This window comes from Rhipicephalus microplus, chromosome X (genome assembly GCF_043290135.1).
Source record: "Rhipicephalus microplus isolate Deutch F79 chromosome X, USDA_Rmic, whole genome shotgun sequence".
Taxonomy (NCBI): domain Eukaryota; kingdom Metazoa; phylum Arthropoda; class Arachnida; order Ixodida; family Ixodidae; genus Rhipicephalus; species Rhipicephalus microplus.
In genome coordinates this window covers 266283885-266428063 of record NC_134710.1, presented here as the reverse complement: position 1 = coordinate 266428063, position 144179 = coordinate 266283885, and the positions used below count along the sequence as shown (strand labels likewise).

General features: G+C 44.9%; 2 protein-coding genes and 1 pseudogene across 5 annotated transcripts; 1 reads left to right on the top strand and 2 right to left on the bottom strand.

Moving 5' to 3' along the window:
• Nucleotides 1–24140: 24140 nt before the first annotated feature.
• LOC119161543 (carboxypeptidase D) lies at nucleotides 24141–95809 on the bottom strand. Its single transcript, XM_037414083.2, has 9 exons — nucleotides 95359–95809; nucleotides 55408–55601; nucleotides 54121–54270; nucleotides 50326–50489; nucleotides 49508–49632; nucleotides 44162–44301; nucleotides 42955–43081; nucleotides 27855–28021; nucleotides 24141–24893 (listed from the first exon to the last, which is right to left on the bottom strand). Exons 1-9 carry the CDS (start codon nucleotides 95768–95770, stop codon nucleotides 24798–24800), a joined length of 1575 nt encoding a protein of 524 aa, XP_037269980.2. The 5' UTR covers nucleotides 95771–95809; the 3' UTR covers nucleotides 24141–24797.
• A 3487-nt stretch (nucleotides 95810–99296) lies between these two features.
• LOC119162228 (uncharacterized) lies at nucleotides 99297–143150 on the top strand. Of its 4 annotated transcripts, XM_075879059.1 has the most exons (8): nucleotides 99322–99442; nucleotides 108115–108198; nucleotides 109181–109268; nucleotides 117197–117414; nucleotides 122043–122382; nucleotides 124920–124953; nucleotides 133144–133277; nucleotides 142994–143150. In XM_075879059.1, exons 3-8 carry the CDS (start codon nucleotides 109255–109257, stop codon nucleotides 143019–143021), a joined length of 768 nt encoding a protein of 255 aa, XP_075735174.1. In that variant the 5' UTR covers nucleotides 99322–99442; nucleotides 108115–108198; nucleotides 109181–109254; the 3' UTR covers nucleotides 143022–143150. The 4 variants fall into 4 exon arrangements, with proteins under 4 accessions (XP_075735172.1, XP_037270587.2, XP_075735173.1 ...); XM_075879058.1 differs by lacking the exon at nucleotides 108115–108198 and having other exon boundaries at nucleotides 99309–99442; XM_075879057.1 differs by lacking the exons at nucleotides 108115–108198; nucleotides 109181–109268 and having other exon boundaries at nucleotides 99297–99442.
• LOC119179250 (uncharacterized) lies at nucleotides 129792–132866 on the bottom strand (annotated as a pseudogene).
• Nucleotides 143151–144179: the final 1029 nt, after the last annotated feature.

Below are 144179 nucleotides of genomic sequence, written 5' to 3'. Positions count from 1 at the left end.
TTGTATGCGCGTAAAGATGTGCTAAATAACCTTTCTTGAAGGATGGGAGGTCGACACACATACACGCATATGCATATATATATATATATATATATATATATATATATATATATATATATATATATATATATATATATATATATATATATATATATATATATATATATATATATATATATATATATATATATATATATATATATATATACATATATATATATATATATATATATTGTTACGAATAAATATAGCAGCTGGTACGATATAAACTCTTTATTTAGGGTGAACTTGTGCCCGTAAACTCGAAGCTAAAAATGGTCAGCCAAAAAATGTCTGTGCCGCTCTGACTCTAACTTCGTCGGTCTCCTCTTCTGCCCCTCGAGTCTCGTGCCAGTCCCATGGCGTAGCATCGTGGCGCGTGCAGAACGGCGTTCCATGGCGCGGCTTTCTTGCTACTTGCTTGACGGCTTTTACGAACGCGAATTGTGGTACGTGTCTTCTGCGACGGTCGAGCTGTGGCAATAGTCCCCCTCCTAGCACGCATCGCCCCGATGCGTAGAGCCGGCTGACAGTTTCTAAACAATAGGACTTCTCCTTGTGTTAGACGACGTTGTTCAGTTCCTGTCGTAGTACGGTTTCATACGTACTACATGTACAACTTCCGGGAGATTCCTGCGTCGTGTTGGGCATACTTGACCTTCAGGGATCACTTCGTAGTTTAATGGGCCTAGCTGACGAAGAACCCTGTAAGGGCCAAAATAGCGCCACATAAGCTTTTCTGATTGGCCACGTGCACGTACAGGTGTCCAGACCCACACTTGGTCTCCAGGGGAGTACTGAACATCCCTTCGTCTTAGATTGTAACGGTGCGCGTCGACGTTCTGCTGTTGAATGATGCGGTTCCGTGCTAGTTGTCGCGCCTCTTCTGCTCTTTCTACATATTCGCTTATGTCAGGGTCCTCTTCATTCGTGCTGTTGACAGGCAGCATCGCGTCTATTGTCGTTATTACTGTCCGACCATAAACAAGTTGAAGTGGGCGTGAAGTGGGTTGTCTCTTGTACTGCGGTATTGTATGCAAATGTAGCATACGGTAATATACATCGCGATCATGTCAGCAATCGTTCTGTTCAGCCTTTCAGTTAACCCGTTAGTTTGCGGATGGTATGCGGTAGTTCTTTTGTGGTCGGTGTGCGTTAGTTTCATGACTGACTGTACTAGCCTGGCAGTGAACGCAGTTCCTTTGTCAGTTATAAGAAGTCTAGGTGCGCCATGTCGCAGCACTATCTGGGTCACAAAAAACTGAGCCACTTCATTTGCCGTTCCTTTTGTGAGAGATGACGTCTCGGCATACCAGGTCATGTAGTCGGTTGCTACAACTATCCAGCGCTTCCCAAACGATGACATAGGAAATGGTCCTAGCAAATTCATTCCGACCTGCTCAAACGGGACTTTCGGTGGCTCTATCAGTTTCAAAAAACCTGCTGGTTTTAGGGGTGGTACTTTGCGTCTTTGGCATTCTCGACATGATCTTACGTAATGCTGTACTGAATCCATCAATTTTGGCCAGTAATATCTGCGGCGGAGTTTCGCCAAAGTCCTACTAATGCCCATGTGACCTGCCGATGGGTCATCATGACACGCTTCTAAAATTTCCGCTCGTAGTGATGATGGTATCAGCAGTAAGAACGTTTCACCGGTGTGTTGAAAGTTTCTCTTGTAGAGAACGTTGTTGCGGAGGACGTAGGAACGTAGTCCACGGACGAAAACTCGTGGTACTTCGACTTGCTGCCGCTCTAAGTATTGAATGAGCAGAAGTAATTCTGGGTCCATTCGTTGATCATGAGCCATCTCCGACACATTCACAGCTCCAAGAAATGCGGAGTCTTGTTCATGCTCAGGAGACGAGTTCTGGATTGGTGCTCGTGACAAGCAGTCCGCGTCATTGTGCTTGTGGCCAGACTTGTAGAGTACGGTGATGTCATATTCTTGTAGACGTAGGCTCCATCTAGCAAGTCTTCCGGAAGGATCCTTGAGGTTCGCAAGCCAGCACAATGAATGATGGTCACTGATGGCTCGGAATGGTCTACCGTATAAATATGGACAGAACTTACTGATGGCCCATATAACTGCGAGACATTCCTTTTCCGTAGCTGAATAATTATACTCAGCTTTCGACAGAGTGCGGCTTGCATAAGCAATAACTTTTTCTTCTCCGTTCTGCCATTGAACAAGAATAGCACTGAGGCCAACGTTGCTGGCGTCCGTATGAATGTCTGTTTTGGCATCTTCGTCAAAATGAGCAAGTATGGGAGGTGACTGCAAACGCCGTCGTAACTCAGAGAAGGCGTCTTCTTGCTCTTGGTGCCAGATGAATGGCACACCTTCCTTCGTAAGCCGTGTCAGTGGTTCCGCAATCTTGGAGAAATTTTCAACAAAGCGCCTATAGTAGGCACAAAGCCCCAGGAAACGTCGCATAGCTTTCTTGTCTCTTGGCCTTGGGAAATTTTCAACCGCAGTGAACTTATCCGGATCTGGGCGGACACCGTGAGAACTGACAATGTGCCCGAGGAACCGAAGCTCCCGGAACCCGAAGTGGCACTTTTCGGGTTTGATCGTAAGTGCAGCCATACGAATAGCGTCCAGTACCGTTCTCAATCTCTGTACATGCTGCTCGAACGTAGTGGAAAAAATTACTACGTCATCCAGATAGACAAGACATGACTGCCATTTGAGGCCGGAGAGCACAGTGTCCATCATCTTCTGGAAGGTAGCGGGAGCAGAACACAAACCAAATGGGAGTACTTTGAACTCGTAGAGTCCGTCGGGTGTCACAAACGCCGTCTTTTCCCGATCTTGTTCATCGACTTCTATTTGCCAGTACCCGCTCTTTAGATCCAACGATGAAAAAAAGTGAGCATTGCGCAGTTTATCCAACGTATTGTCGACTCGTGGGAGTGAGTACACGTCTCGCTTCGTGACGAGGTTGAGTTTTGTGTAATCAACACAAAGACAAAAAGGTCTTTGGAGGCTTCTTCTGCACTGTTCACTACGAAGGGTCCTTGTGCTTGGCAGCGTGCGATGTTCGATTTGTCTGAGCCTTCTGCCTTGTTTCGACTGTCTAGTGTGTGTGCACCACTCGGTGATAAATAAACGCGTCCGTAAGGAGCATGGCTTGACAGGGTGTTTTCGTGAAGCCTCAGGTCGTCTACCGTTGTCGCGGCGTCCTTATGAGGCAAATCGTGAGTGATAGGAGCGCTTGAAGAGCCGCGTGATGGAAAACCGCATGGTGTTGTCTTTCTTCTTCCCCAGTACTACCGGCGATGCCCATGGGCTTTTGGAGGGCTGTATGACATCGTCGTCGAGCATCTCCTGTACTTGCTTCTTTATCGCCTCCCTTTCTTTTGGAGCTACTCGGTATAGATGCTGACATACTGGTCTAACATGCCCTTCGATTAAAATGTGGTGCTTTGCTACAGGCGTACGTCCGACTTTCGAAGAAGTAGAAAAAAACTCTGCGAATACCTTGATCAACTCCACAATCTGGTCTTTCTGCAGAGATGAAAGCTCTCGGTCAATATCTATTTTCTCGAGGACACTGTCCACTGTTGAGGGCGTTGTAGGTACTTTTTCTATGGTGCAAAGATCTGAGACTTGTACGTAGTCATGAAGTATGCTATGGCTGCTCCCTTCGCCACATGCTGTTCCTCGTTGGTAAAGTTAGTCAATAGCACATCAGTATATCCGTTCTGCAGGTTCACTAGACCTCTCGCCACGCGTATTCCCTTTGTGAGCAGCAGTTCGACATTTCCATCAGCTAGTCCGGCATATTCACGAAAAACGTCGCTTTTCACAGAAACTGTCACGCTGCTACGTGGCGGCACTGTCACACCTTCATCCACAATACGAAGAGACGAAACAATTGGTTGCTCCGCATGACACACGGCAACAGCGTTCTCTGTAGAGAAAGAAACTTGGGATTTCTGCAAGTCAATGATGGCACTGTTTGCTTGCAGAAAGTCCATGCCCAGAATTGCCTCACGGGAACATTCAGGGAGAACAATAAAACTGCAGGCGTACACATGGCCTCTTATTCCCACTCTCGCTGTGCACAATCCTACGGGGCTGACTAAGTGCCCGCCGGCGGCGCGTATCTGCGGTCCGGTCCAATGAGTGAGCACTTTCTTCAGCTTCTTTGCGAGCATGCTACTTATTACTGAGTAATCTGCACCTGTGTCTATTAACGCTATGGTTTCGACGTCGTCTATTCTGGCTTGTAGCTCGGATGTCACGTCACCATTACTGCGCTTGTCCGTCGTTGTGTCAGTGTCGTCGTCTGATCCGGTTAGCGATGGAGGGTTTTCAGTTTTTCGAAAATCAGCGGCCCTGCCTCCACAGGTCGCCGGTTCTAGTTTTCCCGTCGCGGGCTTGGTGAACGACGTCTCGGGAAAGTAGATGATGGGTGTGGACTCGCGGACCTATTGCGCATTGGTGCAATTGACCGCGATTCATGTCGCTGAGTGTTTGGATAGGCATAGCGCGAAGAGAAATATTCTTCGATTTCGTAAGGGCGCTCACCGTTACGAGGGCAGGGCGGGAAGCCACGTAGCCCGACCCGACGGTAGTGGCATGTCCGATAAAGATGACCTGCCTCCCCACAGTGGTAGCAGAGGGGCCGCCGGTCTGCCGTGCGCCATACATCACTTTTGCGGGGTCTTGCTTCTGGCATCGGCGCTGGAGTACTGTGAGGAAAGGTGGTGGCATAACGGGAGCTTGTGCGAAGCTCGGGCGTCTCATGTCTTGCCGTACGACTTGCGCGTACGACAGCTGTGGCTGAGGTTCCGGTTGCGTGTAGTGTGGCACCTGAGGCTGCGGTTGAATAATTGCTTGCCGCACTTCTTCACGCACAACGTCCGCGATTGAGGGCATCGCTGAAGGACTTTGAGGAAGTTGCAGTTTCTGGAGCTCCTCCTTAACAATAGCCCTCACCATTTCCCGGAGGACGTCAACGTTGGTGGGGAGGGTTGTTGACTCCGCCCTGACTGAAGAGACGCTGAAGTCTCTGTTGTACAGTCGCGCACGTTGTTGTAGTGTCCTTTCCATGGTCATTGCCTCGGACAGGAACTCCGCCACAGTTCGCGGTGGATTACGCACCAGGCCTGCAAAAATTTCTTCCTTTACTCCGCGCATTAGGTGCCGCAACTTCTTCTCCTCGGCCATGTTTTGGTCGGCTCGGCGGAGGAGCTGTGACATGTCTTCTATGTACATGGCCACGCTCTCGTTATTCCGCTGGTTCCTCGCCTGAAGAGCAGCCTCTGCCTTCTCTTTGCGGTCCGTGTTCGGATAGGTTGCGATTAGCTCTCGTCGGAAGTCGTCCCATGACAGCAAGGACGCTTCGTGGTTCTCAAACCACGTACGTGCCGAATCTTGCAGGGCGACGTAAACGTAACGAAGTTTTCGCGCTTCGTCCCAACCATTCAAACGTGCAACGCGCTCGAAGCCTTCAAGCCAGTCCTCGGCGTCTTCAAAGGTCTCACCGTGGAAGACCTCTGGTGTACGGGGCGAATCCACGATGAGGTGAGATGGAGATGGCATCGACTGGGTGGCCATCGCAGTGACGCTTGTGCTTGAGGTCTCGACAGGTCTTGATGAGTCAACTAGGGGGCCAAACTCGGGCTGCTCACCACGTAGTCGGCGACTCGTGCGTTGGTGCACAGGTGTCAATTCTGCTGGCTCCAATCTTCTGGGATCTGGGCTTCTCCTTGCCTGTGGTGGGCTTGGAATCATACCCAGCACCTCCTACAGATTGTTACGAATAAATATAGCACCTCGTACGATATAAACTCTTTATTTAGGGCGAAATTGTGCCCGTAAACTCGAAGCTAAAAATGGTGAGCCAAAAAATGTCTGTGCCGCTGACTCTAACTTCATCGGTCTCCTCTTCTGCCCCTCGAGTCTCGTGCCAGTCCCATGGCGTAGCATCGTGGCGCGTGCAGGACGGCGTTCCATGGCGCGTGCAGGACGGCGTTCCATGGCGCGGCTTTCTTGCTACTTGCTTGACGGCTTTTACGAACGCGAATTATGATACGCGTCTTCTGCGATGGTCGAGCTGTGGCAATATATATATATATATATATATATATAAGAAAATGTAAACAAGAAAAAGTAAACAAAGAGAAGTTGAAAAGTCAGAAATGTCAAAATAGACAATTGGTTCTATGCTCCAGGGGAGTTCCGTAAACTTTCAAAAACTTCAGGAAAGAATGCTGCAGTCCGGTTAACGCCGGAGTTCTGGTGGGCGAGGCTGACTGTGGCGCTCTGGAAAAGATGACCGCGTCCTGCACAACTGCACTGACCATGACACGGCTTCAGAAGCTGCGAAGAACGAACAAGGTTGGACGTCCTTGTAGCCTTTGAAGGTCGGACGTCGTAGACGCTGAATTTTCTGTCGTGGGCGCTGTATTCTGTGTCGTGGCTGAGACAGAAGCATTGCTTCCAGCTTGCGTTTGCGAGAACCGAAGTTGATGATACGATGTCTGTGTTCCTGCATTTTGCAAATGGTAGCGTTCAGTCTGTTTCGTGGTTTTCTGTGGTGGTATCTCCATCGGTAGGATTGTACATGATGCCTTGATATCTGGTAAAGAAGACTTCCTTGACGTTTCCTTCTACGAATATGGTTCATATGTTGACTTGGTCTTTCCTTTAGTTGGTGTCGTTCCTGACGACCATTCTTAAGCCGCACATCTGCTTGTGACCTTATTTTAGTTTGTCATAGTGCTTGATGTAACACCCGTAGTTTCTGGAGTTCTTTGAGTTCTTGGTGGCATTGCTGATGTTGCGGAACCCGACGAAGTGGTACTCCTTTAGTAAGACGAGTCTGCTTTTCTTTGATAATTGGTGTGACCAATAAATAGTCGGTAGTCATTGGGTTGTCGTGATTCTCAAAAGAAAATGAAGGTGGTGCACTAGAATCGACAAAAAGGTCTTTGGAGGCTTCTTCTGCACTGTTCACTACGAAGGGTCCTTGTGCTTGGCAGCGTGCGATGTTCGATTTGTCTGAGCCTTCTGCCTTGTTTCGACTGTCTAGTGTGTGTGCACCACTCGGTGATAAATAAACGCGTCCGTAAGGAGCATGGCTTGACAGGGTGTTTTCGTGAAGCCTCAGGTCGTCTACCGTTGTCACGGCGTCCTTATGAGGCAAATCGTGAGCGATAGGAGCGCTTGAAGAGCCGCGTGATGGAAAACCGCATGGTGAACCACGTATGCGTGATGACGAATTAAGAGCACCAGGTCAGTGAGCAACGTCTCGCGTCATATGCTGGAGCGAGGACCTTCGAAATGGCGGGTTTCGCGCAGAAGGGACGCGCGCTTGATGGTTAGGTTTTTCCCAAAACACGCATGGTCTTCTGAAAGTAAACTCATGTGCCACTTTGTCTTGAGGCAGTTGTCGATTCGCGCTGGGATTTCGAATGGTTGAGGACTGCTTGGGAAATTGACAATAGTGTGCGGTTGTCTCTAGATGGTTGGCAATGAGTAGGCCTTGGTCATAGTCGTTAAAGCTGGTAATCATCTCCTCTTTGATTTTTTTGCCATGACTCATCGTTCTCGAATATGTGAGTTAGGTAAAATATAAATGCCTCACCGGTGACGTAGTCGCTGAAGTTCGTAACCATCTCCCGTTCCGACCAAGATGCAGTGGCGTCGTGGAGCTCGAATAGGTCGAACCAGTCTTGTACGGGTCCATCGTCCGCTGATCCGGTGTACTTGGGGATGGGAAGGTCAGTAGATGCTTCTGACGTGATGCTGGTCGATGCGTAGTACTAGGCGCTTGTACAGTAGTCCATGTGTGGTCAGGGTGTCTTGTGGAGACCTGCGTCGATGCTGAGCGACTGATGAAGGGGCAGGCAGGTCTCCATCCCCTCGACTCGTGTGACGCTAAGATGAATGCGAGACGTGGCCTGGCTCATACGCTATGTTTTTTCCTTTTTGCTCTTCTTCCTTCTCGGCCTCTACCAACCATCGCCTCATACGTCACACACACACACACACACACACACACACACACACATATATATATATATATATATATATATATATATATATATATATATATATTATAATAAAGAACTGAGACAGTCAAAACTGTTATTCGAGACTAGGTGAGAGCGTAGGCCTAGCTAGCGAAATCAGCGACAGTCCGGGCCGAGCGTCTCGTGCACTGACAATGTGTTCGCCAAGATTTGAATTACCCACTACATTCATCATTACATATTTCCCCCTCACTGAAGATGGTGCCAAGTAAGTGTTCTAAGGTGTCGTGAGGACAAGTGGTTCGTGATATGGTTTGAGGTGATCCACATGTACGATTTTGCGGCCTTGGCGACGCAGGTCCACAGTGGCCGTGCGGGGTTCGATGAGGTAGTTAACAGCGGAAGTTTGTTCTATGACGCGATAAGGTCCATGATACCTGCTGACAAACTTTGTAGAGGTACCAGGACAGCACTGAGGGGCACACACAGCCAAACAAGAGAGTTGGGCGAAAATTGGTAGTTGGACCGTCCATCGTCGTGACAAAATTTCTGTAGCCCTTGTTCTTGTGCTGTAAGGGTGTGAGCTAATTGCCGACATTCTTCCGCATACCGCGCGGCTTCGAAAACTGGTGTGCCTTCGGATGAGTTGGGTCGGTAGGGGAGAATAGTGTCGATTGGAGATGATGGTTCTCGACCATAAAGTAAAAAGAAGGGAGAAAAGCCTGTCGTCGCTTTAGGTGCCGTATTGTAAGCGTACGTTACGAAGGGAAGGATAAGATCCCAGTTGGTGTGGTCGGAGGCGACATACATAGAAAGCATGTCGCCAAGAGTACGGTTGAAACGCTCGGCCAAGCCATTTGTTTGTGGGCGATATGCGGTAGTACAGCGGTGAATCACATGGCATTCTGCAAGAAGTTCTTGAAAAACATCCGCAAGAAAGACGCGGCCTCGGTCGCTCAAAAGTTCACGTAGAGCGCCGTGACGCAGAACACAACGTTGCAGCAGGAAAGACGCAACGTCACGTGCCATCGTGGCTGGTAGAGCGGCCGTTTCTGCATATCTCGTGAGATGGTCGATCGCTACAATAATCCAGCGATTCCCAGCTGATGTATATGGTAGAGGACCATAAATATCTATTCCAACCCGGTAGAATGGTCGCACTGGGCACGGTAACGGCTGAATTGGTGCACTAGGACGGCTAGGATCGTGCTTGCGGCATTGGCACTCTGTGCAAGTTTGAATGTATTTTTGAACGAATGTGTACTTGCCGCGCCAATAAAAGCGAAAACGTAGCCTGGCGTAGGTTTTAAACAAACCGGCGTGCGCACAATGCGGATTGGCATGGAAAGCAGCACATATGCAGGCACGGAGATGCCTGGGTATGACGAGTAGCCATTTGCGACCGTCAGGGTGGTAGTTGCGGAGATAAAGTATTCCATCACGGATGGCGACGTGAGAGGCTTGTCGGTGTAGTGCTCGAGATGGCGGGTGGGCGAGTGTTTCAGATAGGTATACCATCAGAGACGCAATCCATGAATCTTTGCGCTGCTCCGCAGCCATGTTGATGGGTCCTGATAGTGGAAGGAAGTTGTCTTGGATGGAGACACTCGCAATATCAGTAGAAACAGGCGAACGCGAAAGAGCGTCGGTATCGGCGTGCTTCTGGCTTGAGTGATAAATGACACGGATGTCGTACTCTTGGAGCCGTCAAGCCCATCGTGCCAAGCGTCCTGGGGGATCTTTGAGGGAGGATAACCAGCAGAGCGCGTGGTGGTCGGTAACAACATCGAAAGGGCGGCCGTACAGATGAGGCCTAAATTTTGTAATGGCCCAGATAATTGCTAGGCATTCTTTCTCAGTTACCGAATAATTTGCTTCTGTTCTTGTGAGAGTGCGGCTCTCGTACGCAACAACATATTCTTGGTAACCAGGCTTTTGTTGGGCGAGTACAGCGGCAAGACCAACACCACTAGCATCTGTGTGGATTTCTGTGGGAGTGCTTGAATCGAAATGACGCAGTATGGGTGGTGTTGTAAGCAGTTCACGGAGCTTCGCAAAGGCACTGTTACAGGCTGGAGACCACGCAGATAGATTGCGGTCTCCCTGAAGTAGGCCTGTCAGAGGCGCAATGATCGAGGCGAAATCCCGGACGAAGCGGCGGAAGTATGAGCAAAGCCCAATGAAACTACGCAGCCGCTTAAGAGACGTGGGCCTCGGGAACTTGCGAACAGCACGTAGCTTAGCGGGGTCAGGAAGGACGCCATCTTTCGACACGACGTGTCCGAGAATGGTCAGCTTGCGCGCTCCAAAGTGACACTTCTTCAAGTTGAGTTGGGGGCATGCTGCAGAGAGGCAGCGTAGAAACTGTTCCGAGCGACGAAGGGTGCGTGGGAAAATCGGGCGAGAATACTACTACATCGTCTAAGTAGCACAAACACGTGTTCCATTTGAGGCTTCGTAGGATAGTGTCCATCATGCGCTCAAATTTTGCCGGCGCATTGCATAGGCCAAATGGCATCACGTTAAACTCGTATAAGCCGTCTGGTGTACCAAAGGCAGTTTTTGGCCTATCATCCAGATTCATGGGCACTTGCCAGTACCCAGAGCGTAGATCAAGGGAGGAAAAGAACTCTGCGCCTTGTAAATAGTCGAGGGCGTCATCGACTCGAGGCAAAGGATAAACATCCTTTCGTGTTATTATGTTTAGGCGACGATAATCTACGCAAAAAGCGTATCTTGCCATCCTTCTTTTTAACTAAAACAACCGGTGACGCCCAAGGACTGTTTGATAGTTGAACGACGCCTCGCTTTAGCATGTCACCTACTTGTTCATCAATGACACGGCGTTCAGTCGGCGAAACACGGTATGGTCGCTGCCGTAGTGGTGGGTGATTACCTGTGTCGATCTGGTGGCATACGGTAGATGTTCGACCTAAAGTAGCGCTGTGACTGTCAAAAGATGGCCGAAACTTGTGAAAAAGGCTCAAAAGCTCACACCTCTGTTGCGGGTTTAGGCCTTCGTCGATGACACAGTTGAAAATTCGCTAGTGGAAGGGTCATTCACGGAAATACAGGAGAGGGCGCTGACTTCCGATGATTCATCAGGAATGTCAAATGTAGTGATAGTTTCGAATGATTCTATCGAACCGATACATTCGCCTCGAAGCAGAGTAATCGTGAATGAGAACGGATTCTCCACAGGCACGTCGGTCGCACCACCTTGAAGCGTAAGGAGAGCGGTTGGGAGCGGTGATAAGTGGCGATGAACGAAAGCAGCGAAAGGCGTGAAGATGCGGTAGCGTCGACGACGGTGGAACACGACACAGGTGCGAAGACAGTAGCGCGTGGAGGGATCTGGGTGTCGTCACTAATGATCAACTTCGCGTAGGAAGGGCGATCGTGCACTAGTAGCGCATCACCAAGGGGACAAAAGGCGACTTTGGAACGGGCGCAATCAATGACGGCTTGGTGATGGGAGAGAAAATCCCAACCTAAAATGATGTCATGAGAACAGTGTGGGAGTACTACGAACTGCACTGTGTAGGGCACTCCTTGAATTAAACGTCTGGCAGTACACGCGACCACAGGCTGCACAGGCTGTGCAGTGGCAGTATGAAGACAAAAGCCCAAGTAAGGCGTTGTCACTTTTCGAATTGAACGGCAACTTTTTCGGCGATGACAGAAACTGCGGCACCAGTATCAATAAGGGCAAGTACGGGTACACCTTCAAGAACGGCAATAATTACATTCGGCGGCGAACGAAGAGGGCTTGTGCTTTGCGACGAGGACGCAGTTCTTGCCTCGGGAACTGCGTCATTTAGTTTTCCGCGTCGATTGTAGGGGGGCGTCAGCGCATCGGGGAGGGCGAGCGTCGGCGTGGAGAAGGAGATCGGCGATCAGGAGCTGGTCGGTGGCTTGGTCGAGGAGCGTACAATTCGGGGTCTGGAGTGTATTGAGTGTACGTGTAATCGTTCTCATATGGACGTGGGTTTTCAGATGAGTAGAGTGGGCGGCGGCGGCACAGATGTGCGACGTGCCCAGGTAGACCACACGAAGAGCAGATCGGTCGGTTGTCGGCAGTGCGCCATGGATTAGGGACTCGGCGAACTGGAGGCCGTGGCAGCTGGGCGGCATAAACAGGAGTATGCAGTGGAGGCGGCGCTTGGAACGTCTGTGGTCGTGGTCGTGCTGCTGCTTCGGCGTACGTCAATGGTGCATTGACTGGTGGCACCAGCTGCGGAGGAAGAACCTCAGACGCTTGATCTCGTATAATAGTCCGTAGAGTAAGGCTAAGCGGTGCACTGCGCTTCAGTAGGCCAGAAATGAACGAGAGTTGGCGGGCAACTTTTTCGCGCACAAAATCTTTGATCTGCGAGAGGAGGGCGGGGTCTTGCGAGGGAGTTAAGCCGGACATCGATTCTTGATGTGGGACAGCACAGCGGGTGACGAGACGTTGCCGGCGGAGCTCATCATAGCTCATCCTAACTTGGGCGACAGTAGCAGGGCTTTTTGAAATTAGCATCTGGAAGGCTTCTTCGTCAATACCCTTAAAAATATCCTTGATGCGGTCCACCTCTGTCATGTTCACATCGACGCGTTTGCACAAGTCAATGACCTCTTCTATGTAACTTGTAAAGTTCTCACCAGGCAGTTGAGATTTCGACTGAAGGCGCTGCTCCGCACGAAGTTTGCGGACAGAAGGACGACCGAAGACTTCGCTGAACTTTGCCTTGAATGTTGTCCAGTTGGGAACGTCGGTCTCATGGTTCCGAAGCCCTAAGTGGGCAATGCCACTGAGGTAAATGCCGACAGTGGCCAGTCTCGTGGCTTCGTCCCATTTGTTCAAGACACCCACGAGTTCATAAGTAGCCAGCCAGTCGGCGACGTCGTGATTGTCAGTGCCGCTGAATATGGGAGGATCCCGCTGACGCACCGCGCTGGAGCACACGATGGCCTGGGAAGCCATAGGAGGAGGGCTTGCGGCAGATGCAGTGGTCATGACAGCAGGTAGAGTCCGGCTTCGCAACTCCAGGATTGCAAGGAGACCCCGTAAACTCCACCAATTATAATAAAGAACTGAGACAGTCAAAACTGTTATTCGAGACCAGGTAAGAGCGTAGGCCTAGCTAGCGAAATCAGCGACAGTCCGGGCCGAGCATCTCGTGCTTAGCACTGGCAATGTGTTTGCCGAGATTTGCGATTTGCATGACCCTTACATTCATCATTACATTATATATATATATATATATATATATATATATATATATATATATATATATATATATATATATATATATATATATATATATATATATATATATATATTGTAACGAGGGCTGTGGCGATGGAGCTCGACTATAGAAAGAAGAGGACATGCTGTGATCGCAGGCTTGCATTCAGTTAGCCCTTGCGCTAAATAAATATCTCGTTCGCCGAGTCTACTCCTGCTTGTTCAACAGCCCGTTTCATGTGGTGGAGGTGCTGAGTACATCTGATCCTCACCCTGGAACTTCGCAGCCGTACACTCCAAGGACCTTCTGTAATCACTCATCCGGGGCCGTCTCAGGTAGTCACCTCAGATCTCGCACCCGTACCTGTCTACTCTGCTGGAACTCTCTGTCAGCACGACCCCCCCCTCCATATTTGGTGGAACAGAGGACCAAGATGTAGACAACTCGATTTCTGAGTATGAACTGGTGAGCGCGTTAAGTAAGTTGAACGCAGCCGATAAGCTCACATTTGTGAGTTTTTACGTGACCGACGTGGTGAAACTATATTATACAGGAATCATGAAAGTGATTTAAATACCTGGTCGGAATCGGCAAAAATCCTCTCGCAAGTCTTTGACCGTCTTGCGGTCCGCCGCCTTCGCACTGAACAGCGCTTGCGTGGCAGAGTACAGAGAACAGATGAAACTTTCACGAGCTACATCGAAGATGTGCTCTTCCTCTGCAAGCTCGTCGATTCGACACTGGACGACGCAGGCAAGATCACAACATCATGAAAGGAATCGACGATGGCGCATGCCAAATGCTTGCAGCGAGGAGATCCCAGACGGTCGCCGAGGTGATTCAGCTCTGCCAAAGCTATAATGAGCTGCGTAGGCAGCGTGCTTCCACACGTTGCGCTGCTCAAGACACCGCGGACCTCTCATCCCTCGACTATCACCAAGACACCACGAACTACTTCGCGTTGATGCCACTGATAAATCAATTCATACGCGAGGAGGTCGCCCGGCAGCTATGTATATTCACGAGAGCTACCGAGCCTTTGTCGCCTTCGTTTCGCCAGGTCTATGAATCGCAAGTTGCCGAAGCATTGCCGCCAGCTCAGTCTCCGCCACCTGTCACCGCAGCACTAACGTATGCAGCCGTTGTTGCTCGGCCACGTGTGTCATCTTCTCCGGCTGTCTACGAAGCAGCTCGCCACGTTTATTCATCTACGCCACCTGCCCGCCCGTTGAGTGTCCAATCTCCGGCTGTATACGAAACAGCTCGGAACGTTTATATGACGCCACCGCCTGCACGACCGTTTACGGTACCTTAATGAGTGAACAGTGCCCCTACCGTCAATCAATGGCGCACTCCGGATAATCAGCCAATATGTTTTTCATGTGGCAATTCAGGCCACATAGCTCGTCACTGCCACCGTCGCAGCTTCCCTTCTCATGACATTGCAGGGGCCTCACATGACATGCCCACCATGCCCACTGAGCCGCGATATCCCGTTCCTGCCGATCCAACTCTGGACGAACGTCCCGGTCGCCGACCATCCGGCTCAAGCCGTTCGCCTTGACCTCGTCGTCAATTTATTTCTCCAATGTTACGTCGCAACAGCCCACCGTGAGGGAAAAACTGACGGGCGCAGTTCCAGAGGCAAGAACTGCGGTGGCAGCGAAAATTTCAAGCCCTAACTGCTGACCCACGAATGAAATCGAACTCTATATTGATGGCATTAAAGGGCACGGACTTGTTGACACTGCAGCTGCCGTATCTGTAACTAGCGAGAAACTGTGCCGAAACGTAAAGAAACTGACCACTCAACTTACCAACCTATCTTTGCAGACAACTTCGTCCCACCATGTTCAGCCTTCAGCTATGTGCACTTCACGAGTCGTCATTCAAGGTCCGATGTACGTCGTCGCATTTGTAGTTTTATTGCGTTCTTCGCATGACGTTATCTTTGGGTGGGACTTTCTTTCGTCAAATTCTGCTTGTTCGACTGTGCTCGTTCTGAACTCGCGTTATCTGTGCCGTGCTGTGACCCCGACGATGGCGCTTCGTGTAGAGTGTTTGCTGCTTCTGACGTTGACATTGCACCTTTCTCAGCTGTTGTTGTCCCGGTGTCGTGTGCCTCTTTCCTGAAATCGCCTGTGTTGTTTATGCCATCGGTCACATCTGCGTGCCGTCGAAATTTTATGCTTCCGTTTGCCGTCATCGTTTTTCGCAACGGTCACGCTGCCATTTCTGTGTGTAATCCCTCGAACAGCCCGTCATCCCTACTACGTGGAGAATGCCTGGGAAGCTATGAACCTTACGAGTGCATTCTTCCAGCTACTATATTGGATTTTACGGTTTCGTTCCCAATTTGTGCTGTCACTCCTACCAACGCGCCTGATGATGTTCTGGACGACTTTTCGGATGCCCTCGACTCTGAGCTCACACCAACTCAGCGCCAAGAGATTATAAATCTTTTACTCCGTTTTCACTCTTCATTCGATCGTGACCAGTCAGGCTTAGGCCGAAACTCCGTGGCCGTTCACCGTATTGACACCGGTCAACAAGCACCGCTAAGACAGCGTCCGTACCGTGTGTCATCAGCTGAACGCCGTGTCATCGACGAACATGTCGACGACATGTTGAATCGTGGCATCATCGAGCCCTCCAACAGTCCCTGGGCTTCACCGGTTGTTCTCGTCAAGAAAAAAGATGGATCCATCCTATTCTGCGTTGACTACCGCCGACTCAACAAGATGACGCGCAAAGACGTATACCCTCTGCCGTGAATTGATGATGCTTTGGACTGCCTACAAGGAGCAGAGTTCTTTTCTTGGTTAGATTTACGCTCCGGCTACTGGTAGGAGCCCATGGCAGAGGGTGGCCGCCCGAAGACAGCCTTTGTAGCACCGGATGAACTATATGAGTTCACCGTTATGCCCTTTGGCCTCAGCAATGCGCCTGCCACTTTCTAAAGGATGATGGATACTATCCTGCGAGGTCTGATATGGAAAACGTGCCCTGTTATTTGGACGACATTGTGGTATTTTCAAGCGACTTTGCGACCCACCTCGAGCAAGTTTTTACGTGTCCCTCCACGTCGGGACTTCAACTTAACTTGAAGAAATGACACTTCGGCGCTCGCAAGCTTGTAATCCTCGGCCATGTGGTTTCTAAGGACGGCATTCTTCCGGACCCTACAAAACATGATGCAGCCGCGGCGTTTCCAAAACCAACCACCATCAAAGAGCTCCGAAGCTTCATCGGCCTGTGTTCGTACTTCGGGTGCTACGTCCGCGATTTCGCCTCCATTATTGCCCCCTTGACCAATTTTCTTGCCAGAACATCTGATTTGTCAGCGTGGTCGCAGGCGTGTGATGATGCATTTCAGGAACTCCGACGGCTTCTCACTACGCCTCCCATACTCCGACATTTCGATCCGTCTGCTCCAACGGAGCTTCATACCGACGCTAGTGGTGTCGGGCTAGGGGCCATACTGGCCCAACGCAAGAATTGCTTTGACGAGTACGTCGTTGCCTGTGCCAATCGCACCCTCAGTAAAGCCAAGAAGAATAAGTGTCACTGAAAAGGAGTGCCTCGCCATTATTTGGGGCAATCGAAAAATTTCGGCCTTTTTTATATGGACGTCTGTTTGATATTGCGACAGACCACCATGCGCTTTGCTGGTTATCTTCACTAAAATATCCTAATGGTCAGCTCGCTCGTTGGGCATTGCGGTTACAGGAATTCGATATCCGTGTTATCTACCATTCTGGCCGGAAGCATTCCGACGCTGATGCCCTGTCACGCTTGCCGTTGGCTTCAGAGCCTGTCTGCTCATCTATCTCCATCAATGCTGCCTTGGCCATCAGCATTTACGACATGCCTTCCGAGCAACCCAAATACGTTTAGATTTCTTCCCTTTTGGACTTTCTCTCAAACCGGACGCCCACTCCAGTTTCCAGGACGCTTCGCCATCAAGCACAACAGTTCGCTTTTCGGGATAACCTGCTTTACCGCCGAACCTGCAACTCCGTCGGCCGTAAGTGATTGCTCGTCATTCCCCGACATCTCCGCTCTGACATCTGCGCCACGTTCCACGATGATCCGCAATGTGGCCACGCCGGTGTGTTAAAAACATACACTCGCTTGCAACTGTGGTACTACAGGCGCGGTATGTACCGTTTCGTTTTCTGTTACGTAAGGTCTTGCCTTACGTGCCAGCGACGCAAGATGCCCGCTCAACACACCACAGGTCCCTTGCAGCCGTTGCATGTCCAACACGAGCTTTTGATCGTGTCGGAATTGACCTTTACGATCCACTTCCCTACACTTCGAGTAGCAACCGCTAGGTCATTGTCGCTATAGACCACCTAACGCAGTACGCTTGAACAGCTGCGTTACCTTCTGCTACTGGAAAAGTAGTTGCATGTTTTATACTGCAAAACCTGCTTTTAAGGCATGGAGCACCTCGGGAGGTATTAAGCGACCACGGCCGCGTTTTTTTCTCTGATGCCATAAAAGCGTTGTTGAGTGAGTGTCGCATCATACACCGCACTACCACGGCCTATAACTCGCAAACTAATGGGATGACAAAGCGTTTTAATCGTACACTTGGAGATATGCTGGCCATTTACGCTTCATCTGACCAGTCAAATTGGGATAGCATATTGCCTTTTCTGACTTAAGCCTACGACACTGCAACGCAAAGCACCACTGGATTTTCGCATTTCTTCCTTCTTTATCAACGCGCGCCACCATAAACAATGGATACCATTCTTCCTTATCGACCGGACCCTTCAGAGTTGACAACCATTTCACGAGCAGCAGCACACGCTGAAGAATGTCGGAAGCTTGCTCGTGCGTTCACGTCACATGACCACACGTGCCAAAAACATCGCCACGACGTGGCAAACACGCCTATGAATTTCGCTTCTATAACTCACTGGTGTGGGTATGGATTCGTTCTACTTCTCCGGGACTCTCTCACAAGCTTTCGTCCAGGTACCATGGTCCCTATTGAGTTGTACGCCAAACATCCCCTGTCAACTACCTTGTCGAGCCGCTGGACGCACCTCCGGACAAACGCCGTCGGGTACAACAAATCGTACACGTCTCTCAGCTCAAGCCATACCATGACCCTTCCGCGTACACCTATCTTTAGGTCGCCAGGATTGCTCCCTCGTGTCTCGAGGGTGATTGTAACTAGGGCAGCGGCCATGGAGCTCGAGTATAGAAAGAAAAAGACATGCTGTGATCGCAGGCTTGCATTCAGTTAGCCCTTGCGCTAAATTAATCTCTCGTTCACCGTGTCAACTCTTGCTTGTTCAGCACCCCATGTATTATATATATATATATATATATATATATATATATATATATATATATATATATATATATATATATATATATATATATATATATATATATATATATATATATATATATAAACTAGTAATCGACCACGAGGAGCACATGACTGCTTGCTGTGGTGATGTCAGGTCAGTATCAGCAGGTCAGTGAGTGCATCCAGGGCTTGCTAACCAGAAACTTAGCTTGATTAACGACAAAAAATGTGCGTTCAATTATTGGACGACCTGCGGTCAAGTACACGTTCACTCAAACAGCTCTCAACATAAAATCGAATAGACCTAACATTGCACGATTAAGTATGCGAGAAGAGACACACAGTTAAGGACACATATGGCATTAATTTCAAGTAAATAAGCTGTATATATAAAAACCATGTCAGCTAAAACCAAGGCCGTTTCGCTAGCTCCAAATATACCACATTTGGTATTGCGTGACGTGAACACAATGAAGAAAAATGATACGTCAAAACATGATAATCATGACATGCATGTCGAGTAAAATATGACTACATGCTACTCTCATTGCGCGCTCATGACCATTTGGCAATAGATTCACATACACTAAATTCAGCATTGCGTGACGTGGATGAACGACGCACACAAATGCCAGGTGCAAACAACATAATCATGACATCAAAGCCATGTACAGCGTAATTTACGCCCACCTTATGACGTTGTGCTGATTTGAAAGTGACATATTAACCTTCCTGATTTGTGCTTCGCATATCATCGATTGCCACTATACGTCACGTGGCATCTGCCCATTTTTTACACCTACCGATTCAAGCCACCCTATCTGTGGTGCTCACAGCTTATCTCCTGAGGAGTTTCTTTAGATGTTATACTACTTGGTTATGGGGAATATAACTATATCAGATACCTTTCAACTTTCACGAACTGTCTGGCAGACTGCCAAATTTTGACCTTATCTCCCGATTGTATGAATGCTATATCTCGAATCTCCTGACAAGTGGCCACTACAGCAGAGAGACATTTTTGTTTAAGTCACTCGTGTAAGTGTCAGCCTTCCTGCTGCGAGAATTGCAGCGGCTGTGCAAGAGCGCTCGCCACTACAATTCTAGTTCATTGTAATGATACAGAGTACCGCGCGTCTGGGTGAAGGCTGGCGGCCGTGGGACTCGCTTGCCACGGTATCGAAAAATAGGCAGTGGAAAAGGTACCACAACTTTAGCACCTCTCTACCATGACCCCCGCATTTTATACGCCAGGCCTACACCACCTCCTAGGCATTAGTTGTGTTTGTTAAAGTGGTTGTGTGGGTTTCGTGTGTCACAGAGTTCATTTGGAAGGCCGATGGTGGTCACTGGTGTCAAAAGGAAGGAAGTGCTAGCCTGCAAGTGTTTGTCGACTCGTTTTGGCAATTTGCACAATGGCCTAAATAACAACGTCTCTTATAAGGACACTAGATTGGGCGAGTCGGTAGCTATTCATTGTTACGTTAATGCGCACTGCTTAAAAGACGAAAACTTGGGTTGAAAAACGAGATGGACACAGGCGCTCGTGTCCATGTAGTCGTTCATTCCAAGTGTTCTTTAAAGAAGTGCTCAATAACGTGACTACGTCACATAACTATGAATATGGCCAATGAATGTGGCATTGTCTCTGTAGGCGTTTGAGAAAACTACGACAATATCACACGCTGTAAAGACGGAAACCAAAGTACTTGCACTGCCTATAGTCTTAAATTGACAAGCTTCATTCTGTGTGTACTCTTCCATACCTTTGGGATTGGATCATGCACAAATAATGTTGTCACAAAAGGCATGTTCTTGTAAACGAAATGCACATGTTTAACTTTTTGGCTTATGTACTTTCACAGGAAAGGATACAGACGCTTTTTTTCTGTGTGTGTGAAATCTCTACTGAATGCTCTGCATGTATCAAAGCGCTCACTTTCCAAATAAGCAAGACTTGGAGTAATTGGATATATACATTTCAAGTGGGCCTTAATATTGAGCTCAAAATTTAGGATCTGGTACTGTTGTCATCACACAGCCACAAAATTTCGTTATGCAAGGTTAAATGAGACTATTTGTTGCTGAGCACATTTTACTTGACAATTCTCGCTTGTGGCAGCTGCACCTGTTGCAGAGACAAAGTGAGCCATTCTTATGACACAATGAAGATCTTCTGGATACTGCAATTGAAACTGGCTTATGGAAAAATTGTAAATAACTGACTATTTACTTTGCTTTTATAGTTGCCCCTCTCTTCTATAACTCAAAAGGTCTAGATCATCTCCTAATGCAAGAAAAAAAATAGGCAAAGCTTGCCCTAAGATGAGCAAGTCTTGCATGAAACTGCATAATTTTTAAGCCCAATTTAATTGCTTCTAGGCTGTTGCGAGGCTTTAGCTAGCTGATGCAAGGTTCTTTTCAGCTTGAGTTTCAGCTTAGGGAGCTTTCAGTTTGACCTCGGACCTTCACAGAGACAAGGAGGTCCGAATTCCAGGGACAAGCCCTTGCTGAAATAGAGCGTTGGCACCTCTTATAGATCTAGTGGCACATAGTCTTTTCTTAGCCGCCATTGTTTTTCTTAATCCCTAGTATTCTCTCATTGTATGCACTCACGTGAGGGGGGGGGGTGCTTCGGCCTGTCGTCACAGCAATTCTAGGGATAACTGTTGTGAAACCAAGCGTTTTCATTTTTCATAAATTTACGGGCACATTGTATAGGGCTCCGTTCACTTCGGGCTTCGTCACAGTCACCGTAGTCTGTACTTTTTCTTGTAGATAAGGAGACCATGTAGGAGGCACCCATATGATGACACAGACTGAACTGGCTGTTCTCTGTGCTCTCCCATTGTCCCTATCATGTAAAAAGAAGCCAGTAAAAACTAAAGCCCTTGTGGGAAGATAAGGAAGCCCTGCAAGAGACTCCCGAAGCGTTTTAATGGGAATCTGATGCCCACTAATTAATCTGCCAATTAATTATTAGGCAGGAGGGGGCAGGAGTTCTTGTGCAGAGCCTCCTTATCTTTCCTCAAGATATTCTCCTTTGACGTTTGCAGCCACAACTTTAGCAAATTTCGCTCAGCCATAGATTTCCCGACCACCTGCAGAAGCCTTTTGATGATGTTTTCAGTCTTCCATCGTGTTACGAAGACGTGCGCTCTTTATAGGCGTCATCGTCATCGTCTTCGAGCAACTCATTGGCCCATTGTCTCGAATCTGCCTAACGTCTATGTCGCTGTCGTGACGCCCCAGTGTAAACGCACCTTCACCAACCTGGCCAAATACATACCTACAGCAGTTCATAGTGATTATTCAAGGGTCTAAGAGCAAATACAACTTGTTTCTCTAATGTGGTCCATAATGTGCAAATAGTTGCTACAATGTGCTCTCAGGTACAAAATTATCTGCTCCAAAGTAAAAAAACTGGCTGCTCTATCGATTGCTCTACTTCAGAATGCCTGAGTAGCATCACTGGAAAAAATTAAATACTTGTGCAACGCCTGCATGCACAGCATGGAATTTATAGGTGTAGTATGCTCAGAAACAAGTCATCTTTTACTTGGCAAAACTAGCCTTATGCTACGCTGTTGCATGGGTAAACTAGCCATAAGCTACGCGGTTGCATAGAAATCAGCCACATTTCAATAACAGAAGGTGTTACCTCTGTGCTTAATTTAGAAAGGAGTGCAATCAACTGTTCAACTGCCCACTAATATCCTTTTCTTGCACAGGTCCTTTCGTTGTCTTCTTTCTTTTGAATATTGAGAACTGTTTTAATTAACACTGTGTCTAACAGAAGATTATGTGCCCTTTACTTGACACTTTTTTTCTTCATTGTTTTGGTTGTCGGAGAAAATGCTGATCTACAACCCTGCCAGGAGAATCGCTGCACAGGATGCCCTCAAGCATGAGTATTTAGATGAAACCCTTGTCTGACCTTTCTTTTCCACAATACAAGCTCTGTACTGAATATAGTTGAAGTGTTGGGCCAAACTACATGTATTTTTTCTATTGCATTTTTGTGGGGTTTTTGGCCACCTTGGGGTAATGTATTAAAGGCGGGACCAAGAGTCAGCTGCGTTGTTTAATGGTGTTACAGCAGTGTATTATTGTGTCTCATTTTACATATTTTGTAGAACTGAGTCTATGTAAATTTTATACGATATTGTGCCTATTTTGACTTTTTCGGTACAGCCCCCTTTATACAGTTTATAAAACCAACTTGTACTATTTTGACTATTATATGTGCAGCACCTTACCCTCTTTTTGCGTGTGTGCTGTCCTAAAGCTACAGCTGTGTATAGTTGGGGTAAAAAAATGAACAGGATAATTTGGTAATGTCTACACAGATGTGCTGTGACTTTTATTTGATAGAAGTGATGAGAGATTCCATTGGCTTAACTTCCCAATGAAAGCTTGCTGCATTCCCCCAACATCTGCACAATCTTTTTTCTTTCTCGTGTGTTTTGTAAATTAATCACTATATGTCTAATGCTCAGAAGTTACTTTCATAAACAGAAACAAATCTTCAAAAACTTTATTCTTAGATGTTGCATTTGTCAAGGTTCACGGAGAGCCATTTTATTTTATGCCTTCTTTTGTTGTTCACATCATGTGACTGTATGCCCTTGCTGCATGCTTGACTAGTTTGTAATTATAAATTGTGTCTTTTTTTATGAAAGTTTTATGTTTTTAATGACATCTGTGCTCTCTTCCTCTTTTTACATGTTTCAGGTTAATTATGCTGCTTTTGTTCATGCTTACTATGCTTTGTCCAGTGTACTTGAGCTCACTTTAAAACACCAGCTTTATGTCTAGCAAAGTTGTGTAGGCGGTTCACCATGTGTCGAAGAAGAAAAACTCTAAAGTGCTGCAATTTATTTAATTTATTGACATTTTCAATCATGCCTCAAGGGCACACATTTTCGAAATATGAGAGTATAAACACCTGGAAATTTCTTTTTTACAACTGAAAGTGTGAGTAGCCTTCATGTTGCACCTAGGGGTGGTAAATTTTAAATATATACATACCCCTGTTAAACAAAAACGACAGTAAACCCCTAATATCATGAAGTCTTGAATACAGCAAATACGTTTTTGTTTGATCTGTTCTTTAAAAATGTAGTGCTGCTCCTGAACACATTGTGGTAATGTGGCTAGAGCTGGCTACACTAACAATGAAGTATGTGTACGATTGTTTGTGGCAAATTGTCACTGAAACTCCTATTGCTGATGAAAAGCTATGAATGTAATCATCTGTGAGACTTGAAAGATGTGACATGACAAAACTAGAAGGAAGCAGCATAAGCAACACAGTTTTTCCTGTAAATTGTAAGCCTTCAAGTTCAACTTTGATTAAACAGCCTCTTTACAATAGCTGTTCCAAATGTAAGGTTCCACTGTTGTTATTTGAAGGAACAATATTTTAGTAAGGCAATTTTGCTTCATAGTCATGTAATCTTGCTTTATTATAAGGTATTCAGTGTGTGGCTTGTATAGTCACACTGACGCCAAGGAAAGAAACAATGCTTCAAAAAATAGCGATTTTTGTGCTTTTAGACCCGCATGTTTATGCTCTAAGCCAGTCTGCGTAATGTTGTCTCATGGCATTAAGGTATTTGATCTAAAACCTGCATTGTTTTGATGGTATAACGACGACAACACAGTGCCTCAAAGAATGCTTCATTGCACTAGGGGTTTACTGTATCGTTATAGATATGTGTATCTGTATAACTTAAGTGAAATGCATGAAGCATTTTTGTGGCCGCTTTTAAAAGTGGGAAGTTTCTATCAATAGCTTGAAACAGAGTAGCATATGCGAACCTTATGCCTTTGTTGCATTTTGTTTACTGTTAATGCCAATTACCCTTTTGGAATACTTTTTTCATGCTTTCACTGCATGTTCAAGCTCATAAAGTGGCAGTATTTTTCGCTATTATTTAGTCTCTTTCAAATGCTTTTGCCAATTATACTGTATACCATCTTTCTTCTGAAACCATGTTCATACATGTACAAACCTGCACATGAGTGTTCTTTTCATTTCTTTGTGTTTGTTGCTTGGATATGTTTGAGAGCTTTTAAGCAAATGCTGCTACTTTTGTTCATTGTTATCAACAGCTAGATGTCCTTTTCTGTGAAATATTTTTTTCCTGAAACCTTCCGCTTAAAAGTATCGGCATATTGAAGCTTTGGGTGAGATGTGGCAATCACATGGGCTGCATCTGCTTCAGGGGGTGTGGTAGTGAGAGCAGCCTGTGCTCTTGGCTTCCGTCCATGTAAGCTTCAGATTCCAGTAGCATTTCCTGTAGGGAAACAAACGAATAGGCTATTGCAAAATGTTTTCACATGTAAAAGCACCAGAATAGGATTTTGTGAATAACAGGTGAGCACTGTGGATGGCACTTTCTTTTAATTTTGGTGTTGAATTTTGTTCTTTTAGAAGGAGCTTCTAGTCGTTTGTCTCATGGCCAATTCCTTTACACAAGTACATAATTTTTCTGTGTATGCAATAACAATAAATATGAAAGTTGAAATTAGTTCAAAACATTCAAGATTTGTAACAGGTGTCCACGTATATGAACGCAGGTAACACCAGTTAGACCTCGTACGTCATTCTTTTTTTGTACCTGGAAACCTTGCCTTCCGACAAGTCTTTTAGCACATTATTTATTATTATCACTGCTGATCATTATTATCATCATCATAAAGACTAGCACGGCCGCTTGCAAATACCATTGATTCAACACTTTCACCATCATCATTAATTATTGCTATCATTAAGACCTTAATCCTCATGTTCTATGCTTCTATCATCGCCACCATTCAAAGTTCTTCTTTAACGTGTTTTTGTCATCTTTATAGTCACTTATCATCATACCAATGCATTCATAGGTACATTCAAACTGAATGCTTTTATAATCGGCAGTGGCGTTCTTCAGGAGGCCTTTAGTGCTCGTAGCTCTCTTGATAATTATTCGTGCTCCCCAAAATGAGACATTTGCTTTCAGTTGTCGGCTCGAAATTGTAGCATGCATGTCTTCATCACTTAAAAGGACATTGGCACAAATTCCTTTGGCCTCTTGTTTTATTGCAGCAATATGTTACGCTAATTGCCCGTCTGTCATAACACGCCACATCGTTTGCTGTAGCACTCAACGGATTAGTTGATTATGGGCTCTTTATTACCGACTTTCCAGTTTCACCTTGAGAGTGCTCCAAAAACGACAGGTGAAACTGTCACCACCTGTGGAGTTAGCTCTCCCTCCACTCATCACACAGAGCTGTGACGCACTTCTGTACGGTGCGCGTTGTTACGCCTGCGAGTCCACACCGAACATCAATGCTCTGCAAAGGCAATTTATGAAGGCCAGCAATCGAGCCCGCCTGATGCAATCAACTCAACGACGTCATGAAGCGGTGGCGCCGGTTTGTCACGCAACGCACCACGAGCTCCCTCAGCCCACGAGCCCGTTGAAGCAATCGGCGCCTTCCAGTCTGGCGAGTCTTACACAATGAGTGGCAACATCCCTCGTCCTTGGTGCAACCATGCGCAGCGGCGGGCTCCATTGGAGGATTCCGACATCACGGCCAGTGGCGGTTCTGTTTGGACATTTGGTTACTCAAAGGATCCACCCGGATAAAAAGGCCCTGCGGCGCGTCGCCAACAGTAGACATATGTGTTAGAGAAGACATCTCGGCTCTTCGAGTCCCTAAGCTGTCGGCCCCAGTGCTTAGGTTGTAACGCCTCTATTTCTATGCTGTGCATAAACCTTGCCTTAACTCACCATCGTCTCGTCCACTCGTCTATCAGCTCTGCGCAGAAGCTGTCGCAAGCTGAGTAACACACGCTACCAAACGGCTGGTGAACATGTCGGTGGAGTTCGGTGCAAGGGCGCCTTCGGAACCGTGTTGGCCTCTCGCATTCATAACATTGTCAAGAAGTCCTTTATAAGAGGAAATGAGACAGGAATGTTGCCAAAAACAACTTTCGACGCATCTACTGCAGCCATACACTCTCGAGCAGCTGCTGAAAAGTACATGAAAAAACTCGGCAAAAAAGAAATGGCGGCCATGACGTAATTATAACTTGTTTTATTGACTCTAGCATGGTGATATGACAAAATTAAGGGGGTCACAATGGGGCCACTTGGTGTCAATTTCTTCAAGAGTTTTGAAAATTTCATTCAAAATACCTTCCATTCTATTCACTGTTTATATGATTTATAGAAGATATAGGCAGGTTAGCGAAAACTATTCCGCAAGCTATCTCGATTGTGAAATTTCGTGTCAGTAGCTTTTTAATCCAGGCCCAGAATAGGCCGAAGAAATTCAAAACAAAACTTTGAGAAGCTGTATTTAGCTACAAAGCAGCACATCAAGAATGCCAATGCTACAACAAACATTCCGCATTTTACCAGCTCTTACATGAAGTTTGTATGTCTGGCGCCCACAAACGTGACAACTCAACTTACAAAACTTACTTTTAGGTCATGTTTTAAACGACGCACAATTACCGAATTTCGCATGTGTTTGTTACAAAGGGTCTGATGAAAATTGTGCTGCGAAAAACCCGACTGGTAAATTTTGTACTCTACTGCGATGGCCTAGATGAGGGGTCATTCATAAGGTAACATAACTCGCACAAAAACTATGTAATTCATTTCTTTTTTAGATAAATTAAATATTACAGACATGAATTTAAGTGAACTTATAGACCTCTAAAGGTGGCTTGAAATGAACACAATTGTTCTGTGCACACCTACCACAATTTATTCACAGATGTGGACACAAACGGACGTTTTTAAGACATGCTGAAATAATACCAATATTTCAAATCTAATTTTAAAGCAATGTGTTGACTTACCTGATCCCATTACACTTATGTTTTTTTTTTCAATATCAGTGGATGCTGCGGTACGAAGGGTTATTATTAGCATTCGTTTAAGAAGTAACTGATGTCAGCAGAAGGTTGTGAGTTTATTAATGCACATAACTTATAATTGGAATTAATTAAAAGATCCGTGAAATTCTTAATGGACATAACTTATCAAGTGAATCGATTTAAAGATCAGAAAAATTGTTTGCAACATCTATGGTGAAAGAGCTCGTCTTTCTACACAGCTTGCCCAACGAATTTCTGTAACCAAGTGGTAAAGCCATAACATTACAAGCCAGAGTGGGGCAGACATGTGGTATTTAAACCGCAATACATGTAGCCTTCGTAGGAAAACGTTTTCAGGTATGCATTGTTGAGGCCAACCTACCATGGCCCGTGCAGCAACTGGCTTCAGCTGGAAGTCTAGTCGCTGGGCCTCCGTGTGTGGGTGGTGCTTGACAACCACTTTTTTCTCGGCGGGTATGTAGCCTTGCTTAAAAACTCTGACCATGTATGTGCCTGGAATCAGCAGCCGCCAGTATTCGCCGTTCTCGCCTGCAAAGCAAAATATCCTTTATGTTGACAGCTCTTCAAGCTTGCACATTTTATGTGCTACTTTGTACCTGGATGTGTACAGATAATCTAAAAACCCTTGAAATTAGTTGATGCTTTAGTAATGATTGTGGTTTTCAGACGTTATACACCACATACGGTATTGAAATTAAAAGTACACTTTCAAGGCCTTTGGAAGCTTCAGGATTGTTGCTGTTTCTAGGGAAATTTCTTTAACTTTGCAATCAAACTTTTGGTAAAGTAGGGTCGTTCTGGCAAACACACCCTCACATGAATTGAGCAAGTTGTGCAAAAACAAGAAAACCAATCGAAGTAAGACGCCGTGTTAATGCCTCTGCGGTGTTTGCGCTCTTATTCTAATGCCTTTTCTTGCCACTTTGTTTCTCTAATGTCCTGAACACTTGAGTATATGTCCTGCATTTGCGTTTCTCTTTCATATTCGCCTTGTCAAGTGGCTGCAGAAAAGTTGAAACACATGTGGCAGTGAAGGACTGACGCTCAGTCATGCCCTAATTTTCATGTCAGACACTGTAACGGTATAAAAGACATTTCTAAAAAAACATGCGTGAAACTTCAATTCAGAAGACTGAAGATGAAAATTGGGTAATACTAGTTTTAGGTCTGCTTCGGTAGGAGGCTTAGTCATGTAATTTTGCTCATGTTTCCTACAGAAGTTCTAATAGATTGTGGTGCGGACAATCCTTATGGATACTTAAACTGTAGTGAAATTGCCTAGATCAGAAGTCAGCGACATGCGCGCCGTATACGGCCTTTGGCACGAAGTTGAAAACTAACCCCCTTTCTCTGTCACTTCCTATCAGAAGCAACGTTTCGACAACAGATGCGGTTAGACAGGAAAAGAAAAAGAAACAAAATTTACATCCCAGGTTTTTACATCCTTGCAAGATCACCGATTTTTTCCTCTGCCTGCAAAGCATGCCCCCACCAGGGGTGTACCCAGGGGGTGGCACACCCGGCAGGTGCTCCACCGAATTTTTTTTGCCATGGCATAGAGAACAAAAAATGGCCATTTTGAAGGCGTGCCACTTCTAAAATCAAATTGGTGCCCCCCTCTCCCCCCCCTAAAAAAACTCTGGCTACAAGCCTCGCCCGCCCCCCTTTATTTTGCCGTGTCGGCGTCACGGATTTCGGCCTTCATCTTGAAAAGGTTACTGACCTTTGGCCTAGGTCGTTACAGCTCACAATATCACGAACAAAATACTTTATAGCCAGACGGGACGGTTGAAGCTAACGGCACTTCTACCTCATAGGCGGTTTCACACAAGCTTGCTCTGATGTGTGTGCGCTCCAGGTTAACGTGATGATCTAGGCAGCCGGTTGCCCCACCATCTGAGAACATTGCGAGTGCGTGCACGGGACAACTTTTTTTTATGCCCAGAGGCGATCAGCTATCGCGCTTTGGTCATCTGGGCGGGGTTTCTCCAGAATTTTCAATACAGGTTTATAGTGTCTAAAAATCCCGGACAGAGGAAGACGTGTCACACACAGGCACAACACAGCTCTCAATTGCCCTTTCCTCTTATATGTTAGCCTGTCTACGCAAAGATAGCTGAATTTGCAGAGTGCTTGTAAGTGTGGTGTTTGAAAAGAGATGTATGACCTACCAACTCACTCGAAACGTTACGCCACGGCTTCTTAAGCTATGCGCTATCAGTGCACGTCAAAGAACACCAGATGTCAAAACTTCCCGAGCACCCCCCCTCCTCTCCACAGTGTCCTTCATAATCATGTCATTTATGGTTTTGCGACGCAAGAACCTCGGATTACTTGTCTACGCACGCACTGCCTTAGCCAGAGAGGGCATTCCTGTCAGCGTTTTTCTCTACCTGGATGGGTCTGGGTCACCAGAACCTTCCAGGGCGATTTTTCTTATTTCTGAGCTAACCTGAATGTTTTTGGCTAGCAGATGCCAAAAGAGATATGATTATCGCTCGCCGCCATCTTTGTGAGGGCTAGATGGATTGCAATGTGGGTGCTTGAGGCTGCTTTACCACATTTCCCTCGCAAAGATTGGAAAAACTTGCACACACCTATGGGTACAGAGGGAAGTTTTAGTGGCTTCTGTGGCTCGCTAAATTCGAACTAAAATGTCAATATCGTTGAGTGCACAACAAAGCGCCACCACGTGATGGAAATCTTCCCATACTATGAATACTATAAATTTGTCATGAGTTTCTGGTAGAACGTTTCCACAGTGGTGAATAGGCAGGAGTTCTCTGAAGCCATGCCAACAGCGATCCCCAGGTGTCAAGGCATTAGGGTTTCATGTGTGTTCATATCAAGCAAATGTGTATAGTAGTCAAGGGACCGACAGAATCCCATCTGGTCAGGGACAAACATGGTGCAAAATAGCAAAAACCCTGACCAAGGCAAAATACACAAAAATTAAAAAGACGTTTCGGCTCCCTGCACGAGAGCTTTGTTCACAATGAATGCAAACGGCGTAGTGCGCTGTTCTCAAGCACGTGTCATCACGAGTTGCAGACATAGCGCGTACACAGGAGGGAGTGTCCCGATATTTCTGTTCAACATATGCGCAGTAGTATGAATGACTAAAGACTTTATGTTCAATCGCGGAAACAAATTTATTATTGTGCCAATGATGCATGCTTTATCCCAGTCAATATCGTGCCCAGTAGACGCAACATGCTCTGCGAGGACATAAGAAGCCGCTTTCTTCTTCCGGTACTCGGCTGCTGACCTGCAGGTCACGGGATCAAATCCCGGCTGCGGCGGCTGCGTTCCCGATGGAGGCGGAAACGTTGTAGGCCCGTGTGCTCAGATTTGGGTGCACGTTAAAGAACCCCAGGTGGTCTAAATTTCCGGAGCCCTCCACTACGGCGTTTCTCATAATCATATGATGGTTTTGGGACGTTAAACCCCACTTATCAATCAATCAATCAGTTTTCTTGTTCCTGACATCATTAAGATGTTCTCGCAGCCTTCTTTTGTAATTACCTGTTTCACAAATGTATACGTATTCACAGTCTTTGCAAAGATTTTAATGCACTACAGCAAAAAAATTGTGTCTCTCCAACTTATCATTGACATTTGTGAGAATGCCTCTGAGCTTTCATGCCGAAATGTTACCCACTTGGACGCCGTCACAGTGTACATTGGAGGCATTAGTGACATTAACAATTCGAAACGGAGTCACAGATGTTATTCACTCTTTGTGTGTGTGAAGAACTTGATTGCTTTGCAGTATTCCTTTCATTTTCTCCTGCTGCGTAGCATTCAGCGTGCTCACGCCCCGCCGCGGTAGTCTAGTGGCTAAGGTACTTGGCTGCTGACCCGCAGGTCGCGGGATCGAATCCCTGCTGCGGTGGCTGCATTTCCGATGGAGGCGGAAATGTTGTAGGCCCGTGTGCTCAGATTTGAGTGCACGTTAAAGAACCCCAGGTGGTCGAAATTTCCGGAGCCCTCCACTACGGCGTCTCTCATAGTCATATGATGGTTTTGGGACGTTAAACCCCACATATCATCAATTCAGCGTGCTCACTGGTACGAAAGAAGAAATTGCATGGTTGAAGCGTGCAACAAATTTATATTACTTCGTTCTTAATTTATCGAGAGATTAAAAAAGCGAACTTCGCGATGCACTAAGCTCTCTTGAAGAAACCTTTCAATGATTACTTCAAAAAAGCTGCTTTAGGACTATAGAATAGAGGCCCATGGTCCATCAGCTGAAACGAGTCGAAGATGGGTGATACTGGAGTTTATTTTATACAATGTGCATTGCATTCTGACACCGGCTCATGCCTCAAGTGAAAGCAGTATGGCAAACGGCCCAATGCACATGTGGGACATGTAATAATGCACGATCGACGCAAGCTGGTATTGTCGAGATGCAATGATTTATTTCGTCTCATGTCCAGCAGTGATTGCTGCATGCTCTGCGCTAAAAGTCTGACCACCCGTCCCTTGAGCGCGTAGCTCTTTGACGCGGCGCCGCGCCCTCTTCCTATAGTAAGGGAGAGGGTGCGCAGCAACACAAAGCTGCGCAAAGGAGGGTGCGGCACCACGGGAGAAAGTCACGCGCTGCAACGCGTACTTGTGGTTAGGCCGTCGGCAAACTAGTTTGCCTACTTCACGGGACGCCATTATGAACCGGCTGTTTTGTTCACAGACGGCTTGCATACATGATCGTATTCCCAAATGTGTAGAAACTTCAGACTTCAGTTTTGTAGACACGTAGCGCTACCTGTTGGTGCAGGTTTGGGTAGTGCGAAGCCCGACTCCTTTGCACAATTGCTGCGCAACCAGGTGCAACTAGTACATGAGAAACAATGACTGAGTTAAATATTAGGTGTGATTGCGCATTGAACACTCAGAAAAAAGCTATTAATTTCTCTCCCATCCCCGAACCACGATTAGGTGCTTGCTGGATCGCTTGCCTGAATGACGGCGAAAACAAAAGCAGACGAAACAGCTCCGTGCGCAGCGAAGAAAGACTTCAGTCGATGGTACTGTTGCGTTGTGAATTTACATGGACGCAAAGGACTTCATTTTTATCAATTTTCGTGGCTGTCGCGAAGTAGTACAGCAGGAGCGCTGGATATGAGCCGTTGCGAATGTCTTGCGTTAATGAATTACTGTTATTCTGCACAGCCAGTTACATGAGAAAGTGTAATAATGTAGGTCTGCTTTTATTGTTTTGAGTAAAGTCTTGACTGAGAATCGTGGTAACTGATTATGAAGCTCAAGAGAGTCTCTGACCGCGGTACGTGCCCTGCAACAGTAGACTGGTGCATCATGCTCTAAACATAGCAGATGCCGCGACCACTGATAATCTAAAGTAGTCGCCACCACACAGCATCGTGCACGCAGGCTTTGAAGTTACAGCTTAAAAAAAATACTGGACAAAATTTGAAAAAAAAAACCTGAAGAAAATGCGACTGTTCCGAAAGAGAGTTAATTTTGTGTACTTTTGAAGAGTTGGCTGTATTACTGGTGGATTGTCAGCGCGCGGCGGTTGCACGCGAGCGGCTGCCATGGCATCACACGTGTTGAGGGATGGTGGGTGCATGAGTTCCTGTTCTTTTCTTTTTTTCTCCACCTCATGTTTCATTCCACCATCCTCCTTTCCACAAAAGCACTGATTCTTTACCCCAGACAGGAGCATTGTTCACAACTTGGGCTATTCATACCAGTTCGAGGAACCGTAGGGGGAGATGGGCGAGTCGAGAGACGCGTGCGGTAGCTGGCATTGCTGCCTTGCCCGCTTCGAGTAGCTGTGATGTCACCAAACCTCACCTGCTGTAGTTCATGGCGCGGCTGCTAGATGCGGCTTTCCTGTAGTTTCTGGCTAGAATGAAGGCCGTCTTTGTCGATATCAGGGCCCAATCTTTCAATTTGGTTAAAAACTTTGGCTGCGAAAATTTCGTTCAGTATAACGTCACCTAGCAAATCTGAACGCTTACGTCATACAGATAAATCGCTAACTGTTGGTCGTGACCACGATCAGGTTTGTCTTGGCGTTGGTCTTCCCGATTGCCTCGGTTTCGCCTTTCCTTGTACACATGCAAAAAAAGTGGACACGCATGTATCCCCATTTGATGTATATACCGTATTTACTCGCATAATCGGCGCACTCGCATAATAGGTGCACCCCTAGTTTGGTCACGGAAAATTCGATTTTTTTAAAATTCCGCGCATAGTAGGCGCACCCCGAACTTGGCCGTGATCAGAAACGATTCTACCTCCCAGCGATACAGTTGGAACGCGGTCCCCGTACCCTGAAGAAAAAAAGAAGGCAAATCGACGAGCAAATAAAAAAAATTCGAAGTGCAACGACCTAACCAACGTGTTTGTCGAAATAAAACTTGAAAAAAAAAAGCTTCCATGAGCGATAAAAAAAATGGCTGTTCCATCAATTACTGATACCCCCCAAATCGCCGCGCTTTTTGGAGGTCACGTGTACAACGCCGGGGGCTCGATCGCCATCACCACCATCAGAGAAAAAGAAAGAAACGCCATTTTGCAAGCGGTGTGCGTATGTTGTGGTCGTGTATTGAACTTTGGTTCCACCATGGGGAAGTACGCGAGCTACACGGCTGGGTTTAAACTGAAGGCAGTGCAGTACGCGCTGGAGCACGGCAACCGGGCTGCAAGCAGGCATTTCGGCGTTGGAGAAACCAGTATTTGGTACTGGAGGGACCAAGAAGAAAAACTTAAGGCGACGAAGAAGACACGACAAGCTTTCCGGGGTGCCAAGACCGGCAGGTATCCGAACGTCGTAGAGCAATTGGTCCGGCATATACGGGAGCTACGACAAGACGGCTGTGCTGTGTCGTTGGATATTGTGCAGACTGAGGCGCGCAGAATAGCCCGAGTGCAGGGCATCGAAGCAAAAGAGTTCAAAGCCAGCTCTGGATGGACAACTCGTTTCAAGTGTGCAGATTTAAAGCGTGAGAACCGAGTTGAAAAAATTTTCGAAAATTTTACCCCGTGTAATTGGCGCACCCCTAACTTCGAGCCGGATTTTCTGAAAAAAAAGTGCGCCTATTATGCGAGTAAATACGGTACAAACAGAATACAACCGTCAGTTCAAAATTCTAGCATGCCACAGTTGAACGCACAGTAAGCGAGAGGTGAATTGAGAATGCAACTGCCAAGGCAAAGATTGCCGGGGCCATTCGTGCCGGATAAAGCGAGCTTCACTTATCGTAAGATACATTCCTCAATTGTTCACATCATTGCTGTAGCATCATGTGCATGCCCAAATTTAACGCATTTGTCAGTTACTGAACGCAGGTCGGAGCGCTTGCCTCGAACTATGTGTCATGCGATGCTCGCTTGCTTTTAAATTATGAGTTGGAGCACGCTGAAATAAGTAAAACATATTTTGCATTGTACCCGCAGTTCGCTTTGATAAGCATCCTACTTTTCTAAAGCGAGGTTGGACTCACGGAAGAAGCTTGCCAGGTCTTTGATTTGAAACTGCGCCTCAACACGAACAAAAACAGAGGGCCCACGCACATTCGCTTGCGGACGGCTTTATGTACACTACACAGTTATGGCCAGCACGGCGCTCAGGGCGCTGGTGGCGGCATTTCTCGCAGAACCGCCTAGGCAGAGTCTGACGTCTATGCTGGAGAATATCAGTTGATTTCTTCGGCAAACCTAGCCACATATTTCTAAAGGCTTGAGCAGATGTATGTGTTGCAGTGTGTCAGCGCATGATATTTTGACCCAGTGCCGTGCCCTTTTTCCTCGCCGAGGGAGAGCACGCAGCTTCGCGTAATTGCACGCCCTCTCTCTCCCTTTGGGGAACCCGCGGCGCCGCGTCAAAAAGCCACGCGCAGACACCCTACAATGCATACGTGAGGTCAGGCCTTGAGCGGGCAATGGAGAGGGGACCAGCCATAATTGATTTCTCGGTGACAAGTTTGGTTTGCTGCCACGGCGTAAGCGGTTTTTTGTCTTTGTTTTTTTAACAGCTGAGCTGTTTGCCAATAATAAAAACGGCTGTCATCAGGTGAAAGCCTCACTGCGCCATTGCCATAGCAACAGCAAAAGCTAATCACTACCTGGCCTCGCTACGCGTTGATGCCATGCCAAGCCACACACGCGCTGAAGCCATGACATCGCCGAGCCGACAAAGGAGCCGCCACGCCGGGTTATTGCGACAGCAGGGGTAATGTCACGCCGAGCAGCTGGCTGTTCAGTAGAGACATTGTAAAACTTAAAATTGGTGGCACCAAGCAACCATTTGTGTTACTAGACACTTCATGAATACAGTTACTGCGAATGCGCGTGCGCCTAAAATGCACTCCTAGCTATGGGTTCCCCCAGGAAGTTTCGTACGCCCGAAGAAGAGGTTTATCATTATCGAGGCTCAATGTGTCGCCAATAGGGAACGCAGGCGCCGATGGCGAACTGATTGGATCCCGTCTTCGTCACCAGTGAGAAACGCAGGACCAATGGTCAAGGGGTAGAACGTCAAATTTAATGAAATGAATAAACTCCACTGGACAAGCTTAACTTGGAACAGTTAATTTGAGCGTCTCTCATAATCATATAGTGGTTTTGGGACGTTAAACCCCACATATCAATCAATCAACAGTTAATTTGGCTGATTCAGTGACCATAATAATTTAAAAAAAAACTCGCATAAACCAACCTCAAACCTAGCATCAGCCAAGTTTAGACGTTGTGTAGTTTGAGCCTAGCATGAGTCAAGTTCAAACTTGACACTACCTCAGAAATGCCATTAGATCTATCAGCTCCGCTGTTTCCAGTCTTGCGTCGCCAGTGCAAGGTTCTTCATTGTGAATGTGAAACATTTATTTGCATACTACAAGCAATTTTGGCATATGTCTGTCTGTCTGTCTGTCTGTCTGTCTGTCTCTCTCTGTCTGTCTGTCTGCCTATATCTATCTATAAAATCTGAAATTATCAGGGTACATGGGGAAACATACAAAAGCAACAAAAACATCGACATACACATTGAAGGTGTCAAAGTACGTGAGGTAACCATCGCACGTATTCTGGGTTACTGGGTTCAGAGTAATGGACGAGTGAACCATACAATAAACATAATAAAATCAGTCACGAAACAAGTTTCACGAATGATCTATAGAATAACATGCCAAAAACAGGAAATAAAGGAAGCAGACACAATTAGATTAGTACAGGTGCTTGTACTATGTAAGGTTACACATAGTCTACCTTTCCACGCGTTAAACAAATCAGAAGAACAAACCATCAAGTCTATAATAGGGGCGCCTACAAAGTGGACCTAGGGCTACCGGTAAGCATACCAACCCAAAATTTTAGACCCCGGTATATATAATACATACCCTGAGCTAAACACAGCGGTATTGACTGTGCAGAGAAATCGTCTAAGTCAAACGAAAGCGGGGTGGGAGGTACTCGCTAGGGTCGGCTTCCCGCCATACCCCCAGAACCTGCACGAGGTTCTTGTAGAAATCCCGGACCCCGTCCGCAGCAAGATCTCGATCTCACCGCTGCCCAAGAACATCGACGCAAAAACAAACAGAGAGCACAGAGAGAAGACAGTGCGATGGCTCCGAAAAACATTAAAAAACAAATCAAATGTTTTGTATGTGGACGCTTGGAGGTACAGTTTTAAACGGTCAGTTGCATCAGTACTTAGCAACGACAACTGCATGATGACCTGTGCATCACTGTACATGTCCCCAATCGCCAAAGCGGAATGCTTTGCCATTGCTCTTGCAATGAAGGCGCAGGAACAGAGAGAGAACAGCCGATATCATCTTCGACTTGCAGAAAGCGTGTCGTTTCTTTTTAAGAGGCCGCCTTCCGATAAAAATAAGCAAATTCTTAGGCAGAGATTGACGAACAAATTCAGGCAGATCTGGTGTCCATGATAAGCAGGCCTGGAGGGAAACGAAAGTGCGGACGCTTTTGCTCGAGGGCTCACGAACCGAGCAGAGCTTCGACAGCACTTTCAATTCTTTGAAACACCCCAGGAGAAAGCTATCGAGGAGGATAATGACCCATCCAGAATAGCCCCTCGCAAAATTCTTGATTGTGGGGTTTAAGGTCCCCAAACCACCATATGATTATGAGAGACGCCATAGTAGAGAGCTCCGGAAATTTCGACCAAGTGGGGTTCTTTAACGTGCACCCAAATCTGAGAACACGGGCCTACAACTTTTCCGCCTCCATCGAAAATGCAGCCACTGATGCCGGGATTAGAACCCGCGACCTGCAGGAAGTACCTTAGCCACTAGACCCCCACGATGGGGCTCGCGAAGTTCTTGCTAGCCAATGAGGCATGCGGCAAAAATACAGCGCCCCCCACAAATCATTAGAAGGGGAGGACGTGATCGACCTCCGCAGAATTCAAACAGGAGTATTTGCCAATCTTCAATGATTACACAAACTTTTTTCAACGCTGTATGGGCATGCCTGTCTGAGGTGTGGTGGCTCACCATCGCTCTACCACATTGCGTGGGGAGTGCCTAAGTCGACCACCAGATTTAGATACCTTTTTAGGTCAGTACAAGCTTTCTAATACTTTTCAGCAATGGGAAGCACAGCTGGCCAGCTCTGACCCAGAGGTGAAGCTTGCACTTCTGCGTCACGTCAGGCAGGTGGCAGCAGCCAGTGGAGCCCTGGACTTGAGGCCCCACCCATCAAGCTCATGACCCCTGTCCCAAACCTTTAGAAATAAAGTTTTCCTTTCCTTCCTTCCTTCCTTCCTTCCTTCATGCCTTCCTTCCTTCCTTCCTTCCTTCCTTCCTGTTTTCCTTCCTTCTTTCCTTCCTATCTATCTATCTATCTATCTATCTATCTATCTATCTATCTATCTATCTATCTATCTATCTATCTATCTATCTATCTATCTATCTATCTATCTATCTGTCTGTCTGTCTGTCTGTCTGTCTGTCTGTCTGTCTGTCTGTCTGTCTGTCTGTCTGTCTGTCTGTCTGTCTGTCTGTCTGTCTGTCTGTCTGTCTGTCTGTCTGTCTGTCTAACCGACTATGTCAGGGTGCTCTCGTGATCACTGCCTTAAATTAGTGTAAACCAAAATTAGTATAAAAGGGTAACATGGTTTGACTAATATGACTTGCTGGTCATGACAGGACTATTGTCACCATCTCGTCACGTATATGTCATCAAAAACTTTCTGCCGGACAGTGGCACACACCTGCGAACGGGTATGTGCCACTATTGATTCACAATTCATATTACCCAGGAATGGTGAGAACACACGTGGGCAATTTTAAAAAGTGAGCGTGAAGAGAAAACTGACAGTGGCATTGTCAAGCCGAAGAATGCAATGAAAAAATGTCCGAGTCTCAGAAGGAATCCTGATAAGGGGGGTTTAACACCCACCGTATGATTATAAGAGGTGCCGCAGTGAAGGGCTCTGAAAATTTCGACTGCTTTGGGTTCTTTAATGTGCACACAAATCTGAGGAAGGGGGCCTACAGCATTTCTGCTTCCATATAAAATGCAGCCGCTGCAGCCGGGATTCGATATCGCAACCTGCGGGTCAGCAGCTGAGTACATATCTTAGCCACTAGACCACCACGGTGGGGCCCAGAAGGAATCGAACCCCAGAATTTTGCGTGGCAACCAAGTATTCTACCACAAAGATACACCAGGTCTCGCAACTGCTTTTCAAATAGACCGTAATGTCCACGAAGCAACAATTCGGGATGCAGTGATCGCTATCTAATTTTACAAAGATTGCTTATGTACTCCTATGATGTAGCCGTCATGTTGGGATAACATGAACTGTAGTTAGGCGCAAGGTACTGAAGCTGATTGATAATTTATATCAACCAAGGAACGGCAAGAACAGACATTGGTAATTTTGATTCGAGAGCATTCCAAAAAATTAACGCAATTTCACGATTTAATGACGACGACTGGGCGAAGCTATAGGTGCTGAGGTCCATAATGTCTCCGTTGAAGTCACTGTTTAGTACAAAGGATGAACAGATTACGGAATGATGCATGGAGGGATGGTAGGATGGAAAGATCAATAGACGGATAGATGGACGTGTGAATGAATGGACTGAAGGACAGATGCATGGATGGACGGACAAACTGAAGGCACGGGTATCATATATTACGCCGTCGTATAGCTGATTACATATTAATTCGGTAGTTTCCACATGTGTTTTTGTATTTGTTGTGCAGGTGTTTAGTTACTGCATAAGTTTTGTAAGGCATCGCCGCCACAAGGTCGGCGCATAGGAGCTTCGTCCCTAAAAGCTGGCATTGGCATACAGCGTTGACCCAACGTACGTGTAGAGTAAATATTGTGGTCCCAGCAGGAATCGAACTGCAATTTTATAAAGAATACATACGAACTCCTATATTACACCTGTCACTTCAGGTTAATGACAATTGTAGTGAAGCCCTATCCACTGAAGCTCATTTATCTATCAGTATCCAGAGCCGCCATCCTCAGTGGCACAAGCGCTAAGAATCAGGTTACCGTTTCTCGTGCTAATAATAATACTAATATTGCTGTTGGCATCGTTGTACAAAAGTAAACATGCTAATGTTCAACATATGTCTAAGCGTACAATATTTGTATGTATCTGTAGTGTCAATTGGTAAAATTTCACTCAATGAAAAATTAGAACACAGTACTCTTCCTCCCATATACTTCGCATAACATCGATTCCCAAGGTACGTGGGATCTCCCAATTTTTGAATTATTTTTATATTTGCGTCTTTCTCAGTTTTTTGGACAGGGACAGTGATGATTTCTTCAGTCAGCAACCGACGAAGAAAACGCTGACATTAGAATTTTTCTAAAACGAGCTTTTCAACGCTGTTGCCTTAAAATGGCACAACAGAAACAAAGCATGTGTATTTGAGGTATTTTGCTTCAGCAGCACATGAGCAGAAGCGACTTAAGAGCTGCTGCAATAGCCGATCACTCCGAGCAAATGCTGTTTCAGCAATCTAAGGTGCGGGGCTTTGTAAGAGACGACGCTCTCATGTCGATAATAGAATATGAACTGGTCCTTGTAGATGTCTTTAACACCCTAGCTTGTTAATTTTATACTACTCTTCTATAAGTGTAGTAGGATATAAGTAGAAAGATATATCTTTTATTGTAGGTCCTCCAATCGAAATGTCGGCCAGCCAGTCTGAGGCACTTCACCTGTTCATCTTACGATTATCCCACTATGTTGTTTCCATCTGTCAGCTCCCATCAAGAATTTGGCCTTCTATAAGTAAAAATTTATCTGCGTGAGGCGTGCTTGAAACAGACAATGCACCGGGTCATGAAGGCAGGTGACAGTGACCAGAGAAGCAAGCAACTAAGCAAGCGGTTTCGTCCCTGCTGAGGGCAAGTTGTCCTTTTGTGCAACCTTTATGTCATACTTCCAACAAATAACGTCTCTCATACTTTGGTCGGTCTAACTGTCTGTTAGATTATTGTCGCTAATGTTGCACCTAAAAAAAGGAGTTCTTAAATTCCCATTTTTTTCCTTCTATTATAGCGAAGATTTTGTTCTTGTAGACTTCGAGGGAAGCTTTTCAGGCAGCTACCAGCTTGTAGCAAGAGCTTGTGCTACGCCAAGCTAGCAAACAAAAGAGCTACCTAGATTCACTGTCATGGCTACGAGTGGCACTGACCAACACTGCCAAGTTCAAATGTACAGATATATCTGATGAAATGTTTGGGTGGATGACCACCACCATATAGCTGAATTGGTAGAATATCAGACGCATTATTTGCAGGTTGTAAGCTCACTTCCTGCCGGAGCAAGTTTTTTCTTTGTCCACCTAATTTCTTCAAATTTATACAAGTAGTACCAGTAACATCCACTGTACACTTTCTAAGAACCCCATGGAAAACACTCAGGCGTGACGCCTCATGGTGTCATATAAATTAAGCTCACGAGTGCAATTAAATTGCACTCGTGAGCTTGCATACCGGGTGGCTTACACTTGACATGCAGAAGTACTCGATCCCTTTCTAGAACACTTTAGTATAAATGTCAGCGTTTCTGTCACTTGAACTTAGACACTTTGAATTCTGTCTCACAGCATTGGCGTGTACGTGCACACATACATACATACATACATACATACATACATACATACATACATACATTTGTCGCCGTATTCTGAGGTTATCACAAAATTGTCACCTTGGGTGTGCGCTCATTAGCTATAGAGCAAAACAAGAAGTTGATGGTGCCATTTATATGATTTCTGGTGGCATCAATCTTGTGTTGCACTCATGGCCCAGAAGGCATAGAACGTTTATAGGACGTTGCGTTTCCAAGCTCGAGAGCACGGGCTTGATTCCCGCCAACGGCTGCCGCATTTCAGCGGCGGTAAAATGTAAACAACATTTGTGTGCTTAGATTTAGGCGCACGAAATTGATATATGGTATTTTTCGCATGGAAACGCTACCAATTATTAGTATTATTAACAATTTTGCACCATGGCACTTTACAGCGCTCCTGCCATGCCTCAGGCATGCTAGGAGCTGCAAACGTCTAGTAGAAAAGTGTGCTAAAAAGTCTTGCATTTTAGACGCGAGTCTATCAATGGACGTTGCTAAAGTATACCAAAACATCCAGCAGCAGACGTTGGTTTCCCAACTGTGCCTTGGTGGAAGGTGAATGCTTCACCAATTCACTCACCAATTGCACAGCAGGCATCTTCAAGTGCCTGCGCTAAATAGCACATTCACTGTATAGCACTTTCAAATGCTATACGGGGAGTGTATCATGCTGCCGAGCTTTCTTTCCTTTTTCAGGAGGGCTACCAGCAGTATAGTAATGAAAATAATATTATTAGGTTTGCAACTTGAACTAACGTAGTCTGAGTTGGCGTTTCTTGTTCTGTTTTGGAATCACACAGTGAATGATCAGAACAATGGAACCACTTTTACGTCATGCTGACAACGTTTATAGGCATCACTATTTATAGTAAAAACTCAGATAGAGAAAATATATATGAGAAGTGGTTAATTAGAGTCATTGCCCCATAGAGAAAGTATCTTTATTTTTAGGGTGGCCACCTCAGTATGTTTTTTTCCCCCTTAGTGAGGTATATAATAGCAATGTTGAATAATAACATCCACAAAACGTCATTGACACTGACCAAATGCCTTTAAATATATACTGAAAATGAAACCGAGAGAGCAGAATATCAGTTATTTTTCTATGAAGAGGAAAGGGTTCACCATGTACATGCAGCCGAACTTATCTCAACCACCAATGTAGAATGTTTTGCCTCCAGCATTCATATTTGCAATGAAAGATTTTACCACCACATATCCTAACTGACCTGGTAAGGCAAGTCTGAAGCTTCACGATTAAATTATTATGCAACACAAAAAAGTTTTGCACAGTTTGGCAATCAACATGTTCAATGCGCGTAACCACATATGTATATATGGGCTGTGACTTACTCGTAATAACATTATGGCGAATCAGTAGCGGTTCTCCATCAGTGAAGTTGGTCACCTCCACATCCGCATCGGCAATAGGCTCGCCCGAAATGCTGTCGGTGACCAAGCCTTTGATTCCAATGTGTGCCTGCAATTCAGTATCATAGAGTATTCCAAGCACCTGTGATGGTAGCGCCTATTTTACTTGATTTATATACTTATAGTACACTCACAGAATGAAAAGCTGCGACACAGTAGTATGCAGCATTCAACATTTAAAGAGCACAAGATGACAAATCCCTTCTAACAGCTCTAGAGGTCTAGTGGCTATGGTGCTTGATTTTAGACCAGAAGAACGCAGGATGGAATCCCAGTTGAGCCGATGGGTAAAAAATAAAACCCCTCATGTGCCTCTGCTCTGAGCATTGGTGTTCTAACTTGGCTGTGCCTAAATTGTTATCATAAATTGTCAGATAATGAAGGCCTGGACAGTAGAAGGAGGCTCACGTATACTTTCCACACACATCTCTAGCGTATGTTTGAACAGCTTGTTAATTTTGATTATGTTGAGCTCAGAAGAAAAGATTGTTTCTGTGCAGTCATCTCATTTTATCTGTATACCATGCCATGTACGGATCTTGTTTGTAAAATTACCAAACCATATGAATCAGTTTTATTAGTATAGGGCTGTTAGAGTAGTGCACCTTCGTGTGGCTGTCCCATAGCTTTCGATCATTTTATCAGCGGTTGTAGCTTAGCGCCTGTGCTGTTGTGCTGCTAAGCGTGAAGGCACATGGTTCATTACTTTGCACAGTGACAGCATTTCATTGCAGGTGTACTACAAGACGAACACTCATGTACAGTTTCAATTACATCTGAGGTGAACTCTTCATTAGTATAAAAGACGTTCGAACAAAAACATTTATTCAGCATTACAACAGAAATGTCCATTATATAGCGTCTAATCATCCTGTTTGTAAACACAGTAATAATTTTTCAAAATATGTAATAAACATCAGAATCTATGATGTCTTCAGAATACCAATGAGGTGTTAACCTTAGACGTGGAAGACCCTTCACTTATAGATTTAGAGGTACAAACAAAGAAAACCTGGGTGATCAAAATCAATCTTGAATACCCTACTGCGACTTGCCTTATAATCACATCACAGTTTCGGTGCGGTATCTCACTGCAAAAGGTGCATATTTAAGTTGGCCGCACGTATACCTGCCAGAGAAAGTTGAGTAGCGCCTGTTTGTTGTCCTCCCACTCTTTCTGCAGCTCAGATTCCGGCGGGAACTTGCGGCAGCCGAGCTCTACTGTGATCTCGAAATCGTTTGAGCCCAAGTAATTGAAGTCTTGCATGCCTGCGAGGAACGCGCCAAAAATATGTGACTGTGGTGCAAACATGGTGTGAAAAAACAAAACAGTCACCGGGCAAATGTTGCTTACCAAAACCACATTTTTTCCAGCGTGTTAAAGGAGAGTAACACTTCACTTCAAGTTTTTTTAACGTTTTGTAAGCATGTACCAAGAGCAAAGAAAGCTGTTCACCATGCTTGACATGCGAGCGACTAAGCGGAGGGGCACGCGGCGATCGATCGGCACCAGGATACGCAGACAGGGCATTGGTTCACACGCACAGCTTTTATTTATTATTTATTTCTATTTATTTCAATACCCTCAGGGCCCGAGGGCATCACAAAGGGGAGTGGGTTACACAACATAATGAAAAAGTGGAAAATTGGTGGTTACATGGATCAGTGAAGGAAACCAACAAGAAATATTGCACTATATAAGAACAAAAACAGGTATTAAAGAACTACAAAGCTTAACAGGTCTACTGAAAAATGGAAATACTATATTCCTAAAAATTATGGCGACAGGTTAGTTATAGCAGCCTTAAACATAGAGGTATTAGACGTCTCGACTACAGATCGGGGAAGGTGATTCCAACTTGCTGACGTACAGGGGATGAATGAATTGTAAAAATGGTTGGTGTGGCATGTGGGAATGCCAACCTTATGACGATGGTCGATGCGAGCGGATACGTAAAAATAAGGGGTTATCAATTTATTCCTAAGGGCTGAATTGTGGTAATATATCTTGTGAAACAGGCAGAGACGATATATTTCCCTACGTTGTGAGAGCAGAGGTAAGGATAAAGTTGTTTTCATGGAAGTGGCGCTAGAGGGCGATAATAGTTGGAAAGAATGAAACAAGCAGCCCGACTCTGGATGGATTCAAGCTGATGGATGAGTGTTTCTTGGCTGGGGTCCCACACAGATGCAGCATATTTCATTTTGAAACGTACTAATGATTTATACAGAAGTAATTTTACTGCAAAGGAAGAAAGATGAAAATTACGGCATATAAAGCCCAGCGTACAATTAGCATTATTGGTTACATGTGTTACATGCATCTTCCAGGAAAGATCAGAAGTGATGTGTACGCCTAGATATTTGTAACATGACACAGGTTCTAGGTTAGTATTATTAAGATGATAAGAGGGCAATGTTGTATCGCGACGTGAAACGCGCATGTGCTTGCATTTGTTAGTGTTTAACTTCATGTTCCACGAGTTAGTCCAGTCACGAACACGGTTTATATCTGATTGAAGAAGATAGATGTCAGAGTCGCTGTTAATAACACAGTATATAACACAGTCGTCAGTGAACAGGTTTATTGATGAACATAGATTATCAGGTAAGTTGTTTATGTAGATGAGGAAAAGCAAAGGCCCCAGCACAGAGCCTTGAGGCACGCCCGATTCAACTGCAGAAGTGATGGATGAGGAGTTATTCACAGTGACAAATTGGGAACGATCAGTGAGAAAAGAGTGAAGCCATTAAAGAACGTTCAGATCAATGTTAAGTTTGCTGAGTTTTAAAAGAAGCAGTTGATGAGAAACCTTGTCAAACGCCTTTGAGAAGTCTAGGAATATGCAGTCGACAATGGAATCCCTGTCAAGAATAGAATTTAGGTCATGTGTGAATGTCAAAAGTTGTGTTTCACATGAAAATGACTAGCAAAATCCATGCTGGTGATCTGTAAAAAAGGAGTTTGACTGTAGAAAAGATGCGAGATGAGAGCAAACAACATGTTCCATAACCTTACATGAAATACATGTGAGCGAGATTGGTCGATAATTATATGGAGAATGCCTATCCCCAGACTTGTGCATGGGAATCACCTTCCCTACCTTCCAGTCTTCCCGAATGCAACCGGTATGAAGCGATTGCTGAAATATATTAGTGAGAATGATGGCACTGTACACTTTAGTACTAATTAAAAACTTTGAATTGATGCCATCAACACCACATGATGATGAATCTTTTAGATTTTTTTATGATTTTTTCTATACCGGCAGCATCAAAGACAATCGGGTCCATTGTTAAGAAATTCAAACTAGCATATGTGGGAGTTACGGAACACACATTTTGTGAAAAAGCAGAAACAAATACAGAGTTTAGAACATTTGCAGATTCATAAAGTTTGATTATGCGATTGTTTGCATCTTTAAGGGTGATTGAGGAATTGTCTCTTTTGTTGACTACATTCCAAAATTGCTTAGGGTTAGTAATTAAAAGAGATGGTAATGTAGTATTGAAAAATGAATCCTTAGCGTCTTTTAGGGCTTGTTTGTATTCCGTAGCCACGGCCTGATAATCACTGCAACCTTCTTGAGTGCCAGTTACCTTTGCAGAGCTGAAAATGCATTTTTTCATATTGCGTAGTCGTTTAAGCGATTGACTGAACCATGGTGATAGCAGGTTAGATGTGATGACTATGCGTGGCACATATTTTTCTATGAGTGATAGAACCTTGTCTTTGAATAAAGTCCAGTTAGTATTAATGGAGCGATCATAAAAGTTGTGCATGTAATCACTTAAAAAAGCTGAAAGATCATAATCAATAGCATCAAAATCTGCACGCTTATAGTCCCGGATATATTTTTTGTGGTTCCCACTGTGAAGTACTGTGCAGGTGAAAGAAAAATGAAGCAGCAAGTGGTCGCTTAGCCCCTGCAAGTAGAATATGGAATGAAAAGAGCATCAGCGATGCGCAGTAATGGTTATAGAAAGCTAACGTTGGTAGAAAGCGCCCGTCGGCCGCGAGTTTACTTTCTTCGAATGTGTTTGTTTTGGTGCGCTATACATTTGCGGGTTTGAACCTCTGTCTACTTCGATACTCGTTTTTTACTTCTCTAAACCTTGGTAATGTAAATGTATACAGTGTATCAGACTCCAATTATACAACTTCAGTACCATTTATTTTTTTCCAGCTTTCTCTTTACCACGCAGATCTTCTTAGAAACTCATCGGCCACAGTGCCGTAACCAGGAATTGGCACGTTGGGCCCATACTTCACACCCAACTGTCGAAATATTTTTTGCCAAGGCATACATAGCGCAAAATGACCATTTGCCAGCCTTCTCCCACTTCAGATCAATAAGCCCCCCCCTTCCTGCTGAAATTTCGGCACCGCCGCTCTTAGCCTAAGAGGGTTTTTCGGTGCTGTCCCTCTGCCATATCTAATTGCATCGGTGAGTGAGAGACTTCTGCGGATGGAGAGTGATGATGATAAACATGCATGTGTTTCTGTAGAATGCAATAAAGAAAACAAACGCGTGGCCGTCATCACTTACATTCATAAAATGGCACACGGACTAAAAAATGTGGGGAACCAGTTTGGTGTGGACGTTGTTTTCTCTGCACCCAATAAATTGGGCCGTATATGCCCCATGGTGCATAGGAGGGTGCAGGGCGCATCTAAAAGCGGAGGGTGTTTGCAGAAACATGCAAAACAGTTTGTTAAGTGTAATTTAGGAGTGGTGTATAGCATACTGCTAGCGGTCCCATGTACATCGGCCAAAGCGGCCGATGGTTCAATGTACGCCTCAGGGAGCATTTGAGTTCCTTGAAAGGTAGTCCTTTTGTTCGTTGTAGCTTCACATTGCAATTCCTACAATTGTCAATCGTTGTTTGAGAAAACAAGTGTACTTTACCGGCATCCGCTTCAAACCACGCGCGAAATTTTTGAAGCATGTTACATTTCTAGAAATAAGAATCAATGTATCAGCCATCCGTCATTATCCCTACTTGACTGTGAGTTTAACTATATAGATAATTCGTAGACAAGTGCATCGAATAAACTTGCTTGCTGCTCACACACAACAAGCTTGCTGCTCACACTATCATCTTATTCCTGTTGACATGCGCACCCTTGTGTACCTATGTGTCCTTCTAACGTGAGAATAAACCAGTTGTTAGTTGAGCGTTCATGCTGTGTGCCTCCTCTTTGCTTCGTGTCTGTGTTACTTCTGTGCTCCCAGTTCGCTGAACAATCAACAATTATCAATTAGCCCACCTTTCCATCCTATTGCAATGCATTTTCCCACATGACACGTATCTCATGATTATGATGTTTGCACCAGTCACATACCTTTGTCATCCATTGACTTCACGTAATACTAAATTTGGCATATGTGAAATTAGTGAAATGACCGCGAGCGCATCATCAGTGTGGTATCTAGTCATGTGTTTACATGACACGCATGTCATGATTGTCTTTTTTGGTTGTGTCATTTATCTATGACATCCGTTCGTGTCATGTAATACCCAGTTTGGTCATTGTGAAGCTAGCAAAACAACCACGAGTGCCTCATGAGCTTGCATGTAGTCATGTTTTTACGTGACACGCATATCATGTTTATTATGTTTGCACCAGTAGCATACCGTCATCATCCATTAACGTCCCGTAATACCAAAATCGGTATAAGTGAAGCTAGTGAAACGGCTGCCAGTGCATCATGAGCGTGGCATGTAGTCATGTTACATGACATGCATTTCATGATTACCATGTTTGCACCAGTCACATACCTTCGTCATCCAATCGCGTACTGTAAACCAAATTTGGTATATCTGACGCTAGCAAAACGGATGCCAGCGTATCATGATCGTGACATGTAGTCATATCGTTACATGAAATGCATGTCATAATTTTAATTTTAGGGTCTGTCGCTTGTGTTCCCCATGCAATCATGCCATACCGTATCAGTTTTGCAACATGCCATGTGAACGAAACAACTGCAAGAGCTGCAGGAGCATGAAATATGAATCATTACATTTATGGCATACATGTCGTGATTTTCATGCTAAGAATAGTCAAATGTGTTCTTCATGCAGTCATGTTATGCCATACCAAGTTTGCTATCAATACCATAATCGAAACGGCCAAGAGAGCTAATAGTCGTGGGTGGCTAGACAGACAGACAGACAGACAGATGGACGGACGGACGGACGGACGGACAGACATACAGACAGACAGACAGACAGATAGATAGATAGATAGATAGATAGATAGATAGATAGATAGATAGATAGGTAGATAGATAGATAGAGAGATAGATAGATACGCTAAGAAATGCTTCACAATTAAAAATTAAACATCAAAATTGATGCGTCAGTGAATCGACAAAAAAACTTATACTACAGCATGCACTCAAAGAGAGAGAAAGAGCGAGAGAAACAGATTGTGGGATGAAATCATAAAAGAGGAGCAGGAACTCACCTCCAGCGACGGCATACCATGCAGCCCCGTTGGTGATGCCACCAGTGTCCCTAAAGGCGTCTCCGCCGCACGTCTCGCCTTTCTTCATGCGTGGGTGACTGGACGCGTACATCTGTGCCAGATGCCTGCATGCACAACAGTATGCGTATTTCTCGAAGACGATACGAAACATCATGCAAGATGTATGCACACAACACCAATTATTGTTCTCAATTTTACAATCGCATGAAATCAAATGACTATACGCACCACGCGGTGGCATGAAAGCATTCATAAGTTCAAGCCAGAACCGGAGGGTACGCTTCTGTGATGGCGAACCTCAACAGAAGTTAGGACGGGTGGGGGAGAAGAGGGGGTGTAGGCGTAGGACAGAACACTGACGCGCATTAGCGGAATAAACATAAAAATAATGTGGACTACTAATAAGAACTTGTAGTTCGGCGAGTCACTTGTTACAAGCGTCTTTCTTTCCCATGTCTCTGACAAGTCTGCCGTCTGTTGAAGCGATAAAAGTACCGTGTTAAGAATCGAAGATTAGGTCCCTGCAAACATAATAAAAGCGCTTAGCAAAGCAAAGATTACAAGTGACAGCTACTGTACGCAACGTATGGAAGAGCTTGAAATGTAAGCAAATATTGCTCGATCGATGCACGGGAAACTCCTCAGAAAGCACGTCCCGTTTAGCCCTGTATGGCTTCGCCCCTCGATTATGAACATTCTAAGGGTTCCGTTAATGCTGCGCGAGCAAGTCGCGTACACGTATAGGACACGCAGTTGTTTTGTTACAGGAACGTGGGCGCACGTGAGGGTATACGCACCTGAATGTGGCGTCATCAGGCGCTGATGTGTACTTCTTTTGCGAACCGTCAAGGGTATCATCGAAGGGGTAGTTTGCAACCAAGGCGCCACCGTGGAAATTCGCTGACAACACGAACGGCAGCGACATTATCCACTCCATGACGGCTTTCGTCTCTGGCTGCACCTAGGAATGACACAGAACATTCTGGATGAAATTATGAGACTGCATGGTATACCTGCAGCTTTGCGCTAAATTCCGCACGTGCTCGAATGCACTGGCTTTTCGGACGCGTGCGCAGACGTACCAAAGCAAATGTTTTAGACAACGCGTACGTAGAAACTTACACGAAGCAATATGGCAAAACCCACCCATATAAAGTAGCTTAGATTTTTGGTTGCCGTGGCATTCCGTAATACGGAATAGCACACTTGTTTGTAGAATGTGGTTTTTTAAAATTGCCCTGATCCAACGGATGCATGCGGACTACACCTTCATATACGTTTCAAAAATCACTCTTTAATTGTATATAAAACTCCTTTTATCTTTTAAAAATTTGTATAAGTTATGGTTAGCAATAAATGCACCACATTAGTAATGATGCAGGTCCAAGATGAGCTCAATTACATTTACGTTATTTCTTCCTTCATTATTTATTATTTTTAACATTGCGTAAGTGTGGTATATAGACAGTAAAACTTCATTTGAAAGAACTTCCAGGGACTCCACGAAAAACTTTGTTAACATGAAATTTCGATGAACTGAAATAGTTATGTTGAAACTTGTTATCAGCAGATGAAAACAAACAAAAAATACACCCAGTTGCTAAAATAAAACTTGCACCCTTTTATTTCGAATGCTGCCCAAAGAATTTAAATTTCTGCTTTAATTTGGATGCTTTGACAAAAGTAGTAACCTTCCGCTTCACTTGTGCAACTAGGGCTGCAGTGGTCATGAATTCAGCCACTGTGCCCAAGCTCTCATGAATCATCTCTGACACAACACTCTGCTAGACCGCAAAGGGGTTCAGTTTTCCTACTGCATCAGTGCTTCTTTAGCTGAATTTGTTGGTATTGGCGGGTAGGTTGAGCCGTTCTGGACTGACGTGGTACTAAGTCAGGTGAGCGACTTCGTCGCGTCTTGATGAACCTGATAAAAGTTGTTTTCATTCATTTACTCATTCATCTACAAATGATACTCCTTCCTTTTTCTCTTCTTCCTGAGGTAGGACACTGACCTCAATCTTTTTTTTGTACCATGTTCCCGTCTTGCATGTCGCAACGTGAAAATCGCAGGTGAGAAAGTTCAAAAAAGATATAAATTGCTGTCCGTACTCTGTCGTTCAGACAATTTCTCATCATTTTGACCTGATAATCATCGTATGAGGTCGCAAAATATGCTCGTAGATGTGAAATGCTTTCTACACTGACTTCGTTAATTTGAAAAACGTTAGCATTGAATCCAGTGGCGCTTCTGTTAGGGGCTTAAAACAGGTTCTTACAACTGAATAGTTTGTTGAACTGACGTTCGTTCAATGGGTATCTTACCGAAGACCGCGTTAGTGCTTACAAGCAGAGATTCTAGAAGTTTATCAGTTTCCACTACATAAGACACACTGGTAAATAGCCGCTATGTGGTGAGCAACAACAACAACCACAACGAACCCACAGGGATAACAATAAATATTGAATGAGTCTTGCTATATAATCTTTATATAATCTCTATAGTCTTTATCGGCTCAATATGCTAACTTCTTTAGGTTTCTGTAAGCCCTATCGTGAGTTTCTTGGTGCCCGTGGTCAAGACGCCGACAAAATTGTCCAGAGAACGAGCCACGCATAATCCGAGAGCGTTAGAATGCACTCATATTGCGAAACACTGTAGATGTATCTGCATCGTTTCCCATCTTGTTTATCTCGTCCAAGAACAATATTTACAATTTGACGTAAATATTCTTCCTTCATTCTTTTTCAGATGCGAGGCAGCTCTTTGACAAGTCCATGTAACGCTGTCCGCCCATGTCTCCGTGCCAACGCGCCACACCGCGTCCCCCCCTCCACAGTGTTTGGAACAATGCCAAGTAGGTCAAGTCACAGCGGCGCGTTGGCGTCACTATCTCCTTCACCCGCAGCAGCTGCCGGCTCTTCCCAACACATCTAGGTGGTGTTGCTCCTCCGCTCACTCGCACTACCAGCAACGCTCGACCGCACGTCGAGTGAAACACTCTTTCGGCTCGTTACCTCCTATAAAACTTGCACGAACCCCAACCCGCCTCCCATGTCTCCGCGTTTCAAAGACACGCTTACACGAGTAAAGGCTACACCTAGTTTCGCTTAAAACCGTTCCCAGCACCCACGTCGACGCCTGTTTCAGCCGGGTACACAGCGTGCGCACAGCTCCTGTTTCTCATCACACCATGGTTCCTTTGAGGAGATGGTTCATAATTTTATTCATTTGTCTGTCCCATGTGCAAATTTGGCCACGAGACTGTACGCACAGGCTATATGTTTTCTGAGTAGATCAGCAGTGGCTGGAAACTCGCTCCAACTGCGCGCTGGAGGGAGGAGCACATCTGCAGCGCACGGTCACCTTGTATATACGTGGTTAATTCGTATTAAATGCCGCGACGCTCACGTTTGGGCGTAGCGTGTCATTGTTGCTTTCAAATTATTAAAATAAATTGCTGCATATATAGGGAGATACGACGGCCAGCTAAAACAATCGTTCATTGGTGATTTCATATCTCAGCATGCGCATGCGCATAGCTGACGTGCAACACCAGAGATGGTTCTCGTGTATCTGGGTTTCCTTTTACCGCATGTCTCATCAATGACGTATAACTGGTCACTTTTATATAAGTACCAGTATATAATACGAAACTAGACAAAGAATCAACCCGAGCGTTACAGTGCACGAAGGATAATCGATCAAACGTCAAAACGTACCTTAATTGCCACAGCGTACTTAATAGTATGTAATTCATGTGTGTGTGATGGGAGAAGTGTGCGAGAGTTGCGTACGGTGGTGTTACAAAGCTGACATGGAGATAGCGCACGAAGTAGTCAGGCAGAAGCACGGTGACAAAACGTGTGCGAAGGAGAAGACGGCGGTGGGGTGCGACACGAGGCCCCGAGGAAGAGAAAAAGGGCGGGTGGAGTGGAGTGGCACGCGGTTCGAAAGGTACCCTTCGTTCGCGGAGCAAGGGGGGAGGCGGTTCGTCAGCCTCATGGTCATGATTTCTACCAAGTGCTTGGCAGAAGTCGAGAGTCGGAGCGGCCTGCTTCGCTTGACCTCAAACGCCGACCCTTCACGGAGCAAGCGGGAAGCTACTGCAGCCATTAGGCCGAATGTCAGACGTATGGGCCCGAGTGCTTGGCTGTGGCCCTTGGTCCGCGCGTCTGAGGAGCAGACCTCTGCCCGACTTCGTTGACCCTGTCTTCGGTACCTACTTATTACCAGGGCGCATACACGGGAGCGTCACCCCACCCTTCACAAAATTCTTCCGACGACGGCATCTCCGGGCTCGTATTTGTTCAGCGTAGACGTCGTTCGCGTAAGTAGTAGCGCTCACTGGTGATACGTTTCCTTATTATTGACTAACTTGTTTATGTGACGCTTAGTGCTCTTACATATGTTGTAGAATGTTTTGTTACCATGAGTGCGTGTTGTATTCCTTACGTTCGTGTGTTGTTTCCCTAAAGTGAAGGAAACAGAAAACAGCCTCGTCCTTTTTATTGAGAAGGTTACCATCATCGACGCAATGCACTTTCTTTATCTTCTTATCCGTAAGAAACCCATCACAGCGAGCGAGTCTTACCGGGTGGGTAAGTTCTCCATTGAAGAGGTGGTCTGGCTTGATCCTCCTGACGTTACTGTTTCGCAGGATGCGTTCCAAGTCGGGAAAGTCCCTGTTGAGGTCCACACCCATCGCGTTGGTACGACCGCTCACCCAGTCTTCACGTGGAGACTGCACAAAAAGCAAGGACAGCAGCAGTTCGAACACTAATTATCGCGCGCCAACTTTGTGTTGGCTTAACGATTCGCTACATGTCGTGTTCAGAAGTATTTCTAATGACTAATAAAGGCTTTGACTATACGTGTCAATGCACGATGTGATTATGAGGGACGTCGTAGCAGAGGAATTCGCTAATTTCGACTATTTGACAATTCTGAACGTGTACCTAAATCCGAGTCCACCGTGGCCGGGATTTTATCTCGCGACCATCAACGGTCGAAAACTATAACCACAAGATCACCGTGGTGGTCCACGGGTATTTCTCGAGCGCAATATGCGTGCCTATGCGAGCTTATAATAAATTATTTGATAAAGCCTCATTCGGCCTTAGACATTTCCGCGACCTCTGACCTGAGCCTTTTATGTCATGAGTACGCAAGATTATGCAGAGCAAAAGAGGTAGGATTATTTCCGATTCCCCTCGTTTGTTGAAAGCAGCACTTGAACCCAAGTTAGTTAAAACTTTTTCGAGCAGCAATGAAGTCACAGCTACACAAAATCACGAAAAGCTCTACGACGCGAAAGTTACATGCAGGCACTAAACGATGCATTGTTATGCCAAACAAAACTTATATTTTTCTGAGTTGCCCGAGAGCGGGCTCACTCTGAAGGCAACTAAATATGTGTATTTCAAAGCGTTTTGCGATTTCTTTATCCGACAACTGAAAAAAAGGCATGCAAATGATCCGCTCTACTAAGAACAACACTTTCAATGCAAACACTCTTTTACACACTCAGATGCTCTCAGTGTAAAGCTTGTGCTCCATCAGGAACTGACATGTTGTTTTTTCAGCGTTGATATCAATTATCCATAAACGATCGAACCCACCGCTCTATCTGGTGCATCACAATGAGCTCAAAGGCACCGGTTCGATTCCAGCCACGACGATATGGTGACAGCATTTTTGTGGGACCGACATGCTAAAACAATCGCTTTTTTGGTGGTAGTTATGATAGATCTTTTAAGGCGATCAGCAGACGGCATATCCGGTGCCGCCTCTGACGGAACGTTTTACATAGAAACCAAGCCACGCCTCTTGGCCAGCAGGTCGGCCTGTTATCGGGAAGGAGGACATGCCTGCGACTCACCTTGGCCGCCGTGTCCCAGCCATCAGGGTTCATGCTGGGCATGATGTGGATGCGTGTTGTGTTGAGTAGCGTGGTGATGTTGGGGTCTCCCTCCCGGTAGCGCTGACACAGGTACCAGCTCAGCGCCAGCATGAGCTCGCGGCCCAGCACCTCGTTGCCGTGCATGTTGGCCACATACTTGGCCTCGGGCTCCACTGCATACGCACATGTTTTTGGTTTGATCTCTTGGCCCGTGCCCTTACACAGGGACTGCTCGAGAATCGACTATAGTTAGAAATGCAATAAGTAGAGTTAAAGCGAAGAGGTTTTTGTGAATTGTGGCCTATGCAGTTCATTCTTCAGCTATTTGCGTTTTCGCACATGCATAGCTGCAATTAATAACTTGAGAGTACACAACTGTGTGCCCTGGTTATTATTCTACGGGGTTCCTATACTATGTGAAACGGCGAGTTCCCTATACTTGAATTGTGTAAAATATTCTGTTATGCGAGAGAAATTTCTATGTGCATCATTTTGACATATCACAAGGAAATACATAAATGACGCGAAGCGAGTTATATTACAAAAAATTACGATACAAAACATCGGGAATACCAAAAAAAAGAACACCTATTTTTGCATCGACAACTTCATATATTCAACGACCAACCGCTCGCTGACGTTATCCCCGGGGTTCTTATCTTTGCAAGTGTCTTGAAGGTGGCACATCTTTGAAGCAATACGCTCACGATCTTTAGTGGATGGAAACCTTGGATTTTTATTCACTCCCGAAATAATTTTTCGCCCCGTCATGGTGAATTTTTGTCCCTTGTACATTAGGCACTAACCGCAGGACTCGCTTTTGATGTATACGGTTGTCTCAAGGAAGACGCTAAGACACCAATCACCGTTCACCACAGCCTCCAGGATGACCTCAATTCAGCATTCTAGGCGAGTATTTGCAAATGCATCTCCGTGGGTGGCAGTGGAACAGTGGCCGAGACGATCAGCACTTACCCCCGCATTCTAGAACGCTCCTTCACTCAACACTCCACGTTCACTTGAGAAAGCCGATGGGAGCGCCTTCTCCAGGCAGGAAAAGTCACTGCATATCAGTGATAATTTGCTGCTATTCTTGAGTACCACAGCGTCATTTTTAACCGAGTAGCGGCGCAGTGCGCAACTCTGTCAAGTGAAGGGTGAAAGTCGAGTCGAGAAGCGTTTGTGAATACGGGGGTTGGTCAAGTGCCCTATATCTGTAATCCGAGGCTGGCTCTAGTCGATCATACTTTACTGGTGTTCATAGAAGACAATGGCTATACGGGTAGGCCAAAGGCCAATGGAATTGTGTCCAGACAGGGCCGTTAGCCAGGAATTTATTTTTTCTGTTGAAAACCTTGAAAAACTTCTACTATCTTTTTATTGTCCTCGGTAAAACACTCGCCCCTTCCATGTAATTTTCTTTTTGGGGGAGGGGGGCAAGCCCCTAGCCTCCCAACCCCCGGCTACAGGCCTGCGTTCAGGCACTCGCTGGCAGCAATCTTCAGACATTCTCTTGAGCTTCCGGACTCTGTTAAAAGGCCCCTAACTAGCTGCCGCTTACCGGCCGTGGGGAAATAAAAACATTAAATGACATTTCAATGACCAAGGTCTTTCGAACATTAATCCAAACGCTTATTTCTTCAGCGGAGGCATCACCGTACATGACTCTGCGCAAACCTCACTGCTAAAGCGCACAGCTATTGTAGAGGAACTCGATCATTGTACTTGTGAGAAATATACGTTATAATGTCTCCATAGATAACTGTGCTCCAACATATTGCCCCAACATCTAAGGTGCTTTACTGCATTGCTCCAAAAAATGACCTGTTCAAAACAGCCATAAAGGCTACTTGTTGATGATCTTGTTTGTCCCCATTCTGTACTGCACACCAATTTCGCATTTAAGATCAACTATTGAAAAGCGAAGGGAAGTCGCGAAGTGTGCTTCATTATGGTGAGTCAGTTAAATTCAGTGGTAGCCAATTTAATTCAGGATTTGGCGAATCGGCACATTTCCACAGTTAGGGAAAGCGATTAGCTGTCTTCGCTCATTTACAATGGCGCATGAAAACGTATAGAGTACACCATCGTGTACAATACGTCCTATAGAGCGAAGATTTCAGGGTACATAAATGAATAAAATCATAATTTTCTGAACGAACGTGAGATTACATTTTATTGCACCCAAAATAGTTATATTTATTGCCAGAAGTAGAAACAAAGAATGGGAATTACTCAAGATGCAGCCCACTCCCCTGCTTTATTCAATATTTAACTAAGTGTCATTGAGTTTCGCAACGATGTGTGCGCACGTACGAATGCAGCATTTTGCTGACGGGGAGAGGGGAGGGCATGCAAGAATCTCCTCGATTGCGACAATGATGAGGATTTATCGTCCTAATTCTTGACATCGGATGCGTAGTATTCCGTGAGATTTTTACTTATAAAATTCGCAATTTTCTAGCTCTTCAACGAAAGGCCGTCATCTGGAGGCATCAACTCGAGGCATCGTCGTCGTCCATGTATCGGCTGAAAACCAAACGTTTCACGTTTTGGTTTTCGAACATTTGTAGCAATTAATAATGGCTAATATTATAATTTGTAATGAAACACACTTGCCTTCTTTTGAAACTAGGTACTGACAAAACAATATACTGACAATGCAAATATTTCTAAACGCCTATGTTTACCCACAGATACGCTCCTAAGACGTTCTCAGAAGAGACAGCTGCATGCTTTGAAGATCACCGGTGTCAGCGACATTTTCCTCGAGTAATATTCACTGGGGGACTATGAAAAGAACAGTGCTTATTCATGATGCATCTATATTCTAAAATGCACGAAATGGTGCCGCATGTGAAATTGATCACTTGTTTCCAAAGATTGATATATTACTATATTGCTTATATTTGATGCCAAAACGGCTTGTTAGAAGGTGTGCTCAGAAGTACAAATATCAATAAATAATTGCATGCATACCCACAGATGCTTCCGTTATCGGAGGCAGAACTAAGGAATTGTTCCAAATCATTAAGCCACCGTTTCGCGCGCACGCACACACACACACACACACACACACACACACACACACACACACACACACACACACACACACACACACACACACACACACACACACACACACACACATATATATATATATATATATATATATATATATATATATATATATATATATATATATATATATATATATATATATATATATATATTCTGTTTTTCATGCTGCACTAACAGTGCTAAAGAAATCGATTTAACACAGAACATTTGTGCGCATATCACGCACATACTCCTTGTCCTCGGTATAGGTTCTAGGCCACACGGCACAACTTTATATGAGTGCGAGGGCGCATTGGCAGCAGCATCGATTTATGTCCTAGTCCTTGGAGATATGAAACCACGTCGTAAACTACCTTTGCTTAACTTCGGAAACCGTATTCAAGAGCAGCATGCTAAACTTTTTATCTTCAACAACGCATATTTTCAGCATCACAGTTTATTGGAACAGCGAATAGCGCTGAACTAGAAAATTTTAGTTGTTTCTGACACTTATGTTGTGCAAATATCTGCGCTAATGTTTTCCGATCCTTCACTGTCTGTATTGTTATGAACCAGAAAAATTGAATTACTTTTTTGTAGAATACTGTAGGCTTACAATAAAATGAAACAAAGTCAGGGAACCTCTTTTTGACAGCTTGGGCTGGAAACACTTACCACGATATTCTCCCAAGGGGCGTAAATATTGGAGTGTACCAACAGACATTTCATAGCTAGATTGAATTTTGTAACAAAGTTTCCTGCTTGTTGCTTGATTTTCGGCTCCTACTCACTACGGAAGATTGGCCATGAAACAGGCTGTTAATTTAAGAGAAACTTCGTGATTTTGAATAGAGTTAGGAACAATAGATCACCAAAAAAAAAACTAAAACTTAGAAATGACTGGTTTTTACAGAGAAATATAATAATATGTAAGCCAATGAGCGAATGAAAAGAAGTCTGAAGTAGGAAAATTTATTACGAAATAATGGTAACAGAGAATTTCTCTCTCGATAATAAATTTGCATATAGATAAGCAGACGTTCCTGTATCTGAATCCCAGAGAATAGGCCCAAATTAAAGAGATTTTTTCGCTGTAATTGACCTATTTCTTTTATTAGGGGCCAAAGAATTTACATTGCTTAGCACTTTTATAAAGCTCCTGAAAACTTACAAGGCAAATAGCTCCTGAAAGTATAACTAGGTAAATAAAAGAATAAAACATTTATTATTCTCCAAAAAAACACAATACGCTATACCTGCTTGATTTGTCACTGAATTTTCCTCAGTTTTCTTCTTCTTTCCCTCGACGTATAGTGGGTTGAACCACACCACCGAGTCTCAAGCAACTGATTATTAGGCTGCACAGCTTTTGCCACGCCTTGAAGCACGTGCATCTCATGCCGTCGTCTTTGGAACTCTGGCTTCCTGCAGGAGAAGTGCTATACCTCTGTTGGCAGACTCGGACTTAAATCCATTCCCAAAAGTCCCTCGCCACAACGATACCACCATGGTGGGAGGGTGCCCATCTCTTAACAATGAAATGCGACGTGGACGACCCGTCGTTCACCACGGCTGGCCCCTGCGACACCGGCAGATGCTCTGCACTGATCACCAGCGGATGCCTTGCACCGGTCACCGTATAGGATGCCCTGCAGTGGTCTCCATGGCCATCACGGTGTATCAGTACTTCTATTCACCGTCCTGGAGCAGCCCCCACAAGCATATTGCCACCGTCCACGGAACAATTCGGCTCTGGCTCCACATCCTAACTTCGGCTCTGGCTCCACATCCTAATGCCGCCTGGCATCAGGACTACCTCAGTGCCGTTCGAGAGTGATCGCAATGGAGGGTACGCCTGAGAACACCTCTACATACAAGATACCTATCATCGCTTATAGGGGAGTGGGCAGGGCTGCACGGCGGTGATGAGGCCGTTGTGAACACCACGCGGCGCCGGAGGTGGCGGCTCTGAGATCGCGGTGTCCTTTGCTGCCACTCGAGGCATCGTCATCGCCCATGTATCGGCTGAGCCACAAACGGTTCGCCGGTTCGCCATCGGACATAGCGGCGTAGGTGTTCCAATTACACTCGAAGCGGGCAATACTGTATTTTCAAGAAATATATATTATAATGTGTTATGGGTATACGGCTCACATACTTGCTTCTTGGGCTCGGCGCCTATAGAGAGCTCTGGCTGACGGAACACGAGGAGGGCTTTATAATGGCAAAGTTGATGTATGCTTTGTTGGGGAGAAACCATCTCTTTTGCTGTTGCGCATGGCGAGAAAATTAGTGAAAGCGCTTGGCTGTCTTTGGTCGCCTACACACCACACTTAATGCTCCCGCTTCACGTGAGATTGGTCACCCATGCCAACATATACCTATTAGCGATCGCTTTCACGTGCTGTCATGCACTGCGCTTATATTTGATCACGGAGTAACCCTGTCATTTTAATTACTTATATTAGAAGTAAGAAACGTGGCTTTCACGGCATTCTGATACGAAAGTTTGGCCAACCGAATTCATCGCGTGTATCGACAGCACGCGAAGCAGTTGGCATGGCTGCCTCTGATCTATATTTTTGGCTTTTAGCCATGCGTAAAGAAGTCGATCGACACGTTCGTTCAAAAGCAGTTCTCTTCGAATTGTGTGCTTACAACTAGGAATCTTTATTGGCACCCTGAGAACAGCTTGTGCTGCGGCGTAACGTCGGCCGTCTCGTTAGAGCATGCATAAACGTCATATTTATCAAAAAAAAAAAAAAACAAGCGCCAAGTTTGTTGCTTTAATGTGCTGGTGGTAAGCAGACCTCATTGGTACAATTATGTGAATAAGCGCACCTCTTGAATATATATTATTTGCTGGCGTTAGACAAGTAAGAACACTGAAACCTATTTTAGGAAATCGTCACCGCAGCTGCTATTACGAAATACGCTTGCTATACAACGCACCACATGGTTACTGGCTGAGCCTTTCTGCAGTATACGTTTCTCAACATTTGTCAGCCACATTCATACCACTATCAACTTCCAGCAGTGTACCTTCTTTTGGGTGCACGTTAAAGAACCCCAGGTGGTCAAAATTTCCGGAGCCCTTCACTACGGCGTCTCTCATAATCAAATAGTGGTTTTGAGACGTTAAACCCCACAAATCAATCAATCAATCAATCAATCAAGCAGTGTACCTTCTTTTTGTTTAAGCTATGCAGATTATCGTAGAAAGCTACCTGCCGTATTAGGTTATAGCCCATGCCGCATGCACTCAAGCTTGAGGGCGCGGGTTGGATACCTGGTAACGGCGGTTACATTTGAACGGGCCGAGGTATGCAAACAGTTTCCTTTGTGCTTAGGTCTGGGTGCACGCTAAAGAACTCCAGGCGGTCGAAATTTATTCGGAATGCCCTGCTACAGCGTGATTCATCAACACATCGTGCTTTTGGCATGTTAAGAAGAACAAGTATTATTATTGTTTAATGAAAATTTCAGTTTATTTTCGCTCTTTGCAGCTTTCTACTGGGTGCATAATCCCACGCCACCGGCCGTGATATCTGGGTATGTGCCACGCATGACAAAGGACAAGAATTTCACTACTACGTGACAAGCATGTTGTGTTATTCGCATCGTGCCCTGTGCGTCACGTTCGTTATACACTGATGTCCGAATAAAGCGCACTTTCGCGCCATCAAAAATAGTATGCATTTGCGCAGCAGCTCCTGCGCATTCACAAAAAGCACAAATCTTGTATTGACGAACAAAACGCATCGAATGGAAGATCAACAACACACGCATTCAAATAATTCCATTCGCGAATTGCAAAAAGAAAAAAAAAAGTATTTGCAAAGGCACGAGTACGACAGCTGACCTCGCAGAATTTTTTGAGTGTTCATTTCTATGTGACACGTAGTGTAGGCTCATCATGTATAAACTCTTGTTTTACGGATTTCATTACACAATATGTAATAGAAAACTTTAATAGCAAAAATTTCCTGCGTTACTCAAAAGGCTTCTATCCCAAGTTATTCCTAATGCATTTAACACTAGAGTTAAAATTGTAATTATTACTATCAAACCACGCTGCGCGGTTTTGTATGCGTTCAAGTTTATAGATTACAGTTTGACCATGAGGATCCCACACTGTACAGGTCGGGATTGGTCGGGCATTTGTAGCATACAAAGCCTCTTTCAGACTTTTTGGGGCAGACTTGAAATTGCGTTTAATAAAGTTTAACACACCGTTGGCCTCACCACTTACGTAACCAATATGCTTATTCCAATCAAAATCAGCAGACAAGCATACATCAAGCTATTTCAAATGTTCAACACGGTCAAGTTGTGCTCCTGACAAGCTGTAGAACGAGTGAAAAGGTTCGCGTTTTCTGGTAAAACTAAGGAAGCAATATTTTTTTTTTTGCATTCAGACACATCTTCCCTTTCTCACACCACCTTAATACATGTGTCAAGATCACGTTGTAAAGTACGAATATCGTCCATACTGTGTATAGATCTATAAATACCACAATCATCCGCGTACAGCTTTACGTTCCATGTTAGCGTCTCTGACGAGTCTATAATATAGACCAAAAAGAATAAAGGACCCAATACCTAACCCTGTGGCATCCCAGAAGTTACGCTGACGTATGAAGAAGACGAACCATTTATTCGGACGGACTGTATTCTAGAAGATAATAATCACTCAACCAACCAAGAACAGATGCAAACAGGCCTAAAAAATAATTTATGCAATAAGAGAGCATGTCACACGATGTCAAACGCTTTCTGAAAGTCTAAACATATCGAATCGACTTGATAACCCTTATCACATGAACTTGAAACATCATGAGAAAATTCGCACAGTTGTGTAACACATCACAGACCAGACCTAAAACCATGCAGAAATTTACATAGGTAAAAGAACTATTTCTTTCCAAGTGCATTATATTACCACTATATAAAACGTATTCAAGAGTTTTACAACATACACCGGTCAAAAAAATTGGCAACATTTTTTTTTCCTGACTTTGGTATTGGCGCAACAATTGCTAGCTTCCATTCAGACGGCAGTTTCTGACCTTCAAGTAATTTTGAAAGCAAGACGGCTGAAAATGGTGCTACAGCACTTGCACGCCTCTTAAATACGTCTTTAGAAATGACATCCGATCCCGGAGCCGAGTTTGGTTGAAGTCGTTCAAGAAGAATGCACACAACACTAGCCGAAATAACAATGTCATCTATAGATTCAAATTGCTGCCTTGTCGTATATGGCATTTTCTCTTGAAGTGGTTCGGAAAACACTGATTGAAAATACTGGTTTAAGCAGGCTGCCTCATCTGCATCTTCCGAAAAGATTGTTTTACCATGAGTTATGTCCGGAATGCCAACACAGTCCATTTTTTTAAGTTTCACAAATTTCTAAACTTTCTTTAGATTAGTAAACAGCTTTCTTTCCAGGGAAGCAAAAAAGCCAACTTTCGCTTCTATTAATTGTTTTTTGACAGTCGACTTAACACAGCGAGTTATTCTTGAACATCAGCAGTTCCTGATGAACAAAAACCATTGAAAAGTGCGATTACTTTTATTATTTGCTTCCTTAGGTTCGCGGTAATCCAGGGCTTGTCAGCTCTCCCTTTCGGTACATGACTACTTACAAAACTAGCAAGCTCGGTTTTAAAAAGTTCCCACAGACTGGTGATATTCATTATCGAAGAATGCTCTTGAAACTCAGTGAAAAACTAAGTAGGCTTGGAGGATATTGCTTCATAGTTACCGTTTTTATTAAAATAAATGCTTCGTTGTAACTGACCTTATGAAGGCGGAATGATAACAAAAACAAGATCTAGTGCGTTAGCACATTGCCCAGTGCACCTTGTGGGAGATGCAACGAATTGATGCAATGCGTGTTCCCTAATGAGCTCTTTCAGTGCTAAGTACGGGCCAGACGTCGAGCGCAAGACAGGAACATGACTTATCCAGCCAACATCCGGTATGTTAAAATCGCCTCCTAGTAAAATATATTCTATTCCTAACGTAGCCAGTGCTTCAGACAAAGCTTCCAGTGGTTGTGCACTGTTGTAGATAGGCGGCGGATAGAAACAGCCTACCGCAATGTGCTGCGCTTGTGACAGCTCAATTTTACACCACACGGCTTCGTACTGAAGGCTGGCAATTGATAGAGACACGATTTTTAGCTTGTTATTAACCAATATGAAAACTCCCGTGCCGCGTGCATCGCTATCTTTGCGATAGACGTTCATATGTGAAGGAAGCACTTCTGTGTTGTAAATACTGTTGTCGAGCCACGACCCGGCGCCAAAAATTATATCGGCATTCGTAGTAGCTACAAGCTCAAAAACACATCCTTTTTATTTTTTATGGTCCGACAGTTTACAACGATAAACAGCAATTCTAGCTGATCGTGCCCTTGGAATCGAACGGAAGGCTTTGATTGTTATTGCAACGGTTCTTCGTCATCACTGGAATAATTGTAGATAAATGTTTGGGCCCCTATAATCAGCTTATTGAAGTGAAGCCTGAATATTTCTTTGCGTTCTTTGACAAATGTGATTAGTTTTCTTCTTTCCAAACGAACTATATGCTTGAGTAATCCTCGCTTATTCACAAAGTGGTTTCTTCCGGCTTGTGTGCCCTCATAAGTACATTTTGTTTCTTTATTGAAGGCACAAAACTGTGCTACAATTGACCTATTGTTCGAGGTAGTAAAGTGACCCACCATGTGAGCTCATTCAATGCCCGATGACGTCACCTGGACACCCAGATGGTCCGAGTTAAGAGATAGCACCCGACGTTCTTCCCAACTCTCGCCTACTGCATCTTTCAATCCGTAAAAGACCAGGTTATTTCTACGCGACCTATTTTCAAGGTCATCTTGGCGCCTTTCAGCCCGGGTAGAACTAGGAGTTCGCAGATTTCAGCTGTTAGAACTCGTCCCCCAACTCTTTTAGGCCACTAACGCCGCGTTCAACTGCTGCCAGTCGAGCCGTAAGTTCTGTAAGCTTATCGTCAGCAGCCTTTTGATTAGCTTTAATTTTTTTGAGCGCCTCCCCAACCTTATCCTGACCGTCGTGTATTTCTGGCAGTCAACGCAGTGCCTCAAGAAGACCCTGTTCTTGTTCCCTAGTGAACGGTCCAGGATTTATCTTGACGTCCCCTGACAGCAATAAACGCCCCCATAGCACAGAAAACACAGCCCGAGATTTCTCTGCAATTGTCTCAGACAGGCAAAAAAATTAAGTATTCACAAGACATGAAAGGTAGGGTAAGATTAGATAGATAGATAGATAGATAGATAGATAGATAGATAGATAGATAGATAGATAGATAGATAGATAGATAGATAGGTAGGTAGGTAGGTAGGTAGGTAGGTAGGTAGATGGATAGATGGATATGCAAAATTACCATATTTCGACAGGTATGAGGTTAAACACGACCCCCTTTTTAGCTAAACCAATGCCAGTATACTTTTCCATTTTCCAACAACGAGAAAAAAAGCATATATATATATATATATATATATATATATATATATATATATATATATATATATATATATATGTGTGTGTGTGTGTGTGTGTGTGTGTTTGTGTGTGTGTGTGTCACAGCAGTCAGAACGGCATCCATTCATAAAATTCCACGCAGAACGGCAACCATGCATAAAATTCCACGCACGTGCAGCCGCCATTTCTTCGTTTGTTATCATAAATGGCAAGGTCTAGCCAATTATGTGCCTTCATTAGCTCTTGTAGCTTCGCCATTACATAACATTGCAATCTTCTCACGTGAACGTGTATGTACGAATGAATACGAAGGATAAGGTACTGGTTTCATCCTGGCAATGGTGGTCTAATTTCTATGGCAGAAAAATGTTGGAGGGCATGCGCAGTTCGATCTATAGGTGCATGAATCCTCAGGTTCTCGAAAGCTTTCAGAACCCACAAATACGGTGCGCCCCATAATCACATCATGGTTTTTGGAACGTAAAACCCCAGGAAAAGTTGATGTAAATTATTAATTCCAATCGGCACCGCATGCAGAGACGCGTCTAACAGCGTGGACTGCGCCAACTTCGATTGTCCTGTGTGTGTTACGTGTGCGCACGGCGACTGATCGTCAGCCCGTCTCAGTTTCCCGTCGCAGACAATGGGGCAACCGAAGACGAGCGCTACATAGCACCGCCGCTTGTAATTCAATGATATTCTTTTCCGACTACTGCCATACGTATGCAGGGAGACCCCACTATCTCTATTGCCAGAGTTGAAAATACGCTGACGCATTGTCAGACTACGAAACCAGATCCATGTCACTGACTATTCCCTGTAGCACGTCACACTCTTTCTTCTTCTTAGCTTTTCAGCTAAGAATGCTTGATTCGCTGTATTTAGAAGCATCGCAGCTGGACGAGAAATTCACCTAACTTTTTTAAAACGTCCAAAGACAGTTTTTAACTTCATATCAAGCCTGTGTTTTCCACCTAATATACAGATGCCCGTGCAGTACGAGAATACCACGCATTATGTCTCCTTGCGCGCCACGCCTATGTCTTGTTGTTGCAGTGTTCCCTAGTGCTCCGCGTAGAAACGATACGATGAACGATACGCTCCACTCGCGGCGGTTCATGACAACGATAAGCACACGCAGGGGTTACTGCTTTTGTTGTCATTAGCGACACATGAGTAATCGCGCATCCGACGCCATCATCGTTGCCCTGTCGATCGAAACAGCACACCCGACCTAAAACCACGGCTGTTTCCGTGCGAAACTTTAGCGAGCACTGCAATCATGGCGCACATAGAATTGGAAAACGGACTTCTAGAGATGGCAGCTGAGAGAAATTTTCATTATAAAACTTGTACAATACACAGTCCTCAGATAGGGTGTTTGGTATTTCTTTAGCTCGCGCCAACACCACTATGATTGCAGACGTGTGACTCGACTAATTACAAATGACTAATAAAAGACGCCTTGGATAAGGTCGCGTGAGTAGCTTATCGCAGGTGAACGTGGAAAAACGTCTTGATAAAAACTGATATAGAGTATTTACGATGAAAAGCTGATAAGTTAGCAGTTGTTCACGAAGTGAGCGAAATAAAAGGAAGACATATTTTGTCCCAATACGCCAGTTTACATATACTGTAGTACAAAACTGTATGACCCAAGTTATCTTTGCAACGTATTCGTACAAGGGCACTTGTTCCGTTTTTCTTCGGGGAAGAGGTCCGAAGGTGAACCCCTGGCATGGTTATTAATTATATTTTCGCTACGTTGAAACTCAGGCCATGAAATATAGAGTGGTAACCAAGGTTCGTTGACAATTGCGGATTTGTATGCAGTCAATTATTACCAAGTTATTGGCTGCATGAATCTTCTAGTTACCGTAACTAGAAGATTCATGCAGCCAATTCATGCAGATTCATGCAGCTGGCAGCTGGACGGCTTGTAGCCCTGTCAACCACTCTGTAGGTCCTTTTGGGGAAAACAATATATATATATATATATATATATATATATATATATATATATATATATATATATATATATATATATATATATAAGATCCTCCGTGAGCGGTCACAACGCGGTTTATTTCGACGTTTCGGCCTAGAGTCTGGCCTTCATCAGGATTAAAGGTACAGTTTGTTGGTGCTCAGCTTTATACAATCTCAAATCAGAGGGAAAGGAAAGAGAAAAAGACAGAAAAAAAGAAAAAAAAAAGAAAAAAGAAGAAAAGGAACACAAGAGAAAAAAGGTAAAAAGAAAAAAAAAGAGAAAAATAATTTAAGGTGGACTCCCCTCGGGCGCCCCCTTTCCACTATTCCTTCCACTTCCGATTTCATCTCTCTCCGCTTTCTCCTCTTCACCTTTTTGATGTCAGCGGTCTTTGTATGCTTCCTTTCACTAACGCATTCTTCATACTTCAGTCATTTAGTGTTGTATGGTGCTGTGTGTACAAAACTGTTGCCTTAAGTTACAGGGCCTTTTGGGGGTCCTGTACTTCAGGGTTTTTTTTTCTTTCTTGGCGTTTTCCAAAGTGTTGCACCTATCCTTCGGCGCCTGAGGCGCCGGAGGGGTCGTACTTGTATCCATCGCCTCTTGTGAGGTGGTGGATGGTGCCTGCTCGGCAGGCACGTTCACAGAACATTCAGGCCTAACTGCGCTTGCAGTGGTCCGAGGTTCAGCAGACACGGCGCCTGCCGGCCCTGTTTGTCAGGTGGCGGAGCAGTACAGGCTGCTACAGGCGGGGGCGCTAGTGGCACGACCGCGGCCACACTCTGTGTGCCGTTCGAGGGTGCAGAAACATGTGGCGTGGCGCCCCGGCGCGTAACATCTGCAAAGGAAGGATAAGAGGGGTTGTGCAGTAAAAGACGTTTACGTGCATCTTGTAATGACAGATTAAATTAGACCTTGAGGTATACTATTTGCTTCTCTTTTTTTTCCATGTGGGGCATGATGGTGAGCAGGCAGGGTGATTCCCTTCACAGTTCGAACAATGTGTTGCTTCTGAGGTGCAGTCATCCGATATGTGTTGAGTGTATGCACACTTTGCGCAAGTGGCTCGCCCTCTGCAGCTCTGCGATCCGTGTCCGAAACGTTGACACTTGAAACATCGACGAGGATTGGCGATATATGGTCACACACGGAGTTTACAGTAGCCGGGTTCAATAGATTCTGGTAAGGTACTAGAACTGAAGGTGAAAATTATGTGTTTGGTGGGTGTTTCTTTATTGTTTCGTCATATGATAATTCTCTGTACCTTGACTACATTCTGGTCTAGCCAGCCTTCTAATAGTTCACTTTCTGAGAGTTGAAAAAGGTCATCATCAGAAATGACGCCGCGGACAGTGTTCATGAACCTGTATGGGCCCACGGAAACAGGAGTTTCTCCAAACGCTGCAAGTTTAGACAGCTTATCATATGGAGCTTTGTCACGAACCTCCAAAAGGAGATCGCCACTTCCCATCTTTGCGAGTTTGTAGCCTGGACCTATTGCTTCGGTGAGAGTTTCCGACACAAAAAAAGGTGAAATAGTACGTACTGTCTTGCTGTCTTCTTTTCGTTCTGGCTATGAATAACATGATACTTTGGGAAGGTTGGTTTTGGTGTGTTGAGCACGAAAGTGTCTTCGGTGCGCCACCTTTTCAGGGAGCAATCAGGAAGGGGGGGAGGAAGCATTTGCCATAAATTGACTGTAAAGCTCGGCAGCGGTGCCAGCCGCCCACCACCGAGCCCAACCAGCAACCAGGGGACGTGGCAGGAGATGCTGGGCAAGTCCTGTTGACGCCAGCTGTACAGCGCTGCTATAACCTAATATGGAGTAGCCAAGACTGGGTATCCACAAAAGGTTAACCCTTGCCGCCATAAAATTTGGAAGTAGATGAAAAACATGACAGGACAGATAAAAAGTGAGAGATGAAGACGAAGATGTAGGGAGAGAGAGACAGGAAAAGGTGACTGCCAATTTCCCCTGGGTGGGTCAGCCCAGGGGTGGCGTCTACGTGAAGCCGGGGCCAAAGGGGTGTGTTGCCTCTGTCGGGGGGCCTAAAGGTCCAAGCACTCAGCGTCAGCTCAACCCCCAGGATCCCCTTTTTCCTGGACACGGCTCAGCCACGCACGGCTAGGCGTGGGAGGGAGTCGAAACACCCCCGTTAGCATGATCGTGGTCTGGTAGGGTTCAGTTGTGTCTAATACAATAGGATTGAGTGCCTCGATGTCCTCAGACGACGAGCGCGAGGGCCGTATCTCCGGACGAAGGTCTGGTGGGGGTATTTTCAGGTCGAATACCGATGCAGAGTCCGGGACCTGTAGTGTAGGATTCCAGCCACTTCGGTCAGGGTCAGCAGCAGGGAACTCCTGGCAGCATTCCGTTGACGAGCTGCAACGAACGATTGCAGCCTCGAGGCGGGGCGCTGCCTGGGCTCCATCCTCGGCCTCGGGGAAGATCGAGCTGGACTTGCTGGAGTCACAGGAAATCCGTCCGAAAGCGGCAATCAGGGCTGCACTCCATTCTGCCCAGGACTGCTGCCTGACGCCTTCGTACCTGTGCCATGCTGCGGCAGCATCCCGCAGGCGATCTATGGCCATGTCCCACTTCTGCTCTTCAGTCGTTCCGAGAGCGTTGACGGTTGCCACCCATTCCTCGGCGTCGTCCTGGAAGCCGCGAAATTCCGGTAGCGCGAAGGAAATCGGCGATGGCGGGACGGCGGGCAGAACTCCGAAATGTGCCCCCGCCAAGCAGTTCACTTGCTCCGATACCTCCGCGAGAGAACGCCGGAGATTGCGACGGTTCTCGGGCGAGCTTACCTCGAAGTTTTGTGCGGCGGCCGCAGCCAACATGGCATTGAGTGCGCACAATGTTGGCAAGATGGCAGGACATAGCTTGGAACTCGACGCTATGAGGGCGTTGGTCGTGACACGGAGTTGCGCGATGGTATGCTGCAGCTCCGCTGCGCTGTCGTGTGATCCGCACGAAGAGCCAAGGCCCGCCTCTGCGGAGGATACAGTGACTGCGGTATTCGAGGTGGTACAATTCTTGACCAAGGACGCGTGGACGGCGTCCCTTGGAAATCCAGCTGTGGTCGGATTCGTGGACATGGGTTCCAGGGCGCTGGAAGCGTCAACGACGTTCCCAGGCAAGCGGAACCCGTGTGATGAGTTGTGACCTGGTACTGTGGCGTAGATGAAGCGGTCTTGCGCCGCCGGGTAGGCCTCGACGCCGTACACGGTGGGTGCTTGAAGCGCCGACAGGTTGCCAGGTATGGAGGAGGCATGTACGCCATCCCTAGGTGAGAGAGGCCCGTGCGCATGGTTGCCGCGACGTGTCGCGTCCCAGGACAAGTTTCCCGGAACCACAACGGAGGCCTGGACGCCATCCGTCGGTGCTGGGATCGATGCTGGCCGCGACGGACGCCTTGCGGGTCCCATCAGCGAAGAAGCGTGACGGCGAGGAGGCCTTGACGCCGTCCCCGAACGGTGGTGTCAGTAAATAGCTGCCGAGGAGGGCTTGACGCCGTCCTCAAGCGACGCTTACCGCGGCTGCACGTCGGCGGGCGTTCTGGATGACGAAACCGAGACGTAAGCCGTTTTCTTCGTCGACTGCGCCATTGTAAGGACGAGAAATAAGACACAACGCCTTTGCTGCAGGCCGGCTGTTCTTATTCTGCTTCGTCTTCCTCCTCTTCCTTCCTAGCATGCGAGTCTGTGCCAGAGAGAGTTCCAGTTTCGGTTTTCGTCATTACAATATATATATATATATATATATATATATATATATATATATATATATATATATATATATATGTGTGTGTGTGTGTGTGTGTGTGTGTGTGTGTGTGACGTATGAAGCGATGATTGGTAGAAGCCGAGAAGGAAGAAGTGAGAACGAAATAAACATGGCGTATGAGCCAGGCCACGTCACCCATTCATCATAGCGTCACACAAGTCGACAGGATGAAGACCTGGCGGCCACGTCATCAACCAGCCACACATCATTCACGAAGCCACCAGAAATACGCCTCAACTGAATATCGACCACAGAAGAGGTGATCTCAGGCGCAAGCAGTTACCGGCATCATGGCAGAACCATAGACCGACCTTCCCATCCCCAAGTACACCGGAGCAGTGGACGATGGACCTGTACAGGACTGGTTCGACCTCTTCGAGCTCCACGCTACCGCTGCATCTTGGTCGGAACGGGAGATGGTTACGAACTTCAGCGACTATGTCACCGGTGAGGCATTTAAGTTTTACCTAACCCACATATTCGACAACGACGAGTCTTGGCAAAAGATAAAAGAAGGAATGATCATCTGGTTTAAAGACTATAATGAAGATTCGATTAGCACACGCACTCTCAGTGCATTCAAACACAGTCATCGCAGTCATAAGCAGCCTTCACGCACTCGAGCACAGAGCATGAATTTACAATTCCCATCAGGTGAAGTTAGCCACATGCTCACGGAAAGACCACGTGGTCGTGTTCCCAACCTTCCACCTGGTTCCTCATCCGCGGATATATTACCAATGCTCAACTCACCGCTGCATAAAAGAATTGAATCCGCTATTAATGACCGAGATGCATTTAATACTTCATGCCACATGTGTACTTTGCAAACTGACTTGGCATTCAGCTCAGCAGTGCCACAAAGACAGAAGCATTCACAATCAGCATCTTGTGAAGGAAAGTCTTCTGCAGGAGCGTCTAGTGTTAATCAATTACAAGATCGAAGTGACGTGAATCCAGTATACAACCTCACTGCCAACAATGAAAACAAAAGCAGAGGTGCGACTTCTGATGACACAAGTAATCTTCAGGCAACCACCAACAATGAACGATTTATGAATACAGAATATTCAAGTGCACGAAACCCCGCACATTGTTTTGTGCCGGAAATATCTGCATTGGTTCACGTCGTAGAAGCCTGCGAAGGACTTGCTAAGAATCCTGACACAGCACGATCAATGTCACACCACAAGCAAGTCGACGAAACCAAGAAACTACAACGTCAACGTATACTTCAACATTGTCAACGACGAAAGGAAACCTCATCAAAACCACTTTTAAGGCTCAAAGAACATTGCAAAAGGCCCATCGTCGTGGATACATTCTCCACCAAAGATCAAGAATGTGCCTTCCTTCAAACCATCTGCGACATCACCATAAAAAAATCTCCAAAAGCCACAAAAGCACCCCTTGTACTCGGCAGAAACACAGGCAGCGCCCAATCAACCTCGATCAACGCGCACGCAAGCTGCCTGCACGACCTGTGCCACGACGAAGAATCCCATGCCTACGATATCCGAACTGTCCATTCTGCAAGGTGTTCGAACCTCGTTTGTTCTTCACAAGAATGCCGGCTGTGATTTCCGCTATCTCCACGTCCAAAGCATTCTTGTATTATCCAGGACGCAACCATCAGCCTCGCCCACCAGAACTCCTGCGTTAACCGGACTGCTGCACTCTTTCCTGAAGTTTTGCGAGTTTACGGAACACCACGGGGCCATGAAACCAATTGTGCATTTTGACATTTGTGACTTCTCAACCTCTCCTTGTGTACTTTTCCTTGTTCGTAATCCATGCCTTCTTTCGGGGGGAGGGGGAATCGTGTGACGTATGAAGCGATGATTGGTAGAAGCCGAGAAGAAAGAAGTGAGAACGAAATAAACATGGCGTATGAGCCAGGCCACGTCACCGAGTCATCGTAGCATCACACACACACACACACACACACACACACACACACACACACACACACACACACACACACACACACACACATATATATATATATATATATATATATATATATATATATATATATATATATATATATATATATATATATATATATATAATGATATGTGGGGTTTAACGTCCCGAAACCACCATATGATTATGAGAGACGCCGTAGTGGAGGGCTCCGGAAATTTCGACCACCTGGGGTTCTTTAACGTGCACCCAAATCTGAGCACACGGGCCTACAACATTTCCGCCTCCATCAGAAATGCAGCCGCCGCAGCTGGGATTCGAACTCGCGACCTGCGGTACCTTAGCCACTAGACCACCACGGCGGGGCAATATATATATATATATATATATATATATATATATATATATATATATATATATATATATATATATATATATATATATATATATATATATATATATATATATATATATATATATATATATATATATATATTGACAGACGTGGTGGTTGATTGGCCGTAGGTCAAGTAGATCCTCCGTGAGCGGTAACAACGTGGTTTATTTCGACGTTGTGACCGCTCACGAAGGATCTACTTGAATATATATATATATATATATATATATATATATATATATATATATATATATATATATATTTATATATATATATTGTGCTTATCAATTAATAGGAATATAAATGCAGTCAATTTCTGCACCTGACGTAGTATGTGTAACAGTATCAGAATCACATGAACAGCGAAATATTCAAGAGGCTGTGCCACACTCACTCAATGGCCAAGGCCAAAAATGGTCTTTTCTCATAGCCCTCAGTCTTGCATTCTAGTAGAACAGCTCGTGATTGGTGAGGCAGAGGGGCACAATTAAAGCTTGTTAGCTAGATAAAGTGGGATGGATGATTGAAAGCGACAAAGCCTTTTAGGGAGCTAATGAGTCGGCTTTCATGAAAAGCCAAATACAATAGGAGCGTTCCGTGTTGTAGAGGTATACAGCACGTCCCTTTTACGCGGCAAGCCACAGACAGCTGGCAGGCATTGTAAAAAATGGCCTTCAAGGTAGCTCAATGCTAAGACTACGCCAGTGCTTAAGTGCGAGCCATATGTTGCGAGAGAGAGAGAGAGAGAGAGAATGGGGGAAGAGAGTTTAGACGCTTGTGCTCATCTTTGCGTTCATTTCAGTGATGTCCATTCACGCAAGCTAATTCCGGACATAAGGGGAGAGACAATCTGTGACATCGTAAAAGTGGCCAAGTAGTGCGGAAATTCAAATACTGCGGAAGAAATGCTGAATATCCTAAATTAATTTGCAAATATAGAGTATAGCCCTTTATGCTCACATGACCATGAAAGAATATACATTTATGCGAATTCTCTTGAAGTGAGCGAGGTTTTCTTGACTTTTAGTTATAAGGTCCACCTCTGTTTCCGCGTTCAATAGAATTCATTTGGGGTTTCCCGCTGGGGAAGAGCTTCTCCTCATTACCAGAGTTTCACACTGGTCATGGCTCACTTTATTGAGTGGCCTGACGGGAATCAAAACACACCGGGCACCAATATTCCGTGCTGATAGCTCCCTACTACTTGCGTATATATATAATCCTAATGAGTTCAGGCAACGCAAAATGTTGACGGCAGTTCAATCTAAGACAAAAGACAATATCAGCCCTAGTGGCACCTATCCAGTGCAGCATTGCAGCCTTTCGTCGAGTACAGTATTCGCCACATATTTCGAATCCGACTGGGTAATCTGGCCATTTAAACTCAGGTTGGCTGATTCGAAGCGCACGATTCGCACGCAAACAGAACAGAATTTAAATATGTGTATTTGCGTTAGTGCCAAGCTCGCTTGCTCCTCGGTGCCGTTGCAGTGAAAGCTCGCCCTTCGCACTTGTAGAGTGCTATCTGAATCAAGAAAACGCTCACTGCACATGCATCTTCTGATTCTGAATAAAGTCGTAAAATACTTGCGTTTGGCTGATGTGTATAGGGACTCTTTATGCAGGTTTTTTTAGGCAATACAATTTTTTCTTAAAAACTACATAAAGTAGGCACTTGTCGTCTTCGCAGCCAGTTTAGAGGCCGAGGCGGAATCTTTTTCCACTAATTATATCACTCAAGAATCAATTGACAAAAATTAATTGAATTAACATTTTTATTGTCAATTTTAGGGTAGTTGTTTATATGGGGAAGTTGTTCTACGTCACAAATTACGGCGACCTTAGTTTTTAAAAATTGAAAAAAATTTAAATATCACGCGTTGTTTCAGAGATCCATCGTCGAATTCCCAGACAGCGGTGCCCAAGAAATTGATACTAACGCACGTTAGTTTCGACGCACTCGAATTAGTTTCGGTGCACTCGATGCGTTATTTTTGGTTTCTCTGGCACCGTGTTCAGGAAATTCGACGATAGATCTCTGAAATCACGCGTGATATTTTCAATTTTTTAAAACTAAGCTCGCCATATTTTGTGACGTAGAACAACTTCGCCATATAACAAACTACCTTAAATTGATAGTAAAACACCTAATTAAATTATTTTGGTCAATTAATCATTCTTGAGAGATCTATTTAGTAGAAAAAAATGTTTCCGCGTCGGCTTTTTTTTTTTGATAATAAGTGGCTTGCAAACGTTGCAGAAAGATTCCAATTTCGCGGGGAATTGTATGTTTAAAACTATATATCCACCTTTCGTGAATATACTGTATCCACGAATTTTCTTTGCGCACTAGGGAGCATTAGAGTAAAAGTTGCAGCCTCTCGCCTCTCCCTTTCCGATACCCTTGTTATTCCTTCTCTTTTCTCAATTGCTTCATTGAACACTAGTGGTGCGCGAAACATTGTTACCCCGCCGCGGTGGTCTAGTGGCTAAGGTACTCGGCTGCTGACCCGCAGGTCGCGGGATCGTATCCTGGCTGCAGCGGCTGCATTTCCGATAAGGCGGAAATGTGCTAGGCCCATGTGCTCAGATTTGGGTGCACGTTAAAGAACCCCATGTGGTCGAAATTTCCGGAGCCCTCCACTGCGGAGTCTCTCATAATCATATAGTGGTTTCGGGACGTTAAACCCCACATATCAATCAATCAATCAAAGCGAAACATTCTTTTAATGTGAATGATTGGCTACTGTGGAGGCAGCACTTCAGACTTTTGGGGGCGGCACGAGGGGTATACGTCATATCGGCAAGTTTAATGTGATATGCTATACAGCAATCGGCCCAATCAGTACTGAAGTCCTCGAAACAATTTTTATCACTAAAATATACTTAACGTTCACACTTTCGCATCGTTCAACCAATGTTGCTTATTCAACTCTCATACATACGTGTAACGCGCAATGCTCGATGCGCATGTCTTCCGCGCCATTCGGACGATGCCACTCTGGACGGCTTTGCATAACATGGGGTTCTTTGTGTGCATGCTTTAGCACTTATAGAATACCAGCTAGTATCTTGTTCTTCGCTTTCGATTAACAGACAAAGGTATGCAGCCGTTTTCTTAGTGTACGCGTTGACTTTTATGAAAGCCCCTGTTACGCGACAAAGTTGGCGCGCAATTTCAGCACCTCAACACAACAACCTCGTTTCACCTCAGCTTACGCTGAAGTATTTCATGTAACCTTGAGAAAGAAGTAGATTTACATCACGGGCAGTGCGTTTCAAAACGGTAGATGACGCAGTGTGCTCGAAAAAGGTCTTGTCAGCTTGTATGTTTCCTGTGCTGTATATAGCCCGCCAGAATCATAGCTGATCACAATCGCTGGGCGTGAGGGAAAAATCATGGCCACAGAATGTGTCATGCATCCATAGGATCGATATGTTTTGTAAGCGAAACAAAGGTATTTGCTACGGTGTAAGGTGCAGAATTATTTACGTAACGTAATTGTGCGGTGAACTGCTGAACTCGGCAACGTATACGGGAGAGGCGGGTCCACAACATATGTTTTCCTGGGTTTGAAGAACTTTAAGAGGAAAAGTTGGACGAGAGTTGGGGAAGCTGATTACGGGAGGCAGCAGGGACATATGCACGTTGTTTTGAAACGAGATCACTCAGCAAAGATTTTCTTTCATGGGCAGATAACTATACAAGATTTTTTTGCTTTTTTCAAGTGATGTACATTGTGGATAAAATGCTGCGACAGTATTGCTCCTCTCTTTCTCGCTCACAAACTTTACGTCTAGGTGGAAGCACTTTGTCTCAGATGAAATGACACTGCTGTAACTAATTAGCATAAACTTTTTAGTCAACTTTTAGACCGTTAAGGCAAGGCACGAGCCTTAGATGTCTCATAAAAGGCAAAAACTGGCTTGCGTCCCGTGTCAGTGGCGTCTGTGCTATAGATATATGTTGCGAGTGATGTAGAAGTGACAGTTTTGCCGCAAGGGTTAAGCAGTGAATGCGGCAACAACACAATAGAGTGTCATGGGAAGAATGGCAAGAAGATCTAAATGTGTAGCGCGTTGCTCACGCAGAAATGACGCACGAAACGTGCTCACGGGTACATATGAACGCGAACAAGTGTCGCAGTTGTTACTTCGCTGTGTTTAAAAAACGTGCCCTTTTCGCAAACGGGGACTGTTCAGCGAGTGAAGTGACCTTATAGTGCGCCCGGTAACTACAGCGCAATCGTTCCGGTGAAAGCCCAAGGCCCATGATTCTCCCCACCGTGAGATCGGCGTGCGCACACACGAGCTTCTACGCCCTCACCCCTCCCCCCGCCGGGCGAAGTAGACGGGCGAGATCAGCGCATGAGCACGAGGCGTCGGGCGCGCTCTTTGTGCCATTTCGCTGGTAACGCTGAAAACACGCTGATATTTTCCCCGAGAATAGCACCACCGGCGGTGAGTGGTGTAGATAAATAGCTTGCCATTTTAACGTTGAAAAACGTGCGTGATCGTGATTCAGTGGCTAACGCCGCACGCTCCGAAGGTCGCACGTTCGATTCCGCACGCCAGGTTTTTCTGAATTATTTTTGTTGCCTATCTATTTATATTTGTTGTTATCTATTTATATAGATACCTATGCATATAAGGAATATAACGGCGGCGAAAAATGGCGATGACGACGGCAAAAAAAAACAGCTGAGAATGTCCATATAATTGCTATCACAACAAAAATGATCACGTGATGACGTCATCATCACACCATTTTACAGCCTAAATTTGTGGCATCAGAGTGCATAACGTGGCATGATGAAGAGATCCCATGACATCGTCGCCGGGTCAAAGGTTATGCCAATCACAGTGGCAGTGCAAAAGACCGGTTAAACACTGAAATCCTGAACTATTTACGCCATGCATATTGAACAAGCCAGTCGACGTCGACGAATGCTTAAAGTGTTGACGTTCACGGAAACATCCGCAAACTTTACTTCCTCCCGACTATGTCTACCCCGATAGTATGGTTTCTCCGAACACGTCGGCATGATGGTCAACGCGCGTGGTCTTTGCGTATTCCGCTTAGCATATATGTGCAGTGGAGCTGCTGGAATGTACAGCGTAAGTACTCGAAAGTCAATTTCCGTGATGCTACCAAATCAACTCATCGCGCATAATACGTCTCCTGTTGACATTCGGGAACGGAACGTGAGCCGTTCGTCCTGCCGACAGAATACCTCGGTGTTTAGAACCAACCAGATATCCAGAAAGAACATTAGAAAGGCTTTAAGAAAACAGGACAAAGACGGTATAAATTTTTGCGTGAAGGAAGAATGAAATGCACGCATGAAATGCTATAGACGAAGCATATTTTGGTCAAAGTGAAGCGCAAAATTGAACCTTTATTCTGAATAAAGAGTGTTAATAGGAGCAAATCATTGATGTCCAACGCTTTAATAGTGGATTTTGGAGCAGTATTTATTACGTAGATAGACAATTTAACGTTTGAAAAGACACATGACGGCATGTTTCCCACAAAATTCCTACGAGTGGAGAATGCTGGCGAAATAGGAAGAAATGTTATTTACTTACACCAATTTCTATAATAAACAGCATACCAGCAAGTATACACCTTCAACGGACAGGAATTGTAGCGAAATGTTTTAACGCGGCTTAGCTGCAGTAGAACAAAACTAAAAATAGAACGCCTCTGTCATGTGCGTACAATATAGATCTGTTTCGCCGTTATTTCCACGGATGCCGTCGTGTTTACGTGATTGACGTGCTGTTAAAAGCAGCGGGACGGTTGGAACGCCCGGAGAGACTAATGTGCTGAGCACGAAAGATGCCAAGCACGCAGACCACAGAAGGTAACATCGGCTGCAACGCAAGCGTTGATTCAACCGCCCACACACTCTATTCCCCCGCAGCAAGTTCCTGCCCGTGCTCTCGCTTTATGGACGGTAATTAGTACCTCCTAACAGCTGCCGCACTCCCGTCACCGCAAAGTTTGTCTTCGACCTAGCCCCACTACCATCTGTTCGCGATGATGGCGTCCGTACAAAAGGTGACGGCAAAGTCAATGTAACTCTCTCTCTCTCTCTCTCTCTCTCTCTCTCTCTCTGTGCCCTATCTTCACTAACCCCTCAACGCGCGCGGGCGCTCGCTCACGTAGGCTACACTGCGGTTCACACTTGCGGCAAACAAAGCTATCTTGCCGGTTAAGAAAAGACGCGCAGTTTGGTAACCGAAGGTGTCGGGTGTGTTATCGCGTTATGCAATCGCGCGACGGCGAAAACCGTCACTTCATATTCTTCGAAAACACATCATTGCGATGGCCCGCCAGATCGGAGAAGACATCCTTAATCATTATTCTCTGTTAAGAGGAGATGGCGTAGTCCTCGTCGCGGTGAAGTGCGTTTCACAAGTGAAGGACGGCTCCGCTTACGAACAGGAATGAAAGGTATATGCAGGATGTTTTTGTACTTTATAATCACATTTTGGTTTTGCTTACTCTGCCTAGTGAATAATTTCTTACTGTCGATGTTTGTGACTGCATGCCTATGGGAATGCTTTTAATGTTAAGTTCTATATGTCAAGCAGTCTTGACGCAGTGACAGCTTTTCATCAACATTTTTTAACTTTGCGGCGCGCATCCAAGGATGGTTACGATCTCAATAAGTAACATTTTTATAACTTATGCTGCGCGATGACAACAAGATTACGCACGCGTTATTTTTCGGACAGACTTTCTCGCACCTTGGTTGACATTAAAGTTGCACTGTGACCTTTGATAGCAATGAAGTACTCCAATCGTAGAGGTTTTATCGTGCAATCATGAAGGGAAAGGTATACATTGTTGAAAAATGTTCAGTTGGTCTCCATCGAAAATTCACCCGGGACGAGACGATAAGTCCGTTCGATTTATCTGCACTGCCTGAACTGGTTCACGTGGTGCCGCACTCAACCGTTCGTTTTTGTAGCGCAAGCAGGCGACTTCAGAACTAAGTTATTTGTTTAAAGCCTGTTGGCTGCGCACATTTGGAGGCTGTGCACATGAATGCCCTTCACAAATTTCCCATTTGTTTAAAAAAGTGCAGGAATTGTGCACGGCCAGTTCAGACAAAACCATGCAGTGAGTTTGGAGGTAGTGCAGCTCGAGTAAAAGCAGTGGTGCTGTTGCAGCCATGGTAGCAGACGAATTATGTGTATCCGTAAGCGGCGTTCTCACGAGGTTGACGCCAATACTGGCTGAAGACGTGAACCACGTAAATGGAAATTTGGTGACTCCATCGGCTTTTTCATATCCACATGTCAGCCGCCTTTGCATCATATGGCATTTTTAAGCCCCATGCAGCCAGTTTTTTCCAGGAAACCAGCTTTGCTGTACTCCTGTTCCTGTCTGTTTGCAAGGAATCACTTCCGCACTCACGCTATTGAAAAAATCCGAAGTTTGCTCAACCCAACTGTGTGTATCGACATGGCAATGTCGAACCGTTCAGCCAAGGGGCTGTCCAACCAAGTATCACAAAACTACCAAGCTCGTTTTTGTTCAGCACTAACCGATCGTCGCCCAGTTGTCACGTTAGGAAAAAAGCAAGGTACTGGCTCACGACTTCTTAGCGGTACCTCGACATTCTGTTGGTTTGCAACGTATCGATTCCACAGTAACAGCTGCGACGATGCATTGTCGAACTCTTATCAGTTCTATAAAACTTTGCTCAATAGCTGCACATGTTGTGACAAAATCTATGGCGTCTTGGACGAAATTGCCAGCGTGCACACCAACGCTTTTACACACAAGCACAGAACGAACAAGTGAGAAACACTGCGCCCGCAACACGCGTTCGGCGGTACTGTGGATGCACTACCTTCACTTCGGCGTTCATCTCAATGTTGAGCTTGAGTCGCGCTACGCGAGCACTTGCTGAACTGGTGCTGTATGACTTCAGCTCTAGCTGCACTGTCATCTTAATTGCCAGGAACCTCCTCACGTAGTGTAAGGCAAACCGAACGGACCTTATAGATACTCACATAGAAGTAGCTTATTCGCTGGGTTTATGTGCTAGAAAACGTTTCTTAATTTTGTTCGTAGCTTTCGTCGCTCTGCCCCCTGAAACAACAGCGTTGTGGCATAGTGTCCTCCGTTGTTTGCAAGCTTGCCGCCGTCATTTCCCTTTACGTCAAAAGATTCAGAGCTCTACAGAATATTTCACCGCGTAGCTTAGATAAGCCATGTACAAAAACCAGTGCATACGTTCATGTTTGCAGCAGTTACACCGGCGCGAACAGGAGCAACCTCATACCACATAAAATATCGAGTGATTGGTTCACTAGCAATGAAGGAATGAACTCCGGTCTTGTTTAGAGCAGGGTTGACCATAATCGATTTCTCAGACGCGTGAACTCCGACGAGAACTGCCAGCGCATGACACACGAGTTTACTTACGCTGTACCGTGTACCATCCATGCTTGTCGGTTCTCTGTTTCGGGCATTCCGATGCGAGCCGCTGAAATGTCACTGCTTGCATGAACTCATTTGCGTTCATTCACGTTTGTGGTATGAGATCACAACGCAACAGAAACTACCAGCCTTTTGTAGGGGTACCATCACAAACGCAAGACGTTTCGCGCGCAGAGTAAGATACTGGGCGAGCGCGACCTTACCTCCGCCTAAAGTGAAGTGGAGGAAATGTATAACCGCAAATCTTTCCGCTAGGGGATAAACGAGCGCTAGTTAAGGCAGAACTTAACCAGCCGACATGTAACGTCACTAAAGTTCTCGTCTCTCGCACTTGTGTCACTGCCCAAACTTTGCTGAGCGCGTTCCTTCCTAGCTTATAGTTATAGCGCGAGAACAAAACGACGACACAGAGACAAGAAGGACACGAAAGTCTCTGTGTCGTCGTTTTGTTCTCGCGCTATAACTATAACTATCATCATGCCATAACAACTAGCCCAAGCTGCCACACTCCTTCCTAGCAATGCGAAGTCACCCCGGTGAAATACGCTGCCTACACGTATTGTTGGGTAAATCGTGTTTTGTTTCAATCAGGGCCCTTCTATGAGACTTGATGGCCGCACCGAAACGCTGTGAGGTAACGTTCGATGATTATTTCTCGAAAGGCGACGCTGCTCCAAGTGCACACTCGACAACTAGCGAAAAAGCTACAGCAGCCAAAAAAACAAAAACGGTTCTCAGCTGTATTTCTGCACTGCGTGAATATTAATCGCGTGGCGAAAGAACTTCTGAAAACCGATGGGAGCATGATGAATGCACGGAAACCACGATTCCTCAAAACAACATTGGTCTTCTCCTGTTTAATGGGTCAAGATGCCAGGAGTTGCAGCACGACGAGACAAGAGGACGTCTGCTACAGACGTCATGGCGCCAACTACGGCGTTTTCTTAGTAAGCGGAAACTGAAGTTCCAACCTCACTGGCAAAAGAGCTTTTCCTGGCTGCTGGTGTATTGCTAAGGTCAATAGGGAGCAAAACATGTGGGCCTTTTAGAAAAGAAAGTTAAGGCAAGGGGACTCACGAAGTTCTTGGTGCAAGCTTGGTCCTATCTTCATGCAAACGTTGGAAGAACGCGCTGGAAAATTTCGGAAGCCACAACGAGTGTGAATACCAGAATACCGCTGCTCTATACGTGACGAATTTTCTTGAAGCACTCAAAGGCGAGTCACTCGTTGAAAAGATAAAGTCATCAGCGCAAGTACAAAAGCAATTGAACAGAAAATAACTGATCTCCATCATATCTTCATCTTTTGTTGGCGACAAGGCGATTATGAGAGAAGTTATAGTGGGGCACTCTGAAAATTTTACCACATTGTGTCTTTAACGTGCACGCAAATCAAAGTGCACAGGCCTCGAGCATTTTAACCTACATCGAAATTACGGGTATTTCTATCCGCAACCTTCGGGTCAAAATAAGAGCGCTATAACCACTGGACTACCGTGGCGGGTAATAAAAAAGATGGTTTTTGTGAAGCCATTATGCGCTCTTCTCGTCCATCTGTAAGAGCGAAAGTTCAACTGATTGAGATATAGTGGCGAAAATCACTTTCACAGCGTGGCACAGTGATTCCATTCTCTCCCGTTGCCTACTTCTTTGCTTTACGGTGGCACCTTTCACTTGCAGACGTGGTTCGTGGATACGAGAGGTGGGAACGGCAATGCAACTGCGCAAGTTTGCATGTAGCTATTCTCGTACATTTTTGAACATATCTGGCATATAACATGACATGTGATGCGCGGGATAATCTTCCTGTCAATTGCCCCACCGCGGTGGTCTAGTGGCTAAGGTACTTGGCTGCTGAGCCGCAGGTCGCGGGTTCGCATCCCCGCTGCCGTAGCTGCATTTCCGATGGAGGCGGAAATGCTGTAGGCCCGTGTGCTCAGATTTGGGTGCATGTTAAAGAACCCCAGGTGGTCGAAATTTCCGGAGCCCTCCACTACGGCGTCTCTTACAGTCGTATAAGGTGGTTTTGGGTCGTTAAACCCCACATTATCTATCTATCTATCTATCTATCTATCTATCTATCTATCTATCTATCTATCTATCTATCTATCTATCTATCTATCTATCTATCTATCTATCTATCTATCTATCTATCTATCTATCTATCTATCTATCTATCTATCTATCTATCTATCTATCTATCTATCTATCTATCTATCTATCTATCTATCTATCTATCTATCTATCTATCTATCTATCTATCTATCTATCTATCTATCTTTCTGTCAATTGAAAAAGACGATCAACAGTATTCCGCTGTGTCATGTGTCTCTTTGCAGCTTGAAACATTGCTTGCACAGTTTATTTCGTTTCTTTTAGAAATTTTGGTTACTGTGTATATTGTTCTTAATCTTACATGATAACATCCACGTCCACCCATGTCCTTCATTCTGTGCATTTATTGTTGTGCGTTGTCGATAGTTGCAGAAATCGCTCAGTTTGCCCTTCCGGTTATGCCAGTAAATGTATAGGGACGAACAGATGAAGTAAATGAGTATAAATATTTTTAATTCCTCGTATGTTTTTCAGCTCCATGTTCCTTAATTCTGCACTGTTTGCCACACTGCTGAACAATAAAACTTGTGCTCACTACAGCTTCCCACGCTGCATTATTCATTACAATGCTTTACGTTTAAGACCACCAATTTTTAATATTCAACTTATGTTACATGATGAGTATGTTAGTAGGTCTTTCTAAGGTTGTGATTCACCTGCACGTTTGCCTGTGTTGCACTTTCATCAGTCGACAACAACTTGGAATGCCTTTAGCCGTTAAGGACATGGTAAAGATATGTATGAATATACTGTACACTAGCATACTAGCAAAGTTCGGTGGATAAACCGAATATTCTGTCACGCGTGCGTGCGCGTGCGTGTTTGTGTGTTCAGATGTTAGAAGAACTTGCGATGGTCCAATACAAATGTTTTTCCCTGGCTTGAGTATATCTTTGCACACGTACGGAGAGTCACACTCTAGTATTCTTTAACGTGGCCTATCGAACCTTGGAACTGTGTCTGACTGCCCCGCCGCGGTGGTCTAGTGGCTAAGGCACTCGGCTGCTGACCCGCAGGTCGCGGGCTCGAATCCCGGCTGCGGCGGTTGCATTTCCGATGGAGGCGGAAATGTTGCAGGCCCGTGTGATAAGATTTGGGTGCACGTTAAAGAGCCCCAGGTGGTCGAAATTTCCGGAACCCTCCCCTACGGCGTCTCTCATAATCATATGGTGGTTTTGGGACGTTAAACCCCACATATCAATCAACTGTTTCTGACTTTTTACCTATAAAACGGATCTCCGCCTCGGGAAAATTATTGTAGTGGTTGACTCAGGCGATATCTGTTCCAGTGGGTACACGTATGACCATCGCTGCAGAATTAATCCCGTCACCGAGCCAGCTAACTGCGCTCGCTGCCGATATTCCAGCCAAAATCTCAGAATCCCAAAGTCTTGTCAAACACCGCGACAATTTTCCCGTGGGCACGCAATATTCACTGCGAATTGCCCAGGAATGACATTGTGATAGATAGTAGCAACGGGTCATATCAGTGCGAAGCGATGAAAAAAAAAAAAGGTGGGTAAGTGGCCGGGAAAAAAGAGTTTGACCCCCCCCCCCCCCCCCTTGTCTGCGGCACTGCACAGCGTATCATTAATCGTGCACGAAGACGTCAGCAACAAGCACACACTAAATACTGCTACTCGACATGCGTGTCTTCGAAGCGTCGTCAAGTACGGAGGGAAACGGCATGGCGTGTGCTCCTGAATAATGGGGTCACCTTCGCCTGCGCTCACTGCGCTTCAGCAACGCGGGAGGCAGAGTTTCGTAGCTTGAGCCGCGAGCTTGCGCAGGCGTTCTTAGTTCCACTGTCCTCCGAGAAAGGAACCACATTCACCCGTCCACATCGTTGCCTTGCTGCGGTGCTTACTGCAGCAGTTTTATTAGCCGATGCTATCACACCCGAAGTAGTCAGCGACGAAACATCATTGGTGCATGGGGAAGCTGGACGACTCCGACAACTAGCTGTCACACCACAGAACACCTATGGTCACACGCTAACACAAAGCGAAAGGCACATAACATAACTGCGTTGGCGACTTCTCGATAGTCTCACGGTCAAGGTTTCTCACTGCTATAGAAAATCTTTAACCATGGATGATTGATTTGTGGGGTTTAACGTCCCAAAACCACCATATGCTTATGAGAGACGCCGTAGTGGAAGGCTCCGAAAATTTCGACCACCTCGGGTTCTTTAACGGGCCCCCAAATCTGAGCACACGGGCCTACAACATTTCCGCCTCCATCGGAAATGCAGCCGCCGCAGCCGGGATTCGATCCCGCGACCTGCAGGTCAGCAGCCGAGTACCTTAGTCACTAGACCACCGCGGCGGGGTTTTCAATCATGGCCCCCAAGATTGCATTCTGGCGCGCAATCTCGGACGCTATGCTTTAACTGCATGAATCACTCTCAATTTGTGCTAGTAAGTGTCATGCCACATTACTTCTCTTCACTGCTCACAAACAGCAGCATCTCCCCGCTTCGCCAACAAAAATCCAGGTGCAAGAGAGAATGGGTTAGATATATTAGGGGCGATCGTACGGATCCTCGAAACTGCGCCTTTTCCTGTCCCCGTCACCATCCTTCATCTCTCTCTCTCTCTCTCTCTCTCTCTCTCTCTCTCTCTCTCTCTCTCTCTCTCTCTCTCTCTCTCTCTCTCTCTCTCTCTTCCTCTTTTTTTATCCCCTGTGTGGAGTAGCAGGCTAGAGCACACTAGCTCAGGCCGACCAATCTGCCTTCTAATACATTCTCACTCTCTCTTGAAGCTGCGTGAATAGCTCAGACGGCAGAGCACTAGGTGCTTTACATCATGACCCAAATAGCCAAGGTTCGACTCTCGGCGGGGAATATTTTCCTAATGTTTCTTTCTTTCTCATTTGGTAGCGTTAATTTTACAACGTCATATTCGTGACAGAAACACGTCACTAAAACTTTTGTGTACACGGGCAAACACTTTCGTGTGTTTTTTTCCGGGTCATGCACTACAGGAAGCAACGACGCCACTATCCACCTACTCTCAAAAGGCTGACTAGACAGCAAGCAGTGACCTGCAGATAAGGCTCCAGGCGGGCACCCAACCGCACGGTACACTACTACACACAATGTAGCTCGGCAACCTCAGTAGGAACTGCAAATACTACCTCGAGACACCTCACATCCTTTACCACATATGGTGATACCAAAACAACCCAACTATTCCACCCATAGACGAAACAAAAAAGAAAATCTAGCGTTCTGACGTCACTAAACCCTGAAGAACAACTCTCACTTGTAAACAAGGCTCGGGCGTCTACAGCAAGCCGTGGCTACTAAAGAAAAAGGAAGTCGCCGATCTCTGGGTGAAGAGAACACACTTGTCGTCGTACAACAAAGCTGCATTATCTTTTACAAGCAATTCGGAATCAATATAAGGCACTTTACACACAACTGAGCATTGCAGTTTAGTCGCTAGTTCAACAACGTAGTTTCTGACACTCAGTCGATCACGCCACTTTTGGCAAATGCTCCAACGAGAAAAATCAAAGCAAAAGAAAAAAACTAACAAGCGCCCTATAGGCAGGCGGGATAACTGTCGAGCGAAACGAACGCGAATGATCAAAGACGTAATAGGCCCGTGTGCTCAGATTTGGGTGCACGTTAAAGAATCCCAGGTGGTCGTAGTTTTCGGAGCGCTCCACTAGGGCGTCTCTCATAATCATATGGTGGTTTTGAGACGTTAAACCCCACATATCAATCAATCAAAGGCGCACTAGAGAAAAAAACGAAAAAAAAATAACAAACGTTCAGCGCTGCTCGCGGAGAGTCATTAGGTTAGTAAAAAAGCACCAACATTGCCGATAATACAAAGCTCATCGTAAAAAAAATTCGAAAAATCGAAGATATCTTCGTCGACATGTAGCAGCAAAACTGTGGTATCGCAAGATTCCAAGTTTCATGAAACCTACAACACAACAAATTTACAGACGCCAAAGATTTTTTTTTTATTTGGTATATACACAAACCCTACTACGTCACGGGCGTGGCCAAGAAAAATCTGACCGGTCGCGACAAGCTGCGGGTCCAACATCACGGTCGTTGCCCGACGCGTGGAGATTTCTCCGGCGTGCACGTAAATACCTATATACTACACGGAGTGCAGAGCTCGTTGATCCCGCTTCGGAGAGCTGATGTTGGTCCACTAATCGCAGCGTTACGCGCACGCTTCGACTTTGGTGCAATTATAGCAGCTGATCCTGCACAGCGCCCTAAATGACCGCCGCGTAAGCAGCCGCAGCGGACATGTCGGCGGGGTACCTAATCCGTGCGCGACTCTCCCACTTGCCCTCGTGCGCGTATGCGGCCAGAGCGAAAAAATAAGCAAGCTTAGGAGAAGCAACAGGAGAAGAAGAAAAAGAAGAAGCGGGCGATTTACGGCGCCACTACCGCGCTGACGCCTAGCGCCCACACACGTGCCCGCAGTAAGGAGAGCGCTATAGGTGCGCGCCGTGTCATCCTATTCACCGGGTATATATCCCGTGTGTGCCAGCACCGACGGCCGCCGCTTGTTCGACCAGCTGGTGTGTTCGGAAAGAGTCCGCAAACTGCAGTTTACCCCTTCACTTGCGTCTCGTCCATTTAAATGCACTAGAGGGAAGGCGCGCCGTAAAGCAGAACGCGCATTTACTCGTTTGTGTTCGATTAGGATCGAGAAACGAACCACGACACTGGCTGCCATTGGAAGAAGTCTCTATAAAGACGAATATTTTTTCTAAGGAACGATCCCACTGCAAATACTAAAAGTGCGTAGCAGGGCCATCCTTACTTTTTATTTTCTTTTTCTTTACAGAACCAGAAGCCGCTGTTGATTGAGTAAATGAGCATATTTTTCCTTTTGCCCCGAACAACGTCACCGTTTCTTTCATTCGCATATGTTATCACGAACCAGAATAAATATGGTGATACTACTGAGTAATAATTATTTCATTATTTTGCTTTCAATGAAGTACATGACAGTCATAGTTATCTTAACTATAGAGTACCGGTAAGAAGATGTAGTGCCGGTCATGGAGCGATCGATGGTAATAAGAGATGAGTCGGTGGGGGATACGTAAAAGAAAAAAAAAACACATGATCCTGCTCTTGTGTAAATATGTTATTACTCATAAACAAATGGAAGGCAGTAGTGCAGTCCATGGTATGTGCTGCTCCTACCATACTTTATCTCCTAACACATTGCTGAACAAATGAACTTCCTATGGTGGCAAAAAAGGGGGTTTGTTTTGGTCTGAGGACTGAACTCCGCACCACCGCCTGACCAAAGCGGCACTATAGTCCATCATTGTGGGCAGCGCGAAGTTTTACGAAGAGCAAAATAGAAGTTCACACCGCACAGAAGTGCCGAGCGACACGGCCGCAACTTCATCGCCATGAAAATGCTTTATGAAGCTCGTTTTGTCAAACTTTCATGGCGTCTAAATTTGCACCTTCCCTCTCAAAATGCTTCACCAATTAGTCCCCTCTAGATTCCCCTCAAGAACGTTTTTGTCGAGCTTTGCTTCTGGTGGAAATTTGCGTAGCCCTCCACTACAGCGTCTCTCATAATCATACGATGGTTTTGGGTCATTAACCCCCCCCCCCCCCAACCCCCTCATATCAATCAATATCATTCGAGCTTTGCTTCTGTGAAGCACAGAGTAAATCGTTGTTCTCCGTGTGACGCGGGCATAAAACCCAAGTGCCATATCTTTTTGAAAACAAAGCATTCTTCGGCCCTTCTAATGAAGCATTCTTCGGCCTTTCAAAATGGCTACATTTGCATGTCCTGTGACATAAAAAGCAGTCCGAATATACGGGCAATCTTTCTTGCAAGAAACCCTTCACTGAAGTTATACATACCAATTATCCATGAACCTTCAGTTGCATCATTTAGGCGTTTTTTTTTAATACGGTAATGAGCACTTACGGCTTTTATTGGTCACTTCGCAAGTGCGTCTTATCAACCAATAACATGTGCACTGGTACACTGACACGTGACTTCCGTATCAAGAGACCCAGAGCCCTACAAGAGTGCTATATGCCTATGAGCTGACTGTGGCCGCATTTGTCACAGATATTAGATCAGGCAAGTGATTGCTCAGGGCAAGCTAGCAGGAAAACAGTGGCATGTTTTATGTGCTCGTAACTAAATAAAGAAAAAGGTAGTTTAGTGAGCACTAGCCGAATTAAGACATCCTTAACTGTCATGTTTGCTACATTCGCCATGTTTTTTTTTTTTGCGTTTGCTTACTTTTGCGCTGAATTTCAATTAATTCCTGTGGACAACATCACGCAATCCTGCTTCCTTTTCTGTTTTAACTACCTACATTATAATGACGCCTCACATAATATCTTCACGGTGCTAAGCTCGAGGTCACAGGTTCAAAAAACAAGCATAGTCGTCCCACGGTGGTGGGCGCAAGGTACAACGACACCAGCGTACTAAAATTTCGGTGCGGGTTACAGAACCCGAGATGGCCGAAACAATCTGATACTTCCCATATTGGCGTGCCTCATAATCATGTTTTGCTTCTCTTTTGGTATTATTATTATTATTATTATTATTATTATTATTATTATTATTATTATTATTATTATTATTATTATTATTATTATTATTGCATAATTTCTGCAACGAATTTGCAATAGTAATAAAGAGCTGGGCAATTTGCCCTAGAAACACAACGAAACAGTGTCGAATAAGAACAGGAACAGACGCCAGGTAATGCGAGAATCTCATTGTAAGGTAAATATAAAATTAAACGAAAAAATTTGTCTATTTACCAATTCGCATATACTGCAGCCCTAATATGGGTCCATAGAAGAAACTACACGCACATAAATAAGGATAATGAAGCACTTTACATCCTTACAAAATGCTTCCCAGCGACAAACAAAAATATTTTAGTCGTGAGGAGCGAATCCTACCGGGCAGAGAATCGCTAAATAATGCGAGAAGAGACAACTGTATTTGAATGCATTGAAACAAGCTAAGAAAAGTGTCACGTTCTAGGCAGGGGGTTTACGGTTACAAGTTTAGTACGTAAGTATCACGCCAGTTATCGTAAGAAAGGCCGGAGGAGGAGTTGATAATTGCATGCAAATTTTTTTTAAAGCTTCGATCTGATAACGCTAAAGTAGTGGCTTGATATTCAGCGATCGCGGGGCAATGCTGTTGATAATCCGAGACTGTAACGTTCGAAAATGAAACTGATGCATTTGCGCAGTAGACCATTATTGAGAGAGCTTGTTTCTGAGCGCTTGCAGGGAAACCAAACCATGGGCACATAGCTTAGAACTTCGGCAAATCATGTTTTATAGAATTAGGAAATATTTCGTATGTATCAGCTTGACTGTTTTGAAATCTTTAGTTGCTCTTAGCAATGGCGGGAGAGTCCAAAAAAAGAAAACAAAAGAGGTGTCGTCGTAGACGGCCACAGCAGCAGCAACGTGCCAGTATGAGTTGTATTCCTTGTTTATCGGCATTCAGCAGCGATGCTTGTTCTCACGAGTGTAGTGGTGTTCGTCGAGTCGCCATTAATACACACATTTTTCTGAAGTGAGGTGTTGCCGTACTTCTCGTGTTTCTCTATTGCACATTCACTACCACCCCTCTCTTTTTTCTTTTTATAGTAAATCGTGCAGCATTGCATGTTTAGAGGAAGTATTTTAACGGAATGGGAACAAACAAGAATTATAGCTAACAGTGAATATCTAAGCGACCAATGATTCATAGATCGCGACGGCAACAATAGTAATGAACTACAAAAAAAGTGATTGAAGAGTTAATCTAACAAATATAGTAAAGGGAACCTACAAATTAATATGATGCAAACATGTATAATGGTAATACATTAGCGAAGACGAAAAAATTCGTGGTTTAAAACTGTGCATTGGAGATTACAAAATATGTATACATAAATCAGAAAAACGAAACTTATGCCACACATGTATTACAAGTGTTCAGCATAATGAAGAGGTGGGCGAAATGAACAACGTACGTCGTTTGTGAGCATTCAAGTGGTACTCTACAACTCTACACCAAGCAAAGCGCAAATCTGCGCTTTGAACGCTACCATATGGTTATCAAGGATGGCCATACGGGATGTATAGGCGCGCGGAGAACGAAGGTGGGCGTGAAGTTTGTATAGGCTGCATGCCCGTCGTTCTGGAACATGGGCTGCATACCCGACACCGATGTTGTTTAACAATGCCACACGAAACATGAGCACCCCACTTTTATTTCTTTTTTTTTTGGAGCGGGGGCGGGTGGGATCGCGTTCAGACATGCGCGCTCCGAATCAATTTTCGCCATGCCAGGCACTGAAGTTTCGCACGCTACGGTGTACTCGCTCCTCCCTGCGCTGTCTTGCGCGCAGTATGTATTGAATTACAAGACAGGCGTGACGTGTTCCGCACAGATGTGCTCTACCCTATGTAGTGCGTGTATGCAGTACGCGTGAGCCCACGCTTCTGTGACCGTGGAGTGTGTGCCCAACTGAGGTCGGGACGTCGATCGATGGTCGGCTGCGTCGAGCACAGGCCTCTCCTCGCGAGGCTATTCTTATGGACCCAGAAAAACAGCCGGCGCTCAAATCCCGCAGCTTTCGAAGGTCACAACGACGGCTGTAGAAGTGCGTTATTAGTTTGACAGGGTCTCCCAGCACAACTTAGAATTAAGAGTGCTGTTCACAGGGGCTTTTCTAGTGACAACGGTGGTTCTCAGCTAATACCTCCAGTAGCTCCCAAACAATTTCACTGCTTCAAACTGCATACAATAACTGATAAGGTTGCCTTCCGAGTTATCTAAAGACTGAGCTGTAGGTAAAAAAACAAACAACAAAAACGATAAAGAGAGAGAGAGAGGACCAAGTAGAAGAGGAACAGCATACCTAGCTTCCTCAAAGAAAGTTTTCCCAGGCACCCTTCTTTGAGGACAGATTATAACAAAAACTCAAATTATACGCCATTCCTTTAGCCCTTATTGCACCGTGTGCAATTATTATTGTTATTATTATTATTATTATTATTAATATTATTATTATTAGTAGTAGCAGTAGTAGTAGTAGTAGTAGTAGTAGTAGTAGTAGTAGTAGTAGTAGTAGTAGTGTAAAAGCAGCAAAGCAGAAGGACAGGGAAAATCGGTGCGACAGACTGCTACCAAAAGGACAAGTCCAACCACTTCCTTTCTCCAGTAAGGGCCGACCAAAGTTTTGAAATGTTCGAAGCCTCCATAGGCTCCCAGATGGTCCTGCGCGCTACAGCAGTATCGCAATTTCCCAACCAACCATGTGTTGCATTAGGCGTCCTATCTTGAAGCTATTCTAGTACTACACCTTGAAGTAGCTGTTGTATCGTAATAATACTACGCTTGCAGCATTCCGTTGGTGCCTTCCTACCTAAACAACGGGGAGAGCTCTGCTCCTCGTTTTAACCACCCGTGGTTCTGTATTGTGCTACCGAAAGTACTCGAGCGTACTTGATATATCCCACTATCACACTAAACCGCAGTCATCATAGCCTTCAGTAGAGTCCACGAGACCTGGTGCTCGGAAGGAGATCGCCATAGGCACAGGGCCACTGCAACGGGTCAACATCACGGCACTGACGATATGTATTCGCTGACATCACAAATGGAGGATGGTCGATACGCTCGTTATACAGGACATCAAGTATGGCAGATACTTGTATGACGGATACGTATTACAGATACGCCTTGACAGGAGCATTGGCACGTTGTCTATAGGTTCGAACGCTTTCTACGCTCAGTCGCATGTTTTGAGGCTCACTTAAGCTTGACGTATACGCCAGCTTTGTTAACGTCTACGTCGGTTTCATCGCCTATTAAGAAGGTGATAAATGCCAGAAAACTGCCGGTATGGCGATATCTGGCATATCTAGCGTCCCCACTAATGTTATGTGCCACCTAGTGAGGAAACAAAATCGACGACCAACCGTCCTTGTCTCATTCATAACTCCGCCGAAAGATATCAATTTAAGATGACGATGTATATATATATATATATATATATATATATATATATATATATATATATATATATATATATATATATATATATATATATATATATATATATATATATATATATATATATATATATATATGAAGCTGGTTTAAGAAGCTGTATTCATATTCATAGAAAAAACATGAATCAGACATATTCTAGGTCCTCCGTTGACAACTGCTAAGTGCAGAGTTTCACTGGACGTGCTCATAGTTAGCGTGTCTTGCATGCTAAATATGAACACAAAATTCAACAGGATAGAAAGTAGGGCTAGTTGGTAATTCATAATCGTTCAGCAAACTGGGAGCGCGGGAGGAACACAGACACGAACATATGCGTGTTCCGCCGCGCTCCCAGTTCGCTGAACGATTATAGACACAAATTGGCCACACCAACTTCCATTGAAACCACTATTCCTCCTTCGCGTGATGTTCCAGGAAGTATTTGGTAAACAGCGAGAACATTCCTCTTGTTGAGGTGAAATGCTGTGAAAAAGCCGTCACCGGTCAAGCATATTCTGCCATCGTAGGCGGACTATCCGCGAACTGCCCTGCTTCTCTGTAATGCCTCATTGCGTTCGCGCGAAGTGCGCCGATACAGTTGGAGGAAGAGTGGCGCGCGAGAAAGTGTGCTTCTACTTACGAAGTTCGTGGACACCTGGCCTGTCGGTCATCTCGAGCACCCACAGGGGCTGTCCCAGCACGCTGCGGTGACCCAGCTCGTAGAGGTTGGTGATGTCCGGACAGGCGCGTGAGACACGTCGTAGCTCGTCGGCCAGCTCGACGTTATCGTGGTGCTTGAACTGGAAGCCCCGATACTCATCCGAGCGCTGCTCTTCGCTGCTTTCCTGCTGCGGCAGGCTCTCGGCGGGCGAGCCCAGCGCGAGAGCCGTGAGCAGCAGCAACAGCGGAATCCGCGGCGCCGGCCATCCGAGCAGGCGCTGCTGCCTCGGTTCTGCGAGGCCGGCCATGCGCGCAGCAGTGGCTCTCGCGACACGGCGCGTGCTAGAGCAGACGGCGCGGCACGCACGCAGGGTGGGGGTGGCAGCTAGCATTAGCCCCGGCTTAGCCTCTGAGCCCGGCGCCTCCTGCCGCCACCGAGCCTCATGCTTCTCTCGCCCACTGTGGTTGCACCTCCCCACATTTGGGCTCCGTTTCCACGGCAGCCACAGATGCGTCACAAGTGACGTTGAATCGGCGCGCGTTACGTCACGAGAAACGATCGACGGCCCCGCACGCGCCATCTTTAAAGCAGGAAAAGGGGATGCGGGACGCCTGGCCAGGCCTGTTGCTCACGTTCTCTTGCTTGTACTTCTCGCAGAGAGCGAATACCCCGCGTGGCAGGGACTGAGGGTCGAGCACGGCGGGTGGGCACTGAGGGTTATGCACGAGCTTGCGCTGCAGTAATCGGTCATTCCTTTTTTCGGAAGCAGTTGGAAAAGCATGTTTTGTTAAGCTCCCGGAAAGGGAGGCGAGCTTTTCAAACATAGCCATAGATCTTTTGCAAGCATGGTTCACATAAGTCGTTCATCACTTACGCAAAAGCACAATAAATATAGGGTGTGTGTGAGAGAGCGTGTGAAAACATCTTCTCCATAGCATGTGAGAGACCTTCAAAAATATAATTTCAGAGCTCAAACAAAAAAAAAACTATGTCGATTTGTGTACATTCTCACGTGTGCTGAAAGTCGTGGGCAGTCAAGAGTGTGTGTAACCTCTGAATCCGAATATTTAACCGGCGTCACGACGTAAAACCGAAATCCGCGCACCACGCGTTGAAAATTTGCATCATTACAATTTTTTCCATCTTTATTAATGACACGGTATCCTTTTCATAGCGAAGCAGTTGAAGCTATTGATAACTTGAGCTCCGTCGTGCAAAATTTCACTAGTGTGTGGGCGCCGAAGGAATTGAGCGAGCCTTAACGAGTACAGCAGGGGCCAGCACGAAGGTTGCTCGACGAAGTAGAGCATGTGAAATAGGGATAGAAAAAGAAAGATGTCTAACTAAAGAGAGAAAGAAAGCACTAAACAGAAATTAAAAGAGATAAAGACAGTTAAAGGGAATAAAGACATATAAATAAAGTAAAAACATAGAAAGACATAGAAACAGAAAGAAACAGACACGGAAAAGATGTAGTTGGAAAAAAAGGATAAACACAGGAACAGGAATAAAGAGAAACAAAGGAAAAAAGTGGAGAAAAATAGAAATACAGAGAAAGACAGAGAAAAAAACATACAGAGAGAGAAAGAGATAGAAAAAAAGAGGAAGCGATCAATCGAGAGAGGGAAAGGGAGATTGTGAAAAAAAGATACAAAGAGTGAGAAGGAGGAGGAAAGAGAAAATAAAGATCAAGGAAGAAAGAAATATAAAATAGAGACATAAGAAGCAGAAGGAAAGGAAAAAGGAGAAAGAAGGAATGTTATCTAGCTTATATGCTCCCTCAGGCTTGGCACTTTTATTACGCAATCGCCATCAAGTTTTTTCTTTCACTGCAGCTTTTAACTAAAGATATTCCCAGGCACTTTCAAGCAATCCCAGAACATTTCCAAGCAATCCCAGAACACCTCGCGGGTGCGCAATGCACTACGGGAAAAGTGTATACGTCGAGCGCGCAAGCTGTTCCGTCGCCCGCTGCTCGTTGGTGCCGTGTAAGCACCTAACGGGGGGAAAAAGAAAAAAAGAAACTCGTGGCTGCTTGTTGACTATCCTTAAATTCTAAATACTACACATGTCTGAACGCACCTCCATGTATCTACGCATGAAATGCGAAAGCATTGATGCAGTGAAGGTAGGTATTACTTTGCGGATGTATACGAAATGTATCAGTTAAGCGGCATGCGACGTATCACATGCCGTACATGCAGTCAAAACATGCTATCTTAAGCAATGTTAACTGAAATACCGATTACTCAACCATTATATCTTCGAAGGCCAATCAAGAAATCATCCGTGATCGGGTCTAATCAAACTGCTGAGAATTATTTCAGAGTTCTGGCATAGAGATGATTATTTGATTTTAATTGACAAGTCACGCACTGTACAAAGAAGTCAGCGAATTTTTTTTTTTGCCGTGAGAGGCGCCACAGGTCATTTTTCGTGACTTATGAAGAAATAAAAATATAAATCTACCTCTCACTAAAAAAAAAAAAAACAGGATTGGTTTGAGTTAATGCGACCAACATTCTTTCTATCAATAGAGTCATCTGATTTCATGTTCTGGGTTGTTGTCGGTCTCTCTAAATAACTACGGAAATGTTCTGAGTTGGAAACTGTTTATTTATATACATGAAGTATGAGCTGGCGTTTGGTTTTGAACACCACTGCTTTATGATCCCATATGAGAACAACAGTGGTATATCGATCATGTCCATTGCAGTGTTTGCAAACACTAGGTCAGCGCACTTATGCGAACAGTGGTCAGTAGATTGTTGGACATGTAACGTAGCGAGTAAGTGTGAAACATGTGTGTTACAAATCAGTTGTCATCGAGTATGTCGACCCGAAAAGATAGGAACCATTAGGATCTGGGAGGATTTCATTAGAAAACATATACCACGTGGTTCATGTTTTATTTTAGTAACTGTGTGTATGATAGGGATTGAAATCACGTTATTGTGCGTTCAAAAGCTTGCGAGCCAGGTCACGCCATCCCACGTTCTATTTTGAGACCGTATGCGCGCTCAGCGCGCTCTATGAACGGTTTTGCGCACGATGTGATGACAATTATTGGCGCGCTTGTTTTAAAGCAGCTTGCGAACGATGTAGTGCCTGTATGAGTTCTATTTTCTAAACATATTCACGCTAGAATCCTTTGTACAAGATCTGCACAACGTTTGTGTTTTGACACGCTGGGGAGACCTACGACGACGACAAGCACTGCAGGCGTCACGCGTCTCGAATTGGCTTAGTATTGTTCTAAGCACGTCCTAATACTTCTCGATAATTAACAAATTGCTCAATAGGTATTTTAAACAGTAACCTTAGCAAAGAAAAGTCTTCAATACACAAGTTGTCTAACACTTGTTGATAACGAAGTTTATCATCTATGCTAACTGCTCTTTTTCATTTTTCTGGCTTTTCTTTAGCGCACAAAAAAATACTACATGTCAACTTGAGTGCCTTCAACTCTAAATTAAATGATTATCGGATTATCCCCCGCACACAGAGGTAGACTGAATGAGCTGGCGAAGACTACAATGTGCGTTCAGCTATACGATCAGACGCAGAGGTCCTCAAAAAAAAAAAAAAAAGGAAGGGGGGGGGGGATACCAACGCAAAAGCAGCTGCCACGCGTGAATACAGTACACAGAAGAATAAGTTGGGTGAGTTCGTACTGGTCCATAACGTAACAGCGCAAAAACCGCACAGCAGCAAGAAAGGAGAGAAAAGGACAGACAAGCACAGTACGCCTATAGAAGCGGCGTTTGGCGCAGAAATTTTAGTTTGTTCTTTTCGGACGAATGTAGAATCTCTTATCTCAGCCCTTCATCAAATTGTCATTCTTACGTTTTACCTGATGTTTCCTCACTGGCGATAAAAACCCGTGTCTTACATACTTCCGGTCAAGTAGCGGTGGCGCTCCGTACCTTGTCAACTTCATTTTCACAGTCCACTGGTCGACGGGAGTGATGTGAGAGTTGCGACGTTGCATGGTTTGGCCTGATTGCTTCGTCGACATAACTGGATCATCTCGCGTCAGCGTGAAAATATCGACGCCTCGCAGGTAAGCCGGCGACGTGGTTCTCACTGATTAATCCATTTGCATGCTAACAATGGTGGTAATGTTCAATGTTTTCATAGCGTTGTGTTCATAATAACTCTACGTTGCACCGGTAACTGTCGGAAAATGAAATGCATCATGCACAGCATTTGTGCCGTAGAAAAATTTGAATGACGGGATGATCAACGAAGAAATTTGAGCTCTTTAGTTGTGATGTATTTTATGCGACACGCTCTGCCCTGTGCCACATCCCTCCCGCACCCCGCGTTTATTGCGCTAGTAACACTGAAAATGAGGGGAGCTGACCTGGAGCTTCATTTTTCTGTGCTGTACTAGCAGTTGCTACTATTACACCTACGTTTTGTTGCGTTTGCTGTTGTTACGCGAGGCGAAGGCTGGCGAGCTGGTTGGAGGCAGAAAATACCCTCTGACGTTATGCTTACTCGCAACCGCCTTGAGGTTATGCGAAACTTTATGCAAATAGCGAACAAGTTCACGTGCACATTTATGCGGGGCGAAGTCACTGGCATGCATTTACGCCTTGGTTGAACTTCTGCATCAGGATTTCAGCAACTGTTATCGCTTCTGGTGGATAGCCTGTCATCACCAGTTTCGATACTTGCGCATCAGAGCTCTGTCGCATATTGCAGTGGCACGATATGATTTCTTCAGCGCAGAGTGAAGGCAAATCGACACAATGGCTTTTCTTTTTTTTCTGTTCTTGAGTGAGACGAATCAAAAGCATGTCCTCCCAAATAGATAAAATTAGGATCTAAAAACTGAAGTGCATACGAAGCTTATGCGTAAAGAGCCCCTTTCCACGCAGTTTATAAACGCTCAAATTAGAAATAAGGCAATCTGGCCACTAAAAAATAGCTGCTTGTGGTTTTAGCCTTTGAAAAAAAAAAGTCGGCAAATCTAACAACGCCCAGAACCCTCCCTCCACCAATAAAAAAACAACATATAGTGCAGTGCATTTGACGTCTTTCTGTCCCGGGTACAGACCACGCATGTATTGTACCAAATTTAATAAAGTTTCGCATAACCTCAAGAAGGTTGCAAGTAAGCGCAACGTTGCAGGGGCATTTTCTCATGCGAAATGCGTAGTGCTGCTAAGCCGGATGTTCGAGCGATCATGAAAATGTGGTGGCGCTGTCGTAAGGTGTTTAGTTTCGCGTCGTGGGAAAAAGCCAGCGTACCTACCGCATGCAGTTACTGTGGCGTTTTCTCTGCTGTGTGCGTTGCATGTCGCAGTGAAAGAAAGAAAAAAAAAACACGTACCAACGAGCTGTCCCTGTTATTTGCACGCGAAGGCACAATAAAGACGGCATAGGTCTTTTTTTTTTCAGTTTTCTGTTTACAAAAACCGTTGCAAGATTAGCCGCGCCAGAACTTTCTTTTTGGCGCCAGTTCATCGGTTATGCTTTGAAGTGGCTTACCCAGCAAAAACAATTAGCTCTGTAAAGCGTTTGTCATTGTTATGTGTCGCACCGTATCCTTTTTAATAAGACTTGGGTGGGTGGCATAGCGAGTATGTCTATCAGAAAACACTTCAACGTTGTGGATAGCATTGCCATATGCCAATAAATGCGAAGCATTTTTCGTGATTGCCATTGTTCATGTCACTGCAGAAGTCATATCGGAAGTCGAAATCGTTTTGACGCGTCTTAGACGCGTCAAAACGATTTCGTTATACTCATGTAAAGTTGTCACTCGGTCATGACGGATGTGTTTATGCATGGACACGATTCATAAACGCACTAGCGAATGAAAGGATGTTTTAGACTTTGCTTTTTCTTTTTATATGTGACTTTGTAGACACACCTTACATATTGTGTATCGGGCAGGGCTATTCTGGATGCTTTATTATTCACGAGATTTTCACGTCTGCGAGGATTCAGAGCAAGATAGTAATCGGCAAACTTTCCCAATCTGTTTATGGTCTGTACGCATTTCATGGCCTCACGAGTTGAGCCATAGAACTGATAGGTAGTCGTAACAGAACTGTCCCTAGCATGTAGTTGAAGTATTATCACAAGCGTATTGAGAATAATTGTCACCAAGATCACTCTGGTCGCTTGTAATAAATGACCTTTTCGGCACATTTGTTGTATACGAACATAATACAGAAGCTGGAGTCTGTACAAAGTAAAGCTGCTCACTTCACAAAAAAAAAAAATACTTGCGCACAACAAGCATAACTGACATCAAGTCTTCACTCAATTCAGTTCCTCTATAAAAGCGCAGGATGCTGACACTGTTGACATTATTTCATAAGCTACAGTACAATCAGTCCATCCCACGGTACCTTTATTATCAGGCCAGCTTGTCATATAACTTAATGACTGGAACGCAACTATAAAATTCAACTCATTTTCGCCCGCACTCATCTATTCTATTCCTCTCCACTTTTCATCACCATTGTGCAGGAACGTTCTGCCTACTGACATCGCACACATTGCCGATCATGAGTCGTTTGTTAATCACGTGAAGTCATTTCTAAAACTTTAAGCTAATCGTTATTAAAACGTGTGTCCCCCCTCCGATGGAAATATATTTGTATTGTGGTTGCTTTTCTTGTTATGATTGCTTTTCTTTAACCAATTCTTGACTTTCTAATGTTTTTTAGTTACTCTTCTTCATGTATATTTATTTTATTGTTTAGTGTTTTTGTCTATTTGCCTTATTCATTGTTACCCCCCCCCCCCCCTTCCTCCATGTATTTCCTTCTGGGCCTTTAGGGTATCTTAATAACCGTAACGATTGATGGCTATGTAATTTTACACCATGCATTTGCATATCGTATTCTACTTGTTCTTGCTTAAGTGGGTCTGTCATGCTTGCATTAGTTAACAAATTAAAATGTACACGTGCGACGTACACTTCCGCCGTGGCGTTGACATTTCGCAAAATTAACACATTATTGTGTATACGTGTGGTGTAGACTGCCACAACGGCCATGACATTTCACCAAAGAGCCACATTCCCACCGTTAAAATACATAATATTTTGACAAAGCTACAGCTAAACATTCACTACGCTCATACGTTCATTTCAGCAGAGCACCTCTTAAAGCCACTGCAATTTTCTCTGATGTGGCCACCGCTTGTAAAAAGCGGAGGAAGCGTCCCGACGCACCATGCTCGGAGGCAGCTTTTGCATTTGCTGCGCCAGTTATAACCCAAACATAGAGGGCAAACGATTACTTGTGAGGGGAACGGAACCAACTATTGAAAGGGTTGTTTACGCTTGGCGACTGTCCACGGTTTTGCACTGTCACGTTTCTTCTATTTTTATTTTGTTCTGAATTTTGAGCTTGTGTTTCGTCTACTGTGCACTGCTTTAGCACGCCTTAATTCATCTTCACGCATGTTCGTCTTGAATACAAAAAGAGGAAGAAAGAAATTATATATTCTGGAACGATGAGCCAAGGTAACCGCGAATGCGCCCAAATTTTTTCTTCAGTTCTCCATGAAATGAACTTAGGGCAGCTGATATGTTTATTTTTCAAGAAAGCTACGCGATTAACAGTGCTTTAGCACGCCTGTTCTTACTCCAATACCAGTATAAAAAGGTAACAGTTCAGCACACAGCTTTATTCGACTGATTATCTGCATGGCAGTGATGCAACAAATGTTCGCATATTTGATGTAACAAACGCATAATGCCCGCTCTTTCCGTCAGTCTCTAATGCCATAAAAGCACTCAAGATATTGTAAAAAAAGATGGCGTTTTGCGTCAAAGTTGACATAACTGTGAGGCATGCCGTCTGGATTAAATTTAACTATCTGGATTCTTTAAAGCGAAGCCAAATCTAAGCCCACGGGTATGTCCGTATAAATTTACCCCCATGTTCGAATCGCACTCGGTGACTTAATTTTTATCACCTCAATGTCATTCTATTTTCTGCTCTTTAAAAAACTGTTCAACTACCGAAGTGTTAGAATTCAGTAGACAAATATTTCGCTGTTATGGCACCAGGACCGCAAAATAAAAGGTTCTCAAGCACAAAGCTCGTCAAATTACCGAAAAGCAACAGCGCTGTGGTTAGGTACCTAACAACAATGCAAAACGTCGAATGTCATTGAGTCGCTAAGACACTGAATTCACGCAATATTTAATACTCATGTTTGTGACGACGCCAAGTGCACTTCAAGATTCGTTTCAACTACAAAGTGGAAACAGCAGCGCAATGACCCTGGCGAACGGAGCATACGATAAATACACAACACTCTCGGCAAGTGCACGAACTGACCCTGTTGCAGTGCATATACAGCCAAGCAAGGACAAATGCGTCTGTAGATCGTAATACACAAGCGTACAGTCAGATAGACTTGCGTAAACAGAATGGGACAAACCACTTTTTCAGGATGAGTATGACGTACGCGCACGTGCTGTAGCTAGCAGACGACGCAGGGAGCAATCCACACTGGGCGCGCTTCAGCCAATGGCCACCAGGCGGCGACTCCACTCGATCTCGGGCCGAAGAAAACCTAAGGTATATGTAAACTGGTAGCGTAACTTCCATAGAAGTCTATGGATTTAGTAGTCGGCTGCTCGTTGCCACCGTCACCATTCTACGTGAAAAGCATGGGGGGGGGGGGGGGGGTGGCAACTAACAGCAAACAAAACTAATAAAATAAGACGTCACAATCAGAAGTGGTAGCGACGTCGCACATTTGCCCTACAGGGCGCGAAATTGAAATTTTTTCTGAATTGTTTGACCTTTTACGTACCACTAATAATCCAAAATTTTATTGCGCCTTGTGCCCTTCTAATTGAATGTTGCAGAAAAAAGAAACAAAAAGAAAAGATTCAGGAAGCAAAATTGTTTCATTAGCCAAATGACGAACTTGCAATATACACAAGAAACTTCGTAGAGGTATTTTTTTATAGATATGATCTATAAGAAGATGTTAGCACACAAGTACGGCACCGGCTACTCCTTAGCCCGCGAGTGAAAGTTGAACACACATACATAAAGAGCAGTCCATGAAAAATAGAACACTCTAGCACACACATGCAAAAAAAAAACTCATATGCACATTTCAAACAACACCAACACAACAATTACGAAATGTTCAAAGGTCAACGAATATGGTCTCTGATAACGTCCCTCGTTGACATTGGATCGAACCGTAATAAAATAGCAGAGCACACGTCTGGTCCTTATGGAGATGTATTCACTTGTGTACATAACAGTCGACTCGCCATGAACTTTAGCACGCACCATACGATAAATGTTATATAATACTGCGCATAATAAGTACGACATGTTATACTAATGAAATTTCGTTATTTTTTAGTACTTGGCAGCGACTTCACTGTCTTGTATAAATGTTTTAACGCTTTTAAACCGTACGTCTGTAAAGCCCTGGTTGGCCACGTGCTTAGATGATTTTCGATACTAAATGATCTGCAGTCTAATGCCACTTGTTCCGATTTGAGACGCCGTCTCGGCGTGTCATGATATGGACAGCCTATAAGAAGGTGACATACGTCTTCATCTATAAATCCACATTCGCATTCGGGAGCTTTAGCTCTGCCAACTCTGCAAAAAAAGTTTTGCGTACGTGGTGCCTAGCCTCAACCGGTGTATAAGTGTTTCCATACTTCTATCTAATGCTAGCGTGATTTCGAATTCAGTGAATGGATCGATTTGATATGTCATAGTTCTTTGTGATTTGGTCAAAACAATCATTCTTCCTCATGCTGAAAGTTGTAGTCCTTATAATACTACGCAATTCATTTTCCTGGATTGATAAAGAAACAGGAACGTCTTTACGAGGTGCTTGTCGTGCCGCTTCATCAGCAGCTGTGTGTCCAGGAATGTTGAAATGGCCAAGTATTCACTAAAATTTGATCTCATGTCATTTCTGGCTTGCTTTGGTAAGGTCTTTAAGTGTTTTATATGTGATACTATCACTAATTAATGGCGTGTTCGTACTGGAGAGTGATGTTAATGCGGCCTGTGAGTCGATGAAAAGTAACCATTTCATCGTGTCTGCTGCTGAGTTCAAAACTTTATAGCATACAGAATAGCGAAGAGCTCAGCTGTTGTACATGACGTCGTGCGACATAGTTTAAATGATTCCTGAATACTTCGCTGTGGTATAATAAATGCTGATGTTGAAGATGTTGTAATACTTGAGCCATCTGTGTGAACGTGTATGTAACCTGCATACCGCATGTGTATTCTTGGCAAGATTCTTGGCAAGTCTCGACTAACAAACTCGTGTATTAATGGAGAATTTTCACGTTAAAAGAGGGCTGGGGGCGTTAGCGAACCATGTGACTGTATTCGAAAGTATCTTGATACCTCGACGTGCATATCAGCTAGCAAATCAATCAGATTCGTTTCCATTTATTGAATGCACCTCTGCATGTGCTGACACTATTTTATTACGTAATGGAATAAACAGTGGAAAGGATAGCGCTCGCAAGGTAATGATATACTCATACAGCATATAATAGGGACGAAAATCGGTCGCGACAATTGCACCGACGGGATTTTAACGGCAGTTGTAAAAACATTTGAACCTTTACCACTCAATTTACTTTTTAATAATACTGGTTGTATAACTTTTAGCTGTGTAAAAATGAAATAGGTTTTAAACGCAGAAGCGCGCTTTGATAAGGTGGCGGGCGTTTCGCATAGCAGACACCGTTGTCTGCTTCTGCATCATGACTGTCCCAAGCTCACTGCTGCAGCCTTCTCTCTCGATTTTTTTTGTTGCCATAATAAACACTGATAACGCTGATCATGCAAGTTAACTGAGTAATTCATTTTATTGCGACTGCATCGATTTTTACACAAAATGAAGGCCACGTAAGTGACGTTTCAGCATGTATACCAGTGATCAACATGCATGCATATGCGTTCATAAGCAAACATGGTATACCTACTACGCATAGCCCCAACACAGATTTCCGAAGCACAGACGCTGTCCGTTGCTGGTTGACATACAAATCAAACTGCACGAAACCTTCGTTGGAGGAAACAAAGGTAGGGCGTTAGCATCCCTGCCCTTGCACAGCTCAAAATGTCGCAACACTTCGTTCACAGTATTCGGAAAACTGCCTGTAACTGATATCAACATATTCGCGGGCCTTTGGCGACCTGATTAGCGGGACTGTTTGTTTTCTAGTTCGCGCTGCCACCAAAAAGCCTCACTTTTGCATCTTCTACGAGTTTGCACTGTATATGCTTCTGCCTACTTCAATTCGAGACAGTTTTTTGTATGCGTACTAATGCCTATCTAACACATAAATTCGCAGAAAAAAAAGGAGGCTTATATGGCACTTTAATTCCCGCTGCTGGTGGTGCGCTGTCGTCGTGTCGTTTCAACGGGGGCGACACCTGAAGACCTGTACGGAAAGCTCGCACCACGCCACTTGCTTGGCGCTTGTGCCTTGAGGTCGGAAAAGAACAAAGTTAACACCTAATCCCATAGTTTCTCACAATCATACCTATAGGGAAATCCGGCACTAGTGAGCTGCTGGATGCAAGAGAATGACGGGATATGTGAGCTTTGAACTTGACTCTGATTTGTATAACTCGAAAACGTGTATCGTATCACGTTAAAATGATTCGTTTCGTATTAAACGAGCACGTAATAAGCGATTTATGTTTGTCGTTGCACAGAAATGCGTCTTATTTAACACTAGAACCTTCTACGTTGATGTACAACTTTACGAAGCATAAGAAGTGACCAACGGCCGCTAAACTTGGCCGGCAGACGACAAAGCGAGTGTTCTTTCTGCCAGTTTTATGTCGTCTGTTTCTTTCTTTCACCGTTTGGTTGTGCCGTCAAGGTAAATGGACTTTTATTTTAGGAAGTAATACGAGTGAATCAGAGCCTCTCGTAAAGGTTTTCTTTTAGAGAAGCTTTATTTACGCAGCCGTATTCTCTTTTGAGTCGAATCCTCGCTCAACACAAGCCTCGCAGACAGAGTTATTCAATCATATGAGTTGTGAAACTGCGTTCCGAAACCCGGACACGCAATTGGCCCACGTAACGGAAGTGAGCCGATCGTCGCGTCATCTGGGAGCGACAATACGAAACACTGCATCGCCACTTGTGCATGCGCTTTTTTTTTTTAGGCTGCTCAACGCCGCGCAACACTGGTGTTGTCCCCTCAATAAACGGCATTGAGTTTGCACGGTGCCCGCCGCCACTGTCATCTGTTTTTGCTCTACAAAGGCGTAATCAAAGCCGGGTCAAAGCGTCAAGGTTTATTTCATCGAAGGCGGTGCTTGCAATTTCGTGCTACGATGGTTCTAACGCTGCGCCATAATTATTTCTATTGCTTTTCGTTTGCTCGTTTGAAAATGCGTGCGCGAGATCGATTACTCACGAAAAGTTTGACGAATCCTTTTAACTGTTCCGCTCTGCAGTTCACAATGTGTCTCACTAACACGACGGGAAGAATGGCCGCACAAACAAGGTACAAATACGGTAGAATGCAAATCAAAGCACAACAGTACCGATCAGTACTTACCGCGAATCGGCCGCTTTGTCTGGCGCACAGCGGTTGAATTTCACTAATCGCGAAATCAAGGAGACGCCGGCTGGGATACCATATAATTATGAAAGCCCGATGACGAGAAAGTGGGAACATTGAACATTGCTATTTACTTGCAACTAGCGCTGCAGGCGTTCTTTTCTTTTCAGGTTCTATATGTTCATGAAGTCTTTCCAACGGCACCACGTTTGCTGCTCGGGCAAAGTCGTCTGCTGCCGTCGACAGACTCACAGGTTGGATCCACCCGGATCAACACTGCATCCCGTTTGCATCACGCCTTGCCGCTCACTATTTGGCCGAAATGTAGACATCGTGGGCTTACCACATAAATCTCATAAACTACCGACTTTGCTGCACCGTCCATTACGCTGTGCTAGCTGTGTACCACACGAACATGCCAGTTATAGCCACGTTACTTCTAGCGTAATGCGGAAAACATGAAAAAGGATACAAAATCAAGAGAACAAGCAGCTCCTCTGTCCTTTATCACGTCTCCATCACAGCGACAATGTAACATGCTCAGCACCCTTAGACACCAACTCACCTAAGAACAAATCCTAGGTGCTGCAATTGTTTTGGCTGAATGCAGCGGCGCTCACAACCTTGCTAAACGCAAAAACATAAAATATTGCGTTTTATAGTAAGTTTTGGTGTCAAATTAAGAGACGGCGCTAAAATCTATTCACTTCCGCCATTTCAGCCAATGCCGTGTTAGGATTTTGATACATAGAGCCTATGGGGAGTTCACAACTCGCATGGTTGTGAACCAGCTCACAGACGCATCTAACGTAATTCCCAATGCTACAACATCGTCCCTTCCCTCTAGGTATTTGTGACTTTTTCTCTAGGTATTTGTGAGAAACTCTATGCCTAATCTCCCCGAGTAGGTATGAGCCATGGTCATCAACGTTCAATAGACCACAGAATATGTAATTTTCATCACCACGGCAGTGTAGTCTTTACAATAATGAACACGCTGCTGCCTGGCCTCGCTTGCTGACTTGTTCCTGTTCTTTGGTACTGCACCGACTCGAGACAGGGCCATCTTTATTCTCCAGGTGTTGTTCTTTTTTCCCGAGCCCAAGGTGTTCCTGGCCTTCCACACTATTGCGCAGCCATGGCCCGCGATAAATATGAATATATCAAAATAGATTGACACGTTAATCTTTTTGCTGCTCAGATGTATTTGAACAGTTTCTTCTGCCTATTTTGCAGGTTGGAAAAAAAGAGAAAAAACATAGATTGCATCGTTTCATCTGTCAACTTGATAGGAATGTGTGCTCGTGATCATGGAACGCTATAGGTATGCCACTCTAATTATTTTTAAATATGTGTCAATCAGTTCTTTTTAATCACGAACTCCACAACATCGTTAGGGTTTAGTCCAATGGCTAGTTAACGCATGATTAAAAAACAAGGCATTTTGTTGGTGTGTACCGTGATTCATCTTCCAATATTCTATTTGACATCTCTGTCATATTGACTTTCTAGCAATACGAGCTGCAACAGCCTGTCAACAAATTCCTACTGTTGGAGCTTTGCCTTTCGTCGGTCTAGCAAACGTTCGTCATCACAATTGTTTTTGCTCCGCACGAGCTCCCGCTCACTCGAGAACATAAAATTCGAGCTTTTGTGTCAGTTCTTCTGTTCTATTCAGAATTTGCATTTCAGGCATGCCGGTAGAACAAGCAGCATGGTGGTAGCCGGTTGACCTTGGAGTCTCCCGCAGATACTATTATGCTGGTGTAAAAGATGACGATCGATAACTAAGAGAGAGGAATAGTGCGTGTTGCGCCAGTAAAGCTATAAGGATCTACATATCAGCATCGTGGAACGTTGGCCCGCACAAATCAGATTTCGTCGTTGATGGTGCATATCAAACAACTTTGCCCCGCCGCGGTGGTCTAGTGGCTCATGTACACGGCTGCTGACCCGCAGGTCACGGGATCAAATTCTGGCTGCGGCAGCTGCATTGCTGATGGAGGCGGAATTGTTGTAGGCCCATGTGCTCAGATTTGGGTGCACGTTTAAGAACTCCAGGTGGTCGAAATTTCCGGAGTCCTTCACTACAGCGTCTCTTATAACCATATGGTGGTTTCGTGACGTTAAACTCCACATATCAATCAATATCAAACAACTTTGGGCCCATCATATCTTTAGGTATAGGAAACAAATTTGAGCCCATGAGCCCAACCCGGTCAGGCCCAAGCCTTAGTTAGGCCCCTATCATGTGCGGATCTCAAGACATGATGTTTTAGAAAATGTGTCTAGTACCCCACCGCAGTGGTCTAGTGGCTAAGGTACTCGGCTGCTGACCCGCAGGTCGCGGGATCGAATCCTGGCAGCGGCGGCTGCATTTCCGATGGAGGCTGAAATGTTGTAGGCCCATGTACTCAGATTTGGGTGATCGCTAAAGAACCCTAGGTGGTCGAAATTTCAGGAGCCCTCCACTACAACGTCTCTCATAATCATATAGTGGTTTTGGGACGTTAAACCCCACATATCAATTAAATCAATCAAATGTGTCTAATATTATTTAAAATTGCAGAAAATACGCATCTCCATGCTACCTGTGGGGTTTCGTTTACTTTGGCAGAAGGCGCTTTCAGATGTGTAAGAGCAATTATTACGGCAGTCATTAAATGGGTTTTAAAAATTTACTTTTTACATACTTGAAAACAATTAGCTTTTCACTGAGGGTGTTTTCGAAGTGAATTGTAGAGGCGCTGTTTGGTGCGTCAGTTTCGATTTCGTCAGCTAAATTAGCCACATTTATTCGCTCCATGGTGATTACCAGTGCCTGCCTTTCCGAAATTTTAAATTGGTTTTATACTATTTGTAGGAAGAACTTTCTTCACCAGTTTCACCCGACTGGCTTTTTCCTCTGGCTAAAAAGTAATTGTTTCAATCTCAGTAATTACTGCCATAATTAGTGCAGAAAGAAACTGTCGTTCCTTTCATCTGTGGTGACATCATTTAATCTTCAAAGACGAATAAACAACCCGAAGTCATCCTCGCATAAGGTGAACCATTGGCGGATGCCGTTGTTTTTCCAAGCGTCACCTACGAACCCGGAGAAACTCTTCTGAATGGGTCGAACCGCTTGTGGAAAGTAATTCCGAATAACAGCGAAGTACGTTGGGTGTCATATAACTGAGCTTTAATCGCCAATAACACGAAAATGAAGCGGACTCTCCAAGGACCATCATCCGTCGAGGATGAAGGTGGACTATATTCGGGCAGTCATGTCTGCGTCCTGCGAACTTAAGTCTTTGAAGAAGAGGATTTCTCTTACTCGTCACGAGATTTCGGAGCCATAGATACCAATGGCACTGCACGAAAGACATTCCCGAAGCAAGACAACAACATAAGAGGGTTTCACAAAGCTATCGAGTTCCGAAATGGTCGTAATGACATTGTGCTACCAAGGACAATAGCGAAGGAATATGACAGTGTTGCCAGTTTCTTGAAAAAAATTGTTGAAGCTTGTGTGAAAAGTATAAGGCCACTAAAAAAAAATCAGACATTCGGAGTAGGTCACCACTAATAAAGTATCAGAAGTAATCTAGGAAACGGGTACTACTAGAACCCCAGTTTTGTTTCACACCGATTCAAACGGAGCAAAATAGAACCCTTCAACGTCCAACTTGAAGAGGGAGTTGAAGACAAATATATTCTTGGCGTCAGCTCTCCCTTCAAAAACGCAGAAACTGAAGAAGACGGTAACTGACCTGAATGGCTCCCGCAATATCAGCATTTTTGCACACCTCAATTCGAGTGACATGCATCGACGTCATCGTCATGGTGGCCTTTATGGTACTCTCGCTGAGCAATGTGAACACATTTGGTCACTAAGACGACAACCACGTGTTATACAAGTGCACATGCATTTTGATTCATGCTAACGATTGAGACTCAATGCTCCCTCAACAGATACAGCCCTTTGCCAACAGACAGTGTATCTCGATCGAAGTTGCTTCATCTCAACAGGATCGACAGTGTTGTGCTTGTGGCTGCGGGGGAGGGGGGAAACTCTACCGTGAAAGCGTATATTGTCATCGCTAAACGTGTGCCAGTTGCAGTGCACGCATTTGAAGTCGCATGAAGGCTAACGCATCTACGAAATATCTCCGTCTTCTTATCAAGCATAGTTTCATACTCCGATAAGAAAGTAATGTTCAAGACAGATAGCGCGACTCGAAGTCTCAACTTTTGAGACATCACTTTAGGACTTTTCTGCACTCGTACAATAAAGGCGAAAATAGTTGTAGCTGAGCGTTATTAGTTGTGGGGAGTATTTGTGCAAGATTATACTGTAAAAGGTGGCCTACGGAGAATATTAAAAAGAGGTCAGTGAAATTGTCGGAGTGGAGGATGTAGAAAATTGCACGTGACACGAACTGAAGAGACGAAGGGTACAGTTGGTCAAAGGCTTGTTTCTTCTTGGACTCTTCGAATGTAAATCAGCAATAGTCGGTGAGCTACAATACGGAGAACTTTAAATAAAGTCCGCAGAAGGGGCACCCCTTAGGGTGTCACTTTTGTGGATTTGATGTGGCTTTTATTGAAGGTGTGGATTAGAAGTGCTAGATTAAGAAAGAAGCAGCTGTTAGAAGAATTTTCCCCACCTTCAATACATTTCCCATCGAATTCAGGTATTCCATGTATCATTGGAATAGTAAATTACGTTAAACTTGAGTGATACAAGTCGCGACCACTACACTGATGTCAGACTGCGCAGCTAAATTTATATTTACACAGTGGGTCTGGCAGCTTCCCCTATTGTTTGTAGGGAGAAAAAAGGAGTCGACCAAGCATTATCTGATTTCCTGTTTTAGATACTCAGCCTTACGCAATAATTATTTAGATGCCATTTTCCACCTCCTTAGAATAGATTTAAGCGCACAGAATGTAGTTTCTCTCGTGGCTTTCTCTCTTGGCCACAATGACGGGAAGATTGCCGATTCACTTGTGGACTTCATCAAATCTTCAGAGATTTAAGTTTGCAAATCAATCTTTGGACTTAATTTTTTAGTTTTCCGAATTTTTTGTAAATTTATTGATACGATACCGCATATTTTCAATGATCATTTTAAATCTGTTTTTACAAATAACAACGGAGGCCTGAAAACACTTGATGTGGCAAGCCCACCTCTATCGGCTATTGTGAAAATAAATACGTAATTTTGTATTTTTTAAATTTCATGTTAAAAAATATTCAGGTTCTGATGGAGTACCGAATGAGTTCCTAAAACGCTATGTGCCATGAGTTTCAAAGTTTTTAAAATTACCATGTCTAAATCTCCGCAAGAATTAAGGTCAAGTTCCGGATGACTGGGTAAATGTACAAGTGAAGCCCCTAAATAAGAATTGAAATCCCCCGTTTGTAACTAACTATCGCCCAATTCCAATAAGTTTAACTTCCGACAAACTCCATGAGCGCATAATATATATACGCATATTTCTGAATTCCTAGATAAGCCAAATGTCCTCTCAGCCTTGAAGCGTGGATTCAGGAAAGCTTATTTTCCCTGTATGTACCTAGTTGGTAACTACACTGCATGATTTCCACTAGCTATAAATTCCGGAAAGCAGGTACATGCAATTTTTATAGATTTAGGTAAAGCTTTCAATACGATCTCTCACGATAAGGTGTGGTTCAAATTACACTTAACTCTTTAAAATACTAAGCTCCTAAATTGGATTTCCGCTTATCATCTGAATCGGAAACAATAAGTGCTGTTGAACGATCATTGTTTCCGTATAGTACCGATAGGATCGGGTGTCCCCCAAAGCTCAATGCTCTAACCATTCCTATTTTTCTTATTTATCTCTGATATTTCACATGGTATACCAGTAAACGTCAAGATATATGCTGATTACTGCATACTGTACTCAGAGATAGAAAACCAGACTGACTTCTTCACTTCACTTCACTTTATTATCTTAAAGACCCCGGTGAGGGGGTATTACATAAGGGGTGGGTTAACAAATGGAGGTTACAGACCAAAGCTATTTGAACGATGCGTTTCAAAAGGTCATTTGTTGGTGCGATAAATGGCAGAGTTCGGTTATTTAAAAAAAAACTGTTCTTACGGAAGTTTATCACAAACGTAACCATCTTCATTTTACGAATTCAGCGAATAATAATTTTTGGGGGACCAGCCCGAACAAAGACGAAACATCCGTTAAAGACACACACATATAGCACTGTGTGTGTGCGTGTCTTTTCTAGATGTTCCGTCTTTGTTTGCGCTGATAAGTATATCATAATCATTAACCAATTCGTCGAAGCAGTAGTTTTAGCAAAGCTTACTACAAGTGCCTTGGTCTTTGGACTTCACATGACCTCAACTGGACGAGACGTGTAGAAACTGTAATAGACTGGGGCAAGACAACTCACGCGTTTTAAACTTCACGATGGAGCGCTATTTATGCAAATTTACCAACGTCGAGCGGCATCACTACGATCGCATCAGGACTCGCCGCTTCTGGCCTGGCACCCCACTAGTGTTTCCAAGTAGGTTGATTCCTCTTCATGTCTTCACCGAAAATGTTCGACATCCCTTTCCATTGCCCATTTACAACCTGTCCTGTAGCCGTACGCTCCCTTCGAGTTCGGGGGCATAGACAAACGGACCCCTTCCGCTAACACCCGCCGGTCAACGCTGGATTGTTAATTAGCCATGGACCATCTTACTCGCTGAGCTGATATGGCAGCTCTTCCTTCTGGCACTGCCTCCAAAGTCGCCGACTTTGTCCTGCGTGCCGGGCGCGTTAACTTTAGCAGCTCGTGCATGCTTTAGCCAGCGGAGTGCGCTCCTGTAAACTTAACGGTTAAAAAGCGACTTCCGGTGCGTAATAACGGAGTGCGCTCTATGCGCTCCGAATTTGAGACGGTGCACGAGAGCGTGGTTCTAGTGTGACAACCAGAACAACCACAATAACGTGCTTCCGACTTTTTTCCCCACTCGTTCCTACTGCCACTAAACGGCCACACTGCCGCCGCCTCGCTGTCGTGCCCCCAAAGGCAGTCGGCTGAAATCGCGGTTAAGTTAAGCTCCGAAGCACTGCGCTGCAGGTGTCGCACCTGAGCGCACTCGGGTGTGCTTCTTCAGAGTTCCGAGCACGCTAACTTAACGAGCCCATAATCTTGCACCATGGTACCTCTCGTGTTCTCTATAGTGACCGTGGCAAGACTATGCGAACTGAAGGGCTTTCTTTCTCATCTGCCACTGCCGTGTCATTGCCCGCGACACCTCTCCCATTCAGGCCAAGCGCAAAGTTTGTTCTTATGCGACTTGTAGAGATGTGTTGTTCCAACCAGTAGGCAAAGTGTTCCTCTGGACACCTACATGTTCGCACAACGAGGCTCTGTGAAAAATTTGTTAACAAATACCTGCATGGGTGCTTACATTATGCTTGAATAAACATCAGCCTCAAATTATCGTGTCGCTCTTGTTAGTTCGGCTTCTGATCACCGTCGTCACGGTACCGAGATCGCCCATGTAGTTTTACTGAAGCCCTATATCTGGCGCTCGTACCCCTACTAAATGGACGTCTTGCTGACCACTTTATGAAGGGGTAAATATACATAGATTTATACCTTAAACATCTGGCTCACACTAACTCTGAGTGATTGTGTATATATATATATATATATATATATATATATATATATATATATATATATATATATAGAGAGAGAGAGAGAGAGAGAGAGAGAGAAGTTCTCGTTTTGTACAATACAAAACTACAATTTGGGTATTATTCTTGAGAGGAAAAAATATGAGACGAAATAATTCATACTAAAATAAAAATAAATGTCACAAACGGGGGAATAGTGTGATCACTGTATAATTCATCTCCTTCGCCCTGCCATGGTGGTCTGAGGTACTCGGCTGCTGACCCGCAGGTCACGGGTTCAAATCCCGGCTGTGGCGGCTGCATTTCCGATGGAGGCGGAAATGTTGTAAACCCGTGTACTCAGATTTGAGTGCCCGTTAAAGAACCCCAGGTGGTCAGAATTTCCGGAGCCCTCCACTACGGCGTCTCTCATAATCAAATAGTGGTTTTGAGACGTTAAACCCCACAAATCAATCAATTCATCTCCTTCTTCTTCACGTATGTATACAAATCATCGTAATCATCATCGTGCTGTTTTTTCGCTGGGTGTTCAGTTTTTGGCTCGTGCCTGTGTCGTAAGTACAACAATCGTTTCGTCGTGCCTAACGCCGTCTCACGTATTATTTAATTTATTTGTATATGTCAATTTTTCAGTCACACACAACATACGTTTTCGCTCACAACCGACGACGCCGAGTCAGGAATTTCAGTGAAACGAGCTCTTTAACGCTATCGCTTCAAAAAAAAAAAAAAACAGCGCGACGGGATTTGCAGGGTGCCCGCGCTCTACGCACTTCAAGTTTTACAGTAGTGGAGCTGCTGCATTTTTTTAATAGTGAAAGCTGTAGTAGCGAAACCTCTTGACGTAGTTAAACCACGGACAACTATAGAAGAGCGTCTACCGTGTGAACGTGAGGGAGCTCGCCTTTGACGGGCTGATAGTGCAGTCCGTGCACAAAAACAGGCCCGGAAGGCCGAGTGGCGGCAGTGTGCGTATACCGATGATCCGGCAGCCTTAAGCGCGGTAAACCATGAACGGGAATGCAAGTGCCAGTGGCGGGAGGATCCTGTAGACCCCACTGCCGAGTTAACTCGTCATGTCAAACGCCTGCAATAACGCCGCGCCATTGCGGGCCCGGCAGTGTCAACGTGACAATTGCGGTAGTTCTCCGTGAGAGTTTCTCCAGCGTCACTTTGGCTTAGGCTGCGACGTCTGTGACCGCCTGTGGTTCGAGAACAACCGCTGAGATTAACGCGTTCCGAAACGCATTTAACCGCTCATTACACTACTCTATGAACGTGATCATGCGAGACACAATGCGCGGCATGTGAAATAAACGCTTCAGTAAACCTAAGTCAAACATCGCATTAAGAAGCACGAACATGTCCCCAATCATTCTTAAAGGCTTCAGTGCAGCGTCGGGTGGGTTGAACCCACTTCTAAATACCGGGGCCGCATGTTTCAGCTTTCGCTGGTTAACCATTTGTACGGAGTACCGAGCCGGAGATTTTTTTTTCGTGTTCCCTTCCCTTTTGCCATGATCGACCATGTCGCGGCATCCCATATGAGGGCTTTCCAAATGGACATTTGCCTTTGACCTGCAGCACAAACCTGAGTCTGTGGGAGGGCGACTACTCTTTCGGACAGAAGTATCTCATGTCCAAGCCCATGGCCGCAACAACGGAGGTGCCCGAACAGGAGATGGAGCACACCCTTGAGCCTGAGGCGGAGAATCTGAGCACTCACATGGAGAGGCAGGCACGTCTCATGCTCGAACGGCCGACCATCCACGACCTCGAGCTTTCATTGGAAGCCGGAAACGGTACGGATGTTATATTGACTAGTATACCAAACCCGTTATGTGTAGCCATTGAGGTGGCAGTGAACTTTGCACCTCGGCCGTTTCGCGTACTTGCAATGATATACACATTTGTGCCTTAAGTAACGATCACGTTGTTGTAAATTTAATCGGGAGTCTTTTGGGGCTGGGGATGGGTGCGTCTATGCTTAGCAAGCGCAATAGTCTCGTATCGAAGTGTTTGACGATAAGAAATACAGGATAGAAGGTTCACTACAGACTACTTCCAGTTTGCTACCCTACACAGGGAAAGGGGAATAAGGGAGTAAAAAACTCATTTGACAACGCACGCGCACACTGTGCGTGAGTGTATATATCACTCGCGGTCGCTGCCAAAATGTTTGCATAGTTCCACAATATAAGACCTAATCATCGTGTTTGTGTAGCGCCACAAAATGGTACGACAGAACGCTAAAGACGGAACACAGGCGCGTTCGCCTTTTCTGTTTTCTTGTGCCATTTCGTTGCGCTACTTACGAAAATATCAGGCACAAATTCACCTCAGCGTTTCAACTCTTGTAAAGTACAATGTAGTTCGGTCGTGTTCCGGTCATCCATGTCAGTTTACATAGCCGTCACGCGTACTTCCAGTGGTATACATAGCATTTTTTTTTCGAAGAACGCATTTTAAACGGAGGAAAAATGTTTGCGACACGTCTCCTTAGATGTAGATGCATGTAAAAGGACCCTACATGATCGAAATCTCTGGACTATATACTAAGGCGTTGCCGGTGTCCCTCATAATCCCGCTTTAAATTTTCAACGCTTATATCCACCCATATATATATAATAATATATATATATATATATATATATATATATATTGGTATATATATATATATATATTGGTATATCCCGTGAGGTATTTCCTGATGACCTTCGTCAGGAAATCGAAGACCACCTTCCCGCCGAAACGAAAGAATTAATACCTAAATGCTTTCGTACGTTTGTCCACTCACGTCATTAAGTAATAAGGGTGGGTGGGTTTAAAAGTTGGGTTTTGTTAGAAGAACATGAGACCGCTATATGTGAGGTGATGAAATGGCCCACCGGAATAGCGGAGAGCCACACGTGCTGAAAAGTTCCTGGCATTACACAGAAACTTAGTCCCAGCATTGAAAGTAGTTATTCAAAGTAATCCCTGTTCAGATTTCCTTTCTACATCGCTTTCATTTTTCTAGTTCATCAAAAAAACTACATGACATGAGTCGTCAAAACAACTATTAGGAGCATGTTTGACATCTTGTCGTTATGTCTCTTCAAGTGTTTCGTTAAGTTAGGAAACAAGTGATAGTTGTAAGGAACCAGGTCACGTGAATATGAGCGTGGTGATTCAATCTGAAATATAGTGTCTTCAATTCAGCAGCTGAAACTTTGGACGTGTGCGAATGCTTACTGTTGGCTATTGAAACATTCCGGCACCCTCTTCGTTTAACGCTTGTACATGGGGATGATAATTGTGCCAATGAAACCACCATGCATGCTCCCAGATTTTCAGGAACTGTCTACATTTCCGGCAGGTATTCATTCGTCTGTCATAACGAATCATCTTGTACACAGCACAGATTGTTACCTGATTCCTCGAGGTCGAAGGGCGGCTACTGAGCGATTTAAATCCAATGGTAAAATGCCGTACCTTCAAGCAAGAGAGGCAGGATTTGAGTGCGCTATTGAAAGGGCACTTCTGCACCAGCTTTTGACATTTCAGTGTGAATGCCCTTTGTAGACATTCCTGTAGAAACAAAAACTTCATGACGCCCGGTAACTCTACTCACAGGAAACCTACTTATACCTTTGGTCTCTCACGTTCCAGTTGAAATTGAAAATAGTTATAAAAATTCTACATCTTAAAAACTCAGAATTATTTAAAGAAGTATCAAGCCTTCCTGGGGTTCCGCGTTCGACTAAATTCTGCGCAAAAAGTGACGAATTCAGGAAGTTTTCAGCTCCCCTATTATTTAAGAGTTGAAATGCTGGGCAATCTGGTGTTTGGGTATTAATATTGTATTAAGTAGGGCAGGAAAAAGTCACAAGAGAACGCAAAAAAGAAAAAAAAAACGAACGCCTTTCAATGCTTTATGTCTAGTTATATTCGACGACACATTCTTGCCCCGCAATACTGCCCGAAAGAAAATGCACAGCCTTCATTGCCGTTTCTCTTTGGAAAGAAGCTGCAGTGAGCACTCACTGTGGTGGCACTAGTTGTTGGTATGTATACAACGCAGTGGCTTCGAGCGGCTGTCATCATCGGATATAAATTGCCCTTTAGCTTCAGTGCCTATATTTTCCGGCCGCCCTGTCACCGCAATAATTGGTCATCGCTTAGATCACATAAAGTAATTGCGCTCTTTAGCAACCGATGGTCCTTGCGCTACAAAAATCCACTAATCCTCATCAGTTTTTCTGCCGCCCAGCGTTTCCAATGGGAGACGCTGACACTGCCAGTGGTGCCTTCTGCCAGAGGACACCAGACGGTGAACTCCTTAGAAACCGCGCTAACCGAGTAACGCATCAAGCCAAATGTGTGTGCCGCACGCTCGTCGTTTGCGCTTCAGATGCGCATTCGTAAGCGCAGCCGGCTGCGGTCGCTGAATAAGAAATATTCCGTTGTTGCGTTAAATTCTGGAGCTGGTTGCTTTTGAACAAGTAGTGTATGGTGTCTCCGCCTCTCACTGCTGTGCTTCTGTTCTGTGCATGTGCTTCGCAAAGGACACGTTAGTCGTTTCAGTTCAATAAAGCGCGATGTCATCACACAAAATGAGGTGTAAAGACGGCACCTGTTTTCACCCTTATTGTACGAGTGTATACCACTCAAATAACGTGTGTTTCTCAAGCTTCAGCGCATTCTTAGACCCAGAACATTTAGCTGAGAGGACGAAGAATATAAAGAGGGCAAATTGAACAATTGACTTCAGCGGCTGTCGTTTGAGAGACACTTCAGCAAATGCTACACTAAGCATCTTCAAGCAGTTAAACCGTTAATTAGTAAATGTATGGTGATAAGATATAAATTTCTGTGAATTTAGTATTTTGTACATGAGTGACCTATAATAGTCTACTTTAAAAAAAATGTTATATTTTATCCTGAGAAACCACGTATTTACACGCGCACTGATATTTTTCGAACAACCAGAATCGTGCAGTGCAATAACAATAACTTTGCGTACGATCGTTTACTAGTGGGACGAATTCACATTCTTTTGATTACACCTTGCATCCCAACCAACATTACACAACGCGAAATGAACTGGGACGGCCCATCGGCGTCTTTCACTGGCGCGCACGTTGTCGGCAGACGGCGACGGGTAGAAAGCATAATTTTCCGTGCCACCACGATGCCCGTGATCATACTATAGCATGTGTATTCTAGGCACTTTAATTTACCTGCCAGCTCTCGACTGCGTGGCCATTACCTACAGGTATAGGTACAATTTCCTCTAACTAATAATGCATTGCCTAACAAATGATTCCTTTGATACAGCTCATTCTAGACGGCACTTTGCTTCTATTCTATATAGGGCCTGAATACCAGCGTTCCTTGTACGAAGGGATGACGGAACGCTGCCATCAAGGCTGCATGATTCTGCAGCCAAAAGTTACAGTAGGCCATGATGAGGGGTTCTATTTCTTTAGCTGTGTCCTGTTTACAAAGCAATGACACGCTTCACTAATGTCGGGTGGAAATATAACTGGCTACCCAACTTGTTTTAATTTGCGATAACTTGTTTCCACAAGTCCCACTTTTAAACAAACTAGCCCGAGTTAGATAACATCTGGGAATCATCTGGTCTAATCTACAAGCCTATAGTTGGGCACCACATTTTTTCACATAAGAAAGGGGCATACATGCCAGCGTACGCGGCTTGAAGCCATGTCGATTCCAGGCCATGACAACGACAATTTGCACATGCAGAGGTAAACTGTTCAGACCCTGATGAACCCAATTCTTATGGTTGAAATTAATAGAACTTGCAATGATCAATAATGCAGATTTATCTTAAAGAAACAGTGGCACCATATAGCTGTGCAGCCTATGCCTGTCGTCACGCACGGTTTCTTTTGCCGTAATGACTGATAGCACCACTGTTTTGCTGTAGTAAAGCCACATGCTACCTGTCTGATCCTGTAAGTTTATTTTCATCCTTGAGCAGCAAGACGTGAACCATTCTCGGGATGACAATAAAACGACTGAATTTTGCTTCGGCAGTTGGGACAAGCTTAGAAATATATGAAAGCTAACGCCCGTGAAGGTGGCAATAAGCTTTCACGCTTGCGGGATTATGACAGTTTTCATCGCACCACGCAGCGGAAGTCTCCAGATCCCGCGAGAGAAACCGTTTCTCAAGTAAAAGGAAAGTTAGACTTTCATTCTGACCAGCTACGGCTAATATCGCTCAGCTGAATGAGTGTATAAGTATAACAAAATTAACTTCCCACTTTAAGTTGATTGCATGTAGGAGGGAACGTCATCACAGTGCCAAAATAATGTACTTAGGAAAGTCTCTCTTTAATAGCTGGATGCACCTTCACAGCAAAGTGATTTAGGTGAGCGTATTTTCTGATATTGCTTGTCTTGTGGAACTATGTCGCAGTACCCGAAAAGCTGCCATCTCCGTCCGCCGAATGCCGGCCACTGACACCTCCATTGCCCAACGGCAATCAGCCGGAAGCAGAACACAAAGTGGCTCCAAAATCTGCCGAAGTCCGAAATGCATGCTCCATAGGGGCTGAAGCCACTCCGCAGGTGACGGGCAAGGGTTCCTTGGCGAACAGATATCTCGAGAAGATTGGCCAGTTGCGTGGTGCTACGGAATTTTCCCAAGGCAGCCGGGAAACTTGCACACTGGCAGAGGATGTCATGAGCTTTGATGGCTCCCAAAAGCAGCCCGACAGAAACAAAAAGGAAGAATTCGGGGAGTTGTGCACCAAGTTGTGAGTTCCTCTACTGCAGGCGCTTTATCCTTTTTTATTGAGAAAAAACTTGGAAGGCCTGTGACGGATTTTTGACCTCAAACTGAGCTTGAGCAAAATATTTTTAACCTCTAATTTTCAATAAATAGAACACCTGGCCAGTTATTCATGAAAATAGTTTCCTTTAGAGATGTTACGGCACACCCTATTTTAAGAATAGTAGTCGGACATTTGCCAAGAGAGTTCGAGTTCTAAGCGCGGCTGCAGTTGCGTCACTAAACTTAAACAAAATACAACTGCGGCTCCACTTGAGTTCTGCAACTGCACAGGCAATGTATTTCCTCGCGACTTAATATTTCGAAGTGATAGTCTCATACAACAGTAAGGGTCAATGGCATTTCGATCTCAAAGGTGGATGCAAACAGTTACTGCACCAACGGGCGCACACTCCAGACTGACGTTGTTGGCAGGTGTCTCTAACAATGGAGAACGCTGCTGTGTGCACGAGCGGGAATATTTATTTATTCGCGGAGACGATTGGTGGCGCGCTTCGGGCGTGTGGGTGGGCCTCTCCGGACATAGTGAATATGGCCATAGTCGTCTGGAAAATTTGTTTCACATTGATACAAATTTCAATATCCCTGGTTGCAGCTCGCGAACTGCAATAAATGTAATGTAATTACCTCAGCACATTAATCGATTTTTCTGCAAGACTGGTTGCCCTCTGAATTTCGTTATTGCTGGATCATGTGAGATTTTCCACCCTCTGCATTTCGGTGGAGGAGAAAAGCAAAAGGTCCGTGTACTGTACAATGCCTGCGCGCGTTACACTTGATGGTAGAAATTTCCGTAGTCTACGGGATTCCTCGTAATCAGGATTTTCACACCTACAACAGCAGAAATTGTTATATTCAAGTAATATTTCATCCCTAGCAATAGACTTGCACTGCCTGTGGAGGATCACTTATACGCACTAAGTGACGTAACAATCATCATTTCGAACCTACCAAACCTACACGCAAAAGAGCGCTAGGCCCGTTTGTGCAGAAACGTTTTCTTTCACATGGTGTCATTGTCAAGATGTCATTAGAAGTCTACATGTTTTTAGTTTTTCACACAGCACACCACACAGTATAGCACGCTGTAGTGCACGCATTAGTCTTCAATACATAAGGGCATGTGGAATGTCGTCACCTCAGACACAAAGTTTTCGTCATTGCATCCAGTAACCAGCATTGTTGTAAATTGGGGCATGACCATTTTATTTATTGCCTTTGACAAATGATGGGTATGAGCATCTGCCATTTGCGGCACTCTATTGAGTAGCACGTCCATGAAGTTGAACCTTCTCAGAAGTGCATTGCTCTCCATGTCCAACTGTAGCAGTAACAGGCGTCACATGTTAGTCTGAGTGGTGTCTTTTTTTTACAATCATGTTCGCTTTTATTTCACTGCCCACCGGTTTTCCCTCGCAGCCTGTATGAGCAGTTTATGAACATTCACCGCGCTAGCTACATTGTTCAAGTCTGACCATGCTTCCGAGCTGATAGCTTTGATGACACAGAATTGATTTACTCAAACTCTTGCGGTAGATAGCCAGAGTACCTTCCTTTTTTCGTGTGATTACATTACATAGTAGGGCTGCCATCAAGTACAATGCTGCACTCTGCAAGTGAAAAGCGGTAGTCCAGCTTCACGGTTGGCAGCACTTTTTTGCATCCCTGGTAAACAATACGTGATTGTGTGGTGGTGAAGTGGCATCACAATGCAAGTGTAAGGCTCGCTTCAATTCTATACTTAGAGGAGCTCGCTTGGTGTTCCCAGCGCTCACCGGTGGTGCCAGAAAGCACCGTCTACAATGACGACTGACTGTCACACTTAATTTGCGGAGCACTACACAGTGCACGAGAAAAGTATCCTTCATTTTGTACATTCATACCGGTCACTAGGGTGACATTTCATCTGCTGTTGTGCTATCTCGCTAGTTTATATCTCAGTTGTTGCTGCCGCATTTTCATTGCTGTGGATATCAAGAAACTAATGCTATAATCTTCGAATGCATGTCAAGGGCACTGATATTCTTAGAAATGCATCGAGAGCTTGCACACGGCTTTTATTTGTAGCAAGATTGTGGATTTCGAACGTAATATTCATAATCTCGTTGAAGCTTAAACGTTCCGAAATCGACCTTGTGTAACGATTTGGAAGGTATCTTTGAAGCTCTTGAATTCTATAGTTACACATATTTGGTCACGCACAGCTGAATGAAGGATGATTCATTTTCCTGTGATCGTTCAGAAGGTAACAAATATTCTAATATTACATCCCTGCGCTTGATTACTATTCATGCACTGAAGCTTGAAATCCTGGGCTGACCTAGAGCTACTAAGGCACCATACATGGCAGTACTCAGTGTGGCGCTGTAGCATTTGAAATCATTTATGCCCACGTACTAAGTGCAGTGTTGTCGTAAGGTTTCAATTTGTTTATTTACCAAGCGCGGTGGTCATTGTGTGAAGTCTTGTCTGAGTCGCACTTGTATTATCTTTGTCTTGCAGGCCCGGTGCTGCTCAATTTGCATTGAAATTGCAGGTAAGTTACCTTTCTTTCATTCCCGACACCATCTACTTCTTAAGAATATCGAACTGTTCAACAGTTTCAGTGAAACCCTTACCACATGTTTTGCTGTTACTTATCGCGTTTACTGTCCATCGCAGAATTCAAGCTCACACACAATTTTGCGCTGGCTGAGCATCATACCAAAGCCGTCACTTAGGCAATTAGGTTCATACCTATAGGCTTTCAAATAGTGGTAAAAAGTACACTGTGGCCGTCTCATGCACTAGTTCCTTATTACAACGAATGCTATTATGAGATCACAACTAGGGTCTCGCGCAGTGCCGTACTTGTTCACCACCGCCGCCGCCGGTGTCCGTAACCACATCGCGCGAAATTAGAAAAAAACAATGACCCCATCTACTTGTTGCGCTGCAAATGTCGTCAATAGATGATAGTATTGCGTCTGGAGAGAGTGAACAAAACGTTCATTTGAAGTTCTGCGCGAGAAAATCGCTGAAGTGTATTCTCCATCCAGAGAGTCTCCATACATGCAGCAAAGTCAAACGAGCGCATTGAGGCACGTTACACATGAGAGCTATCTTGCAGTTATCTTCGAAAACGAATTAAGGCGCGCGCCTATCTCGGAGGCGATAAGGTGTAGAACGCAAAGGGACGGGCAGGTGCCACCACCGTGTCATCTTAGCTAAAGCGCCTATACCCCGTAAAAGTACCGCCATCTGCTCTTCCCTCGCCGCCTCGTTTCCAGCACGATGCTTTTTTCTTTCGCATGTGACCGTGGCGCCCCCTGTATTGCGCCTTGAGTTTGCAGTCTGCTTTACAGCCGGTGAGAGTAGGAAGTGGCGCTGATCAAAAGAACGCTGTACTTTTCCGAAGGTATAGGGGCTTTAGTTTTAGCAAAGCGTTGAAAACAATTGCTTTTTTTAGCATCGCGTTACATTGTCAGCGCAGCGTGATAAACTATATGGTCTTTAGAATTTTCTATGTATGCCTTCACTAGTGTAAAGACACACATACAAAATGTTCACGTCTTGTTATGGTGCCGTCGGCTTATGGTGGAAGTATTGCGCTGTGCGCAATAATTGCTTTTTAATTGTCAATCGCACAAGTATAAACGATCAAACTTGAGCAATATTGGTGGGCGCTGCAGATGGGGTTGGCCGTTTGGGGTACCGTTTGGTGCTCTTGGGGGTATCTTTACGGCGGACGAATAGACAATTGTACCACAGACAGACACAGACATACAGACCAAAGTTTTTGCGTTGAAGTACCCCAAGAAGAACTATCGTCTTTAAAACTAGCACCAATGGCACAGTGGGGCTCGAACCCTGGTCCACTGGGTGCCAGCCCAGTATTCTATCACTGAGCCACGCCGGTGCTTTTTTTTCTTTAATGAATGACATTATCACCAGTAAAGTACACAGAACATACTTCATCAGAAGTCAGGCAAACACACACAAGCGTCAAGAACGGGAAGCCACTCCGGAACGGGGTCAAAAGTCTCGACAACACTGCCCACTTGAGCAGCTGCTTCTCGGAAGACAGATCTCGTCGACCGTGGTGGCTCGGCGTGTCTATCGATCATGCGACTTTTCCATAATGAATAAAGTCCTAACAACATAAACAGGTCGTAAGGAGTACTATCAGTCAGACTCTTTTTGAACGGAAGGAACCTAATACCATGGGCTGTGATTGGAAGTTCTTTTCTAAACGTTCTTTTTAGAATGTCCCAAAAGTAAAATGCATCACGACAATGAATAAAACAATGCTCTATAGTCTCAGATTGGTTACAGAGTCTACAATTCACTGTCCAGGGTACGTATATTGATTTTTCATTCAGCCACGTTTTCACTGGCAGCGTGGAAGTGTGCAGTTTAAAGAAAAATGTTTTCGCTGAAGGAGATATACACATTCTACGTACACGAAGTAATACATCATGACGAGACAGAAGCGAATATGGCTTTCGATAAACAGGTTCGGGGAAAAGATTATTCACAAGTGCAGCGGTTAAATTTGTTCTGTCAGTAGTATACAAATACTCTAAGGTAAACGTGGATTTCAAAAAAACTGACAGTATCAACAATTTCTTTTAGGAATCCCCGCAACGGCAATTCCTTAGCAACGCTTGTTGTGACATGAATAAAAGGAAGGTGGTAACATAGACGGTTACGAAGAACCGCTAATAAAAATGGGTGGCACACATCCTTGAGGTAGAAAAATCGCAACATCAACTGTCGCACGAACAAATGCACGAGGCCGAGGCCACCCTTTTCGAGTGGAAGAAAAAGATTGTCTCTTCTCATGGGTTCCCAGGAAGAGCTCCAAATAAAGCAGGCAAATATCCTATGAAAGGCTTGAATGTGTACCCGAGAGCAATGCAACACCTGCAGAATATAAATAAGCTTCGATACAAGGAATATATTGCACGCTTTCGCTCTGGCGAAAATGGAAAGCTCCCGTTCGTGCCATGTTGCCACCTTTCGGCGGATCGTAATTATCGCAGCGGTGCAGTGTGGGCCGCTGTTACGATAGTTATCGAGAGGCACACCAAAGTATTTCAAAGGAGTCGCATTCCAATGAATATTTGCGAAGACCGAAGGAGTTGTAGCCCACATGCCTAGCCAGAATCCACTACTTTTATCAAAATTTATGCTGGCGCCAGCGACTTCACAGAAACGTAAAGTAGTATTGACTGCTTCTTGAACGCTGGGTTTATCAGCGCAAAAGAAGGCAATGTCATCTGCATAAGATAGAACTTTAACTTCCTCAGCATCATATCGGTAGCCTCTTATGCTGGACTTTAGAAGCACACTTAAACATAATGGTTCCAGATAAATTGCAAAAAGCAAAGGTGACAGCGGACATCCCTGACTTACAGATGAATTTAACTCTATTATATTGGAAAGTGTGCGATTTACAATTAGCCTAGTTGTGCACTTCTTATAACAGAGTGAGATACCATTGTATAGTACATCACCCAACTGCAGGTGTCTTAGGAGCCGGAACAAAAAAGCATGCTGTACCTTATCAAATGCTTTTGCAAGATCTATTTGAAGGAGGGCTACTTGGTCCATGCTACCATCTATACACTCAAGAACTGAACGTGCAATATGAATGTTTGTCTGTATAGAGCCACCACGAATTCCACATGTTTGGTGGTCACCTACACATTTAGTAATCACTGTCTGTAGCCGATTTGTCAACAATTTAGCAAATATTTTGTAGTCAGCGTTATATTACGATATAGGCCTGTATTCGTTAACTCCCTTCAATGCGTTAGGATCAGCACTTTTTGGGATTAATGTTGTATGGCTCTGATAGAAAGAAGGAGGAAGTTCACCACGGTCATAAGCCTCTTTAAAAAGTTGCTCAAGGAAAGGTATCAGAAGTTTCTGAAAAGGTATGTAAAATTTGCCACTAAGGCCATCTGGGCTAGGAGTTTTGTTTTTCTGCAACGTTGTTATTGCAATTCTAATTTCCTCTCTGGTTATTGGCCCCTCTACAGGGAGTCTATCATTATCTTGTAACTCAGGCACAAGGGCAATGAAGTGGTTAGCTTCTTCCTCAAAATTCTCCTGAAGCTCAGCCGCGGTGAACAAACATTTGTAATAATCTTCAAATGCGGCTCTTATTTCACATGTCTCTGTGCAAAGGGAACCCCGCGACTCAATTTGCAGTATCTGTTTAGAAAGTGCATATCTCTTTTCATCCCCGAGGGATTTTTTAGTGGGTTCCTCTTCAGTAAAAGGGGTAACACGGGAACGAATCTTAGCTCCTCTGTATATATCTGTATCACGTTTTTGTATCTGTGCTCGAATCACATTTATCTCGTCCCCGTACAATCCCGGCTGTTCACTTTCAAAAGTATGGAGCTTATGAAGTAATTCATAAAGATAGCGCTTTTCAGCTTTTTTTCTTTGCGCTATTTCGCATGAAATACTAATTGCCTGATACTTGACTCTTTCTTTGAACCTTTCCCATTGAGCGAAAATTGGTAGCTGTCGACACTGTGTTACCTCTTGTACCGATTCTTTTACTATTTTAACAAAACAATCTTCGCGCAACAACTGTACGTTAAGCTTCCATAGGTCCCAGTTTAGAGGGGTTTTACGAAAATTTTTAGGACCCCAAGAAACGGTGACCAAGCAATGGTCTGTAAAAAATATGGGCTTTACAGCATAATTATGAATGTGAGACCATAAGCTTAAAGATACATATACACGGTCAAGCCGAGCATGAGAGATGCCTTGAAAGTGCGTGAACCTCGCCGAGGAAGGTGCATGCGCTCCCACATCTATTAAATTGTGGTCATTCAATAGTTTCTGCAATAAGGCTGCACTTGCATCATAACAATTTGTTATATATGAATGATCTCTAGCGTCACAAACACAATTAAAGTCTCCAAAAACTACCAAAGTTCTGTCAGTGTTTAGTAGCGAAGTTAAAGAAAGGAAAAAAGAATTCCTTTCATTCACTTTGGAGGGAGCATAGACACAGATAAACCTCCAATTATGGGAATGAAAAGATAAGTCGCAACAAATGAGGCGTCCTTCCCCATCAACATGTAGTGACATCAAAATATGATTCAAGTACTTTCTGATTAATAAAAAGCATCCAGCGGATGCACCACGTGCTGGGCTGATGTATAAATTGTAATCACGGAAAAATTCCAGTGCAAGATCGGCGTCACGAGCAGCAGAAATCTTAGTCTCTTGCACTGCAAGTACATCAATGTTGTACTGCTGAAGCACGTGGCGCAACTGCCACTGACGCCTTACATTCCGCAAGCCACGTACGTTGAGTGTCGCTACACACATGGGAAACGTTAGCGCGGTAGCCATTTTGATATCTTACTACTTTTGTAGGTCACCTTTAGCCACAGGCCAACCTGCGGCTTTACCTCCTTGGCACTTTTTAGCAGCACTTTCCTCAGGACGCTGGCATAGGCGGCGCGTCTCTCGGTCCCCAAAGAAGGTGACACGTGGACCACGCGAAGACAGTTGCTCTGTCGTGTCTGGCGCAGTCGTTGTTGCTTCATCGGTGACCGGTGCCTGACGCTTCCTTGTCTGACTGCAATCCATTCCTTCTTGTTTCTCATTGTCAGGAGGCTTGTCCTTAAGGCCTTCCAAGTGGTGTTCATCAGCAGCATTGCATTCATTTATGCTTTCACTGGCGTCGTTAGCGGTGTTATTTTGCGTGCCAAGGGTATCCATGGACATGTGTTCCGCTTCCTTTAAGGCACCTTCTGCTCCTCCCGCTGCTTCTCCTGTCGCATCAACTACCTCAGTGACATCCATAAGATGATCGAGACGTTGGTCTTCTGTGCCTTGGCCAGAACGGAGTTTGTTGGCATAAGCCGACACGCAGGTATCTGGCGAGTGACCAAAACGCTGGCATTACAAGCACCTCGGTGTTTTGCACTGTCGTCGTACATGCCCCACTCGCTTGCACCGAAGACACAGTGGAGGCCTACCGGGAATAAGTATGAGGCATTGGTGGCCATAGATTGACATAAAGTGTGGTATTGAGCTCACAGTGACAGTGTCCTTGAGCTCCAAGGCAACGTCTCTATTTGTTTTCATCCATTGTTCCATTCCTGCACATCTCCATGCCTCTCTTTCAACGGACTTCACAACGCCGTAAGCTTGGAACGCCTCTTCAACACGTCGCGATTCAAGATGAGGCGGAAGCCAAAGTAGTTTCAGACTAATATTCTTGGTCTCCGGATCTAGCACCATGCACTTTAGCCTTTTTACACGGAGCTCACCACAAGTGACGAGTTTCTGTTTCGCCATGGTGTTTGCACACGTAACCATCCATACATGGCTCATTTGATACTGGCCAACTCCAATAATGTCCGCTGTGCTCACCACTTTAAGCAGCGCGTCACGGAAGTCTGGTGCACGGTATGGCCTACCACTCAAGTAGGCATGAAGGAAAACGGAATTCAAAACATCGTTACCGGTTGGAAGACGTGGCAGGACGACTTTATAGCTTGAGTCTTCATCATGAAACGGAGTCGATAATCCTCGGCCGTTGGCCGATACGCTGTTACCAGCAGAGAGAATTTCGGAACGCAGCCGATCGGTGCGGCTTCTTCTTGGGACTTGCTGGCAAATTTGCCTTAGGCAGGCTTGATGTCGGGAAAGCAATCGCGTTAATAAGGCTTATAAAGCGTTTTAAAAAGGGGAAAGAAGAAGCAGTCGTCACACAATGTGAATAGCGTAACGAGTGGATCATCCAATGCTCGAACTCATTTTAAAAGCTTGTTTTTGTTCATCTAGTAAGTGTGGCGCATACCCACTTCAGGCATATTTCCTCATCGTCGTCAGCCACTGCATGAAAAAAATGACACAAAATTCTCGCAATAACTTGGCGGATATCACGTTTCTCGGAAGGATGACAAAAAATAGCATAGCGAATGCCAACTACGACCCGGAAATTTTTATTATTAATGCCATCAAGCAAGTGTGCTTGCAGCCGTTACCCAATGAGTGTTTAGAAAAGACTCTCAAAGGTTGCCCTTGTAGCTTTCGCTGTTACTCTGATGCACCTTCCGCACAGGCTTGGCGTTTTTTATTTAAGCTTCCTTTGGAAAAGTCAACCTTTTTGGATAGTTCGCGCTATAATAGCGCAATGCATGAAACTTGTTGAGCAACGATAACATGAATTTAGCATATCAGAATATTGCTTAAACGTTACTGTTGGTTCTTCCACGTTATCTCTTATATGGGCAAACATTTCGTGAACATTACAATTTTCAGTTACTTCACCTTCAATGTTTCTCATTGGATATGAGAAACATCGGATTGGTAGTAGCATAGGTGTGTGCCGTGTTAGAGGAAGGGGGCGACAGTTTCGTCGCATTTGGAGCCGCGAATAGCACTTCTATGTTGTATGGACGAAGTTGAACCACTCTCCACATAGGCACGTATTGTGTGGGGCTTATGTAGTTTTATGCAAACAAATTTGTTCTTGCAATCAGCCCCATGTGACTAACCTAGTATGATGCTTGATGGTGTGGTATGCAATTTAACGTTATCATGTGGAAAATCGTATGTAGGTCAGACTGGCGCCTGCCTTAAATAGAGGCTCCGGCAACACTGCAATACATTGAAGGGCACATTCACTTCACATTTGTCTTTTAATTTTCGCGCCTGTGGTTGTAAACTTCTGTTTCATAACACGCATGCCATCTTCAGACAATGGATAAAGATAACGCCAAATCATGGAAGCATGATTTCGCGTGCTTTCACATCAAGAAAAACCATAATAATTGGATCTTCGCCCCATCCATCTTTCTACATTGTGAAATCAGCTTACTTGAAAAAGCGTGCAAATTATGGGCAGTTTGAAGGATTTGCACGCAGTGGTACTGATTGTATTTATTCTCCTCTTTTGTAGTAGAGATGTCAGTTTAGTTTAGTGCTTTTCCTGTGTCCTTCTCCTTTTGTATGTCGTCTCTATGCGCAGCTTTTGACATCAATAAGCTAAACCGACTCGCCCAGTTTTGTACGCTGCTGAGAGAACACTCCACACTTTTTATATTTTAAGGAGCAAGAATGGAGCATACTCGTATAGCCACAGAGTACATTCTGGTGCACACAGATCACCACTCTCTGGACACTCTGCTCTCGCACTGTGTTCCCGATTTTGTGTTGTGCGTCATTCGAAAACATAAACGTCTACTACACCGATGCCGTTGCAAGGGGGTAGTTTTTTCGCCAAGTGGGTCAACAGGCTCGGCGTAACGCAAAGCGACACTGTTGAATCATCTCCACAATACGACTCTCATTATCATTGAAACGCCTCAGCTTTTATACATGTAAAATAGTACATTCGATCGTAACCGTTCCTTGGAGCGTACGTCGAGCGCCAGCGTGCTGCTCGTGAGACTTTTTGAATGTATTCACACACGTACCTAGCATTTCGTGTCCAGTGCAAGTTGTCAAAAGTACCAACACATTTTAGGCGTGGCTATCGCCGAGTGGTATAACACGTAATTAATAAGAAACAAGAATGTGTCGCAATATTCAGAACTGAGTGTAATGGTATCAGAAAAGTATTTTATCCGCCAATATTTTGCAACATAACAATTGACGTGCCCGGAAAGTAAAGTGCTGGTATTATTCCATCGAAAGACTGCTAGTACGTCTTTAACGGCCTTATAGTTTATTCTTCATTTGTTGCCACTCCAATACATAGGAGCAGACTCGGGTCCAAATGAATGCAGTAGTTTTGGACGGCGAAGAATCGTCTGTGGATTTCGACAGCTTGCCGTTCAAAAGGCGAGTTAACTTCTGGAAGAGGCTGGAGGACCACGCGATCCGCAGTGGCCTGTGAGTACGCTTGTTTTGGTCACCAGAATGCTGTGTGAGGATAGAGGCCTATTTAATTTCAAATCAATACGTACTACTAGTGTTGAAGGTTTATCCTCCAGATATATTGATGCAGTATCTGAATTTTGTAGTGATGCCACTTCAACCTAATCATTCGTTTTTACCGATAATATTAAGTCATCACGAGTTATATAGGCGTGTGCGGAAAGTACAGCTTACCTGACTAATATAAATATGCGACTGTTAGACAGTTTGGAACAGCGTTGGACAATTTTGAGTAGCGTCATATTTGGTTTAGTATTTGAAACAAATACCGTCACCTCACGAAACTCAAATCATTTTTGAGTATTGGAGAACATCGGTTCAGTGCAACACGAAATTTCTTCACACCTATGTGATATACTTCATCCTCATGAACAGTCTGATGTTTTGTTTTTACACTTAAGGGAATAGGCAATTTGAATCACGAAGGCATACTCGATTATACAACATTCAGGAGCACTAAAAAATGCTCGTTTTTATATGCAGCGTTTATTACTTTCAAGAATTACATCTATAAATGACATGACGACAAACAGGCAAATAAATAAGCAATTCAACAGCAAAGAGCGAAGAGGTAAATAAGCAAATACCTGTTTACACATTCTAAAATGACTCTAATTCTAGCCGTGGCACTCCAATTTCGTTGGAGGTCAAATATTATGGCCCATGTACTTTGGTTTAGGGACACTGTAAAAAACCCCCGGTGGCCACAACATCCGGAGCCCTCCGGTGCCGCGTGGCTCAGTCATATCATGGCTTTGCCACGCAGTCTCAAAAGGTGAGTATATTGTGAGATGACGTCAGGTACAAAGGAACGCCCGTTGTATTTTCCAATACAGGCGCGAAAGACAGCAACCGAACACGCAGCGAGAGACGACGACGATGATGATCACGATGATTTGTAGGCGCAGGTGAAGATGAACTACACAGCCCACGCTCGCACTATTTTCCCCCTACCCCAAAGTGGTCAGCAAGGCGTCCATTTAGTGAGGCTATGAGCACCGAATATAAGGCTTCAGGCGAGACACATGGACGATCTCGATCGCACGACGACGGCGATTAGAAGCCGAAGTAACCAGAGCGACGTGATAATTCACAATCGATGTTCGTTCAAGCACGGTGTAAGGACCTAGGTATCTGTGAACGCATTATTCACAGAGGCCAGGTTTGCGAACAGGTGTCCGGAGGAGCACTTCGTCGCCTGGGTAGAAGGACACAACTCGACGTGTTGCGTTACAACAAACTTTTCGCTGGTCTTGAATGATAGAGATGTTGGCGCAGGCGATTGTGCGGCAGTTGTTGACACGGGCAGCAAACTCTTCCGAAAGGGACGCAGATGAGATAGAGGGCGTGGACAAGAAGCTGGTGTCTAGAAGAAAAGATTTTGCATGGCCATACACAAGGAAAAACGGGCTGTAACTTATAGTGCGGTGGATGGCAATGTTATAGGAAAACGTGACGAAAGGTGGTATTATGTCCCAGTTCTTGTAATCGGGCTAGACATGCATAGAGATCATGTCTGACAAAGTTCTATGAAAACGCTCAGTGAGACCATTTGTTTGCTGATGATATGCCGAGGTGGTCTTAAAAATCATGTCAGAGGCCTGTAAGACTTCAGCGAGCACATGGGAAAGAAATGTCTTGCCACGGTTCCTCAGGAGAACACTAGGGGCACCGTGGCGCAAAACAACGGCACGCAGAACAAAGTCGGCCACTTCGAAGGTAGCACCAGAAGGAAGAGCTGCCATCTCAGCGTAGCGAGTAAGATGGTTTACGGCAGTAAAAATACAGTGGTGATCGGCACGCGGGTAGGCGGGAGGGGTCCGTATAAGTCTATACCAACGAACTCGAAGGGAGTGGACGGGCACGGGAGAGGTTGTAGAGGGCCGGCGGGGAAAGATGTCGAACGTTTTTGGTGCCGACATGACGAACAGAAAGTTACATACTTGGAAACAATAGTAGAGAGGCCAGGCCAGGAGGAGCGAGTCTTAATGCGATAGGTTTTATCAAAACCCAAGTGGCCAGCCGTCGGGTCGTCATTAAAGGCTTCTAAAACTTGGAGTCGAAGTGAACGAGGTATGACCGGGTTCATCGGCTACCGACAGGATGGTAAATTGGCTGAAGTAGCGTCCCATCATGAAGTTTGAAACGCGTGAGTTGTCGGTGTAAGCGGCTGTTGGGAGCATGGGACAAGCCGGTGAGCTGATCAATGATTGTACGGCAGTATGTGTCAGCGCGTTGGAGCGAAGTGAGGTCTGCAAATTCAAGGAGGGCAACCGGTGCAGTGAAGTCGATTGGACTAAGACTGGTCTTCTCCGCGGTTTCTTGGCGGAGAGGTGCCGCACAGCAGATAGATGCATCATGAGTTTGCAACAGCTGACAGCGTTACAAAGCGTCGGCATCTAGGTGTTCTCGACCCGACCGGTATGTGACACTGTATTCATACTCCCGCAGTTGGGGCACCCGACGACCGAGGCGTCCTGACAAGTTCTTTAAGGAGGACAAGGACAGCCAACAGAGCGCATGATGATCCATGACAATCGTGATGCGGCGGCCATACAAATAGGGGCACAATTTTTCCACGGACCACACTATAGCCAGACATTCTTGTTCAGTGATGCTGTAATTCTGTCCGCCGTAGAGAGAGTGCGGCTCACGTAAGCCACGAATTGCTCTTGCGAAGCCTGGTCACGCAGCACCAGGACATCGCCGATTCCCTGTCCACTTGCGTCAGTGTGTAATATAGTAGAGGCTGTGGGATCAAAATGGCAAAGAACTGGCCCTAGCGTGAGGCATCGCTTCAGCGTCTGGAAAGCAGCTTCACTGTCATCTGTCCAAATAAATGATGCACTTGTGGTCAGGAGTTTGTGAAGCGGGGCCGCGATACTGGCGAAATCACGGACAAACTGGCGGAAGTAAGAGGCTAAGCCGAGGAGTCTGCGAAAGTCTTTCAGCGTGGTGGGCTAAGGAAAGTGCAACACAGCGGCCACCTTGTCGGGATCAGGTTCGATGCGAAGCTTGCTGACAACGTGGCCTAACACTTTGATGCAGCGGCCCGCAAATTGACACTTCTTGGTATTTAGCTAGAGACCAGCTTTGGCTAGACATGTGAGCACCTCGTCTAGACGTTCTAGGTGTTGCGAGAAGCTGGATGAAAAGATAGTGATGTCGTCCAGGTAACAACGACAGGTTTTCCATATTAGGCCCTGCTGCACCGTATCAATCATTCGCTCAAATGTGGCTGGGGCATCGCAGAGCCCAAAAGGCATCACATTTAATTCGAAAAGCTCATCAGGAGTAGCTAACGCTGTCTTCTCTTTATCAGGCTAATGCATCGGGATCTGCCAATAGCAAGATCGTAGATCGAGGCTTGAAGAGTACTCTGCACACTGTAAGTTGTCAAGGGCATCGTCAATCCGAGGCATAGGATATACATTCTTCCTGGTAATTTTGTTTAGTGCCCTGTAATCAATGCAAAATCGTACTGATCCGTCTTTTTTCTTAACTAGGACAACAGGCGCAGATGAAGGGCTTGCCGCAGACCTGATAGCGTTTCGTGCGAGCATGTCATTCACTTGCTCCTCGATAACCTTGCGTTCTGAAAACACACGGTAAGGGCGATGGCGAATGATACGAGACCAGTCTGTGGCGATGCGATAAGAGGCCGCCGTAGTTTGACCCAAGCCATCTGAACAAGCGTCAAAACAAGTCTGGTGTTTCGTTAAAAGGGCCAGTAAGTATTTAGTTTGCATTGGAGTAAGATATAGACTCAATGTGGCTTTAAGCGCGTTAGGTGAGCCTTCTCGTGGCGTACACTTACCGAATAACGACGGAGACGATACAGTGACGACACATACCGGTGCTATGTCGATAAGGCTGGCAACAGTGGACCCCTCTTGCAAAAGTTGTGGCTCTTTTGTTGGGTTGTAGGTGGTGAGAATGGCTTGACGACGCGAAATCCGCACTAAAGAACAAGCGATGGTGATTCCTCGAAAAATTAAGTGCTGATCAGGGACAGCCACTGCGTCACCGTCAATAGTACCGCTCGACCTAATGGTGAGCATACGTTCTTGGGCTGGGGCAGTACAAAATCTGCAGCTGCGACAAGGTGGGGCGACGAGAAATCGTAAGCACTAGAATGCTCTGTTTGCGTAATACGAATAACAAGCGGACCACACGAAGTGACAGCGGAAGCAGCTGACAGGTAGTCCCAGCCCAATATAATAGGATGAGCACATGAAGAAAGCGCAGCAAGTTCTATATGGTGGCGAATTCCGTCGATCAGAACACGAACTGTGCATTATCCTATAGGGTAAATTTGATTGTCATAAGCACCAAGTAACACTGGACCAACATATAGTTTGCACTTTTTGTAGGTGGTGACATAGTTTGTGATCAATGACCGAAATGGCGGCTCTATTGTCCACGAGCGCGTCAACCGAAATGCCTTCTACACAAAGAGTGAGTATATTTGCAGGGCGCGCAGGAGATATTGTGACACTTCAACAACACGAAGTTTCTCCTCCAAAAACTAGCTCTTAGTTTTCAGAGTGGCTGTCGAGGGGAATCCGGGCAGAACGTAAAGGCGAAGTAATACGGCGGAAGCGTGACGGTGAACGACGGCGGGTGAGCGGGAAGAACTAGGGTCACCGTGGGACAAAGGAGGTGAAGGCTATGTCGTGACGAGGGAATGTAGATTCCTGGAACGTAGGGATCGGACCTCGGAGCGCGGACACTCTCGTACGAAGAATAACCTCGTCGTTCATAATGCTGGCGCCGGTGGCAAAGCGAAAAATGTGTCCTCGTATGCCACAGTAGTAGCAGACAGGGCACGTAGGGCGCCAGGCAGGGGAGTGTGGTTGCAGTAGTGCCTTGGCTGCCCTCGCGGCCAAATGGTCCTATACGACGTCCACGGTTACAGATGGAGTTGGTGCAGGAGGCCGTGAGACGACTTCGGCATACGTAGGCACATGTAAGGGGGCAGGGGGTGGGGCATGTGCGACGCTTGTCATTGACGCCAATTCATCCTTGATACTTTCCCGCAGGTTAGGAGGGGTCGAGTGGAAAGATGAAGTAGGTGCACTGGCAGGAACAAGGCTGTGAAGTTCCTCTCTTACTATGGTGAAAATTAGAGCCCACAGTTTATGCTCGCTAGTAAGACGAGTGCCACAAGAGGCGTGTGGAAGGCGCATTGAGTAGTGCGTCCAGGTGTTGGCAGGTGGTAATGATGGCCTGAACTGTTGTCGTACTCTGCATGACAAGAGCATTAAAGGCGACGGAGTTGATGCCTTTCAGTACATGACGAATGCCATCGGATTCCGACATGTCACTTTGGGCTCGGCGACAGAGGGCCAGAACGTCTTCTATGTACGTCCTGTACGATTCTTCGGGCCCCTGGATGCGAGCAGCGAACTTCTGTTTCGCTACCTCAGAACTTCCTGAAAAAGTGCCGAATATCTGACATAGATGCACCATGAATGCTGACCAATCAGAAAAGTCAGTTCGTGGTTTTAATATTACGTCTTAGCGACCTCTGTGAGATAAAAGGGAACATAGTGCAGCTTCTGTGCCTCCTCGCAGTAATTGCAAGCACTGGTGTGGTCGTAACTGTCCAGCCAATCTTCTTCGACCTCACCGCGAAGGCCAGGAAACACCGGAGGGTCTCGCTGCGAGGTACTCATGGTGTGGTGAGGCCCAGCAGGCTGAGTGGGTGCGATGAAAATGGCTAGAGGTGGTGCGTCGTTTTGCGCCATCAATGTTGGAAAGTACAGCAGTCGACCAGACCGGAGCTCCAGGGCGACCGGTCGAGCACGAGGACGTGGGAATCACAGCACGCTCCACCACTTGTGAAACGACGTCAGGTACGAAGGAGCGACCGTTGAACGGTATTTTCCAATACAGGCGTGAGAGACAGCAACCGAACACGTGGCGAGAGACTACGATTATGATGATCACGACGATTTGTATTCGCCGGTGAAAATGATGAACTACACAGTGAGCGCTCACAATGTAATAAGTTCACGTGCTACTTGACGCCAAACAGGCTCATAAAGAGTGTGCCACACTCTCCTCCATGGCTACAGGTGGCCCCGCGATCAAATTCACATGTAAACCCAATGACGTGGCTTGGGGGATGGCCGCCGTGGTAGCTCAAAAGTAGAGCATCGAACGCGTTATTCGAAGGTCGCAGGTTCGGTTTCTGCTTACGGCAAGCTATCGTTTCAACCACTTTTCTTTCATCATAATTACGCTTTATAGTCTGGGACGGGTTACAGCACCTTGTCAGGCATTTGTCTTTTCGCCAACCCTGCCCTTTACTTGTGTACTGCAGTTGTGTACTGTACTTTGTACATTATGTACTCACTGGCGAAAGAGTTATTACGTCTACTAATGAGCAAATAAAAAAACACTACAATTCGTCTATTGACTTTCCCTATTCATTCTTTGGCATTATTAACTGTTAATCTCATTATTACTGTGTCAAAACAGAAAAAAATGATCCAATAAGTATCTACTGTATTCAATCATATATATATATATATATATATATATATATATATATATATATATATATATATATATATATATATATATATATATATATATATATATATATATATATATATATATATGTGTGTGTGTGTGTGTGTGTGTGTGTGTGTGTGTGTAACATTCATCATCAGCCTGACTACGTCCACTGCAGGACAAAGGTCTCCCCCAATGTTTCGCGCCAGTCAACTCGGCCGGCGCTTGCTCTTGCCACTTTACGCCCGCAAACTCATTAATCTCATCTGCCCACCTGACTTTGTCTCCCCCTAACCCGCTTGCCTTCTTTAGGAATGCAGTCAGTTACACCTAATGACCAGTGCTTATCCTGCCTACGCGTTACATGCGCAGCCCATGTTCATTTCCTCTTCTCGATTTCAACTATGATATCCTTAACCCCAGTTTGTTCCCTGATCCACTCTGCTATCATCTTGTCTCTTGAGGTTACGCGTATCATTTTCATTGATATGTGGGGCTTAACGTCCCGAAACCACCACATGATTGTGAGAGACGCCATAGTGAAGGGCTCCAGAAATTTCGACCATCTGGGGCCCTTTAACGTGCACCCAAATTTGAGCACATGGGCCTACAACATTTCCACCTCCATCGGAAATGCAGTCGCGCAGCCAGGATTCAATCCCGTGACCTGCGAATCAGCAGCTGCCGAGTACCTTAGCCACTAGACCACCGCGGCGGGGCACGCGTATCATTTTCCTTTCCACCACTCACTGCGTCGACCTCAATATAAACAGGATCTCTTTTGTAAGTCTCCAGGTTTCTGCTCCTTAGGTAAGTACTGGCAAGATGCAGCTGTTATATACCTTCCTCTTGATGTTGCGTTTAGTGAACTCTAATGTTGTCATAATTCTGTTAACAATTGCCCTTGTAAATAGCTTGCATAGGCTGGAGATCAATCTGATAGACTTGAAATTTTTCGAGTCCTTGTCATCCCCTTTATAGTTTATGATGTTAGCATTCTTGCAAGATTCTGGTACCCTCCCAATCAGGAGACACTTCGTAAACAGGGTAGCCAGTTTTTCTAACACAATATGTCCTCGTTCTTTAAAACGATCTGATGTTACCCGATCCTCACGAGTAGCTTTGGCTCTTTGCATTCCCTCCAAGGCTTCCCTGACTTTTTCTGTCACTACTGGCGGGATGTCATTTGGGATACGGCTACTTCTTCTATTATGGTCGCGGTGTTTCCGGCTGCTGTGAAGTTCTCTGTAAAACTCCTCCAGTACTATCCCATTCATATTGGTAGTTACTTTGCCTGCCTTGTCCCTTTGTGCATAATCTGATTTTTTGCCTTTTCCAAGTTTCCTCTTCACTACTTTGACGCTTCCTTTCTTTAGAGCACGTTCCATTCTCTCCATGTAAACCTTCTTACATCAGATTCCTTACGCTTAATCATCAACTTCTAAAGCTCTGTTGGTTCTATTTTGTTTGTTTTGTTTGAGGCTTGTATGCTTTGACGTTTCTTGATAAAGTTCTTTGTATCCTGGAACAGCTTGATAGTGTTCTGACTAACTACCATACCTGCAACTTCCACTGCACACTCGGTAATGATACTCGTCTGATTATAGTTATTGCGTCAACGCTAAGGCCCGTTTGCTCAACAAAAGCCGAGTATCTGTTCTTAAGAAAGGCTCCTAATTCCTGTACTTTCTCTCTCAGTGGTAGCTTATTGATTTGCTTCTTGCGCATCAGTTTCTGTCGTTCCTTCTTCAAGCCCAGGCGAATTCAAGGCCATACCATTTTATGGTCGCTGCATCATACCTTCTCACACCTTTACATCCTGCACTATGCCAGAACGTGCACTCAGTATAAAGTGTATTTCCTTCTTTCGCCATTAAGCCATATATTGCCATATAACTTCACAACTAAAAATGTAAAATATCTTATATAGATGAGTTGCCATATAAAATTATGAGCAAGAAACAAGAGGATAGGGTGGTTCGAAGGATCTTGGTGGATCTCTCGTAGGCCATGGCAGCCACCCTGTCCCGTTCCACTGAGGTTCCTGCACCCAGGTGGTCGAGGCACGACAGCACTGTCTTCTATTCTCCAACGTATTGAATCGGTGTGAAGGTTGCGCTCCTCTGGCAAGACCATACTGCTCCGTGTAGTCCTTTGACCGATAGATTTGTGTTGAAATAAAAACAAAAAACCATCCGGGTCTAATAAATGTAGTATCGCCAGGTCCCGATATAACAATATCTATAGCTTTCTCATTCGGATTCCTTCTTTACGAATCCCTCTGGCCGGGCTTCGTAGTGGGCATCGATTAAGATGTGTCCATATACTGTATAAGGGCATCTTCTAGAAAGAGATGCTATCGGAGATAAATATCCATAAAAATAGCACACGCCATAAACTGACACTGTACTAGCAGTGTAACATCCAGCATAGATCACCGACCAGACGCGGAGGTTCAAACCAGAATCTTATCATCCAATACAAATAGTGCTGAGCTGAAAGTTTATGCGCACGAATTTAACCATTTTCATTGATATGAAAAAGATTTTAGCTTTAAAAGTTGGCATCCTGAAACCAACATGTCTACTTCCACCTACTTCTGAGTCATTGCTTTCCACATTGACTTTCTCTGGTATTGGCACAAAATGCATGCAATGTTAATATCCCCTTATGTGTCCTTCAATGTCTGCCTTGGTGGAACAGTGACTACGAGGCTTGGCTGCTGACCCAAAGGTTGCGAGTTCGACCCTGGCCATGGCGGTCGCATTTTGATGAAGGCTATATGGTGGTGGCTTGTGCACTGTGTGGTGTCAGTACACTTCGAACACCAGATGATCAAAGCTTTAGGAGCCCTGCCCTGTGGCTTCTTTCACAATTCTATGGTTGTTTTGAGCAAAAAAAAAAAAAAAACCTCGCATATTATTATCTGAGGCATTCGAAAGATGCTGCAGTGTCACAGCACCTCCTGTGGGCAGTCCAAGTGGTCTTGGGCAAAAACAAGGCCCCACGATTTGAAAATTAGGCCACGTAAGCACAGCAGATTCACTGAAGATCTTTATGCATACGTAAAATCTTATTCAGGTTGCCACCATAGACATTTTTTTGTTGAGCAGTTCACTTTATTTGCATTGTAACGTTTTGTCTTGCAGGATTGTGAACATCAAGATGGCCAAGTAAGGTCGTTTTCTGGTGTCCGCTACCAGTCTTCGAGCTCTACGCCAAAAACATTTCCACGCTTCTATTTTTACTCGTGTTTTTACTTCTCTTTTTAAACTTGTTCCTAAAATAAACTATTTGTCAAGCTTCTTTTTACTTGGTCTGATCCCACATCGATGTCTAAGCCGTATCATTTTCCACGCTGTAGCGAATACGTGCAATATCAGCAATGATGAAAATTCATCCTCACAGTACATCAATAAATGTTAGACTTGGGCAAGTACTAGGTTACCTCAGTCTCAATCAAGCCCATCTCTGTGCATAGAATACAAGGCCTGTTATCCTCTAGTACGTATCGTTGATTTCATTGTATTAAGAGACATAGGAAGCGTAGCAGGTAGGTAAGTTGAAGCACACTACGCCTAAGCATGAATCCTATAGCTTGGGCAATGCCTAAGCTTAAGCACTGGAGAGAAAATCACGGGATTGCTTGGAGGTGATCGTGCACGCAAAATATGAAATAGCTGTTCGGTATGAAAGTGGTTTGCGTAAGCTTTAAACCGAACGCCATGAGCCCTTTTGAGGGAACTACTGTGGAATCTGACTAGAAAAACTACGGTTTAGAATGCGCAGAGGTTTGAGAAGGGAGGGAAAAACTACCAGCGAAAAGCTAAATAAGAGTGCCATTTACCACTTTCAGTGTAAGTAAAGTTTTTAAGAAGGTCTGATGAGGCACCTGTCGGACGTCTTACGGTGCATGCATGCAACAAACTTTTATGCGGAAATGCTTGCGCCAAGTTGCAATGGCTTTTATTTGAGGCGTGGAGTCCATCAGTCTTCCTACACTTCACCCTGTCCCCCCGTCACACCCCTGAAGCACCGGAGAGCGGACCCTACAGTGAATTCATCCGAAATGGCACTGCATCGTTGTAGGGCCTGGACCAATGAATTCTCAGGCAGAATATCGTTGCGCAGCCCCGAGAACTTTTGCACGTAACACGTTACTTGTCGGATGACGAAGCTCACAGAGATGCGTAAGCGAAGTGCTTTATATGGCACTGCATGCTTGTAGTAGGTTTTAATTAAACGAGGAAAGTGATTAAAATCATTTGGCACCTACGTAGTTCCTTCAGCAGCAGCATTGCCGGTGCGAACAATTAGAAAATCTACCGATACCTT

What these genes read in the sequence shown, in the direction of transcription:
- LOC119161543 (XM_037414083.2), bottom strand. Translation starts at nt 95,770, where the DNA reads ATGCTAGCTGCCACCCCCACCCTGCGTGCGTGCCGCGCCGTCTGCTCT. An exon ending in CCTGATGACGCCACATTCAG is followed by an intron (nt 49,633 to 50,325) that starts GTGCGTATACCC and finishes TTGTGCATGCAG; the next exon opens with GCATCTGGCACAGATGTACG. An exon ending in CAGTTGCTGCACGGGCCATG is followed by an intron (nt 24,894 to 27,854) that starts GTAGGTTGGCCT and finishes GTTTCCCTACAG; the next exon opens with GAAATGCTACTGGAATCTGA.
- LOC119162228 (XM_075879057.1), top strand. Translation starts at nt 99,369, where the DNA reads ATGGTTTGGCCTGATTGCTTCGTCGACATAACTGGATCATCTCGCGTC. An exon ending in GGGGAGTTGTGCACCAAGTT is followed by an intron (nt 122,383 to 124,919) that starts GTGAGTTCCTCT and finishes TTTGTCTTGCAG; the next exon opens with GCCCGGTGCTGCTCAATTTG. An exon ending in AATTTGCATTGAAATTGCAG is followed by an intron (nt 124,954 to 133,143) that starts GTAAGTTACCTT and finishes TCCAATACATAG; the next exon opens with GAGCAGACTCGGGTCCAAAT.